This window comes from Nymphaea colorata, chromosome 2 (assembly GCF_008831285.2).
Source record: "Nymphaea colorata isolate Beijing-Zhang1983 chromosome 2, ASM883128v2, whole genome shotgun sequence".
NCBI lineage: Eukaryota > Viridiplantae > Streptophyta > Magnoliopsida > Nymphaeales > Nymphaeaceae > Nymphaea > Nymphaea colorata.
In genome coordinates this window covers 29554118-29695262 of record NC_045139.1, presented here as the reverse complement: position 1 = coordinate 29695262, position 141145 = coordinate 29554118, and the positions used below count along the sequence as shown (strand labels likewise).

At 38.0% G+C, this 141145-nt stretch overlaps 14 protein-coding genes across 21 annotated transcripts; 8 read left to right on the top strand and 6 right to left on the bottom strand.

The window, feature by feature from the left end:
- Positions 1 to 6201: 6201 nt before the first annotated feature.
- On the bottom strand, positions 6202 to 17309 carry LOC116248854 (6,7-dimethyl-8-ribityllumazine synthase, chloroplastic). 2 transcript variants are annotated; one of them, XM_031621864.2, is made up of 9 exons: positions 16918 to 17309; positions 15380 to 15540; positions 15078 to 15226; positions 14696 to 14791; positions 13799 to 13894; positions 9048 to 9126; positions 8582 to 8628; positions 8203 to 8262; positions 6202 to 6534 (listed from the first exon to the last, which is right to left on the bottom strand). In XM_031621864.2, the coding sequence occupies exons 2-9, from the start codon at positions 15525 to 15527 to the stop codon at positions 6493 to 6495; spliced, it is 717 nt and encodes a 238-aa protein (XP_031477724.1). In that variant the 5' UTR covers positions 15528 to 15540; positions 16918 to 17309; the 3' UTR covers positions 6202 to 6492. The 2 variants fall into 2 exon arrangements, with proteins under 2 accessions (XP_031477724.1, XP_031477723.1); XM_031621863.2 differs by having other exon boundaries at positions 16906 to 17305.
- Positions 17310 to 18304: 995 nt separating this feature from the next.
- LOC116246998 (40S ribosomal protein S9-2) lies at positions 18305 to 20576 on the top strand. The gene is made up of 3 exons (XM_031618939.2): positions 18305 to 18463; positions 18976 to 19357; positions 20137 to 20576. The coding sequence occupies exons 1-3, from the start codon at positions 18436 to 18438 to the stop codon at positions 20318 to 20320; spliced, it is 594 nt and encodes a 197-aa protein (XP_031474799.1). The 5' UTR covers positions 18305 to 18435; the 3' UTR covers positions 20321 to 20576.
- A 5746-nt stretch (positions 20577 to 26322) lies between these two features.
- On the bottom strand, positions 26323 to 37546 carry LOC116249165 (DEAD-box ATP-dependent RNA helicase 16-like). Its single transcript, XM_031622343.2, has 15 exons — positions 36780 to 37546; positions 36526 to 36684; positions 35746 to 35835; positions 35350 to 35478; positions 33973 to 34073; positions 33068 to 33182; positions 32630 to 32761; positions 32391 to 32456; positions 31130 to 31309; positions 30457 to 30552; positions 29155 to 29295; positions 27765 to 27847; positions 27392 to 27429; positions 27084 to 27301; positions 26323 to 26715 (listed from the first exon to the last, which is right to left on the bottom strand). The coding sequence occupies exons 1-15, from the start codon at positions 36972 to 36974 to the stop codon at positions 26617 to 26619; spliced, it is 1842 nt and encodes a 613-aa protein (XP_031478203.1). The 5' UTR covers positions 36975 to 37546; the 3' UTR covers positions 26323 to 26616.
- Positions 37547 to 38223: 677 nt separating this feature from the next.
- LOC116248072 (pentatricopeptide repeat-containing protein At2g41720) lies at positions 38224 to 47429 on the bottom strand. 6 transcript variants are annotated; one of them, XM_031620665.2, is made up of 14 exons: positions 46885 to 47429; positions 46271 to 46443; positions 45730 to 45835; positions 43857 to 44969; positions 43667 to 43772; positions 43376 to 43580; positions 42948 to 43080; positions 42234 to 42338; positions 41765 to 41882; positions 41540 to 41641; positions 41123 to 41389; positions 40665 to 40768; positions 39693 to 39997; positions 38224 to 39605 (listed from the first exon to the last, which is right to left on the bottom strand). In XM_031620665.2, the coding sequence occupies exons 1-10, from the start codon at positions 47323 to 47325 to the stop codon at positions 41604 to 41606; spliced, it is 2538 nt and encodes an 845-aa protein (XP_031476525.1). In that variant the 5' UTR covers positions 47326 to 47429; the 3' UTR covers positions 38224 to 39605; positions 39693 to 39997; positions 40665 to 40768; positions 41123 to 41389; positions 41540 to 41603. The 6 variants fall into 6 exon arrangements, with proteins under 6 accessions (XP_031476525.1, XP_049931965.1, XP_031476524.1 ...); XM_050076008.1 differs by having other exon boundaries at positions 39693 to 40768; positions 41123 to 41221; positions 41341 to 41389; XM_031620664.2 differs by having other exon boundaries at positions 39693 to 40768.
- A 2746-nt stretch (positions 47430 to 50175) lies between these two features.
- LOC116249048 (dihydrolipoyllysine-residue acetyltransferase component 5 of pyruvate dehydrogenase complex, chloroplastic) lies at positions 50176 to 54703 on the top strand. The gene is made up of 6 exons (XM_031622159.2): positions 50176 to 51229; positions 51487 to 51678; positions 51877 to 51964; positions 53788 to 53858; positions 53972 to 54055; positions 54350 to 54703. The coding sequence occupies exons 1-6, from the start codon at positions 50288 to 50290 to the stop codon at positions 54452 to 54454; spliced, it is 1482 nt and encodes a 493-aa protein (XP_031478019.1). The 5' UTR covers positions 50176 to 50287; the 3' UTR covers positions 54455 to 54703.
- Positions 54704 to 61524: 6821 nt separating this feature from the next.
- On the top strand, positions 61525 to 70389 carry LOC116248517 (probable F-actin-capping protein subunit beta). The gene is made up of 8 exons (XM_031621356.2): positions 61525 to 61801; positions 65683 to 65753; positions 66038 to 66151; positions 66367 to 66452; positions 66582 to 66655; positions 67116 to 67235; positions 69915 to 70010; positions 70119 to 70389. The coding sequence occupies exons 1-8, from the start codon at positions 61673 to 61675 to the stop codon at positions 70212 to 70214; spliced, it is 786 nt and encodes a 261-aa protein (XP_031477216.1). The 5' UTR covers positions 61525 to 61672; the 3' UTR covers positions 70215 to 70389.
- Positions 70390 to 71424: 1035 nt separating this feature from the next.
- LOC116247539 (uncharacterized) lies at positions 71425 to 74382 on the bottom strand. Its single transcript, XM_031619714.2, has 3 exons — positions 73745 to 74382; positions 72512 to 72565; positions 71425 to 71502 (listed from the first exon to the last, which is right to left on the bottom strand). The coding sequence occupies exons 1-3, from the start codon at positions 74375 to 74377 to the stop codon at positions 71425 to 71427; spliced, it is 765 nt and encodes a 254-aa protein (XP_031475574.1). The 5' UTR covers positions 74378 to 74382.
- A 7715-nt stretch (positions 74383 to 82097) lies between these two features.
- Positions 82098 to 89247, top strand: LOC116248016 (4-alpha-glucanotransferase, chloroplastic/amyloplastic). Its single transcript, XM_031620565.2, has 16 exons — positions 82098 to 82550; positions 83098 to 83160; positions 83680 to 83768; positions 83862 to 83922; positions 84314 to 84392; positions 85032 to 85168; positions 85281 to 85439; positions 85527 to 85603; positions 86544 to 86683; positions 86779 to 86810; positions 86877 to 86951; positions 87435 to 87507; positions 87631 to 87719; positions 87922 to 87966; positions 88239 to 88391; positions 88785 to 89247. The coding sequence occupies exons 1-16, from the start codon at positions 82200 to 82202 to the stop codon at positions 88887 to 88889; spliced, it is 1728 nt and encodes a 575-aa protein (XP_031476425.1). The 5' UTR covers positions 82098 to 82199; the 3' UTR covers positions 88890 to 89247.
- A 1227-nt stretch (positions 89248 to 90474) lies between these two features.
- LOC116248017 (stress enhanced protein 2, chloroplastic) lies at positions 90475 to 92072 on the bottom strand. Its single transcript, XM_031620566.2, has 2 exons — positions 91711 to 92072; positions 90475 to 90939 (listed from the first exon to the last, which is right to left on the bottom strand). The coding sequence occupies exons 1-2, from the start codon at positions 92011 to 92013 to the stop codon at positions 90670 to 90672; spliced, it is 573 nt and encodes a 190-aa protein (XP_031476426.1). The 5' UTR covers positions 92014 to 92072; the 3' UTR covers positions 90475 to 90669.
- Positions 92073 to 96057: 3985 nt separating this feature from the next.
- LOC116248706 (protein MIZU-KUSSEI 1) lies at positions 96058 to 97238 on the bottom strand. Its single transcript, XM_031621653.2, has one exon. It carries the CDS (start codon positions 97054 to 97056, stop codon positions 96223 to 96225), a length of 834 nt encoding a protein of 277 aa, XP_031477513.1. The 5' UTR covers positions 97057 to 97238; the 3' UTR covers positions 96058 to 96222.
- Positions 97239 to 99267: 2029 nt separating this feature from the next.
- On the top strand, positions 99268 to 100102 carry LOC116248712 (uncharacterized). The gene is made up of 2 exons (XM_031621662.2): positions 99268 to 99665; positions 99867 to 100102. The coding sequence occupies exons 1-2, from the start codon at positions 99336 to 99338 to the stop codon at positions 99960 to 99962; spliced, it is 426 nt and encodes a 141-aa protein (XP_031477522.1). The 5' UTR covers positions 99268 to 99335; the 3' UTR covers positions 99963 to 100102.
- Positions 100103 to 103190: 3088 nt separating this feature from the next.
- Positions 103191 to 107639, top strand: LOC116247008 (uncharacterized). Of its 2 annotated transcripts, none has more exons than XM_031618950.2 (5): positions 103191 to 103629; positions 105628 to 105678; positions 106768 to 106901; positions 107006 to 107097; positions 107173 to 107639. In XM_031618950.2, exons 1-5 carry the CDS (start codon positions 103339 to 103341, stop codon positions 107364 to 107366), a joined length of 762 nt encoding a protein of 253 aa, XP_031474810.1. In that variant the 5' UTR covers positions 103191 to 103338; the 3' UTR covers positions 107367 to 107639. The 2 variants fall into 2 exon arrangements, with proteins under 2 accessions (XP_031474810.1, XP_031474811.1); XM_031618951.2 differs by having other exon boundaries at positions 103206 to 103629; positions 107184 to 107366.
- A 12086-nt stretch (positions 107640 to 119725) lies between these two features.
- On the top strand, positions 119726 to 134227 carry LOC116246720 (E3 ubiquitin-protein ligase RKP). Its single transcript, XM_031618550.2, has 11 exons — positions 119726 to 119892; positions 120293 to 121999; positions 123326 to 124162; positions 124588 to 124751; positions 127785 to 127923; positions 128497 to 128580; positions 129138 to 129413; positions 129547 to 129678; positions 131232 to 131431; positions 131722 to 131926; positions 133584 to 134227. Exons 2-11 carry the CDS (start codon positions 120449 to 120451, stop codon positions 133878 to 133880), a joined length of 3885 nt encoding a protein of 1294 aa, XP_031474410.1. The 5' UTR covers positions 119726 to 119892; positions 120293 to 120448; the 3' UTR covers positions 133881 to 134227.
- A 5975-nt stretch (positions 134228 to 140202) lies between these two features.
- On the top strand, positions 140203 to 140683 carry LOC116247538 (ethylene-responsive transcription factor FZP-like). The gene has a single exon (XM_031619713.1). The coding sequence runs from the start codon at positions 140231 to 140233 to the stop codon at positions 140681 to 140683; it is 453 nt and encodes a 150-aa protein (XP_031475573.1). The 5' UTR covers positions 140203 to 140230.
- Positions 140684 to 141145: the final 462 nt, after the last annotated feature.

Sequence of the window (141145 nt, the reverse complement as noted above, 5' to 3'; positions counted from 1 at the left end):
CATATTAATAAATATATCTTATCTAATTTCTATTCATTTCGAAACATATTAAAATGTGGTTGGGATTTGGTTATATATGTAAGTGCCAGATTTCGATTGTGAAAATGAAAGTTGGATATTCGGACTTTCGATTACTTTTTCATTCGAATTCAAATCCAAACATATGAACATCCAATAAATTGAATATGCTAAAAACTAGGTTCGATTTAATCATTTAATCTGATCCTTAACATCCCTAGTCATTCAACTTCTAGTCATTCCAGTTTCTAGTTGTCTTTCATGCATTTCTGCATCGTCCACGCATGTACGCACACATGTTTTGCGATAAGTAGTAAGACGCACGCGCACACACATAGACGTTTTGTGGTGAGACAATAAGTAGTCGGACGGTGCAAATTGCATGACAAGATAACGTGAATCTGGGAAACGTGTTAGCGTAGAGGGTGTATCAATAAATTGAATTGCGTCCATAAATAATAAAAATACTGTAAAAACGGTGGCCCATATATTTGTTTTGTAGTTACCAACTTTTTGAATGATGATGTGCCATTATTGAATAAATTTTTTTAAAAAATATTGACGTCAGGATTATGCACTGATTTAATAGCTAGAAGTGAAAGAAAGTAGGTAGACGTTGTTTATGTTTCTTTTTTGTTTTTTTTTTTTCCTTTCAATGACCAGGCCAAGAAAAAGCACCCCTTGCCCAACTGCACTTGGCAGGCCTTAGTGTTGAAATCTTGGAAATCTCTGCCCATTAATGTATACGTCCTGCTTTAACCTAATGACATGACATTCATTGTTTGGGACTCGTTTTGCCCCCCTTGAACTAAGAGACACTTGTGAATTGCCTCACCAAATAAAGTTCATTCAAGCAATTTAGCTTGTAAGAAAGGACTTCTGTTGATCCAAAGTTAAATTCAAAGATTCAAAACTTATTAACCACTTAGTGATATTTAGTGATATCGTAAACAACAACAAGAGCAACTTTATATAAGCGCAGTGAGGACGGCACTTTGAAACACCAAAAACAGACCTTATACAATTAAGTCCATATAGTGCAGTGAGCACGGCACCTATAAACATGGAAAGTAGGCCCTATACGTTAGGAAGTTGAGAGGTTGGATAAGATCTTCGGCCTCACAACTACGTATCATAACGTAAAAATTAAGTGTCATAAGCGCCGCGATAGTGCTCTAGTACCATTGTGATGCAGAGTTTTGAGATTTTTTTAAATCCTGATTCTTCCAATCAGCTATAATTATGGAGAATAAAAGAGAAATGCATGAAAACGAAGAAATTTTTTAAGCTAGATTAGAACGGCAAATAAAGAAAATTCGTTAAAGTTTCACTTCATTATTTCAATACTTTTCACATACGAGCGCTAAGTCTACATCAATATGGATCTCACATAAATATAGATCATTACATTATGGTTATAAACTGACGTCCAAATAAAAGAAAACAACGAAAGACTATATAAAAACTTCGGTCTAAATTCTGAATCAAACAGACTCCTGGTGATACAATGCTCATCGGGTCTGAATCTCTCCTGCTTCCGCTATGCATCAGAGTGTTTTATAGTTATCTCTGCAAAAGCCCCTGAGTCTTTCAATTAGTGTGGTTTCCCGGAGTAAATCCACGTAACTGAACCTTGGTCTCTTCTCTACAGTATGGTTAATTTCTGCTAGAATTGACAGAACGGCAACCAACTCCATGAATGCCTACTGGAGCTGATCATCCTGTAGACCAAGTCAAAAGGCCAATTTACGAGCAAGCTGGGCTTCGTCCCTCTCGAGAACTCAACATCGCATGCCGTTTGCCCTTGAATATGTATTACTCCAGCCACCATGCCTGGTAAGCCTCGCCAGCTTGACTGGCTCCAAGCCTTACGTTAACCAAGTTGGTCAGCTTGCCACATTTTACTCTCAGTTAGCCCAACTGACTACGGCTTTGGCCAGTAGCGACTGGTCGTGAGTTCGAACTTCATTGTTGGCAGCGGTATGACGCTCGGTTAGGGCAAAGTCACGTTCGAAGGATCCAAGTTCGCACGTAAACGGCAGTTTATTTTTTACTTTACGGTACCTTTTTATATTCTCAAGCGTAGTTTTGTCATTCAGGAAAAAAAAAATTTGCAATTTTACCATTTTGACCTTGTAAAAGGGGTTTGTTTTATGGCTTTTTATTGACTTTTTAATATTTTCTCTAATTAAACCTGTTTTTGTTTTGATACTGAAGCACCAAAAGCAACCCTAAATCCTAAGAGATGGGAAATCTGCTCTTTAGCCAACTGAGTAAATCTGCTTTTTAGCCACTCAAGTTATCATGTACTCTGCCACTGCAAGTGGGAAGCAGGGGAAGAACATAAAGGGTGTCAAGTCAAAGACTTTGATATTTGAGTTAAAGACTTAGATCTGTTATTGTCATTCTGTATGTCATGTCAGTACAGCATACCCTCTCCCTCCTCTTGGCTGTAAAGGAGTATGTAGCTACGTAGCTTGTAGTATGTATGGATTTCTCTCCCTCTCTCTCTCTCTCTTTCTCTCTCTAGATTGTTGTATGTATGAATGACTCTCTCTCTCTCTATATATATATATATATAAAATAAACTGATCAGGGTTGTGGTGTGGGATATCAATGATGCTGTCAATCATGTTCACAGGAAGCAGATTGTTGGCTATAAATATAAGAGACAGTGTGGTTAAAGGGGTCAGTGCCACTGCTGGTTGGGGAAGAAGACAAAGTTACTTTTAAGTGTGGCACCACAAATAGGAAAACCATTAAGACTGGTGTTGAAGAAGGGGGGGAATCCAAAGGACCAACCCTTCTGCAACTGCAGATGCTGGTCCATGAGCAACCAATTGGACTGACAGAGACAAGAAACATATTGTTCCTTGCCAAAAGACAGGCCAAATTTTTTCTTGAAGAGAGAGTGTCTGTGTGTGTGTGTGTGTGTGTAAAAATCATTCTAGGTGCATGTGGGGTGGTGCTTTTGTGCTGGCGCAGATTTGGTCCCAAGTGACTTGGAGTATCATCACTATGAGTTGTACACCACTCTTGGGCCTAGACTCCACAAAGAGAAATGTAAGGTAAGAATGAAGCCGAAAACGTGTGCATCGTGGCTCTTCTTAAATCTGTTTGTCGATTCAGAGATTAACAATTTTGAAGAGAATGCTTTATGAACTCACATTAGATCTCGATTTCATATCATGGGTTAAAGAATTTGTGTGTCCAGAAACTGTTAGAGATCAGACATCTTTGTGGGAACAGATCACTTTTGTCTGCTGGTTGGCTGGTAGTAGAGAATAATATCTCTGTGGGAAAATGTTACTCTTTTTTTTTTTTTCTACTGGGCTGGCTAGTGGTAGATAATGGGAGTGAGATACCTAATCCTGCCATACGGGCTGCTGCTATGCATGGATTACCACCAGACGTTTTGAAACATCAGCTGAAGAATCTCCATCTTTGTACATTAGAAATTTTTCTTGGTCCAATTTTGCTGTTCTTCTCCTGCATCCATGGCTGCTCCTTTGCTCTCAATTTTTTTTTATGTGTGGATCAGACATAATATCCCACATATTATTTACCTCTCCTTTCAGACAGTTTCCTGCTTCATCTGAAACTGTGAGCTGGTCAATATTCTTCTTCTTTTTCCTATCTTTAACTTAAAACAAGATCTGATATAATTGAGTAGATTTTGTTATCTTTTCTCATTGAACAAATCCTGTTCGCAGTCTATGCAGCTGAATGTGATCCAGCCTTGTCTATACTCTTCTGATTCAGGATCAGAGACAGATTTTTGAGCGGCTAAGCAGACATACTTTATGAGCCACTGAATTCAGATTTGGTCTGGAACTCAATATGGGTTGTCCAATTGCTTTGAATTCTCATGCATGGAGTCTCTTGAGCTCATGTCCAGTCAGATCATGATCTGAACTGACTATTACATTGCTAAGCATAATTGACTACTCCCACAACGCTGCCAAGATGTAAATTTTGTCCTTATCTAATCTGCTTGAGCATGGGTTAGGCTAGTTAATAATGTGAGTAATCCTATTTTATATTTGGCCTTTCTCCCAAATACCACCAAAAAAGGGGAAAAAACATCAGCATCCACTTCATTCAGAAATATCTAAATCCCCTATCAATAGTAATCAGGTAGGGATCTACCAAACCCTAATCTCTAAATACCCACATATTAAAATCCAACATGGTGGATACCTAAAATTAGGTTATGCTTAATTTGTGTGGTTATTAATTCACAGCAACCAAATACTAGCTTATGATAAACCCAAGATTCAATCTCTCATCTATTACAATGCATGAGAGAAAGTCTTGTGGCTGCAGATTCATGCCTTTTTCTAAATAAATAAAGTGACTTGCAAAGAAGAACAGCACACCTTTTTTTAAAATGTTTCCATAGGGAAAGCCACCTTCATTGTAAAAGCCCAAAACCATACCCTTATGCCTCTAAGGTTCTGGCTTGATTGGGGTCTTAGTGGACCTATGTTATATTCTTCAACTCGGGTATTCTGCTTGCCACGAGTGGTCCACCGACCACCGTTTACTGCACCTAGGAGTAATACACTCGAGCATGACAGCAACCATGGGATTCGATCCTCAAACCCCTTGAGTGTGAGCCACGTTACCGTCCAGTTGTGCTCTGCCCCTTGAGGTGAATAATGGAGCACTTGTATCCTGTAATTCAGACTTTAAGCCACATAATTCAGACCATGGAGCTTACTGTCTTCTTTCTGAAATGCCTACTGCCATTGATTGTGTTGAAGTTCAATATCCTCCTCCATAACTTATATATTGCGCCCAATGGTCATTGAATTTCAAGATGAAATTAACACTCCAACCAAAACATCAAGAAGTTGGTTGCCATGTCTAAGAATAAAAGCCAACTGGCTTTTGGAGACAAGTTGAAGCTCTCATGATGAAGACTCTGTTTCCTTCTATATTATGGGTTTATAATATTCCTATGGGAATGTCAACGGGTTAGATTGTCTTATCACTCACCCGAATACTGATCTGATTATTTGGGTTTCGTAAGGAAACCAGAGTCCGAGCAACAACTAGGATTTGGATCTGATGTGCAATTCTGTACTAGAAACTTTTTCAGTCGATATTTATTCAAGATCAGGGTAATCTCTGAAAGGATCTCCTAACTAGTGCAAACGATATTATGAGAAAATAAAACAAACTTCCCAACTGAGTACCGACCCATCATCTGGACCAAATCCATTACCCGGACCAACCAAATACAATTTAGGATTCAATGAAATGTCTAAAAGAAGGCACCCCTTGGATCTAAATGGATCCACTCCGTATTTGGTTTTTGAAAGCTCCACCAGAATCCCAGTCCACTCACGAAACCTTTTACTAGGAAAAAAATAAGGGCTTTATTCGAGTTCGTTGCTGTTCTATAACAATTGGCACATTTACAAAGTCTTATTGGTATTGGCAAGTTCGTTATTGGCATTTCACTTTTAAAGAAATCATTTTTTAATGATTGCATTAATTTTTAGCTGACATATTGATCACGATGGCATCATATTTTCTTGTTTGGTTCCATTCTATAAACATTGATTTTTTGTATAAACTTTGGATTATTTCTCAGATTTTTTTGTGTAAAAAACTAATTTTTTGATCAACAATGAAAAGAAAATCGTACATCACATCATTTTTTCTTAATTGGTGAGCTAAACAAGTTACAAGACAGAGACCCTATGTTCACATCAAGTGGTGGGGATTTTTGATGCAAGTCTGTGTGATGGTCAGTTTTGTTAATCACAACTTATTCCTTGCTTTCCATTTCCTCGGATTGTTGCTTTTCTGATAATCTCAGACAGTCGATTTCCCGTTTATTTCAAATCAAATTTAGATATATCTTCACATATCTGTGAAAATTTATGGCTTTTTCCATTATTTTTTCTCAGATCAAGGGAGAAAAGACCTGTTGGTGGCCATGTTTGCCAACTAAGACGTCTGGGCATGGCAAGACGGGAAAGTTTGTCGCACCAAAGATGAGACCCTGAGATGCTTGGCCATTGGCCCATTCTAAGTCAGGCCAGAATAAAACTTCACGCATTACCTGACCCAACCAGCTGCTTTTGCAATCTCATGTTGTCAAAGAAGACAGTAATGGCCTAGCCAACACCACAAGGTTGATTTTTTAGCACAACGACAAAAGGGATCCTATTGAGAAATGAACGAGTTAAATAAATCAGCATTTATGCCACGGCCTTATTTATACAACTATAATAAATCTTCGAGAAAAATACGTTGTTGTTTCAAAGTTCACTGCGTGGGACTGGAAGGTGATAAACAAAACATCAGAATGCCCTCCCCAGTCTGAAAACCTTCTTCCAGCACGTTCATGCTTTTTCCTGATGATATGCTTCTGAGCATTTGCATGTCATTGGCAACAGGTCCATCGACTAAACGAAAGGTGCTTACAGAGAGGAGGGACCTTGAGCAAAATCCACAAATCTATTTCTTCAAATGATGTTCGAAGAGGGAAGCCATCTCTATCTGCAAAATGAAAGAGCAAAAGGACATAAAGACCTTCAGTTCTCTCTCGCTTTGTCTGTGTGCAAACAAAGATGAAGACCTCGAGCAAAGTGCACAATTTATTTTTATAAATGATTCTCAAACAGGGAAACTATTTCCATATGCAAAATGAAAGAGCAAAAGAAGATGAAGACCTTGAGCTCTTTCTCTCTCTTTATGTGTGTGTGTGTGTGTGTGTCTGTGTGTGTGTGTGCGTGCAACCAAAAGAGCAAACAAAGATGAAGATCTTGAGCAAAGTGCATAAATTTATTTTGAATTTATTTTTTCAAATGATGCTCAAACAGGGAAGCCGTTGCAATCAGCAAAACAAGGCCATCTTGTTTGCTAGTATGCAGATAATGCTGTCTTCATTTTTCTACATGGAAAGCACCATTTAACGAAAGTACCGATACAAGCTTTCAAGTACTGACATTAGCGTCAGGACTAGTGAAACTTAAAACGGTAAGCAACTTGTACTCTGGATAGATAAAACAACATTCACTTTACAAGGCAATATTTTCTTGCCAACATTCTCATCCGAAGGAAACAAAACTGCCAAATCATGTAGCAAGTGTCGTGAGACCTAAAAATTACTGATATAAAAAACCTCCTAGTAAGGTGCTAAACAAGCAAGTACAAACAATAACCTGGTTCTTGATCATATCTTGAGCATGATGCTCTCTCATGACTTTGCCATGGATACATCATAAACCAAGTCCAGCCTCATCTCACCACTGAACCAATTTTTTGGGGCGATCATTAGTCGACTTGTTCTCTAAAAGAATGATTTCTTAAACTGATCTTTAATATTTCCACAGTATATATCAGTATGCAGTGTGAAAAATATGCTGGGGGATTCTCCTTCCTCTAGAAGCTGGTTCTGAGAGACAAAACACTAATCAAATTATGCGTTGTGATCCTACCAAGGTGAGTTAAGGGAGGAGATTGAGACGGTTCTTCAAACAAGAGAATAAACTGTTATGGAAGGACAAACCCCCACACCATAAGACATAGGAGGGGAAGGCGACATAGGATGTTGGATCTAATCAATAAACTGGTAGGGGCTTACCCACATGCTCATCAAGGAAAAAGGAAAAAAGAAAAGTAGAATATATAAGTATCCTTTAAATGTATAAAATTGATTCACATGATATAGATATACGATATATATCAATTCGCACATATAGTATGAATTTACACATACATTTTCAGTATATGACATGAAATCATGAGCTAGTATGAGCTGCATAAAATGAACAACCAATTTTTCTGTTCAGCTCCTTTATTAGAAAACAAGCCCTCAGTCATGAGACTTTTCTTGATAAGATTAAACAAGTTGAACTGCAAGCTGCTCAGTTTTCTCTGACTCCTAGTTCCAGGGTACCAAGCATATATACACACACTTGAACAAAGCCGAACAAGTTTCGTCTTCAAAATTTACAAAATGGTTGCCATGTTTAGTTATATAACAAAAGAATGCTTGTTGAAAATTTTTAATTTGACTTCCTTTTATGTGTTTAGTACAAGCAGTTAAATATTAAGTATTCAAACATGAGCATGATTCACAATTCATTTAGAAGTTGAGTATACTCTCGTACAATACGGTTTCACCTTATAAATACTCAAGTTTGTGACATAAGTCTAACTTACAGCGGTCAGAGCAGCTTCGGAACCTTTATTTCCAGACTTCCCACCAGCTCGATTTATAGCCTACAAAGAGAGATTATATTAGTTATAAACATGCAGTAAAACACTTCACACTTTCAAACCAACAGTCGTGAGTCTGCTAGACAATGGATTTCTTCACCAACAGCTTAACCAAGAAGGATCCAAAATTCAGAAACGTTGTTGTCTGTAAGTGCGGTTTGTCGTGTGATCAGAGAAGTAAAGAAGCAAAGAACTACCAACAACATTGTCACTCCCAAACATCCCCCATTAAACAATATCTTGAACACAAGATAAAATATCTGTAACAAAACAGAATAAAGCTATTTTTTTGGGGTCATGTTTGGGGGATTGATAATCACACCTGGTCCATATCGTCACAAGTAAGGACGCCAAATATGCAAGGAACGCCTGCAACCAACAACATTTTAGGTTCATCCACTGGCTTGGCATATAATTCAACTACAAATACCAGGCTTCTAGAAAATAAATTGAAATAAAGGTAAGAAAAAAACATAATCACAGCTAGTTGATATGATGCATAAAGAAATTGAAAGCAAAATTTATGTAGGATCAACTAGCAAGTACGATCACACAATTTTACATCACTGCTACAGTGTCAAAAAAGGGAGATCCTTAACATCGCTAAATAGGGCATGACCATAATTTTCACACTTGTATGGCACACAAACCAAGCAACAACCACAAGACACAGCCTTATCAAACATTATTTAAATTCTGGTTCAGGTAATCTGTTTTGTTAGACAATGAACGTGAAACTATATCACAAGCAGTAAAGCACCAGGAACAAAAGCAGGCTTCAGTGAGACCTGAATGCAGATTAGCTGAGAGCACGCCTGATGCAGCTGAATTAGCAACAGCATCATAGTGGGTTGTGTCACCTCTTATCTATTTTTAGAGTTGGAAAAACACAAAAGAAGTAAAATATTAGTACTTTGGGCATTTCACCTTAAAAGCCAGTAAACAAGTCAATAAACCAAGATGCTGATTCTCCCACTATGTGCACATAAAATAATGCGAATGAAACCAAGGTTTAAGCCTTGTCCTAGATAATAATTGATATTATTTAGTAAGCACCATATATGAAAACAGAACGCATATGAAAGAGAACACAGAATCATCATTGTCATATGAAGAAGCTTAAAAGTTAAAACCACATACATCTCCTCATTGCAGAAAAGACAAAAGCATTAGCACAAAAAATGAAACAAATGGTAAATGGTAAGACCTTAAAGTGTCATAGGTGCTTGGACACAACATAGACACTAAAAACAACTTAGATATTGAATGCTGCATAGAAAGTTCAAAGTTCACACTTCTAAGATTGAACGAAAACCTGATTAGGAAAGAAATCTTTCCGAATGTTGATTCTTCCAAACTAAAGAGAACCTTTTCTTACTTCAGAACAGCAGAATCATGCTTGCTTTAAAAAGACAGTCTAATTTCTTAGTCACATTTGTCCATCCATATTGCCTATTCCAGACACTGGATGTTGCCATATGGCTAAAAAATTTAAAATATGTCGTTGAAAGCCATCATAAACTGCTGCTCAAAGCATCAGAAACTATTGTTAATGCCCTCGTCACGACTGTTTTCTAGTGACATATTTTCAACTTTTAGCCATCCCGCAGATTTGAGACCCCCCCCCCCACACACACACACATATATATATAATGAATGTTGACTCTAAAACTAATGGGCACCAAAGCTAAGCCATCTGATCCATCATGATGGACTTTTGAAAGAAAAACAAGGAGAAAAAGATGATTTAGTTCACACCATTTTCTCCTTTTTTCTCTCAATCATCCATCATGATAGATCAGGTGGTCCTCTTGAGTGAGTTGAGTAACTCTGGCTATCCAAAGTCACCATTCAATTTTCATATATATATATATATCTATATCTATATCTATATATATATATATATAAACACACACACACACACAAAGAGAGAGAGAGAGAGGGAGAATGAGGTCACATTGGATACTCCATTTTGGATACTATTCTCTATTCCCTCCTATAGAAACTTAATTGGAAACTTAACAAAAAAGATTGTGTACCCATATGTAGGCCACACAGATAAGCCTTCTATTGAAATTTAACTGGAATTTTACAAAAATGAACCACATGTATGTTATATATATATATAAAGAGAAACATTGGGGAGGCAACCGTGAGTGCAGCAGGTTAAACCTCGTTGACTCAGGCAAGTCAATTAGACTCTGCTTCCTACTAGGTCAACCCAGCAGGGAGACTTGTTGATGACTAAAACTCAGCTGGCTCACCCAAAACTCATCTGACTCGAATGAGTCGCCAATCTTGGACGAGTTTGGTTGTTTTTCTTTTACTAAAAGTTGTGAGTTTCAGTTGGCGAGAAGTCACACGTCATAAACTCGATAAGTTACATGTGTCAACTAATAAGTGGCAAGTGAGTAAAAAGATGCATGATTGATGTCTTTTGGCAAATAAAATAAAAAATATAAGATAAAACCCAAAATAGTAGAGTTCCTTTTCTATTCTTAGACCATTAGAGCTTTGAAGAGGGTAATTTTCTCAAAGTCCAACTTCATCATTCCCACAATCTTTGGCATAGTAGTGATTATGACAAATTCATTGGTGTTTCATATACAAGGTATGACTTTGTTTTCCTTTTGATTATGTTCTTTTTTTTTTCTTTTCATACTCCCTCTTGTTAGTTTATATGTAAGCACAATTATATATATGTATGTATATATGCTTCAATATACATCATTGCATTTAAGTGGTTGTATGAATACATACGTACATATGCATATATAATATACGTGGGACTTGTTTTTGTAATATTTCTGTTTTTTTACCTTTTTTGTTTTCTTTTTGTGTATCTAGTTGTTGGGAGTTCCAACAGCTAGTTTCATAATTGTTGGGAGTTCCAACAGCTAGTTTTCTAGCTGTTGGATCTCAGCCCAACAGCTAGTTTTCTAGTACCCAACAGCTAGCTTCTCTCACTCGTCTCTTTCTCTCTATAAATATTGTATCATTCTGATTTCTAAGTTAATGTTATGGCTTTTGAAGCCAGTCTGGTATGCCTGTCTTGTATGAATAATATTCAACTTTCATTTAGATTTGTTGTCCTCAATATACTTCAGTTTGAGAAGACTGTCTTTGAGACTGTGGTATAGTTTACATGGTGGTTCTCTGTTCGATCTGATTCTCTCTTGTTTCTCCAAGCTATGGACGTCTTGAGGAGGTTTCTTCCAAGCTGACTTGAAGTTCTTGGTCACCAACTATTTGGTGAATTTACTAGAAGTTCAGCTGCTTTTTTTTTTCTGTGCTAGAAGTCTGGTCGGTGGTGACTGCTGCTATGGTGCCCAGCAATATAAACAATTCTTATTGAAGAAATCAATCAACTTATGACTCTTCCCACCAAGTGTTCGACGATTAGATTAGAAGGAGTGATGGGATTTGTATTTGCAATTGGACTGCAGCTATCATGATTAATCTTTGCAGCTGAATTTCCTCCAAAAACTGTAAGTTCATCCTTTTTCTGTCCTCTGATTTCTTGTGGGCATTATGAACGAGAAAGTCTCCACAATTCCCTTTTTAAAACTTATTTCTACTAATTATACTCAATGGCTAGAGCCATGAAGCATTTTATTAGAAGTAATTGTCTTTGGGGATTAGTTGATGGGACCAAAATGGAACCTGAACTAATATTGACAAAGTGGTTGATGGTAAGGCCCAAGAATTAGAAGATAGTGAAAAAGAGAAAGTTGTGGCTGATTATGAAAAGAAATAAGATGAATGGAAGATTGGCCATCACAAAATCAGTACTTGGATCCTTACTTTTGTGGATAATGCAACCAAGGACAAATTTCTAAACTCAACCATGCTCATGAAGCATGGGATTTCGAAGAAAGACTCACACAAGGAAGGGCATGGCCTATGTGCAATCTCCAAGTTAAAATTACTAATATCCAACAAGAAGATAAAACCATTAAGGAATATGTAGTGAAGATAGATCAATTGTGGAATGAAATGGCTATGTACCAACTTGGGACTAGACTCGTCCTTTATTGGCTCATGACTCAGCCAGTCACTCGATGATCCGGGCCAAGTTTTGTCAACTATATTAAATATACATTTTTAACATATATTTTGTTCTTTGTGTTCAATTCCACTCCTACAATCTTTTGGAATGAAACCAGAACCTTCTTTACATTTTATATATCTCTCTTCTCTTGACCAAGGCTATCAATAGAGAGAGATGGTTGGAAAGAGAGGGACACCAAAGATGGAAGAAGATAATAAGGTGGTTGAAAAATGGGAATGAAAAAAGGTTAGACGAAGAGGCTAGAGAGAGGTGTTGGGAATATAGTTGGAAAAAATAGTTAAAAAAATCTTGGACGAAAAGGCCAGACGACAAAGAGAGAGAGAGAGAGAGAGAGAGTTAGTTGAAAAGCATGAAAAGAAAAAAAATGAACATAATTAGAAGAAAAACAAAGACATACATTGGATGTGAAACATCAGCAAAATTGTTTGAAATGCCAGAGATTGTGGGAAAGATGAAGTTTGGTTTTGAGAAAAGCACCCAATTCAAAGCCCTAATGGTCGAAGAATAGAAAAGAAACTCGGTTGTTTATGTTGTATCTTATATTTTTCATTTCACTTACCAAAAGACATCAATTATGCATCTTTTTATTCGCTTGCCACTTATTAGTTCAAACACGTAACTAACTAAGTTTACAATGTGTGGCTTCCCCCTCATTAAAATTAAAACTCACAACTTTTAGTAAAAGAAAAACAAACCAAACTCATTTGAGATTGGTGACTCGTCAGAGTCCAACGAGTTTTGGGAAAGTCAGTGGATTTTAGTCATCAACGAGTCTCCCTGCTGAGTTGACCCCGTAGAGAGCCGAATTTAGTCGACTCGCCCAAGTCAACAAGTTGACTCGACGAGTTTTCATACATTGAAAAATGCACACCCCAACTCTAGTCACCTCCAACTTTGAGGCTTAAGCCACCCATTAGAGGTATGTAAAGCCTTGTTTGGCTACTAGGCTACTTGGTCATATTCTTTCCTTGAAAATTCTTAAAATATTTCCTACAAAGTTGTTGTAACAATTTAACTGCAAATTAATTACCCTTGAAATTAAAAAATTTTCAGTATTTACATACATATGTGTCTCTATATAAATATCACATGCAAACACACTGGCATCCAAACACACACAAGATGTATCAAGTATTCAATAGATTTTTCTTTCAAAAAATCATGCATGTTTTTTTTTTTTAACAGATAGGTTGTGATATATCATGTCCATGCAAACTCATGAGAAAATGAAGAAGACATCTCCACAGAAGTACACAAATTTATAAAATATCCAAAGGTAAAATATATAAGAAATAACGAAAAGTACAAGTATCGGCCCCAACATGCTAACATAATTTGCCCACAAAAGCATTTTTAGAGTAAAGAGCTCCAAGATAGAAAAGGCTTATGAGCAGCATATATTACAAAAATTTGAGATATTAAATCAAGTAATGCATCACAAAAATTAATAAGTGGTTGAACTCATACTACTGCCCCAATACACAAAACTGAACTGTACGCCCCTGACTTGCCAAGCTGCGTTGCAACAAGAGGGATTTCAAAAGAACCTGGCACCCAATAAACCTGTTGAAAAGGACATTATAGCATATCATCAATTAATTCTACGGTACAGCAAAAAAGTGCACAAATAAGTTAGTACATTACAAGTTTTGGCAAGGATAATTTTTTGGTAACCATAATCATCCTCCAATACTCAAACACTTAAAGAGCCAAATACATGGCTTGACTAACTTAATAACAAGTCACACAAACTCACAAACACCATCCACACCTTAATTCCAGTCATTTAGACCACCCATTGTTTCAGAACTTGCATACAAATTAGGTGGAGACGAATCCAAACTATGATATGGATATGTTTTAACTCCATCAATTCACAATCTTGTTAAGGATACCACTTTTCTAACTAGATATTTCAGCAGAAATACCAAAAGATCCTACACCACAGCCACCTAAAAATGCCAACAGAAGCAGAGACACGATAATGAAAAACTATCAATTGATGGCTTCTGAAGGATCACTAAATTAATTCATTTGTTTTTGGATAAATTTATATTTGTCAATCACAATCCAAACAATCAAATTATATAAGCATGCAGTCAATGGCTATCTTTTCCTTATCCAAGACCCCTTGTTCCCAAAACATCAAAAACTTGCTCATATGAAAGAAAAAGACATTTCAATCAGGTTATTGACAATTATGTCCATAAGTCTGTTCCTTTATTTTTCATTGAGTCCAATTCGTCAACATATCAAATACTTGTTAAACACATTATGCATAGAAAAAGGGTAAATAAGTAATTTGCAAGAACATTGCGTCTTAATACAACCTTTTGTGAACATGAAAAGAAGAAAAAGACGCACCTCAACATCCTCATCTCTAACAGAATACCTTCTGAAAGTTTCAAGAGCTCCTTCCAAAAGCAATTTGGTCACCACCTCATTGAACCTTGCTACAACCTAAAATGCCACAGTGCCACAAAATCACCATAATAACATTCAAATTACGATAAGGGAAGAGAAAGTGGCTGCTATTGCAGATGGTGATAATACTTGAATGCCTATAAAACATTTTTTTTTTTAAGCACCAATCTGCATGTTAGGTGTAAACTGTGAAGAAAAGAAAAATAAGTACTTTCATTCATATCATGTCCATGAAACCCAAATAAAAGACTCTACTGTTCTTCACAAAAAGAAGTAAAGGAAATCTGCTTATTATTCTTTCTCAACATAAAACTGAACTTACCACAGCAAACCGAAGGCCCTGTGTGTTTGTCAAAGAACCTGTAAAGTGCCTTACTGCTGAAACAACTCGTGGCAGTGATCTCCTCTTTTCTTGATCGTCCCTGAAAAATCCTAATCCTTGAAACAGATTGCTCCGTTGATAGACTTTTCCTGCTCATTGGAGAGAGAGAGGAAAATTAACTCCAGTGTGTAAGGCTTTCACATGGGGATCTAGCAAAAGAGCCACTAATTCTATTTATAGAAAATCAAAACAACAACATGGAGGAGGAGCAAAGAACAAGGTAAAAGAAACACATTGCTTACCTTGCACAGACAATGAGGAGGCAAAGCTCGAAGAAAGTGCAGGGGGAAAGTGGAGATTTAGTCCTTGTGGAGAACTTGGGCTTCTCCGGGAGGTGGTGGAGAAAGAAGAGGAGGAGATGATGGAATGGTTGGGTAACAAGGATGCCATTGTTCCTCCCTCGCTGCTTTTTCAGAAAGTGAATAAGTATGAGAAGTGATAGAGATGGAAATTTGAATTAGGGAGATAGAGTGCACTACATAGTATAATAATCAATAAATAAATAAATAAATGAAAACCTAAACTAACCATTTACATTAACTTTTTTTTTTTAACTTTACGCATCTTTGTTCATTTATGTGTCTGCATTCTGTTTATTCATTTATGCATTCTTTCAAAATGGTGTTATTCATTTGCTAGCCACAGCAATATGCTTACACGAGTCCAGTTTACTTATAATAACTGAAGGAGAACGGTAAAGAAATGCCAATTACGTATCCACAAGCTATTTTAACAAGAAGCAAGCATCTCTTTAAGAAATTTCATAACAAACTCGCATTTAAAAAAGGTAAGCTACCCATAAAAAACACAAATAAGAAAGAATTCTACCGTTTTATACTGAATGGCGTTCTAACTCTGTTGATTTTAAATGTATCAAATGAGGTACAGATGACAGAACACTCCACCGATGCAAACATGGTGCTAGAAGACGGCCATGATGAATTACCTCATAATGATCTAGCAGTTCATATATTTATCATTAAATATACATACAGTGCACATCAATGAAAACCTTTCTGAACTTAGCAGTTAGCACCGCCTTTTGTATCCAGTGTGAAACATTAAGACAAAAAAATGAGACCCTAAAATTGACTTTTACCCAAACTCATCAGTCAATTAGAGTACTAAATTCTAACAGAAACACCAACCCACCTTGAGATAATATACTGATCTGATCAAGTTGCCAAGATAATATTGAATTCTGAGAGCAAGGACTATCAATACCTAAAGTAGTAAACCAAATGAGAGGAGACGGGCCAGATTTTAGCTTTTGGTCTTACACGACCTGTAAAGAGCAGGTTCTGGCCAACAGGCACTTCAAAACCCCAAAAAAACTCCTCTAAGCTAGCTTAGCGAGAACCAACATGTAAGCAAGTGAAAACCAGTTTTTAAAGCAAAAAGATAGAGCATTCGCATCAAGCTACCAAAATGGAACGATGTTTCTTTTTTGTTCACCATTATAGCATTGGCATCGCGATGAGAACCCTTAAATTCGGAACAAACCTAAAAAAACTTTCCAATGCCTTAAGAAAACAGCATTCACTGGCCAATTGTAAAACAGATAAGCCTTTAATTCAAAAGTAACAGAAACGAGGCCTTGCAATGAGAAAGCCTTAAAAATAACGATAAATAATGCCCTAAACTGTCATGATTCAACATAATGATTCCTGAAAATAAAGTGAAAGCTGCAAACTCCAAGGAACCACACTCGTTTTCCGATTGAGGAAAAATGCATAACAATCTTGCACATAGAAAAGAAGAGAGAGACCAGAGAACGGACAGCAGGCGAGCGACTGGCAGGCGAAGGAGGCTGGGCCACTGATTTTATGTGCAGGGGCTGCCGAGGAGGTCAGGTCTCGCGGGAGGGAAGGCCGAGAGACGGGGTGTCCGCGATACTCCGTCTAAGATTTTCGACGGGGCGACGGTCAACTTCAAAAAATTTTGTCGCGATCCTCGAGACGCGACTGAAACAAAATGGATAAAAGGTCGACGTATGACTGAGTGCCTAAACATGACCGAGTATCCGCGACACTCAATCACAAGTATTTGAAACCTCTGTCGGACGGCGGAGACGGAAAGTCTCCGAGGGCATCCGATGCATTCCGTCCAAAACTTTCCAGTCCCAAACACAACTTCCAGGATGAATTCGGAGGTGGCATGTCGCACGTGGGATTCCACGGCAGCGAAGTTCCTTCGTGATGTGGTTTAGGAGCAAAGAAACACATGTTGGAGAAATTAGATGCAGTGGTGCCATTAGGTACGCTTGCAGGGACGTCAACGAATTGAATCAAAGTCCGTTCTATCCTTAACCATGTCCATGTTTTTTGGCATATTCACTTGTTTGGATTCAAATATGAACGATGATTTGAATGGAATCTTATGAGCATAGGATATTATTTTAAACTAAATTCAATCTTTATCATATATTTATGTATGTTTGAATGTAATAAGTTGTCATTTCTTAAATCTGAATCTGATCTAGTTTGTTAAGAATGTTAAAGTTTTTCCAATACCTTTTTTTTTCACAATGATTTGGTTGAATATTATATTCAAATTAGATATAATGACATTCTTAAGTATTTGATTGCATTTCTTGATATCCAGTGCTCAGGAAAGTTTGAAATGCACAACTTTGCAAAGAAGTTGGAATTAAGAATAGGCAGAGTTTGGATCTTCCGAGTATTAAGTATCTATCGTTAAACTCGATCGATACATACCCACGGTTTGGAAATGTCCACAGTCACGTTCATAAGAATCAAACTGGTGATCAAACCCATCAATCCGACTGGATATATTAAAGACACTAAGCATCTTGATGACGATATGATAATCCAATACGATGACAATTTAGCCCTTGTCCTATGGAAATCCAAAAGGCACCCGAGTCTGCTTGTTGGATTTGGTCGTGAATTGAGGCCGTTAAATTTCTCCACGATGGTCTCTTAAGTATGGCTGCAGATGGCATACACATTTGTTCTCAATCTCATCCGGTCCATTGAATAATTATCGGGTTTTTACGAGCATCCGGATCCAATATCGTACGATTTTGTACTTTTTAATATATTCGAATCCAAATCTGGTCCTCAATCAAATACCAGGACTTTTCCGTCCCGCAAAAAAGAGAAAAGGAGAGAAAAGTCACGATCTCGGTCGCCCCTCCCAAACGGAGCCTCGTTAGGGCTTTTTCAGGGGTTATGCCGCTCGGTCTTGTCGTATAAAAGGTAAGAAGCGAGTCTCCTCTCTCTTCTTCATCGCACAGAGAGGGAGGGAGAGAGAGAGGGCCTATCGCCGATCGGCCATGGTGCACGTTAGCTTCTACAGGAACTGTAAGCTCTGCTTTTCTCTCGCTCTCTCCCCCACCAAGATTTATGCCATCTCATCCATGGTCGTTCTAAGATCTAGGGTTTCTAGTTGCGCCTTAATCGCCTTTTAGGTTTCACATTCTATTGTCTTCTGCTTTAATCGTTTTTTGGGTTTCACATTTCATTGTCTTCTGATTTTTTGCGTGAACGGTTGCGGGGCATGATACTGTTTTGCCTTGTCGTCGTTTTCATCTGCAGCCTTGTTGATTGATTCCGTCGGGAGGAACTTCCTTTTATCCGTGTTCTTTTGATTTATTGTTCAACTGCTTTCGTCTCTGTTTATGCTGTGTAGTTCCTTTTTCGTTTGTATTAGCTTTAGGAACCCATAGTTTTTTTGTTTCTCTTCTCGTTATCCTCGGTTGGAAATGATTTGATATGCGTCATGGTTTTCCTGTTAATGTTCAAAACTTCCTATTATTCTTTTGGCATTCTTTCATCTGATCAGCGCGAAAATCCCAATTTGTGTGTCTGAATAGATGGGAAGACGTTCAAGAAGCCCAGGCGTCCCTACGAGAAGGAGCGTCTGGATGCTGAACTGAAGCTTGTCGGTGAGTATGGACTCCGCTGCAAGAGGGAGCTGTGGAGGGTTCAGTACGCCCTTAGCCGCATCCGGAACGCTGCCAGGGAGCTCCTCACCCTTGATGAGAAGAATGAGCGCCGGATCTTTGAAGGAGATGCCCTCCTTAGGAGGATGAACCAGTACGGGCTTCTCGACGAGAGCCAAAACAAGCTTGATTATGTTCTGGCTCTAACAGTCGAGAACTTCCTTGAGCGTCGCCTCCAGACGCTTGTGTTCAAGTCGGGGATGGCTAAGTCGATCCACCACGCGCGAGTGCTCATCAGACAGAGGCACATTAGGTAAACAAAAATCTTATAGGCTTGTTTATCGTTGATTTGTTATATGGTATTTTGCCTCTAAGTGTAGCTGCATGTGACGAGGTGGCTTTGATTGGTATTACCAGTTGTTAATTGAAATGAGTCTTTTTACTTTGGATAGGCGGAGTTTGTTGCTCCAAATCATATTTCATATGTTATTAGAAAGAGTAGCTCTAAATCATAGTTCATATGTTATTAGAGAGAGTAATCTCCGTCATTGTTTCAAACCACAGAATATTGTGCATGAACATCACATAACCTTATCCTAACTAATTAGGGCGACGGAAGAAGTTTGCTAGGCATCTAACTGCAAAAGAAATTTAAAAACCGTTCCAAATTTTGTTTAGTAAGAATTGTTTGCATTCTGATTTAGTTTTTCTGTAACCTCGTAGACTATGGCAAGTTAGTTTTAGCTGCATATTTCCCTCTGATGTTGGAGATAGTGCTTAGGCATGCAATAATCAATATTTTAGAGCAAATCACATGCATTGAGCAGAACATGTTTGTATGGGTGTGGATGCAGAATGACCATGATCATCCTGTATTTCGATATGATGGACATAAAGATCTGGTTAGGGAAATTTCTAGCAATAGAAAAGAATTAGCTTGATGCTAGTGGAACAAATACTTCTGAAACAAGCACTTTATGTCACTGTTCACACGAAATGACTAAGATAAATCAAACGGGTGAAATGTTCAATCCTAATGTATAGTTATCCCAGAGGACCTATCAGCTTATGACGTCTTCTGGCATTTGGCAGGGTTGGTAGGCAGGTGGTTAACATTCCATCTTTCCTAGTCCGTGTGGATTCACAGAAACATATTGACTTCTCGCTGACAAGCCCACTAGGTGGTGGACGTCCTGGCCGCGTGAAGAGAAAGAATCTGAAGGCTGCATCCAAGAAGGCTGCTGGTGGGGATGGAGACGAAGAGGATGAGGATTGAGTTATGGCCAATGCCTATTCATGAGAGTTTTGCTTCTCCTTTTGTTTCTTTCTGTTTATGTTGGTAGTTATTTTTTCCTTGAACTAAAGTCTCATTTTTCAATGATATTGAACTGGGTAGCTAGGTAGCTTTCTGCCCTTTTTTGGTTGTACTACGAGTGCTTTTACTGCAGGTGTCCCCCTGAACTTTGCTCTCCGTTTATGGGATATACTAGATTTCATGTTAGTGAAACTGAGAATGAACCTTTGTTGCTTCATTGTGTCTTTTGTTTATTACATGTTACATATAGCCGTGCTTGAGGGTCTCCTATATCAATTCATGATCATCTTAGGCGGAAGTAATGGCTTATGAACAGGAAGATATGGCAAGAATGATTTGGGGGTTCCACATGAGAATGGATGACTCGCCTATAAACTTCAGAGGTGCTCGCCCTTTTAGCACGTGAGAGAATGCATGGCCATAATCGTGGGGTGCTTATGCTTTCACGGGAATTTATGTCGTATCCGTTTCTAAGTGGCTGTTACTGGTGTGGTCCTACATTTTGCTGATGTTTTTTTGCATTTAAAATTCGGTTCGATGGCTTGGCCATGTTCCTCATGGGCATTGAGCCGGCCAAAGAAAGCTTGGTTTTTTTGAATTAGTCTAGCAATTGGTTTTTTCTACATAAAATATCATCAGATATTAAATTTTGTTGTTCACGAGCGGAAATAAAGATCTTCCACGAGGATAAAATATGGAGATAATTTTTGGTGTTAGAAGGGAAAATGTTTCTGCTTACCAAGTTTGTACTGGTTGTTTGGTGAAATACATTGATGGTGTATCCACTCCATATGTTTCGTGTACTAACACGTTTCATATACTGAAAATTAAGAACATGAATTGTACTTTTAGATGTTATATGTAATTAATTTTTCATACAATTAGACGTCACGTGATCAATTCTTGAGACTCGAAATCCACTCTTATCAGGTTGGGATGTCCTAATTGCAACGCATCTCATTTAATTTTTTGGAGAATGAGAAAATTATTAAATGACTGATTTCCGTTCTGTAGTTCCCTTACAATTTTGCCTACAACTGTACAGATGTTTGGTTTCTCTCTTAGAACGGAGGACTTTTCCTGTTGAGACGAGCTCTGCCCATCTTGTAGCCTGTGTTAGTTAGGTTGGACATAGACCATCAGATTGAAAAGGTTAGCACAGGTGTTTCTCCCTTAGAACGGAGGACTTTCCTGTTGAGATGATCTCTGTCCATCTTTATAGCTGTGTTAGGTTGGACATAGGCCATCAGATTGAAAAGGTTAGTACAGGTGTTTCTCCCTTAGAACGGAGGACTTTTCCTGTTGAGATGATCTCCGTCCATTTTTAGGCTTTTAGCTGTCTTAGTTTGAACATAGACCATTTATGACTTGAGTGGGTCGCTAGCAGCGGCAATGTACGATGGGTAGTAGCATCCTTCCCTTTCCTTTGGGTGTTCCCGTGATGATGAGTAGTTCAATGTGTTCCCAGATGCTGCTCTTATAATCCACTTGTTTAAGAGAAAATGCTCGGAACATCGTTATTTTAGCTAGTAAAATTGTGGAACATCGTTGTTTATAAGAGACTTGAAGCATGAAAGGTGTATTAAATGGAAATTTAGTAACTATGAAACATTATTTTAGCAAGTAAAATTGTGCTCCATCGTTGTTTATAAGAGACTTGAAGCATGAAATGTGTATTAAATGGATTGGAGGAGACACTCTTCCGCTGTTTTCAATATTTAGGGCTGTTTTGAGATCTCTATGGAGACCATGATACTCTTCAACTAGTGTAGAGTATCATGTATCTACTGTTTGCAATTTACAAGAATAGCATTTCTGTTGTTTCCAATATTAGAGTTGCTTTGAGATCTAGATGAAGAACACAACACTCTCAACTAAAGTATGTTATATCTACTGTTTAGATTTTATAAGAATAGCACTAAAAAAATCTCATTGACGATTGAACTTTCAGACCGACCAGTTCGACCAACCACTAATTGAAAAGTAGTCTCAACTCATCATGCATGGTCGGGTAAGCTATGCGGAACACGTTTTCTAATACCGTAAACGGAAAATGCTCCGGTGTTTGCTGGGATGGTTGTTCGGTTTTGGAGGAAAGAGAAGTTTTAGTTTAAAACCCATGACACGTGATCGAACCCTTTCACAACGTTCTGACTTTTTACAACAAGACGTGCTTATCTGTAACAACAGACAGCCGCGTGTCTTCCTTCAAACAGTTCCATCACCACCGCGCGCAAAGAACTAAGAGGGAAGCTTCTAAAATACTAAAACTTAGTAGCGATCTCTCCCTCTCTTACACACACAAAGAAGCATGCGCGCACAGAAAGAGAACAATGTTCAAAATTTAGAAACACACACACACACACAAAGAAAAGCATGAGCGCACACAAAAGGGAACAATGTTCAAAATTTAGAAACACACACACACACAAAGAAAAGCATGCGCGCAGGGAGAGATCAATATTCAAAGTTTAGAGACACAGAAAAAAGAAACATCCATGGTAGAATCAAGAATCGGAACTACTGTTTATGCTAGTCAGGTAAGTAAACAAAATTAGAGCGATCTTAGTAAAAAATTTGAAAAAAAGAAAAAGAAAAAGAAAAAGTAGGCCCGTCCGTACAAATATTTGCAGCAAGAAGGAGAAGAAGGAGAAGAGATCGATCTCATGTACTGGAACAAACTGAAAGGAAGTCCAGGAGGTGGAGAAAGAGATAAATCCACGGAGATTGGAAGGCCCCGGATTAGGCAGATCAGGAGAACAAAGAAGCCGTCCAATCAGATAAACGGAGGAAGGAAGAATGCTCAATTCATCGGAGCCTTTGTGCCGGGAGAAGAAGGCAAGATCAGCCGCGCGTAGAAAAGGACGCCCATGCGCGAGCTGGCCTGCAGGAACGCGACCTTCTCCCCCGCGCCGAGGCCCTCGCGGACGTCGTCCTCGCCGAGCCGGTGATCCTCCTTTCTGATTCTCAACACCTGGCTGTGCACGATCTTGCACCTGCACCGCTCCTTCCTTCCGTCACAGCACCCTGTGCTTAACCCCTGCGGACCGTCCGATCTTAAGAAAGCCGAAAGGCCGCCCGGCTTGCAATCGAGGGCGGGATTTCCGGTCCCGGCAGTCGCCGGAGGAGCGCCTTCACAGCTGGTGCCCATGCCGACCGAAACTTCATTCACCGCCTCCGTAAAAGAAGCAAGCGTCATCTGGGAGAAGAGAAATCCCGATGCAAAAGAAAATTCTCACATTCCCTGCTCTGTCTCGCCGTTTACCCGCAGAGTCCGACAGTGAGCGAGAGAGAACCGGTTCCCTTTGAACGCACAACAACCACGTGGGCCCGCGAGATTTCGGAGCTGCAAGTCTACGTGGCAAGCAGCTTCCTTGTATGAAACTGGGGGAACATAAAGACCCTCATTCAATGACACGTAGAACTGAAAATTACTCTCGGACATTCTTTAGAGCCTCGTGTTAAGAATGTTAAAAAGAACCATTTAAACCGGAAAAATAATTGTTCTGAAAATAACAACGTGTTTAATAAATATAAAAAAATTTCGAAACAGAATAAGCATTTGTTTTTCACTTTTTTGTTTTTATTTTATTTTTATTTTTTACAGTTCAGCATCTCCACGCGGACTTAAGCTCCGGAAATATCAGTCTCCACGTGGTTGTTGTGCGTAAAATAGGAAACCGCTTCTCCCTCCTTCCCGTTCTCTCTCTGTCAGCTTCTGCTAATAAATGGCGAGAGAGGAAAGGAGATGGGAGAATTTTCTTTCGGATCAGGATTTCTCTTCTGCCAGATGACGGTTGATTCCGTTTCGGAGGCGGTGAAGGAGGTGTCTGTCGCCATGGGGATGGGCTGTGAGGGCGTTCCTCCTCAAACCGTCGGCAAAGCCTGGAAACCTTCCTCCGAGTGCAAGCCGGACGATCCCGGCCGGATTTCAGGTTTCTTGCAGTCGGATGGTGTGTCGGACGATCCACAGGGGTTATGCATGGGGTTTTGTGGAGGAGGGAAGGGGCGGAGCGAATGCAAGATCGTGCATAGCCAGGTTCTGAGAATCAGGAAGGAGGATCACCGTCTCGTTGAGGACGACGTCCGCGAGGGCCTCGACGCGAGGGAGAAGATCGCGATCGTGCGGGTCAGCACGCGCATGGACGTCCTTTTCTACGCGCGGCCGATCTTGCCTTCTCCTCTCGGCACAAAGGCTACGATGAATTGAGCATTCTTCCTTCCTCCGTTTATCTGATCGGACGGCTTCTTTCTTCTCCTGATCTGCCGAATCCCGGGCATTCCAATCCCCGTGGATTTATCTCTTTCTCCACCTCCTGGGCTTCCTTTCAGTTTGCTTCAGTACATGAGATCGATCCCTTCTCCTTCTTCCCTTCCTTGCTGTAAATATTTGTACGGACGGACCTACTTTTTCTTTTACTCTTTTGCTGCAGTCGCTACAATTTTGTTTACTTACATGACTTTAGCATAAATAGTAATTCCAGATTCTTGATTTTACTATTGATATTTCTCTTTTCTGTCTCTCTAAACATGCTTCTTTGAGAGAGAGGGAGAGAGAGAGATATGAAGTTTTAGAAGCTTCATCTTATTTCTGGGCGCGTGATGTTCATGGAGCTGCTAGTTTTCGCAAGACACCTGTGGTTGCAGATCAGCACAACGTCTTGATGCGAAAGTCAGAGGTTGATGAAAGGGCTCAGTTACGTGTCTGTTAGATCGGCTGACCAGGTCACAGGCCATCTCGGCCGTGCCGTTTATTCTCCTCTGACCTATCAAGGCGGGGACAATTGGGTCTCAGTCTTCCTCTTTACAAGGCCGCTTTCAAACGGATGCGACCATGGGCGAGGGAGCATCCGCTCCAAGGCGCCTCAGTCACCGTTCATCTGCAGCCAGCGACCCTCACCTTCTGCTGACTTTCTGTAGTCAACTTTTCAAACGGGCGCTCGAGACACCTCCACGGCTCTACCGTTGTTTTGCTTCTTACGCCTCTCTCCATCAAGAAGCTTAAAGGCTTTCTCAGTTTCTTAGGCAGAAAACTGGATAATTTGCAATAACTGCTCGTATGGGTAATTGAAGTTATTGACCTTAAAATTTAGAGGAGTCTAAAATGGTAACTTGAAAGAACGGGTAAATTTACCAAAATTGCAGTTTAACGTCTAACGCGCAATACTCCATGCTTAAAATTTGCGCCTAGCCTCCTATTCACATAAAGTTAAACAGAATCAGGCTAACCAAAACAGAAACGCGGTAAAAGACTCAACAAAAAGGTTCATGGAACCGGCTGTGAATCGTAAGGTGGTAGCATGTAAATAAAAAAAATTTGAAACTTGAACTTTTTCTTTTGGTTATTTCAGGCAATCACACACATTACATTTATGTGAACCTTTTTTTTTTTTTCTTTTGTGTAAACAACTACAGGGGAATGTCGTGTTTTAGACGGCGACCTTCTATGGGCACAGTAAGTTTTTCCTTGCGGTGCCACATTGCACTCGCCGAGGGCATTAAGAGACAACCTCGAATTAATTCGTGATTTTGGATAATTAAGATAGCGAAAACAATCTTAAGATAAACAATGGCAAGTTTATTTGCCAAAAGAACAGATTGAGTTGAGCCTTAATTGTTCCTCTCTGCAACTTGAATTTTCCAGTAACCATGTTCTTAAACTGTCTTAAGATGGTCGTTTGATAATTAAATGAACTTAATTATGATGAGTTATATTATTTATTTTTGTTTTTATTTATTTTTACATAATATGTTGCAGCCGGTTATGTTACAAACTAGTCTAAAAGCTTCGGCAAACTTAAACAAACAAATTCAAAAGTTCGAGCAGTGACACCGTTTTGACATCAAAGCTCAGTTACTTTACCTTTTTGAGTAACGATTCTCTAGGGGAATCTGCACATTATGAAAGTGGTACAATTTCTCCCTCTCGAAGTCAAGTGTTGAAACAGACCCTTCAAGTCCAATTAAAAACTGGAAAACATTTTTATTGGTGTGCATATTTGCCTCTGCCGTTTCAAGGGTTACCGTATATTGCACCTCCGTGTGTGTGTGTATGTGTCTCTCTCTCTCTCTCTCTCTATATATATATATATATATATATATATATATATATATATAATTTCGCTTAATCACTGTGAACAAAAATAGTAAGGAAATGACGATTTAGGGCACAAAATTGCAGGGCCGAGCCCAAAGAACTTGAACATAAAACTAAATAAGTAAAACCTACAAGATCTTCCATTACCGCAAACAAGGATCTAGCTACTGCTTTTTGCCTTCTTCCATCTCCTATTGTCGGATGCTTCAGTTCTATCTTCTCTCCTTTTCCCATCATGGCGGCAACCTTTTTTGCGATTCTGAAAGCAATCGAAAATGTGCTAGCACTTAGCTCTAAATAATTATGCATGGGAGAAAATTTGTATGGTATTTGAATGAAGCTAGTTTTAGGTGGGAGGAAAATGTGTGATCTCTGGACACGGATAATCAATATGAACAACACAAAGTGTCTAAGATGTCTCATCGGAGATCTGCGGTTAGGCCACTCCAGACTACGACATGAGATGCACCCCATGCATTGATGTCTAGTCTGTTAATTTGTTGTGGTTCACTGAAGCTTTTATTATAGTCTGAACTATTGTCTGGTGAACTGGAGAGGACAGAAGCATGAATGGAGGAGTATAAGAAAAACCAAAACAATAATGCTAATGCCATACTGTGAGAGTACCTCAGCTGAGAAAGTCTTCAATGGATCTTTACTTCTACGAAATTTTCCCTTGGAACCATGATGACGACGGGAAGAGCCAGCTTTGGGCATCGCTGCCCTGGAGAGCTTGACAATCTTCCTAGCTTCCTCCGTGACTGGATCCAGCAGGTAATCAGGAACTGCTTTCAGATGAGATGGAGGTGGTTTCTTGCTCAGCACCTTGTCATGCTTCAGTAAATCTGTAAATTTGAATCAATGTGTCACCTTAAGAATCCATATCTAGTGCATGCACTGCAATTACAAAGGAACATGTCGGTTTAGTTGTTTACCTAAATCTCTTGGATTATGCTCAAAATGAGCCTTCAACCTGAAACCAAAACAACGCACTGTCAAACCACTTTAATTGTCAATCACTAAAAGTCACCGTCAACCCAAAGAAGAGCCACAGACAAAATTGACCCAAGACTGAGAACACGACAGAGTCCAGGAACTTGGTAAGCTATTCATGTTGCAGACGAATGGACATGTAGCCCATATGACCAAGTGAACCATAGTCGAATGCAACATTATGCTCACTTCATCAGCTCACATATACCAAAACTTCTTTTTCACTCCTTGTGAGACATAAAAGTGTTTTCATTACCAGACAACGGATGCCATCAGAAACACAAGAATGAGAAGGGGCAAGTCCAGGATGCTCACTTCTCTGAGTTAAGAATCTCATTCCTCAGATCCTGAGCTCGCGATTCTCTGATGTTAGCTCTTGTGATCCCTTTAGCAACGTCCTGAACAAATTAACACTTATGTTAAGGATATATACAAATTTTACTGGACAGGACCTACAATAGGACAATAATCAGGCATACTTTCTACAACCCAAGAAAAGGGAAATTAGCACTTAGCAGCTAAAACTCGTCCCAGCCCTGGCTGGGAGAAGATTTGCATAGTTTTTTTATCAAATATTAAACTAAAGTTAGGCTCTCTTCAATTATCTTTTATTCTTTGGATATGTTTATGTTCAAGAAGTTGAGTGATAGCGAGTCTACATGACAGCTACTAGCGAGTCTATCAGCCTACATGATTTATGCCAGATCACATGCTTATTATAGGTATTTTTCAATTTTTAGATTTGATAGAGCTATCACATATTAAAAAATTTATTGTGAAGTGAATGAGTACCCTTCAATATTTTCAGTTTAAATACTTAAGCAAAAGATTCTTATTTAGTGTCTAGAATTATTGTTTCAATTTTAAATCCTGAACTTGCCACTTTATTTAAGGGTCATTAAGTTTTTAAGTAGATTTGCTTAAATATTCATCTCAAAGATAAATTCCTCGTAATATAAAACGGAAATAGAACTGGGCCAACTGGCTAATAAACTGGGCCACTATAGAAACTTTCTTTGGATCGACCAGCTTGGAATGCTAGTATTAGCTTTATTTTATATTTTCAAGCATTAAATACTGGCATTCATTTTAACAGGATTAGTGAAGAAAGTAAACATTAGCCTTTCGAAGAAAAGGCTAACTAAATGGACCTTCCGAAAATTATCAGTTTGAAAAACTGCAGCATTTTGATAGTCCTGAAACAGAAGAGTTTGACCATATTTCCCTTGTAACAGGGCAATACGCTCTTCTCATTATTGAAAAACAGAGACTCTGTGCCTAAGATAAGGTCATTGTTCATGGAAAACAGCAGACTCCTCTTCTCCTTTCACCTTAATTTTTCTTCTCGAACTGCCTCTGTCTTTTTTTTCCCTAAAAACTATAAAAAATTGGTGTTTGATTTTGGGAGGAGAACTCCAATTTAACAAAGAAAAAAAATCTGAAATTTTTGGTAGTATCTGTGTTAGCAGAACAATATAGAAAGAAACACGTTTCCACATCTTAATCTGAAATAAAATGGCTGAGAAGAGGAAAGGCTCCTTTTGGAGGGTACTCCTGGGAACAGAGCCAGTGGAGACAGGATGGGGCCTGTAGCATATATATATATATATATATATATATATATATATCCAGAGACAATATATTAACCAATAGTTGTGGATAGATAGTCATCCCAGTAGACCAGAATGTGGTACAAGTACTTTACCTGGGCTCTATAGCGCAAGTTGTCCACAGCACTCTTTGAGAGTAGAGGGAAGGGTGCAATCAACTTTGACGAATCGGGACCATCAGAATCACCGAGCATAGTTTTAATCTCATCAAAGACCTCTTCCTCCTCCGGAGAAACCTAAAAGAACAATAATCAGATTTTTTTTATTATCCTTTATTGCCTAAAATTTCTACAATAGACAAGATAACACAATACACAAACGCATTTTCCTTCATAACAGTGACAAAATAGGATCAGGAGATTTCTGTTCTTAATGGCTTTGTATTACATATTAGCATTTTTATCTTTTCGAACAGAGAAAACCAAGAAAAGAAAAAAAATGTTTATCACTCTGAAATATCTGCAGACCGGAAGCATGCATGAGTAAGAAATTAGAAAACAAACACAAAACATAAAATGAAAGATAGTTGATGCCCATAAAATTCATACACACCACAAGCAGGATAAAGTAACAAAGTTAGAACTTAGTAGTCACGTGTCCTCCAAGGACAAATCAGTGTTTACACGTTCTGGCCATTCTAATGTATTACTATCAACCAAAAGCACTTATTTCCAAACTTATTTTGATGTTTCAAGTTTTATTCCCCAAAAAGCAATTGCATGAGAAACTTCATTTTCGTCATTCATTTCTCAATCGGCAGCAGTTCCCATTTTAGAATATATTTTAGCATATGACTAAGTACTAAATTTGTCAATCTGAATAGAAAGATCCATATAGAACAGATGTTGTAAATATTCCAAAACAGGCTACACTAACTGAATAAAATCGACTAGTCACACATTTATACCAAACTTCATCATTTGAATTCTGATGGAAAAGTTTCAATGATGGGGCTAGCCATTTCAATAATATGTGAACTCCGTTCTTCATTCCTGAATGAATTGCTATGCATCCAATGGACAAAGTTAACACGGGCAATATAATCAGGAGAAATAACATGGTATTGTCCAATTCATGCATATATAGGAAAGTAACTCATCATGATGATGTAAATGAATTGGTAGAACCGTAGAAGAAACATGGATGGAAATTTTTCTGATATAACCTTGGGCACTCATCTGTTGTCTTGAATAAAAGTAAAAATTCCACCGTTCAAGCATAAAGTGATCTTCATTTTTTATTTCATAGAAATGCTAGTGCAAATATCAGAAAATTTTAAAACAAAGAAGTAAGCAAGTAATCCTAATATGCATTATAGAGCAGATCAGGGTTTTACAAACCAACAAAAATGCTTATGTTCTTTACAAAGCAAATCTGCAAGTAGCAGTTTGACTTACAAGGGATACAGATGCACCAGTATTATGTGCTCTTCCAGTACGTCCAATTCGATGTACATATCTTGAAGGACTCTGAGGCATCTCAAAATTTATAACCTGCCAAATTGTGCAAGAGATATGTTATCAATGTCTCTAAATCAAGTGACAAAAAGAAATAAGTCCATATGAACTACAGTCCAAATTCATTCTGTCATGTTGTTGATTAATGGCCAACTGACTGCAATGGTCATTTAATCCTTAGAATAAACATCTAGGAATCCAAGCAATTATGAGTGCACTACACAACAAAAGAACCAACAGAGGTTCTGATACACACGGCCCAAAGATCATGGAACTCCCCTTTCATATGCTAAAGGATGCATAGGATGATAGAATGAAGTACATTCGTCATGGTGCAATAACTTCCATCCAGATGACCCAATACTAAGAAATTGAAAAAAAAAACAGCAGTGTGGAATACGACTCTACAAGCCTAACTCTGAATTCTATATGTGCTCTTTCTTAAGTAGCAACCACTCGATGAGGAAATGAAATGCATTCAGCTTTTACATCTGTAAGGTGCCTGATAGGCATGCAATTTCCATGCAAGTTCATGAATACAATGGGTCTAAAACTAAGCATTTGCAAGTAGAGTAAAACATTCATTAAAGGAAAAAAGAAAGAAAAAGCTTACTGTGAAGACGTTTTTGAAGTCAATGCCCCGCACCACACCAAACTCAGAGTCCAACTTCTGCTTCCTCCATCTTTTTTTGGACTTTTTTTCAGACACATTGATCTTCTTATTGGACTCCTCTATCTCCACTTTGCAGTCATCGGTAGCTATTAGATAATCAAAAAGTGATGCATTGAATTCCTGATATATCACATAATAAATCAGCAGCGTGAGAATTTTTTTACAACTTTCCGTACAAGCATACATATGTGGGTGCTGTACACATGTGCAAAAGAAAGAGAAGGAGAGAGGGGAGGGCGAGAGAGAATGTGAGCAACACCAACAAACCATAAAAAGTTTAACCAAGTTGTGAAAAGAAAAAAATTGAGAGGTATTCCCTGAAGAAAAAGAAGGTTTCCATTCCGACAATATCCAATGGACTTAGGTCATATGACGCATTTGGAGAAGCAGAAGAATTATCAAGACTTGGTTCTGACCATATTGACTAATATCAAGTAGTGTCAAAGCATCCTGTTTTTATTGTGGACATCTAGACTCTAGAAGCCAAATTTAATACCAAGTAAACATGAGCCCTTTGAAAAAAATATCTATTTCAAATTATATAATTTCTTATCACAATATTAGCCTGACAATAGATTTCTTTTTTCCTTTCATGCTTTAGATTTACTTTTGTGTACATTATATAGCGTATATGCCAATTTCCATTTAAAAAACACTTCCAAATGGTGCAACATTTGGAGGTATGCATACTTCAAGAAAAATCAAGTGTGTCTAACGATTCCATAACCATTAACTATCCTCACAGAGTAGACCAAAGACAATTTTTATATATATATTTTTTTAGTTCAGTCTGGTTACTAATCAAACATAAGATTCACCCTTGAAACCAAAGAACCAAAGTGTCCGCATCATTATCAAGCCTCAAGCAAATGGAAGGAAGATTTCGACAGCCTATAAACCCCTCCACTTGCGATGAAAGAGAAGACATCCTATGGGTGATTTGGCTACTCTAGCATGATGACCCACTGAGGGAAAAAAAACTGAATCTTAAAAAGGAAACTCCAGCTAACTCATGATAAGCAGTTAAACTTTAAGAAATAAATTACAAGGAAGAAAACTAAACTGGATGGTACTGATACTACATAAACATATGGTAACACATTACCATTCTGATTTTCCAAATATTCTTAAGTTTGTTATTTGATTAGGACGAATTATGCGAATTAAAGCAAAATCAAGACAATGAGGGTCAAGACCATGCCTCCAGAATATGAAGCCGGGAGTTCTGTGGTAACTCAGCATTCAGCACTGCAGTTTTAATTCCAAACTGTTCATCAACAAAAAAGATGAGAACAAAGATCTGAAAATGGAACACAGAATTACAGAGTTTGTCCATAAACACTCTTACTAATATCCAGAATCCAAAAAGTCAAAAACATAAAACACCATGTCCTGCATGAAACAAAATAACATCACTATTTTTGCAGTCTATGTTCTTACCTGTTCGAGAAAGAGTCTTAATTTAAAGCCCATATTGATGCTGTTGACAAAGATCAGCACTTTCTTTTGGACCAGTTCCAACTTCAAAAGAGCAAGAACAGTCACCAGTTTATCTTGAGCACTGCATGATATCTTCAAAAAGAAAGTACAATTCAGTCTCACTGTCCATTGATTGAAATAACTGCAAAAGGAAAAAGAATATAGACAAACTAAAACAATAGCTATGAGTCTATGACCAGATTTTTTGGCCACACAAAGTAACACTGATGGTTTGCACCATCTCCCAGTAGAAAGAGAGCATATTTACATAATTGGCAGATCATACTCCTAAAACTTAATAACTAATATGTATATCAGAATTATTAACCAGTACCACCAAGAGACATAAAGACACTGTATCGGCCTTATAAAATAACATAGCAAAAAGTATGGCGTTACCCAAAATTGTTGTACACTCCTTGGAACAATTCCCTCCTTTGGATTGACATCTTCTGCTAGAGTCAAAATATAAGGGCTATGCAAGACGAGATTCTTCAACTTATCAACATCAGCACTGTTGCAGTTATGCAAAAAAAAAAAAAAAATTGTCAGCATTTTGCAAATATATAGACTCACAAGATCAAGAGAAGTATTATAAGATTGCTATTGAGAAAGAAGAAAGGTCATGGTTCAATTCAAACTCCCAGCCTAGATAATTACAACACCATTCAATGAATTGCAGAAGAAAGTGCTTGCATCATTTTATAAAGTAAAATGCACGAGAGAAAGCTCAGCAACTCTTTTCAAGAGAAGTTCAGTTTGCCTTCTAAAGAGACATGGACTAAAGAGGCCTAATCATATATCACCACGTGAAACTTTTGAACCAAGTAGTTTGGTAAGATGGCAACCAATCAAGCGTCAGTCAGCACTCAACAGATAAAATTTTGATTGGCAGTTGATAACAGATATACATTCAGAGAAACTTGGGCTGCTGTAGTTAAAGGTGAAACAGACACTATCCTCAAGCGGAATAAACATATAGATTCCATTTACGTATGTGGATAGAAAAACAAATAACAAAACACAATGCCTCAAAAATGAGTCTTGACCATTCTTGACCGACTGTTCTGTGGGAAAAATGCGCGCCAGACAAAACCTCAGCAAAAACAGCTAGTAATGTAGACCAACTTTCTCATTGACAATTTCAAAGTGAAAAACGAAAAGAACCCTTTAGAATACCAAACATATCAATTGGGAGATGGAGAGGAAGAGAAAAAACCATGCCTGATCTCTGTGCAAACAAACTAAAAGTACAGTGGAAACTATACAACAAACTAGAAAACAATGCACAGAAAGAAAAATACCTTAAAGTTGCAGACATGAGAAGACATTGGCAATGGCGAGGAACATGAGGAGCAAGGGTACTCAAGTCCTCTTCATATCCATAGGACAATAAAAGATCAGCCTGAAGATTAAACAAAAAAAACCATGAAATAAACGAATCAAACAGTGAACCTAATGATGATATGACCAGGAAGGCTTCATATGTCTTATGTGGTTTTTTTTATGCTTTTTGGTCTATGAAGGAATATTCCAATATAACGTTTTGAGCACTTGCACATAACTTCCAGCTTATTGTTTCACATGGCCTACTGTTTCTCACTTTGATTTCTTCCCTGCCCCCCACATTTTGGAACTATGGGTTGTTTAGACTTTAGAAAAAACATGCAAGCAGTATGAGATGCACGAGGAAAGCATGATGGAAAGTAAATGCACACATCATGATCCACTGATTCTTCAAGGGTGATAAATATTTCACTTCCAAAATGACTTTAAAGTTTAAAGGAAGTGTGCTGTTCTACTTCCCACAAAACAAAAAGATATCATATCCTTGAACACCAATGTTGTCACTGGCGTACTGTATCGCGTATCGGTCGGGCCGACCTATACGTTGTATCGTAAATGTACCGTAACCTATTATAAAAATCGTAAATGTACCATAACCTATCGTAAAATTGATTTTTTTTAATTAAAAAAGTAAAAAAAAGGAAAAAGCAGCCAAAAATCAGAAAAATCAAGAACAATGTATTTCATATAAAAAAACTCATCACACATAAATAACATTAATTATTCATCATTCATAAACTATAGGCACATATATCAGCAACAAATTCAAAAAATGAAAAGTAAGACTAAGAGATTCAAAATAACATATGAAAACATCCATGATTCATCACAAGTTTAAAGAGCATCTATCACATACGAGTTAAGACTTTAGACTTTAGAGTGTTATAGTGTTTAGTAAACTACATTACAAGTTCGTCAAATCGATGGTTTCTTCCTCGAATCAGCGATTTTTTGGATAAACCAGCAACTCCCTCTCACAGTCTTTAGAGAAGATTAGAGAGAAGAGAGAGGGTTTCGGTTTAAAAAAAATTATGCAAAAAGGGGCCTTAGAGGCCCCTTTTCAAATTTTAACCCTTGTATCGTAAGATACAGGGTGTACCATGTGTATCGTATGATACATCTCCCCATATCTTACGATACACCCGATACGGGCTTGTTACATGGGTGTATTGCGTATCGAGCCCGTATCGTTTGTGTTTTCTTCACCCAGACGAGTCGTATCGTACGATACGGGTCCACATCGTACGATACGGATAACACTGCTAAATACTACGGTTGAACTTTGAACAATTGCTACACTATGTATGCAAACAAGTAAATCTCAAAACTTATACCTCATCCAAAACCAACATGGAAAGTGATCCCTGAAAAGATGATGATTCAAGGACACCTTTTGATAGACATTTGGAAATGCAGGCTGGCGTTGATACCAGAATATCAGGAGAACCAATAAATGTTGCTCGCTGCAAGGCACGAATCATTACCCAATAGATTAGCTTGTCTGCATCTACTACAATATCTACAGAAATCATCCAAGAGACTAATATGGACATGTCAAAGAGCATTTCATAATCGAAAGTTTCAGAAAAAGAGTGATTAAGTATAAATATGCAGACTCACGGGCATAAACCAAAGTGCATAAGAAGCAGCTATGTCAGTTAAAATGATTTCTCAGACTTTGGTAGCAAAGCTCAATGTGCCATCCACTAATGCAAGGATGAAAAGCTTACCAAATCAGCATCGGACATGGCAGCTGTCAATTGTACAACTTTCAATTGAGTTCTACAAAGTTCAAGCAGAGATGAAATCTCCAAGTAGACCTGAATCAAGAAACATCATGAAAGTCACTGCACCTAGAAAATGAAAAGAAGATGACTGCATAATAAGCACAACCAATGACCAGTGTAACTAAAGACTGGTAACAACAATGTCAATTGCGTAGAAGATCTTTAGATCCCCCTCTCTAAAACAAATCAATACAAGTTCACTCCTCCACAGAATTGGAAGAACTGCGAGAACCATGATTAAGTAGCATCTAGATGCCCTGGTAGTAGACACAGAAACAACATTTTCAATGTATACACTCTGAGATAACCCCATTGACCATGTAGCAGGTTTCCATAGCAGTTACAAAGCATTTTCAATTCCAATCACATGCTGAAAACAAGATCATCATTTGATACATAAATTTCAATTCACATTTCTCTAAATAATAAGTTGACGAACAATATTTTCTTGTGTTACACAATATTTCCAAGTCCTACACAAATGTTACATAATTCTTGAGAATTTTTAGCAAAAATGCACTTCAGGAGGCTATTTCTCATCCCAATTGACGTGATTTAGACCATGCAAATTTGCGTTGAAGACGCAATAAACCAACATGGCCTAATTCCTGAAACATACACAGCACTCAAACAAACAATTATCATGCAAGTCATACACTCTATGAACATTCGACATGGAATTCATTTTCCAAAACGAGTAAATAGAAATGCTTCGAGAATCACTTGTTGGGTTAGCTCCCGGGTTGGAACAAGAACCACGGCCCTCGGAGCAGCTTTCGCGGCCTGGCTGGCTTCCGAGAACAATTTCTGGAGCATAGGAAGCAGATAGGCATAGGTTTTACCAGAACCGGTTTTCGCTCGGGCGACCACATCTTTGCCTTGCTATATGAAAAAGCAACCAGAAAGAAAAAATTACGATAATAAAAAATCAAAATATGCTAAAATCCATTAAAATGGATCCTTTTTTTTCTGCGTACAAGAATCCGAGGGATGGCAGCGGATTGGATGGGGGTGGGTTGAGTCATTCCCTTCTTTGAGAGCGCACGTATGAGGCGGGGGTCCAAACCCATCTCTTCGAAGCTTCGGATTTCATCGTCGTCTTCCTCATCTTCTTCATCTACTTTTTTCGAATCTGCGCTCTTTGCTATCTTTTCGCTTTCCTCGACCGCCATTTGATAAGTTCTCTTTCTCTCTCTCCCTCCGTGCTTCCGACGCGGGAAGATTTTGTGGGTTTTACGCAGAGGAACCTAGCGCCTAAAACCTCTGGGAGCGGCTCAAACCTCCGGGACACTGTCACAATGGTACGCCCAAATGGGCAGGGTACCTGGTTCCGGGTCGAAACCAGATCCAAATCATATCATAAATAGAAAGCAAAAAGTGAAAACGAAAATCGCACGGGCGGAAAGGGCGGTGAGGTGATTGTGGGCGACGCAGCTGAAGGCGGAGCCGCTGCAGGACCGCTGCCGTGGAAGTGGATGAGGATGGGGAGCTTCTTTCGGTTGGGTGGTGGTGGGTTGGGAAGGGGAGGGAGGAAGAGGCGGACGGCGACGCCTGTTTTCAGGGAGAGGATGGGGAGCTTCTTTCGGTTGGGTGGTGGTGGGTTGGGAAGGGGAGACGTCCTTTGGTGGAGACGCCGGTTTCTGGGTCGACGTCCATGGCCTCCTCCGTTCTTCTCTCACTTTTCTTCTACCGACAGGGAAAAGGGAGGAACCATTTGTTGATTTTCTGAAACAACCCAACATAGATGGCTCCCTTTCAGCAAAGACAAAATATCCGGTAGAGTTTGGATCTGATCCACCCGGTTCAGAACAAATGGAAAATCATCAGCTACTCATGCTGGGTCCATGAGATCCAATTCAACATTATTTAGAATGTCCATTACACAACAATATAATAATATATTCAACAATATGAGTGGGTTGAGTATGTTAGTTTTTTCATTTTTTTGAATTAAAAATATATAATAATATATAATATTCACCGTACCGCTGTATCAAGATTTATTAAAACGTGGTACCAGCACTGGTACCCTCGTACCTACCCGCACCCGTATTATTGGGGACTGGGAAAGTATATTAGATCTGGATTTGATTTAAACTTTTTGTATTTCGAGTACTTGTATCCAAACTCAAGTTTGGCTTAGGACTGCTTCCATCGTCCCACATTAAAGTTGAGAAGGAAAAGCCAACCTCTTCCTCTCGTCGAACGTTGCTTTAAAAGTTTAAGTGGTTCTACAGTACATTATTTAACTAGTCGTACCATTTACGCAGGAGAATAGTATTTATATAAATCAAAATGACGACTGGATTAGACCAGTTATCAGTCCAATCAACTATTGTATTCTCGGCCAAACCATTGGAATCCCTATAACTACCACCATAATTGACTGATCCCTTGTTGTCGTATAGAGTTGGATTTAAATTGAAAGAAACAAAAACCAACTCCAAAATCTTAACTTTTTCATGGAGTAGGTTCAGTGTTCATCAAAATCAAGAATTCCTTACAAAAAAATCCATCACCAAACTCACGTTGGATTACTTTTTTTTTTCATTCTAAGAAAAACCAATTCTTCCCTCTTCCCATGTCCTTTCCCTTAAGTTCACAACCGCTGCTTCCCTCTTCCCATGTCCTTTCCCTTAAGTTCACAACCGCTGCTTCCCTCTTCCCATGTCCTTTTCCTTAAGTTCACAAAAGTTTCGAGACCTGTTACAATAAAGAAGATGAGTACACTAAAATGCAACAATGACTACTATTGCCTCTGTAAACAATTTTTCCTATTGATTTGAATCCGGCGCACAACAAACATTAACATTCCTACAGTGAGTCCCGCAAGGGGCTCAGAGCAGTTAGTGGGGCCAACAACCTGTTAGGCAGCCAATCGCTCATTTAGTTTATGCAATCATCGATCTCTTGCACAGACCCCACTCAAAAATTTAAGTGAGAAAAGGAACAAACATGTAAATTAGTAGTTTAAAGAAGACACTCATGTGTAAATACATATGCTTATTATAAACTTTTTAACAAGTTAAGACAGGTACCTGCCCCCCGCATCAAATCCAATACCATCAACGTGTATTTGGACCAGAGTACAAGGACACATCATGGTGTGTTGCAGAGTTGTGGGTGAAAATGCACGTGGAAGCCATACCCTTGGACAAGGGTCTTGTCAACATGAGAGCTCGAGGCCGTTTAGCAATGAGAAAAGTAACAAACTGTTCATGACTAAGGTAAATTCATTGAACAGTATGTTTCATGAGTTCTAACTAATTTTCCAAAACAAATTTATGAAACAATAACAAATTATTCTTATTGTCAAACGGCCCCTAAACAAAAATTGCATACCGGTCTAGATGTCCACGTCCTTTGAACAAACGATATCATCTCCAATTAAAAGGCCCAGAGGATTTTGTGGTGAAGTTAACAACAGCTGCTAGAAGGGCAGTAGGCCTTAAGTAAGCCAGCAGACGCATCAATGGATGTCAAGAGGGTACGAAAGAAGAGGCTTTAATCTTTTAGCACCACCACTAAATTTTGGGACTTTGTTTTCACTTCTCAGGAAAAGAAAAGAAAAGAAAAAAAAAAAAAACCAAGAATTCCGTGTCAAGCACATGCTTTTTATGTCTCAATTACGTGGAACATTGCCTACTTTGCAAATCTGTAGGGTTGCTATACTCTTCCAACAATTGAAGGATTTGAGCTTTGTTTTCCCAAAAATGTTCAATTGAGCTCAAGGAAACCTGAACCTGAGAAGTCAGCAGCAGTAAAGCGCCTATCCGACTTCAAAAGCTGCACCATCTTCCAGCCTTCACAAAGAGGCAACACTCGTGAGAATCCAACCACAACTGTACGCTTAAAAATGGGATTGAACAGAAGACTAGCTTCCGAAATACCATGGCAGGTGGCGGACAAGCAGTAAGAGGGAATGAGATATCTTATGAAGATTCCAGTGGTTATGAGCACATCCAAGGTTTTTCTTTCATCGAGAAGGCTCATCAAGTGGTGTGGGATTTGAGTGGCTGATAGTTTGGTGCCACTAGAAAAATAACAAAGAACTTCCAACTAATATGAAGAATGCTAACAGGAGCTCTGCCGACTTTGTGAGGGGGTTGAATAAGGCGTTCAAGTTGAAAGAGTCAAGTTCGATAATCAGGGTGTGTCTCTTAGCATAAACTATTGAATATCTGCCGAAGCGTGCCTGTTACAAAAAAAAAAAAAAAAAAGAAAGAAAGAAAGAGAGAAAGAAAAAACTAGCTTTTAATCAAGGAAACTGGATACTGGCAGGTATGATTCTTTGGTACACTTGAAAACATATATATTTAAGAAAAAAAGAACTGGCAAATTAATGATGATCCTTCTTAGGAATTCAGTTTCATTGCACATAAAATAGTTTGAGACCTTGAAGTCAATTGATTGTTACAAAATAAAGAACTGTATATTTTGTAATAAGGCACTTCTGCTATATGTTGTGAGAAATTCATACCTTGCCCGTACCATCCAAAGCTGTTATCCTTGTTGAATTGCATGGTAAAAGGTGAGAATATTCAGGAATGAACGAGAACAGAAACCAAACTTGCTAAACAGATCTACACACTGCATGGTTAGATTTCTAAAATAACCAAAAATAACATGCTTCTGCAAACTTTGAAGGAATACATGATAACATAAAGCATTATGAGGTCAACTGCATCAACAGATGGAGATGCTGACATACTGGATACAGAAAGAAGGAAACAAACACAGAAAAATTTGTCTATCAGCAAATGCTAAATATGAACGAGAGATCAACTTTTCTAGCAGCAATTAGAATTAAACTAAACAGCAAAAGTAGCAAACAAAGACGAGTTAGAGCTGGAGACAAGCACCTAGTAGTGAGAGTCAAACAGATTGTCCAATCTGAATATTTATCAAAATCCAAAGCTTCAGAGCAGCACAGATTCTCCCAGGTTAATGCAACAAAAGAAGAAACCTATCATGTCAACCAAAAGCATCAGCGTTCAGTTAGACCTCTTTGAGACTTGGAGTAGGCCACATTTCATTTCATCTGCTGCACGACCAGTTCAGGAAAACCACTTACAGAATACAGATCCAAGATATCACCATTTTACATTACAAAAACCTTTCTGATTCAATGTTAAATGTCATGAACTACACGTGCTTTACATCAATAATCATGTGCAGAACCTATAGCCAACTGCAGCATGGGACTACCTTTCTTACAGTTATCAAAATTGATTGCTAAATAATCTCAAAATTGAAGGGGAAAAAAAAATCATGAATGACCCTCTGCCAACAGCCAGATTCTTTATTCATCTCGATATACCTGAAAAAATCCCTCAATCTCAACACTCGACAGTTCCTTGCTTCTCAGATGACTTGCACATGGGAGGTTTGGTGGAGCCAGAATGTACTCAGAGGTAGCCTATGCATCCAGGCACACACACAAAGGCATGATAAGTTCCGTGAATGAACTGCACTAGTAAAGCCCTGTTGTACCAGAATGGAACTTAATGAACTGCACTAGTAAAACCCTTCTTGTACCAAAATAGGAGTCCGATTTAAACAACCAGAAACAGCATCACATATGAACCTGAGGAATTAAAACATAGAAAGGATATGCCTCAAACATTGCTTAAACATGCATATGTTATTCTCCAGAATATAACATTTAACTCACATATTTGAAACATGGAAAGGGGGAACTAAATGAATAATTCAGATGATAGTTGAAAACATGTACCTTTCTTCTGCAGAGACAGGCACGTCCCTATGGCAGTGGATTAATTTTTTGGTTGATAACCATTTCATCTAATTTTCTCAGCTTTTTTTGTTTTCATATTTTCTGCAAGAAACGAGAACAGTTATGAACCATTCCTCCAAAGCAAGCTACTGCAACCAATTAATATGAGTCTCGAATTGCCAATCATTTAGTGCCACTAATAAGCCTAAAAGCTAATAAGAATACCAATCCTCTGCTGGAGCATATCACATTCCATGCTTTCATTTTTATAAGCATAAGGAAGAACTGCTTGATACATCTCAAGTGATGGATTTAATTTGGCATCTTCCATCCAATGCAGAACCTGTTACAGAAGTATGCTAAGATTCATTAGCAATAGACAAGCATCTAAAAGATGTAGCTCAAAACTTCTGACTTCCTAGAGTCAATTGACCATCACATGTGCAATGACATTATGTACTATTTGGTTCTTCTTATATATTATCCTAACTTGGTAATTCCTATATATTATCTAGGAAGCAAACCACCCAAGTGTTTCAACAGTGACCTTATTGTACTTTCCAATAACCAGCCAAACTACCGATTTGGTGCTGCTTGCATGTATTCTAATAGCTATCTGTAGAAAACGATGACTTCTTGACTTTACGACACAAAAGAATAGCTAATATAAGAAAAAAAGCACCAAACCATGTACCTCAATATACTTCTTCCATTTACCAACACCTAGAAGACCTTTTAGTACCATGGAATAAGTCTGAAATGAGACCTCCACATTTGATTCCATTACCTTGTAGAGTAACTGCAAAAGAGAAGCAATAGCCTATAAGAAATATTTCACAGTCCCAAAGGCATAGAACAAATGCTAAAGAATGTATACAAAGTTGTATTACTCGTGTTATCAAAAAACGCTTCAGATTTTAAGTACCATTAGCACATAATTAACTCAACAGTTCTATGTGTACTTTGGCTCTATGGGTATATGACATGGTCTAAGATAATGTACCTGATAGAGAGGATACCTTGATCCACTGCCAACCATAATAATTTTTTTTCACCAACATGTTATATCATGATCATAAGATATGCATGCTTCATTTAATTTCCATCTATGTTCAATCAGTATATAAGAGCACAGCTTGGCACAGCATGACACCAACAAAGTAAAGGGCTAAAGGCCAGAATGATTTTCAACAAATTTCAACAAGGAAAAGTTTTCACTAAGCACAAATGCAAGGTACACTTCTCACACATATTCCAATAAAAAACGTGATTAAACAAATCATATATGTCAATACTTTCTTAGTCAATCACCTCCCATACTCAAGCACAATTTCAAGCACTGGAGCATTGAGTAATAAACACAAAATTCGAGAAGTGTAACAATAGCTTTATGAGTGGAACTTAACACCTTCATCATTGCATCTATCCTCCCGCTCCTTCCCAAGAAGAGCAATAGGTGGTTCAGAAACCCCTGCGAAAAGCTTGGAATTGAAGATTCCATCATTTTCATCAAGTCCAAAACTGCTTTCCAGTCCCTCAATCTTTCAAAATAAAGAACAAAGATATCAGTGAAAAAAACAACGAGAAGAAGTGGCTTTTGTTACATTGTTCTTGCATAGAAACAGCAGAAGAAGAAACTACATTTGTGAAAAAAGCTATATTGTCAAAGCATAAGATAGCTGCATGACATTCAACCCTCCAGATTGTAAATTTCAACAATGCTAAGATATCGCCAAGTGGTTGAGCATCAATTTCACAGGGTATCAACCTCCCTCCAAGTCATGGTAAAAGGCCCTTTAAAGTTAAGAATAATACAGTATATGCATGAACACTTACATGCTACAGGCTGATGCAATTTCATAAAAAGCGGATTCGGTGAGAGGCAAATTTTTCTCCATCATCACTTCTGCTATTTGGAAAACCTTCTCTGGATGTCCTTCCTTGTTAAAAGCTGACATAAGGGTGCAGCAGACTACAGAATCTGGCAAGATAGAATTCATTTCCATCTCTTCATATAGACTGCATACTTTCTCCCAGTTTCCTGATTTAATATCAAGAACATGAATATATACAAAACAAAATTAAAACATTATGCATCTCTAATTTTTAGCCTATTTTTAGCCATACCTGCAGCACTATATGCATGAATAAGGGTGGTGTATGTGACTACATCTGGAAAACAATCAGACGCTTTCATTGTGGCAAATATGGACTCAGCCTCAGTGAGTTGATCCTGGAAGCATATGAAAGCAGAAGAATAGGTAAGAAATTAACAGCATCCCAGGTTGCATTGCAGAAACAAACACCGGTAACTCACTTGTTTGCAGTAAACATGTATAATTGAAGAATAGACTTCTTTAGACGGTAGAATTTCCAAATCTCTCATCTGGGCAAAAAATTTGAGAGCTTTCAAATACTTTCCCATCCTGCAACATCCACTAATTAATATATTGAAAGTGATAGAATTGGGCTTAGCCTTCTTTTCCTCCATGGATCTATATAACCTTAAAGCCCTATCATATTCCCCCAAATTCATAAAGCTTCCAATGGCTGAGTTATAAGCAGCGGTGTTCAATGCAATGCCTCTAGAACTTGCAGCCAAGAGAACAGTATCAATTTGAAACATTTGACCAGACCTTCCACATGCAGCCAAAAGTGTACATATTGTAACAACGTTTGGTTCCACGCCATCTCTCACCATTTCATTCATCACCTCGAGAGCCTCATCTATCAAACCTGCAGATCCATATGCATCAACTAGTGCATTGTAACTTACTGTGTTTGGTTTCAAAGAGTTCTTCTTTATGATATCAAAAACTTCTCTAGCTTTCTCAGGTTGTCCAGACTTTCCGTATGCATTAAGCAAAGAAGTATATGAAACAACATCCGGCCTCTGACTGCTATTGTTTTCAAGAAAGTTGAAATATCTTTGTGCTTCATGAGCCATCCCAAGTGAAGCATATGCACCAATAAGTGTATTAAATGAAACAGTGTTAGGTTCCATACCTTCAGCAATCATCATATCAAAAGTTTGCTTACAGCTTTCAATTTGACCACAAGAAGCATATGCATGAATTATACTGGTAAATGTCACAATATCAGGACTACAATCTTCTTTTCTCAGCCTCATTGAATTGAATACATCAATTGCTTCTGCATTCTGCCCCAGTTTGATGAGGCAATGGATGATTATATTATAGGTGACTGTATCTGGCCTTATGTTTGTGCCCTTCATTAATGCAAAATATGAAAGTGCTTTGGAATACTGGCCACCATTTTTCAGAGCAGTTAAGATGATGTTGTGAGTAACTAAATCAGGCCCAACCCCGTTATCTGTCATTCTTTTGCAAACCTTGAAAGCTTCTTGCCAGTTCCCAGAGGATCCACAGGCATTGATTAGATTATTGTAAGTAGATCGACTAGGAGGTATCTGTGTCAACAAGTGATGCAAGAGCATTAGCACAAGCATAGTGCACAAACAAAGAAATAGCATGCAACATTAAAAGCCGTCACAAACAGTGATGTTGATCTTAACTGCAGAAGAAGGGACCACTGGATAGTAACTATCCAAAAACAATACTTGATCATGGAAATAAGCTATCCTATGGGATATGTCATGGAGGCCGGAGCCATCTAATATTTTCCCTACATCCTCAATTGAACAAGCGATAAAATAATAGATAAAATAGAATCAATAAAGAGATAGAATAGAATGCAACATGCATCTGTCATGGTTCTAAAATCTTAGTAAATTTTTATGGATTTTCAAAACCATGCAACTTAAGAACGTAGCTAACCAAGAAACAGAGGTTCGACATCAGACGATGAAAAAGTTAAGGAGACAGCTCTATGAGTGAGAATGAAGCGCATAGAAGGACAATTTTAATAATGAGCAGATATCAAATAACAGGAAGCTGATTTTAAGACTCAGCCAGGTGCAATTCACATGATATGCAACATGCTATCTGTGATATTCCCGAAGCACTTCAAGTTTACAATGCAAGAGCCTAACAGATAGACACAAATCCTATATTTAAAAAAAATAATAGATACTGTCATATTATACAATATATAAACCTTAGTAGTTATAAAATGGAATAAACTACTCAGAAGGAACAAATAAGAGATATTAAAGGATCGAGGGAAAAACAACTGACATCAAAGAAAATATGAAGAATGAAGATACATACAGCCGCACGAAACATATCGTCCATTATGTTCATAGCCCAACGCCATTGACCTTTTCTACCATGGGCATTAATCAAAGCATTGTATGATTCAGCATCTGGCTTGCAACTGACAAACGGGAAGCATGTTATTTTAACGCCACAAAGTAATCATACCACGTGAAAAGAAGGACCTAATCTTCGAGATTGAAAAATAGCAAAAAGATAAAATATCAATTCTCTTAAACGATACTAGGAAATATTGTGCCAACTATCATGAGTTATTTACTAAAATAGTATTATGTATGACCTCAAAAAAAAAGGACGCAATCGTCTAAATTGGAGTCTGGAGAATATGCAACAAGATTTCTAGCTACTTGATGCCAAGCACAATAACTGACAGTTCAAGAAAAGGATTCATCATTGAATTAATTAATGATTATCTTCTTGTTTACAGGGCAATACGTATTTGCAACTTTAATGGGTTCAAGCTAAGTCTCGACTCACAGTTGCAACACCATATACCGTAAACAAAAGTAAACATGGAGAAAGAGAGAGAGCATGCCTCCACTTTTGCATCTCGAAAAAGAGTCCGCGGGCTTGATCGGTTTGGTTATGGCGAGCGTGCAGCCTGATCATCGTGTTGTAAATCTCCTTCCTGGCGCAATAGTTCCTCTGGTTCTTCATCCATCGGAAGACATGAACACAGTGTTCAAGTGAACCGGTCACAGACAATTCCTGCATACACAGAAACAATCACCAAGGCACAACGTGCGAATTTCACCGCACCTTTGAACTTCATGCACCCAATTGAGTCCATAACACGAACTATCAGCAGCCGTAAATGATATCCCTCGCTCTTGTCACCGCGACAAACATCATCGAACAATGGAAGACGATAATGGGGGCGGCAGAACCACCGTGACTATAGTATAAGTAACGCACTACCAACAAAACCCATTAAAGAGAAAGGAGGATGAGGGGAATGAGAAGAAGAAGGAACACCCACCACGATGCAGTTTGATAATCGCATCAAACGCATATAATTCTAGATACGCAATTGGGAATAAAACTGTAAGTATCAATATCACCCATCGTTTTCTCTTATCCATGTGACAAGGACCAGCGACTATCAAGGAAATAAGTCCAGAAGAAGGACACTCACGGACATTACCATACCCGAATCAAAAGTGGGTAGTTCTTGCGAGCGAACCTCCCAATCCAATGGTTCAGAATCCCTTCAATGTCCTCCCAGTGATTCCGCTTCAGAACCTTGCTGACCACCTCCGTGATGCTCCAGTCGTACTCCCCATCGTACCGCTCCCTGTATCGCTTGGGGACGTCCCGACGGCCGTAGCCGCTCAATTGGGTAGTAACTCTGTATTTGCCTCTGTCGTAGTCGACGACCCCCGTCTTCACCCTCGTCATAGCTCTCTCCCTGGCTTCTTTGGCGTTCTTCTTGCACCGTATGCAGGGCTTGGGAGTTGCAGTGGTGTGCTTCCATGGCAATTGGGTCAGTGGAAGGAGTGTGAGAGAAGAATGATGGAAATGGTGGCTGATGCTGAGGTGTAGACTGACTTTCTTGTCTTGAGAGACGTCGATCCTTAGCGCGGTCGCCATGGGCTCCAAATGGTCATCAGGAAAAAGATGCCGACGAGGTAGAGAAACTGAGAGAGGCAACTGGTTTTAGCGGGAGAGGACTCTGGATTTCCCCTCGTGAGAGGACCGAGCGGATTCCAAAACTCACGAATTTCCATTTGCCCGTTAAATATATTGGGAAAATCTCTCAACGCGGTCATTGTTTACAAAAGAGAGAACCACTCTGGTTTTGCTAGACTCCCGTTCGATAATTCTCATGAAACATTGACCCTTTGGAGAAAAACTCAAAATCTGAGGACCTTCAAGCAAATTTGACAAAGATATTTTTCATTTTACAGATATTTCACTCGCTTTCAGACATATATTAAATGGGAAAATATATTTGCCCATTTTTAAAAAGCTTTCAATGCAAAGGAACTAGGGCAGTTTTCTGTCAAAGGGCTTTTAACGGTTCATTATTGAATTGTGATATTTTTATCTGGTCCTCATAGTCATGAAAACGTTCTTTAGAAGGTGTTTGATGAGGCTGTAATTGGACATTTTAGAATATGAGAATTGAGTTATTAAACAAAAAAATTAAATTCTTGTTTTATATGTTCATTCTTGAGCCAAAATTTGATTCCATCATGAATTTATCATTTCAAAGTTTTATAATATTTTTGTCTTTTTTATGGCACGAGTCATGGAGGTCTTATCTACGAAGCCTTGAATTTTAATTCTTTAATAAACGCATTATTTTTAGTTTTGAAATAATTTTTTAAAGCTATCAAATAGAAAGGAAAAATAAATTTGGTTTATTCATTCACATTCCAGGTGCTTGATGTGCATAGAAAGTTATGGAAGTGGTGCCCATATCTTCCTTCATTACAAAATAGTTATTGAATATTTTCGGGACTCGTGATAAACCTATGCGTGTCTGTTGTAATTGACAGAACCATTTCTGAAGTTTATGGCTTCGTATGTTTATGACACTGTTCATGATCAATGGTGAGAGTTTCATTTACTTTAAAGTTCACCTTAAATTTATGGGACTAGCGTGTTGCAAATTGGAATATTATTTGTTTACTTGGATGACATTTTAAAAATTGGTTCTCTAAAGTCAAAATTAGTAAAAGAACAAATTTTAAAATTTGATTTGGATGTTCGAACGACATGGCAAGAACTTGAGAGAGGGGGGAAAATCAGTTTGACCTCCAAAAATTTTAGGCCCTTCTATTAACGTTAAATTTTTGTCAAAATCCTGTTTGGATGTCGCATTTGAAGTTGCAGTTTTGAAGACAAGTATATTTTTTACCTTCAAAACCTAATTTATCAAAAAAAAAGAAAAACTTTAACAGGTCATTTAGCAACAAAGACACTTTGTAGTTTGTAAGTGTTTTGTGAATCTAGTGTTAAAAAAGTTCAAAACTTATATATTTTCCATTATGACTTTTAGACTTCATTTCTTTGCATTTCACATGCCGAGTTTCTTGTGAAAGATTTTTACGTTACCTTTTTTAATGTCATATATATATGAAGCAAGTTCATCCCATATTATTTCATGAACCTATTTCAATATTTAGGTTATATTCATTTAAATGATGCTCCTGCTACCAAACTACATATAACATGCAAGTCCTATAGATTTATGCTTATCCAAATGTGCATGTTTTAATACTGTCGCGTTGTTTAGTGCACATAACGTGATTATGTCCAGTCTTTAACTATTAAATGTATAATTAACATTCATAGCTACCTTGTGTTTATTACAATGAGAACATGGACCATGTATTTTATGAACATTTGTTGAAACGTACAATGTCGTTGTGTCAGATACCTCCTAATTGCAGTAGACGGGGCAAACATAATTTCAAAGTTTGGTTTTCTCTTCTCTCGATATTCAACATGTAAATGGATCAGGGGATCCACTCGATCAAACCCCTTTCATTACGGTTAAAAATCTGAATTCAGATTCATTAAACTTGAATATATATTTTTTTAGTTCTTGCCTGCGCATCATTCTGTTCATGCTAACAAAGAACAAAGTTTTCGTTGCGAATAGAAAGGGAGATAACGCGATTGCAACTTTGTTCAACGGGTTCGGATCGAGTCGTAAGATCCAATGTCCATTTATATATTGCGTCCTCCTCCCGAGGCTTTAGCCATCCCCATCGTGGCCCTGGAGTCGTTAAAATGTCCCACCTACTTATTCGATGAACACGAGGCACGATAGTTTGGGTATTTACAAACGAGTCTTCCCAGCAGTAGGATTAATTCCATTTCTCTACTTTTAATGCCTTCAATTGACCATCGTGTCCTATTACTTAGGATGGCCCAATCAATTTTGTTGATCTGCACTGAAAAACATTTTTTTGTTGTTGGAAATAACTAGCTTTTTTATATTATCTTATATATATATAAGAGAATAATTTTAACATGCTTTATGTTGATTTTTTATTTTTCATTTATTTCACTGACACCATGCTTCGCCATATAACTCTATAACTCTAAAGTATAACAACTACGAGAACTAAATTGATTATACCAACTGTTTACAATATTATAAACAATATTAATCATAGAGAACGTGTGAATTCATAAGAATACAAAACTCATATTAAAGCCATTTAAAATAACATGGATTTTTTTTTAAAAAAATGTCTTGACATAAATGACAATCAAGAGGAAGACCAAAATTGAACATATTAGAAAAACACAAAAGTACATGGAGACATAGAAAATCATATTACGAACCATGTTCGATAATTCCTATATGAAAAATATTTTATGTACTTACCAAGTGATATCCAAGTCATATGAAGCAAAGGCAGGGACAGAAACGACAATACGGGGAAACCAACGTAGCTTCACTCCATCTGTGAGCTCCCCTTGTTGGAGACTGGATCTCCTCCTTCCTATTTCTCGCATTCGTCGTCAGAGAGGAAACGCAGAGAGACTTGAGGGAGAGGGACTCTCCATTCCTCTTACTGGAAATTCTTTCCCAATGGCTGGCAGCGGCAGCATAATCATCAGCGCAAGGAATCCGAACGCGCTCTCGCCGTCCACATTCCTAGGAAACCAAACGCCATGCTCTTCCCTCTGCAGGAGAAGCCACTCCCTGCGTCTTCCCAACCGAACCCCACATCACAGGTGCGTCGTGGTGGCGAAGGTCCGCGAGATCTTCATGCCGGCGCTGAGCTCCACCATGACGGAGGGAAAAATAGTCTCCTGGGTGAAGGCTGAAGGCGACAAGCTGAGCAAGGGCGAGAGCGTCGTCGTCGTCGAGTCCGACAAGGCCGACATGGACGTCGAGACTTTTTACGACGGGTACCTTGCCGCAATCATGGTGGAAGAAGGGGGCGTCGCTGCCGTCGGTTCCGCGATTGCTCTTCTGGCCGAGACGGAGGACGAGATTGACGAGGCCAGGTCGAGGGCTGCGAAGTCCTCAGCTTCGTCATCGGCATCTCCGCCCCCTGCTTCAACGGAGAACGTTCCGGCGTCGCCTCCTCCGTCTTCGGCCATTACGAGCTCGGATCGGAGCGCCGGCCTCTCGGCTCCCCTCACTGGCGGCCCCGCCGCCTCGCTCCATCCGGCGTCGGAAGGGGGAAAGAGGATCGTGGCGACGCCTTACGCAAAGAAGCTCGCGAAGGAATTGAAGGTTGATTTGGGCAGGCTCGTTGGCAGCGGCCCGATGGGACGGATTGTGGCGAAGGATGTGGAGAGTGCCGCTTCAGCTGCGCCTCAAGTGAATGCTTCTGCAGTTACTGCTGCTTCCTCCCCTGTTCCGGCTGCTGCCCCTGCCGGTAATGTTCAATTGGGGACGACGGTCCCGTTTACGACAATGCAAGGCGCGGTGAGCCGCAATATGGTGGATAGTCTCGCCGTGCCGACCTTTAGAGTCGGGTACACCATCACCACGGATGCGCTGGATAGCCTGTATAAAAAGGTCTAGTTTTCCTTTCTCTTCATCTTCGTATCAACCGCAAGGAGACGTCGACTTGTTTCCTCGTTGTGGTCTGTGATTGTCTAATTGTTGTTGGTAACTTGGTGTAGTCCTAATTGCACACAGTCATAGTTAAATTTTAGTTGGTCTTTGGCTGGGTGAGTGAAGTTCGTAATCCTGGAATTGGTAGAGGTAGATTTGTGGAGAACCGAGGATGCTGGTACTGTTTAATTGGTGACGGAAGTGTACTTTTTGAACAGATCAAGTCGAAAGGCGTGACGATGACAGCAATGCTTGCGAAGGCCACTGCGCTTGCACTGGTTAAGCACCCTGTCGTCAATTCTTGCTGCAGGGACGGGAAGAGCTTCACGTATAATAGTTGCATCAACATCGCCGTGGCCGTTGCTATAGATGGAGGCTTGATTACACCAGTTCTTCAGGACGCTGACAAGGTTTTACTTTTTTTTTAAAAAAAATTATATAGGCGGGGTAACAGAATCCATTCACATAGGAAATGAATCTATTGCGTTGCTAAATGGCTCTCCTGCCACAGATGTCATCTTAAAGAGTGAACCTTTCTGTGTTGGAAGAGTATTATGATCTCCTGTCGCTAATGCATGTCGGTTACTTGCATATTTCTTCGATGCTAGGTTGATATCTACACATTGTCAAGGAAATGGAAAGAGTTGGTGGATAAGGCTCGCGCGAAGCAGCTGCAACCACACGAATACAACACAGGTATGCCTTTAGCTAATGTTCTGTCCCAATTTTCTTGCCCAAGCCTGTTGGTCTTGTTTAGATGTCTTTGGTTAATTAAGCCGTAGCAGTCTTTCTGAGACCTGGTTGAAAATATCGATGATCCGTGACCAGATTCTTTGCATATTAACTTCCTGTTTTTTGAGACATGGAGACTACCTGATTCTATGAGTGAAGTCACTCGTAGGAGAAACGTTTAGCTGCAGAAGCTATCTATTGGATCGATACATCCAAAGTTGATCCTATGAGGCGCTCTAGTTCCTACGTTCAGAAGAGAGTTAGATAGTTTATGTTGTTTGAGGGTGCCCTTTTTTGTGAATACGTATATACACACGTTTTTTTCTTATTTAGCTGATGTTTGCATGTTATAGATATAGACGTTGCGCACCTGGTTGGACAAGCTTTTACTGACTGCTGCTTGCTGAACTGATACTTACATGACTGCTTCGAAATTTGCAGAACACTAATTTGAATTTTCAGAAGGATCACCCCTGGTTGTCTAATATATACATAAGATTTGGGGAGACATTCTTAGGTTACGGGATATGCATGGAAGGTGCAATATCCAGAACTAGATACTTCACAAAGTTGGGAGAAATATGCAGGCAACAGGTAATGCTTGTGAACCATTGGAAGAAAAAACCTAAAAATAACTGTTAAAAAAAAGAACCTAAAAATATCCAACATAGTTGCTATACTGCCAACTAGGATTGTAAAAAAGTTACGAAGGATCTACATGAAATAGAATGTAAGACATTTCAACCGTAACATTGCTAAGCAATTTGATGGAGGCTGATCTAGTTATCTCAAGAGGAATAACACTGAAAAGTTTCCTGATATTAAGTGGGAAACAAAAACAACTTTGCCAAACATGAACCTGATCTGGTTGCGTGAATATGTGGTTTAGTTTCAATTTTCAACTGTTGTTGATAATTGTGTTTTGACTTTTTGGTCAAATGTAGTTTCTTTAGTGAGTTTCACCCGTTGGTGATGATGTCCATCGAGGATATGAATCAAAACCTAAATCTTGTGTTGCTCCAAGGTAGCATGTTTGTTTCTGATAAAATTACCAATACGTACCAATAACTAAACTAATTAAAAAAGTTCTATGTCGCATTCCTTGTTTTCTTGATATGCTACTTGAAGGCTCAGACTTGCATGCAAACTTGTTCTGCAATTACTCTGATTCAGTTGGCTTTATTTTTTGCCTTTTGTTGGTGAAGATTCTTTTCCAGATTAGGGATCTTTTGGGGAACTGAAGTACTGGGGTTTCTTGGATGTGTATACTAATGCTGTAAAATCTGTAGTATGCTGATTGTGGATTGGATTAACTTTTCTTCTTCCTATGCTTGCATTTCAGTATGTTCATTTCCTTGTAGTGAATGTAGATGAGTTATGAAGAAAAGTACTTCATTATCTCTATGCTTTTAAATAAATAAAGGAATCAATTAATGAAGCTCTGTAGTTGTGATGATGAAGTTCTTGTGGGACAGAGCTAACATGAGATGTTATTGGCTAAAGCCTAAACGTCTATATTTGAACTTATTTGCCATATGGAATCATAGTAATTCAAGCAAAAGAAGAAAATCCTGAATTCTGATGTTGAGTTCTTTAGGGTAGCTTGGACAATGGGCAACATGAAGAACCTTGATGATCTGCAGAGCCCGTGAATTTGTTCTATCACTGTTAGTTTACTGTTCATCATTATTATTATTACTACTGTTAGTATAGTTGTTGCTTCTTCAAATAGTTTTGATTACCTGTCTTCACGCCAGGCTGATGACCATGTTATGCTCCTCATGTAGGGACATTCACTCTGTCAAACCTTGGTATGTTTGGTGTTGATCGATTTGATGCTATTCTACCTCCTGGAACTGTAAGAAGCTCATAACCCTGGACACTTTATCTGCACTTCAACTAAGCCATTTATATGATCAATTTTTGAGATCAAGAATTTTAGACAGCTCACTGGAATTTGATTGATTTCAGGGAGCAATCATGGCAGTTGGAGCATCTGAGCCTACCATGGTTGCAACTAAGGATGGCCACATTGGTGTTAAAATCCAGATGCAGGTGCGATCCCATTGCATGGTCTAGCTTCTTCGCTAGAACATGTCCACAATACTTTTTGAATTCCAATTACTGAATGCTGACAAGTGTCCAACGGCGTGTCCTTTCTCATCAAGTCTGTTACCTGCTCTAGCTTGTAGCATGTCGTAGTCGATAGATCACTTCCATGCTGCACTAAAGTCCCGTTCTAGCTTCTAGTTCAAAGTGGGGAATTTGCTTGGCTTAGCAGCTGGACAAGATAGAAGAAAACTTTACTGATCGCTCCATAATGACGATTATTTCTGGTTTTTCTTTCAGGTGAATGTTACTGCTGACCATCGGGTAATATATGGTGCTGATTTGGCTGCATTCCTGCAAACTTTGGCAAAGATCATTGAGGATCCCAAAGAGCTTACCCTCTAAATTCTTTTGTATTTGACCGATTGCGAAAATTGGTTTATGGTTCAGCCTCTGAGCTTGCTGCAGCAAGCTGTGGGGATTTTTCCTTTGGTAATTTTCACGCTGACTAATTTTTTGAGTTCTGAGTTAGCTGGCCTATGTTCTTATGTTCTTATGTTGAGGGTTCAAGTGCAAGCCGCAGGAACATCGGGTTATATGTCTGACATTTAAGGCAGAGATGTGAGCAAATGAAATTTCGTTTTTTTATCTCCACATGGTGCAAAATGCTTCTCTTCCTTGCAAATCCAATTACGAGTTGATTCCTGTACAACTTGGTGGCACAATTATTTATATGCTCCTTAAGTCACACGGATACTGATACCGGTACGGAGGATGGATGCGGATCAGCAAGTTTGAAATTTATGGATATGGAGATACGGCAAGTATGTAGACATGTATTAGTGTGTGCAAAATTCTACAAATAATGTGTAAAATTAATATATAACAGGTGGGAAAAATGTAAAACAGGTGAAAAATATATTTTAGAGGACTTGCCATTAATAAATTAAAACTTTGTAGAGGACTATGTTATCGGCAAGCATCATGATCACTAATATGTTGAAAAAATATATTGTGTTTAGATGATATTTTTAAGTTTGATCTTATCACTACGTGCTAATGTCGGTTAAATGCATCTGCACGAGCAAACGACGGCCTGATTTTTTATCGCTGAAGTCTGGAGAGCTTGCAGGGACACTTACAGCTGTATATGCAAGTCGGAGGAAGTAGAGTTGCTGAAAATATGGGCGAGGACAGGGATTTTATGCCAAGGTAGAATATCGAACGACCCCGAGGCAGGCCGGATTATCCAAACCCTTAATTTCAGGACTAGGAAGAGAAGAATCATCTATGTCGTCTTGGTGGAATGACAAAGAAAACTCCTTCGCAACTAATCTTTTTTAACAGGGATGGAGGGAAAAGAGGAAGCAGAAAGGAAGTTGTTGGAAGACATATTATGTTTTGGGGAGGAAGAGGAATCATTACCACTAACAATCGTAGGTGCAGAAGGCGCATGATCAGAGGGCAGCATGGGCATTTTCTTCTCTAATCTCTTGCCAATTGCCATCTGCGGAAGTCTGTAGGCAAAAATGCAAAACAAGATGGATGGAAGGATGGTGGCCGAAGCTTGTTTCTGGCAGTCACTCTTTTGGTCGGTCCTCTGGGGATCTCTTTTTGGTATCGGGCATCGGTAGCAAGGGCAATAGATTTTTTGTTAGCCAGGCTTTTGTTTTGACTGGTTTTGATGCAATGCATGTTGTATATGTTTCTTTTGCCTTGTCCATAACATTTCCTTTCTAACAATAGAAGGGGAGCCTATCTCCCTGCATCCTTTCTTCGGCACTAAGGGGCCGTTTGATGGTCAGAAAAAAGTTTTTGGAAAAAAAATTCTAGAAAAAAATTTCTGGAATTGAAGAAACGGAAAAATTTTTCCGTTTTTCCAAAACCAGTTCGTGTTTGTTATGGAGGAATTATTTTTCTAGAAAAAAATTTCTTTGTTTGATGGGAATGGTGAGGAAGAAGGATGAAGAAGAGAAGGAGGGAAGAGGGAGAAAAAATTTCCTCCTCCAACGGTCACAAAAAAATTTCTAGAAAAATTTCTCCACCCCTCTGGTTGGAGAAATTTTTCCGGAAATATTTTTCCAGAATCATCTCCAACGGTCCAAATTTTTTTTCCATGTTTGATGAAATGGAAAAGTTTTAAAAATTTGAATTTTTTTTCGTGCTTTTCCTGCCAACCAAACGCCCCCTAAAGGAAAAAGAAAAACGGTTTAAACTAGCCGATCTCAGCACTTTTATTGATAGTTTTGCTTTTTTCTTATTGATGATATAGTTGTTGGACCTTCTACATCTATACATTACAAGTGGATTTACAAAATCATGTGTTCTATGTTGCCTTTGTATCTCCGATTCTCCGAACTGTCAAAAGCACGTATTGTTTCCTGTGTATATGTTCTTTTTCCCCCACAAATCCAACCATATGAATAGATACATAGTGTCTAAATTTATAATCAAATATATAAGTCACGACGACCTTTGCTTTCTTGTCTCGTAAAGTTGAATATATACATCAAATACTTGAGAAATTTGTTTTCGTATTTCAATGCATTTTGCGCCCGTTATAGACGGATTTATAGAATGAAACTTAAAACACTAAAGAGTCATATTTAAACAAACATAGTATAAACATCAATTCTATAAATACCTAGCAAATTTTTTTTTTTGGGTTTAGGACGACATTAACTAACTATAGCACGAGGTCGAACTACACCAATCAGATCTTCATCAATCAACCGATGCAAATAACTAGGTGGATTGGTAAAAACGGTCACTCCAAAGGATCTTTAGTCTATGAGACAAGAAAATCAGCACACATATTAACTTTTCTGTACGTATGACATAAGACACACTTATAATCTCATCTTAGCAAATATTGACACTGCTTTACTATCTGGAATAAAGAGTCACGAATTTGCACTTCTTTTTTAACCTTATTCACAGCTAACAAGGAATCTGATTCAATAATAACTTTACGAAAGTCACGTTCCCAAGCTAATTTCAAACCATGAAAAATAGCAATAAGTTCAATTTTAGTTATATGACCATAACCTGCACGACAAGTGAAGCCAAATAACCATTCACCATTATCATTATGAAATAAATTACCAACCGCTAAGTCTCCTGAATTTCTTCTAGCAGCCGCATCAATATTCAACTTAACAATACTCAAAGGAGGTGACATCTATGTAATAAAGTACAAACTTTTCGTTAGAGTAATTCAAGTTGGGCCATATGGTTTTTGAACTCTCCAATGAAAGCAGCCAGCAATTCTTTTGAACATCTGAACTTCTTTTGGACATCTGGACTTTGGACTTTTATTCAAACCTAAAACTTGGAAAAAGTGTCTCTGTACATGGAATGCAATAACTTTTAGGCGAGCAACCCATGAAGCTTTTGTCCTTCCCCTATTGTCTGGACCCAATCAACAAAAGGCCTTACATTAGACAGCTCTGTTTTCCTATTGAAACCTACAAAGGATGGTATTTGTGAAGGCGAAGTTTCATTGATTGGTTATTATTAGGGCTCGTCGCCAGGTCGGGCTGGGCTGTCCCGTCAATTGAACTGTAAAGGCTCGGCACCCTTTAATGGACTGAACAAAATCTGCCTTTTGAGTTTTGACCCGATAATAGAGAAGATAATATGGGACATAGGTCGGACGATCTGTCAAGTATCCACTTGATTTAATTTAACCGGATTGGGTTATATCTAACTTACAAATAAAACTTTGTTTTTAAATATAAGAAAAAAAGTTCCAAGGGACATAGCATTTCTGGTCGAACTGGCGGCTGGTGAGAGCTTAGCCGTTGGTTCGATTCCTATAGATAGTACCTTTTTGAACTGCAAAATGGTAGTAGACACTACTTTCAGCCGCACTTACGACAACCGTTCTCATCTAGCCCATTAAGTGGATCGGCCCGGCCAAGCGTAGGTCTTAATGGTCTGACGCTAGAACATCAACCAAGCTCAACTCATTAGGGAGCGGGCCCCAATTATATGCTCAAATAGCAAAGAAATTAGACTCAATTATTGCCATACAAATCTAATGATAACAAGTACATAAGAAAAAATAATATCATTTTGAGTGGCCAAATTTGGATCATAGAGTTTAGTACCTTAGTTTTCAACCTTATTAAACAATGAATTATTATCATAATGTTCATAAAACAAGATTGGGTACAATTAAATAACCAATCGATGCTTGAGCTGTTTCCAAACACTGAACACCGAACCTACTTGCTTTCCAACGGCCCCTGACGATGATGATTCCAGGCTCGCCCAGTTGTCTGCGTCCCAACGTGGGGGTTCTTACAATAAATGCAGCAGTGTTGTGGGTCCAAAACAGATCAGATTTACAGAAATGAAATTCATTAGAAACCAATGTCGGATCAAATTCGGGACAGCTAAGAGAAATGAATATCCAATCTAATGATCTAACCATTTGCAATTTTGCACCATTGATTTGCATGGATATGTATGAGGATGCCAATATATCCAATTTAAATCTGATATCTGACCGAACCACTTGCAAAAATCTGACATGAAACAAAAATATGTTGATATCCCAAATTGTAGAATAAATTATCTGATTTCGATTTTAAAAATGACAACCAATCTTATTCAGAGTTTGAATTGAATATAGTTTTGAATAAATATCTTATATCCAATATCCATAATGAGGTTTGGATTCTGCTTAAAATTTTCCTTGTTGTGCGAAGTTGCCAACTCATTCGCTAGTGATTTTAAATGAAAAGATTGCAAAAGAAGCCAGACTTTTCTAAAGGTAGCACAAAAATGTTTGGGATTAAATTTATTTCGTTTGTTATTATATTGTAAAATATCGAGTCCCTTTTCATAAATGTTTGGTCTAAATGTGGTTTTCATGAAATGAGTATTAATCCTCTCCCCTTTTTTTTGGCATTAGTTTCTATTAATACAACAGTAGCTGGCACGAGCTCGTTACAAATAGATTACTAATGCACGCATTAAATGTTGCAGTATATAACAACGCTATAATTTAACATAAATTTAATAGCTTTCAAGTATTTGCGTTTATAGGTTTCTTCATTGCATAATACCCCACATTTGGGTATTTGGTAAAACAAGCTACCAGACCAAAAAGAGTATCAATGCCACTATTATGTTATATTCATCAGTTTCAATTGTTTACAAGCATGCGAGGCTGGTGCAAAATAGTGCTATGAGTTTATGGTAAGGCTAGCAACCTCTTTACCAAATCGATGAAAAAGCATGGAAAATCAGTGCTGGATAGAGGTGAACAACTAGTCTAGTTAGGTTCGTGAACGAGTTTCAAACCGAGTCATTTGTTAACGAGTCAAGCTCAAGTTTATGTGTAGACTCGTTTAAATAATCGAGTTGAGTTTGAGCTCAACATGTAATTGTCGAGTCGAGCTCGAGCCTTAATCAAGTCGATATATTTAAACGAGTTTACGAGTTTGTCGAGCGTTAATCAAGTCGAGCTCGAACTCAACACTTAACGATGAATATCAATTATATTCAAGCGAGTTTATCAAGTCTTAATCGAGTGGAGCTCGAGCTCAACATATAACTGCCGAGTTGAGCTGCTTCTATCGAGCTATTCTTGGAGTCGAGGTCGAGGTTTCGTTAGACGAGCCGAGCTCGAGCTGACTGAACTCGGGCTCGACTCGGCTCGTGTTCACCCCTAATTCTGGACCTCGGGGGCCGAGGGAATGAGGGTTGGCCTCGCCTGTCGCTATCCACAAGGTGGATGAAACTTTTATTGGCCACAAATTATGGTTTTATTATAAAAAATATATATAAATTTTTGATGGATGATTCATAAATTCGCTGTTTTTTCTTATCAGGTATCATTGAGTGGGGAGTGAACCGAGACATTCAGTATTTACTGCTTATTTTAACATTATAAAATTTCAAATATTGTAGCTATAATAACATTAGTAAATGATTCAATTGTTAGATTGAAAAAAAAGCTGGTGTTCCATCCCATGATATGCTTTTGTTAGACAATTATTTCTGATCTGTTGACGTGATAGGCCCACTTGCAAGACTTTAATGCCTCAAGAAAATAAACAATTAGATGCGACTTCCTCTTTTGAAAGAACAAGACCAGTTGGTTTTCCTTGTCAATAATCTAGTGCATGAAGAACGACTGATCGTTGATGTCCCACCAGTTTGAACACAAAAAGAAATTGAAGTCAACAATTAAATAGTTAGATTCTTACTATATAGAGCAGGAGGATGAGGACGTTATTGGACTTCGAATTCTGATTCATCGCCAGAGATGATTTATAACTAATGTTGAGAGTTCACCATTACTCGAGCGAGTGATTAAGTCTCTGGATCCGGGTGTGGTTTTTCTAAGTAAAAAAACCAAAAGTTAGGTCGAATCTAAATTCAAAACCGATTTTGATTAGATGATAGATCCAACTAAAATGAGTTTCTTAAAATCTGGATCCAAAAAGAGTTACATCACTGTAAAGGAGTCTAGGACTCACATCTAATTTTACACCAGCTACTACCTTTCCATGTTTGAACTTGCAGAGGAGAACTCTCTTTAACCCTTGAAAGGCTGCCTAGAACTACCACCCACCAGTTTGACCATTCCTTTTGTCATTTTGACTGCAAAGAAAAGTAATTCCTTTCCCTTTCTACTTGCAATTCCGTTTTCTTAGACAGGGTAAACTATATTTTACAAGTTATGTTTTGACATCTTTAAATTAATGTAAAATATGTCCAAATTGATATGACATTATTTAGAGAGATTTTTTTTTCCAAAATTATCCTGTGGAAACCAAACACGCGACATTAATGGTGCATTTCATTTGGAGAATAAAACAGTTCCATGGAATTGGCTTTCTGACAAGATCGTAGTCCTACAACGTGCACTAAGGAAATGATAGTTGTGGCATTCTTAGTGACGGAGTTGAAAGGAATTATTAATACATAAATACAACTTTTGAAAGGCAGTCTATACACAAATAATGACATGGCCATACAAATATTCAAATTTAAGTGGGCTCGTATGGGCAATTGCCCACACCAGTCCATATATTCTATACATGGAAACGTACTCCACTAACAGCGAACTCCTTGGAAATATTTTCCAAGAGATGTTTCACGTTGAGACAGCAATGGTCCGTGACAATGAACTAGGTCAATGAATAAGGAGGTCGACGATTTATAGTCTTCACCATGCATTTCCCAATACGTTGTCAAAACTGCCCTCGTCTTTGGTTTAATTCCCGGATATACGCAACACACGTGGCGACAAACGATGCGTCGTATTAAGTTCGTCTGGTTATAACTTATTTTTATTATATGAGGGCGACAGCGTGCTCCGTTATTAAAGTCGGAAGAGGAGAGGCGCTTACGAAGGTCAATTGGTAAAAGAGTAAGGATAGATATGGAAATAAGCGATAAAAAACGGTTAGTGGGAGGGAAACTCCGAGAAAAATGGTTCATTTGCTTCCCTCCCTTCTCTTCCCCCAAACTTCGCCTATGTATAAAAGGAGAAGCCGAGAAACAGAAATCAAGGAGAAGACGAAGAGGAGGAGCAAGGAGACGGAGAAGGAGGCCCTGTAGTCGTTTTCATTCAGAAGAGAGAGAAAGAAAGAGGGAGACACGATGGAAGCAGCGATGGATTTGATGAGGAGGATGCCTCCGAATCAGTCTGAAGCCGCGCTTTCTTCCCTCCTGGCTCTCCTCCCTCAGCATTCTCACGACCTTCTCTCCCGAGTTGATCAGCCGCTTCAGGTGTGAATTTCGTTCTCGATTTTTTATTCGTTTTGTTTTGCTTTTTTTATTTTTTCCCCGCGTTTTCAGTGTTGTGTTTTCCTTGTTAAATGCAATGCCTTGAGGATTTTGTCTTTCATTATAGGGCTCTTTTATGCTGATATAACGTTTCTTCTTCTCCTTCTCCTTCTCCTCCTCCTCCTCCTCCTCCTCTCTATCTCTCTCAGATTTAAATATTTTCTTTTTTCGAGTATTTCGCTTGGTTTCTTTGATTTGCCTGTAGTTGTCTGAAGAAAAAACCTGTTTCATTGCGATTGCTTGTTAGCATATTGACCGTGTGAGGCCTCTACTGTCGGTTGGTCTCTTCAAGGGCTCCGTTTTTGCTTCTTGAATGCGTAATTGGGACGTTAATCAGGCATGTCCCGAAGTCTGCTTTTGAAGATACTGATGCTTTTTACGAAGCCAGCTTTTGATGCATCAAGTGAATCACAAAGAACCTTTTATAGTATCGGTGAAATTTAATTTTGTCTTTCCGTCTTTTGCCAGATATGTATTGCAGGATGTCGAAAATTTTCCTCTTCCCCCGCATTCTATTCAACTTTTTCTACTATATGTTTTCTAAAGATACTGAACCTAATCATTCACGTTATATTGGTCATAAATCTTGTTCTGTAAATCACCTTCTGCTATATCATGTTAAGTGAACCGATTTCCCCTTCGTCTTGTCTATCTCACGTTACTGGTCAGAAATGTCATATTGTGTGATAGTGGCCGGGCATCCTGTATTTCCACGGGTTTGAGAATATACAATGGATTATGGATGGTAAAATGAGAGAATCATTTGGACATGTTAGAATTGAGGGATAATGATGCTAAAAGATTGTAAAATCTTGCTGTTCTGCTGAGAAGACTATATTGGATCATAACTCATAACTCCTGCGTGTGCATCTCATTCTTCTGTTTCTCGAAGTTCCTGTGGAATTTATGGATCGTATAAAGCATCTTAACTCCTATATTTTTCTGCTTTCTCATTCTGTGATTCGAGCAGTGTCGTCGGCTTTTAGGTGCTTTTCTATCGTCATGAATAGTTGTGCTTCATTTTACTGGATTCTGATGATATAATGTAGCGAGAAAAATAGTTAGTAACAAAAATGTTAATAATGCTCTGTCCTGGAGTCTGAGGATCTCATATCTGAGAATCATCAGGCTAGACTTGATTGATGTTATGAAAACACCCTAAAGAAATGGTGACTGATTGAGACAATATTGTCACTGGTTTATTCTCCTTTTCTTTGGTCGGTGTGACTGGATACGGTTTTTATTTGAGTAGGTCACCCAAATTTAGCATGAATGAATTATTATTGAGCTTTGTCTCATGTTGACACTTGACAATGTATTATTCTTATCATCTGAAGCATGAACCTTGTTTTGTACAGAAAAAAATTTTAAATTCTGATGTCGTTTCTTCTGACATATGAAACGTTGTTTTCTTAGTGATGATACAATGGTTACCTATTATAATATATGCAATTTCCATAATCCGGTGACTAGTATCAGTCATAAATTGGGAAGATTTTTCTTTTTTAGCTTCTAAATTAAGATTATCGGGGTTTCTGAGGCACCTTGATCACATCAATATTTAATATACTTGTGTTTTCAGAAAGGGTACAGAAGAAGGGAATCTTAATTTCTATTCAAGCAGTGTTTGTGGTCAATAATTTCAGTTGTGTAGTTGTTGGTTTCAATTGTTCACATAAATGAAGCCATTAATTTGTTGAAGTATTAACAATATATTTATTTAAGGATGTCAAATACTCATACTTAACTAGAATATCGTGTCTTCGAGTGAGAAGCCAATAAAAAGGCCACAAACAGGTTCAGGTCAAGGGATTAATCTTGATATGTTTGCAAGCAAAGATGCTTGTAATGCAGCTGCTAAATCGATGTATTGTCTACTAAATAATTTTTAATTTTTTCAAACATAAAATCCACCGAATTTCATAGTGCTTAGAAGATGGTCATAAGGAGGTTTATTTTCTCAAAAGCACATGCACTGAGAGCAAGTCAAAGTAAAAAAAAAAAAAAAAAAGAAGAAGGAAACAAGAAGAAGGTCAAATGTCAGGGAAATTTTCACGCTGAAAGCTACCTACCAGAGCCAATGCTAGTGCTTACAGGAAAGTACATCTGATGCGTAACATTGAGAAAAAGACAAAGTGAAAGAAGGTTAGATCTCGGGGTAAGTTGCACACAGAAAGATAGATAGTGCCAATGGTAATGTTTATATTAAGGTACTTCTGATGCTGTCATGTATTCTATCCAACAAGGTATAAGATAATTTTCTGTTTTCTTCTTGTGATCACTCCTAGCATGTAAATGTGTGACAGAAAATAATAGACCTCTTTATACAGTGTGGAAGTTTGGATGCTTTTGTCTGCATCTTGGTTTCAAGTGCTACCAATTTAGCTTCAAGCACAATCAGTTAGCCATGGTCAAGGCAAAATTTAATTTCTGATTTCCAGAATATGAGCTATGCAATAGGGATATTATAAAAGGGTCGACATATGCATGATGTCCAGCAAGAATCACTTGGTTAATCTGTCTCTAATGCACTAATTGCAGCATTGTCAAAATTGAATCTTGAACGGAATCAGTAAGGCTGCGGTTTTGCTGAATCGGTTGATTCACTGATTTGGCTGAATTGGTTGTGAATCGGTAAAGAATATTAAAAAAATCACTTCTTGAAAGAAACAAACAAAAACATTAAAAATTAAAAATTTTAGATTGACACTTGGAATTCTTGAATTGGTCACGAACAACATCAGTTTGCTACCGATTCAATTACAATTTGCCGGTTCAGATCGATAAGGGCCACACACTGATTGGTTGCTCCTCTTTTCAAACCAATTCACGAAAATGGTTTTGGTCAACCTGGGCCAACTAACAGGAAAAAGAAAAAGGAAGCCAAACTTTTAGAGTGCTTTTGAACTTTGAACATGCTTTTTCTAGGTTCTTTTAATTTCATTATCTCTGTTAATTATGTTGAATTATTTTGTCAGTCATTGTCAATGATTCTTACCTATTATAAAGTTGTGTGCTTCCATCCACCGCTCCAAAAATACATTGCTTTTTTCTTCTGTGAAATGACAGCCGACTATTAGTTGTCAGCAAGTCCTAAGAAAATGGAGGGCATGATTACTTCAGCTCTTGACTTGTGGGAAGTGCAGAACAATATTATACATGGCTTTGTCCATAAGCTCAACATGCTGATGACCTGTAAGATGGAATTAAACAGAAAAAGTTGGCCTGCAGACCGTGAGTGATACCTGTTATTTCCTAGGGACACAAATTATAAGGGAGATTTTTTTTCTCTACATCAAGTTATATACTCGAGGATAAAAGTGGATGATGGTTATAGTTGTAACTTGCTACGATTTATCTGCTGAGGGAGCAGGAACTAGTTAATTCTCATGAAAACTTTTTAAGGTTGAAACAAGTACATAATTAATTTAAAAATGAATACGATGGATACGAGGGACTATCCTTGCAGGCCCAAGTTATGAAGTCAATCTAGTGTTAGGGGTCGGATCTGGTTTTATTTTTTTGTCATATTCTATTGTAGCAGATCCGGATTCTGGTCTATTCTATTTAGCTATTCTAGGTCCAACTCATTGCATCATTAAACATTAGCCTCTTCGACATTGCTTGCTACACTGGAGTGTAACTTTATGTGCTTGTTGTTACTTCATTTCTGTCGTGTTGAGAACTTTTTTTTTTTTTGTCTTCTTTCGTGATAATCTGGTTCAGTTATTTGACTATGACCATTATAACTATTGTTGTCCAGTTATAGTTGCTTGCTTTTCAATAGAGTTGACAGCTAGTTTTTGCTTGTTTTGCAATAACAGATTTTAAGTGATTCGGAGTCAGGACAGGAGTTCTTATTATGTGATTACAATCGCGATGGTGATTCCTATAGGTGAGTGAATATCATGGAACGTTAGTTTGTGGGGGACTTCTTTAACTGGGAACTCTAAAGAAAATAATCGTTAGATATTTCTATTTTTTGTTCTGTTGGGTAAGATTTCGGCAATTTTTTTCATTTTGGAAAATGTTTTGTTTCCCTACTTTTATTGTGCTGATTTCTTCTCTAAGGCAATTGCAAGTATGCACATATCGCACCACTGCAATTCTGTTAATCATGTCATCTGTGCAAACTAATCTTTAAACTTGATTGAATTCTTTTTGATTTAATATCTGCAGGTCACCCTGGTCTAGCAAATACCATCCACCTCTGGACGATGGATCTCAACCATCGGCTGAACTGAGGAAACTTGAAATGGAAGCTAATGATGTCTTTGCAATTTACCGTGAACAGTGAGGTCATCCACTCACCTCCTCTGTTGTAGTGAATTTTTGCTAGGTTTTTCACATGTACGAAACAATTAAATGTTTGCTTCTCTTGCCTTGTGCTATGCAGTGTGCTCTCTCTACCGAACTGTTTATGTAATGCCAGTTTCAAGTAGTCACCACAGTTTTCCCCAATTTCTGACGATGTGATCGCAACTTTGCTTTCGTCACTCCAATGGTAGGTACTATGAAGGAGGTGTATCTTCAGTGTACATGTGGGAGCCTGATGAAGGGGAAGGTTTTGCGGCTTGCTTTTTGATTAAGAAAGGTAAGTTGGATTTCTTTAGCAATGCCATACGAATTAGCATGTTAGCGAATGCCACGTTTTTTCCCTATTTCCCTTGAACACTTGAAAAAATGTTTTACTTTCACTAATTTTGATTTGCTTGGTATAAAGATGGCTCGAAGTCTGGTCAGGGTCGCAGAGGCTACTTGCAGGAAGGCATATGGGATGCAATTCATGTCATCGAGGCAAGCAATTTTTCATTATGTTCAGAATTTAAGACACGCATAACTTCTTTAACTATGACTCTTCTTAATTTGACTGTCATTAAAATCAATGGGAATCAGCCTGACTTGGCCGACTCAAATTGAATTAGTTCACAACGTTCCAGATTCATGCCACTAGTGTTTTAATATCATTAGATATTTATGCATTGATTACTGTTTAATAATAATTAGATTTATAAACGTTCATTTACTTTATTTTATTTTTTTGATAAATCTTTTTTGACAATTTTAAGTAATTTTACATTTAAAAAAATCAGTTTTAACATGTAAAAACAATGTTTTCTTTTGGTTTGGCCTAATTCACTGAGTCCTTTTTGGCAAATAGTTGATTTAAGAACTGATTCTAACATTTTAGCTGTCCTATGCATGGAAATCCTTTTCAATGTAGAGCTGATGGAAGAATTCATTTTTCACTTATTAGGTGGGGCCTGACAACGATGGAACTGCTCACTACTCCTTAACCAGCACCATTATGCTGTCATTGACTACCAGTGATAAATCTGCTGGCTCGTTCAAGTTGTCTGGTTCAATTACTCGTCAGGTGCGTTTCCTTTGTCCCCTTGTTACTTCGTCCAAAGTCCTTGGTTTAACAATACTTAGAACCGAAACTATTAATACATTAAGCAGGATTGGGGTCTAGAGAAAGGTACTCTTGGAAATTTATCAATTAGCGTTTGATAACGAGATTCTGAGAAGCAGTCTGAAATAAGAAGCGGATCCTAATTTAGGACACAAGTTGCTATATGTAACATGAAGTGGCCAGTATCGGTTTAAAAGTTGTATGAAAATGGTTTAATTGAAAAATAAAATGAGGTAATTTGAGGGAGGCGTTTGGATGACACTTCAAAATAAAATAAAAATTTGAAAAATTTGGAGGTAAAAATGGTTTGCCTTCCAAAACACCATTGAAAACCTGAAGCCCTCAAGTTATTAAAAAGTAGTTTATGTAATAGGACCTTTCTCTAATACGCGTCCTACACATAATTTTTTACTAGTTTTTTTTTTCCCTTTTTAAATGTCATTCAAACGCCACTTATGAGGTCGACCGCGCGAAATTAGCACAACAGCCACGATGCGAGGGTTGACATATTTTGAACGGCCGTAAAAGCCTCCAGATCCAACCAGATGACAATGGAAAGGACGACGCAACTCGTTTCTGCGTGATTTGAAATGTAATAACTCGAAAGGCGTGGAAGAGAACAGTGGTATGTCGTAGGACACTGGAAAAGCAGTAGAATAAAAGTTCGCTGAAAGTTGGCTATTGTAAGTTGACAACTGCTGTCCCGTCTTCGTTTCTTGGTCCAGGGTTATGAAAAAAAAAAGGTGCTCTGCAACCATCGTGAAAATAATGCTCCAGTTTTGATGTTTGGCTTCCGCAGAATAAGGAAAAAAAATAATTTTAATGAAAAAAACTTATTGGAAATTTTCATATTCGAACAAATGTAATTATGGCCTACAGGCATCGTTGTGAAGTGGAACACCTAAAGCACAACGCGAAGCACGAGAAGATGGACTTCGCAGGTCCACCACCACATATCCTTAGGCAAAAGTTTCCAAAAAAAAACCATGCATTGCTTTTCTAAATTCTCTTTCCAGCTTCTGCTATATTTTTTGCTTCACATTTCTCTTGTTTTGTTCTATAGTTCTCTAATATCATATCTCTGTTCACTTCAGGTATAATTTCGTATCCTACTTTAGCGTATGCCTCTCGTAAGGTTATATAAGTGTAGTCCTGGCTCACGGTATGCTAGAAGAAGAAATTGCCTGCAAATTTTGGTCGTCACAGCAAATTTTAGTCATTACGTTTCCACGTTTTTTTCGTAAATGATTTCACGGACTGAAGACGGCGCTTTTATATGCATTTTGACGCCTCACGGTCCTTATATATATCTTCGCTTTGTTTTTAAAAATTTAATGGTATTTAAATTGAATTTATACTGTTGTAACTTGAAAACTGGAAATGCTCTTGTGTTTGGCAAGATCTAGAAAAGGGGACATTTTTTCTAGTACTCGCAATGTAGTGAGGTTTGAAAGCATGAAAAAATTTCCAGGAAACCTGTTTTGTTTCCGGGCAGGGGAATGAACTCTGGAAAAATAGTTGGACCTCCTCGAGCCAAGTTCTTTTTCTGAAAATTTTCCTTTTCGTACGCATAAAGCGGGTGATTTATTTTTTCCCGTAAAAAATTTCATCTGCTTGTCTTGATGATGCATGGGCAGTTGAAAATTTATCCGCCAGCGAGTATAACCCCGGGCGTTTTATTTGCACGAAAAAACTTCAATTGACATTTTGACGGCGGGAAGAAATTTCGAAAAAAATCCTTCCATTATTGGTCCTTTTTTTTATATATATTTCTCTTTAGACTTTTTATGAAGACTGTTGAATAAAAATTTGGACTGAGCGTATTTTCTTTTGAAAATAGAAAACATTAACTGTGGTGTTTTTTAGGTTAGCTGAAAATAAGGCCAGTTTCTTGCTTGACAGTTCCCATGAAAATGTAGCTTTCTTTAGAAAATATGAAAAAAATGCTATGTCACCCTTTAGACGCACCTTAATCATTGTTAGGGTTATTAAACCCGGAGCAGTTTATGTGTGCATGTAGCGCATGGGGTCGTATCGCACCTATTTCCTCGTCCGCAAAACCTCCCCCGCTAACACATGCCACAAACTTCCACACATGGTTTCTAACGTGAGGTCCATTCTTTGTATCCGTATGATCTAGTCCATCTAACCCAACCGAGTGACCCTTTTCTCATCACACCTATCCTCAGTCTGCAAAATCTCCCCTCACACATGCCACAAACTTCCAGACAGGGTCTCTAAGTTCAGGTCCATTCTGGATACCCACCCAACCAATTGACCCTTTTCTCTCCTCCCATCTCTATCTCCGCCGCCCATTCCCACCTCTACAGGCCGAAAGTCTCACGTTAGGGAACTATGCCAAAATGCAATGTGATAGATTGGGCATTACGATGACATCCACGCGTGGCCAGGCACACAGAGCAGTGGATACTTGGTTAAATATGGTAGTCACGTGTTTTCTATGTATATGTGTAGCCTGTAGGTATATGGAAGAAAATAACTTTATATAAATAATTGCCTGAGATGGTTTAGTTTTATTTTCAAGTAGGAAGCGGAAATAGGATTATAGTTTCGAAGTTCTCATTGTCAAGTATTCTTTTTTCCCTCTCTCAACGAACAGATCTGTCTATGTTGATGCAGATGGCTTTGGATATTTCAGTTTCAGATGGCCACCTCTGTAATATGGGAAGGATGATTGAAGAAATGGAGAGCAAGCTGAGAAACTCGCTGGATCAAGTAAACGTTTTCCTCTGACGATTATTTATAGTGGCCTTGCTTTACTTTCTAATGGCTTTTTTCTTTAAAAAGAATGTTCTAACTTCTAATGGTTTGGGCCTGTCACAGGTTTACTTCGGGAAGACAAAAGAAATGGTATTCACGTTGCGCCGCCCACCTGATGGCATGCTTCTGCAGCGGTCAGAGAGGTTGCGAGTTGACTAACGGATGTCTGAAGGTCCATTCTCGGTTCTGATTTGTTCTCTAATGCTGTTTGTGTCCATAAGGTCATCAGTCATTCTGTCATTTACCAAGTATTTGTTAGGTTTAAGTTCTGGCTTGTAAAAAGATTACCTTCAGATCTGAATTACCAAAATTCTCCCTTTTTTTGCCCTTAGTTTGTTCGCTTCATTTGCTTTGCCTACTGGGGAAAATTAGGTATTCATGTCCATCTCTTATGATTCGACCTGGTCCCTGTGAGAACACAATTACAACCCCAAGACACTGAGATTCTGTGTCTAGCCAGGTACGGGCGACCTGAAATGGCTTAAATGATCGGCCATTTGAAGGGTAAAACGTGTTTCACGATCATGAAGATGCATGAGAGGATCCCCTCTAGTTTAAACTCGTGTACTGTTCGAAGTGAGTTGGAGTATATTGTTGGATTCACCATGATCATTATGAATCTTTCTTTTGATCATAGTTTCTTAATTTGCGTAGTATCGCTTAGGTTGTTGATCTTAGCTCAGCTGGCGTAGGATCTAAAAAGCGTGGGTGCCTTCTGCCTAAGCCTACGTGTGTTGTAGTAAATTGAAATTCGAAGAGAAGGATTCCGCTCTAACTCAGCTCTGTTTGGTATAATTTATGATCATATCTAAATACTCGAGGAGAGCACAAATAGTTCTATTTTTTCTACACTGGGCCTAAGTGGCTATGACTGCAGCTATCGGTAACGCACTTTCTAGTTAAAGGAGCTACTTGTTCATCACGGACTAAACGGAACACTTCTGTCTGAGGTTTGTGTTGAATCCTGTGTCGACCTCGGCTAAACGGAACCTGACAGGAACTCCAACGACCTCTCAGGTTCCAAGCAACTCGTACGAGATCCTCATTTTTTTTAGAATCTTAGGTATATGAAAAAGGACATTCTAATCCAGTGCTGCAAAGCTGGTCCCCCTGTGGTTTCCGTCCAGAGTTGAACCGTTTGGTCAAGCTAATGCTCCCGACAAGGTTCAGACTCTTTTCCCACTATTATATGTTGGATATGCAAAAAGAATGGTAAGGCGATGAAGAATGTTGAGAGAGCGAAAGAGAGAGAGAGTTCAGGGATCTGTTATAGCCACAAAAACAGGCAGCCTTCGCTTGTTGCGGGTCACATCAGCATTCGGATTCATAACTGCGTTCACCATCGCCTCAAATTCTTCTGTCTGAGGCATTATTTTCTTTCTTCTTCACTCGGCAACACTTCCCGAGGTGTGTTGATTGCTTGAGCGCTCACCCTAGGCATGTTCACCTGCCCAAATGCAGAAGACAAATCAATTCATTCAAAACGTCACTGATTTCATACTTTGTCGCGAGGTGTGAATGGTCATCATGGTCCATCACAGGCAGAAATGTATGACTAGTCTTGTACTGCATGTTTAAAATTCACCGCAGACGTTATGCATTTGAAGTTTTATTCTAGCATGAAGTTGTCGTCCGCATGGACCCTTGATAGAGACTATTTTAGGCTTGTGATTCGCCAACTTTCTTAGGTGGTTGTGTCCATCAAATGAGAATTCATTTAAGACAAAAACAATGTCAACGCGTCAACAGTAAAAGGTTAAAACGGTAAAAGAAAAAAATAACAAAAAAAAAAGCAATAGCAAATAGCTTGTGATTCGCCATTACAAGCACAAGTCGTACGCCATAAGAAAGAAGATGTTAGATACCATATTTCTAACTTTCTTAGGTATTTTCTAAAAAAAAAAGCGCTCTTAAACTTGGGCTTCTAAAAGGCGGGGATAGGCCAAACAGTCAAGCCAGGGATTCTTGAACCCACAGATTCTTTACTAGCGATCAAAACAAACATATGAACTTGACTTTTTTTTTTTTCAAGAAGAGGGTTTGGTTTCATGAGCACGCGTGCTGACATGGAGAAGAAACGAAATTCCTAATCAAATTTGATTGAACAAGTGCCTGGTATGACATCTGGAGGTAGTACAAGCTCTAAAATTAAGGGACCGCTTGCTACTTGAAATTTCTGTTGAAAAAAACTATACCTATTGGCCTATCCCTACTGAACTGATATTCCAAGAAGGTTAGCTCATGCCCAAAGAATGGTTTGAACGTATCTGAGAAAGAACATGTACACTTGCAAAGTAATATCTATATTCCATATATGAATTTGTTGGTCTATTATGATCTTTAGAAAATTTAGTAACGGAAATCAATTTTAAAAGGAAGGTTGAGATCGCTGGTTTTTCTGCTAGATTGGTTTGATTAAGTAGGCCTAGTAACAATAGTGTTTTCTTAAGCCATACCTCAGGCTTGTTCCTCGAAGGCACCGGTCGTAGCTCCTGCTTTCCGTGTGCAAACTGAAACCACATAGGTATGAGAATGAACTGTTAAAACCACATATCACATATGCTAGTGCATATATAACTAATAAAATGCATGCACACTCTACCAGCCTCTTATGGAAGAAGAGGGCATTTCCGAGGCTATATGAGGAAGAAACCCATTAGTTCCACATCAAAGCTTAATAAAGAGCAGAGAAACGGGTCCAACCAAGCTGGCCCGGTAGTTGAAGCTAGCAAAGGCTGGCTCGAAATGATTCCGTTGTTACCAAGGACACATTGACAGTCCAATAAATGAATTAGCGGAACACAAAGCAGATCCTTCTAAATATACGGCTCATTTTTATTGTCCTATGAATCTACTTAAAAAATGAACCAGATCCATGGAACAATTGTTATAAGAATCTGCCTCATTTTTTAAGTCAGATTCCTAGGGCAGTAATAATGTGTTACGGCATAGAGTCATACATAACTAGTAAAACAAATGATCAGCAAAGAAGTTGCACAGCTTACATGCTAATTGATCTCATCACTCTGCTTGTGCTTATAAGTTGTAACTTCAAATTCTGCATCACTTATTTTGCTGTTATGACACGTCGTCCACTAATTTACAATTGTTGAGTCAGACTATGTTCACTTTTTGCGTTTAAGGGAGACTACATTTTCTTTATGTGTAAACTAATTAAAAACACAAGTTGATGAACTAAAAATCAATTGTGGAAGCTAAAGTTGAGCTCATTTATACTAACGGGTTGTAAAAAGAGGTAAGAGATTGCCAGATCTCGCCTCATCATCTGATCTGAATGAAACTGCTAGCAAGTTGTATAGGTTATGTTCATAACCTACAGTTTGACCCCGGGATTGACTAATATCAGTTGTGCCCAACTAAGGTACCTGCAGGTTCTAGTGAATATGGCTTTCAGACATCGGATGGTTAAATGGTGCACGGCATGCCCCCCGGTTATTTCTTTTCAGAGTATAGCCATGGTTTGTTGAGTTCCGTTTGGACGAGCTTACCGTTTCTGTGAAGCTTGCCAGTTCAACTATGGTTGCGTCGTATTGGTGGACTCTCCTCCTAACATCCCCAGAGCAGTGGGTGAACCAAATCCCAGTGAGGAATTCTGTTGTCTTGCCAGCCAAGCACGACGCTGTCTATCTAGTGTACCACACATACAGAAAGAGGGAGAGATAGAGCACCTGACACCTGGCACCGTAACGGCATGCGCCCGTCTCCTCCCAAGACCGGCACATTTCCGTCTTATATAGCACCGATGTCGACGACAATGATGTTGGCGACAATGAAGATCCGGCGGCTGCAGGGGATGACCTCGGCCAGGTTCCAGTGGAGGCCGAACTAGTGACGAGGACGCCCTCCATGACAACCACGTCCTCTTCCTGCATCTTACCATTGATCGTCATCTTCACAGGCGTCGGAAGGGCCAGGCAGCTAAGGTTGCTGCCGGTTGAGATAGGGGATGTTGACAGGAAGCGGCGATGGAGCGGGATGTGCGTGGATTGTTCGTGAGTTGCTGGAATGATAATAGGCGAGGGGCGATGGCCGATGAGGGTCCGGGTTGGTCGTGTTGGGTCTGGCGCGGCGACGGCCTTGTGATCAGGTAATTGGACGGGGAGACGAGAATAACGGAGGAGGGCGGGGTCTACGTCCGCGTGGGCGTCGAGGCAGGCGTTGAAGGCAGGCCCCAGGAAGGCGTTGGCCGAGGCGGATTGATAAAATCCTTGCTTGCAATGGTTCTGATTGACAGGCTCAGCTGGCTGTATAATTCTTGACGGGTGCGCGCCCGCATTTTGTCCGTCCTCCCAATTTCTCATCGACCACTCAGCGGTACCTGTCGAGAGAGAAAGAGAGAGTAAATATAAGATAACTGGATAAGCTGTCTATTGTTTTTCCCCCCTTTATTCGAATATTTCTAACAGCAAACAAGAGACAAAACTGAAGCAGGAACTGTTGATCTGGCAAGGCTTTCCCATGAAAATGGACGAATATGTGCTTTGATTGGATGTCCCTTTCAGTTGTTCGGGTCCATAAGCATAGTATTCTACACGTGGCAGAACTAAGTCACCGATCATATGATCGAATCGGTCCACTATCAAGTTAAAATGGCAGAACCAAGTCACCGAATGATCGAATCAGTCCACTATCAAGTTAAAATGGCAGAACCAAGTCACCGAATGATCGAATCAGTCCACTATCAAGTTAAAGCGCCTCTTTTAAGCTATCCTTTTGTTCAGGTGGCAAAACGGTAGTGTGAACATTTTCTTACTAAATGATGCTGACTCTCGTGCTCCGATCACGGTGTGAACATTTTCTTATTAAATGATAATGACTCTCATGCTCCAATCACGGTCCACTTTTTAATTGATCATGCTCATAGTTTCTAAGAGCCAAACATAAAAAATATAAGAACCAAATGAAATTTTAGTTTTATTTGTTTTACAATCTCCGCATAAGACTTGTCTAAGATTTTTAACCAGGATGCCCTCGCTAGATCCCGGGCCCAAACCTCACCGAGTCACTTGCTTCTGTTATTACTTGTGCCTTGCAACCCAATTGTGCTAGCGGGATTTTCACGATTGTCTACCCTATAAAATAGGAAATAAAAATTCACCAACATTTGTGCGTCTTTGTTCTATCAAACATCACCTTACAAATTTCGGTGAGAGAAGGAAAAAAGCCCAGACCAAGACCAAAGTGGGCCCCGTAAGGGCGGTTTGGAGAGTGGAGAGGGAAGCGAGTGATTGGACCCACGAATGACCTATGACTTCCTCATAACACAGAGTATCACTCGACTCTCGAGTGTCACTCGCAAGACTCACTCCAAAGTTAGACGATCGCACCCCTGCACTTTCCCACAATGACAAGAGAACCCCACGAATTTGGCGGGAGAATGTAATGCCGACACAGACAACCCAAGGCAAAGGATGGCTGGCGGTAACTGGTTGATCTCGGCCTCCAAAACTCGTTTTGGAGCCATAAAGATGGATACAAGTGAGCAAGTTTTGGAAGCAAAATTCGTCCCCGACGCAGAGATTGACGTGCTCTATTTAGGAAGGATAGTAGCCATTATCGAACGGGACAAATTTGACATTTACAAAAAATTTTCTGCACAGGAACTTTTCTTGCGCGAAACTTAGACTCTACAGGACTAGCATGAACTCAAATTTGAAGGACAAGCTCGTCCATTTCCATTTTCAAAGCTGCTTCGTCACAGTTGCTGCATTACCTGTAGAAGATCAAAACAACTCTGTAGGAATATCTTCTCCAAACAATGGCAATCATGAAAAGAAAAACGAAGAGATCTGTAAATATTTTTCTTCGTTTATGCTAGTCGAACATCCTCTCGGACGTTTTTCGTGCCCTAAACTGCACGAAGTAGGACTAAATGAATGTGTGATCTGCAAGTTCGTCAGTTGCGATTCCCTCTTTAATTAGGATCGAATTTCTTGTAAGAGAAGTTTGAAAACCGCTCTCTGGTGTAACATCTTCCCTACTCAATCGCAGCGAGAAATGGAATACGAAGAGAACATCAAATCTCATCGTCTTGATCGTCCACGACAGATCGTCAGACATCCTATCGGACGCTCTCCATCTTCCTACTGTGCTACACGACGGCGACGGGATTATTGTGAATGTGCAAAGGAACAAGCTCGTTGATTTCCCGATTGCGTTTCATGCCAAGACAAGTATCACTAAAACCGCTTCATCAAGGAGCATCTTCTCCAGGCAATGGCAACGACGAAAGAAAATAATAGAAGAGACGATCATCCATCAAAGATCGTCGAACATCCTTCCTGACGAACAAATTCGGGAAACAGAAGCGAGTAAAACTGGCGAACGTCGACTTGCACGATGATCGAAATTCGACGTGAAGGCATCAGAAACAAGAAATCATCGACTATCAAGAGTCAAAATCTTAACAAACTGCTCATAAAACTAACGCGATCTCAACTTCACGTAACTAGACAAGGATAAAACCGAAAAACGCGCCGACTCGACGGCTTACTTCGAAAACTTCCGATCACGAAAACGGTAAAAAAGAAACAGGAGAGCTTGATCGGGCATAACAGCATAAATCCGCGCACCTTTGCCGTTTCTTCGATCGGAAAACTTTCCGGCCAAGGGCAGATCGCTCTCCTGTTTCCTCCCCTTTTCCTTTTCTTTCGATTTTTCCTCTTTCCCCCAAGACCTGCCATGCGCCATGACGAACGAGGAATTTATAGATATCCCACGTTGAGGTGGGCCCCATTATCCGACGTGTTAAGCTGACGTGGCTACCACTCGACGAAGCGGTACAAATGGAACTTTATCCTCCATCTTCCTACACGGAACCGGATTTGAAGGTCAAATCATGGATGATCCAATCATTGGTACTGGATCATCCCATCATCGATCGGATCCACGTCCGAGTCCAGTGCATATTTTGGGTCGAGACATTCGAAGGAGGATCCATTCTCTTTCCATGAAAACTGTATGGATGTGTTCGTGATCTCAAAACTTTGAGGGTCTTAAATCCATAGATTTGAGTTGAGTCCTCCTCCCATCCCACCTTAAAACATTAGTTTTTAGGGGGAAACCTGGATTTAAGATGCACATTTTTCACTCACATGGAATCCACTGTTTCTTTGAACAGTGAATCGTATAGAAAAAAAATTTGAGATGCGAGGGGATCTCAGATCCACGGGCAAATAAATGCCTCCTATGGGATGCCAATTCGAGTCGGATATGGGTAGTCTCCAAATCCTTTGTCACATACGATACTGGAATAAAAACTAATTAGTGATTTGGATCCAAATCTGTCATTGATTCTGAGTTCAAATTCAAAGCGAACCTGAATCCAAAAACTTATGGAACTCCTCTAAATGCACATCTAACTTTTAGTGGTGCACTAAAAGCACAAGTTTAAATTTCTTTATTTAACACCATTTTATGTAATACAAGCAGTTACTTTATTTAAACTTGTCAATATAAATATTTCAAATCTTGATATAATTATTTAATTGCGATATATCTGATTAAGCACAGGTAATTTCTACTGCAATTGATGTCGATTTTAATTTATGTTGCTGCGTAGAAAAAAAAATTATGGAATTTAGCCAAGGCTGGGTCATTCCTAGAGACGAGAAAAGAATGACTTTCGTTTAGAAAATCCGATTGAACTGGGGATGGATGGGAGTCAGGATAGAAGAGGGATGGGGGCTGAAAAGGACGGATTACGATTAATTACATTTATATATTATTTTATTTTATATTAAAAAATATTTTTTAATATTTAATTGGGCCAAGCCCAAACCGAGCTCAGGTTTTAATTGTCGGGCCAGGCTGGCGCCTAGGTTTCAAGTGTCGGACCGGCCCAGGCTAACTTTTAGTTAGTCCCCCACCATACCATGAATCATTACATGGATGACATTGTAGGTGGAAATTGTCTTAAATGAGTTTCATTGGATAACTTGTCTTAAATGAATTGTCCAGTGGAAGGCATGGTTTGGATAACTTGTCTTAAACTAATTGTCCACTTGCATGGTTTTCAAACAATGTATGACAAAAGCGACAATGTTTTTAAGGGGAAAGCGTGTCCAAGTTCTACTGAAGAGATAAATCATCGTCAGAACTTGTCCAGTGGGAGGCATGGTTTGGATAATTTGTCTTAAACGAATTGTCCAGTGAAAAACTCTTGCATGGTTTTCAAACAATATATGACGAAAGCGACAATGTTTCTAAGGGGAAAGCGTGTACAGGTTCTACTGAAGAGATAAATCATAAAATTTGTTATGAGATGTTTTGTCCAACCCTACAATTGGAACTTGTAGGGTTGAAATTGGAACTCCGTCTTTCGTTAGAACAAGAAAACATAATAAAATGAAGAGAAATTTCAAGAAGACTGGAGAATAATTAGTGACATGAAAAACCATTTTCACATTGTAATAAAACACTATATAAGTTTTCCACCACAACTTTAGAAAAATATATTTGCCAATAGCTCTAAGTTGTTACTAACTTAAGTTTGTTTTAACTTGACAAAAATAACTAATACACCCTCAATAAGGACAAATTATGCATACATTAGTTTGTATTAACTTTCTTAACCATATCCAATAATTTAATACATGATTAATTATGTACAAACAACTGAGTTTCTTATTTTTTTGAAATAGTTATGTGGCGCTTGTATTGGTAAAGAGGGTTGCTGAAGGAAAACTTGCTTGTATTGTGAAGTTAAGGATAATTTTTCATCTGGTTGCTATAATGTATTCTTTTACTAACTTAACAATTAAATATTCAAAAGTACTCCATGGGCACTAAATTGGTGCATCTACTTTTTTTTTTCCATTAATTGCTTTCCCTTTTTCCTTATTAGTTCTCACCTTGTAGCTTAGCTTATGTTTATACTTGGTTTAGTACTTTAGTCGATTAAGATTTTTATATTAGCCAAAACAAAAATATTCTTTATGTTAATAATAAAATTTGAAGGATTGTAACTAATTTAAAATTCTTTTTAAACACAAAAATGCTTTTGTATCATCTTAGACTTGAGAAGGGCCTTGAGGACAATCTTGTTACCTTGTAGTTACGAGTTCGATACATATTGTTGATTCGACTTAAGGACTCAAACCACCTTAGAGGAGAGCTAATGGTGTAGTGCCACCAAATTTCCTTTATTTCTATAAAGGTTGTACAACTATTGGTTAATTTTTATATATTGGGGCCCTGAGCCTAGAAATTCTAGCTCCACAAGTACCATGTTATTGTAGCGAAATTATATGGGGACTGGTGTGGGCAATTGCCTACACTAACCTTCCTTTGTTTGTATAATGGTTCCGTCAACCATTAATTAATTTTTTTATATTAGTACCCCTTAAAGCATGAAAACTTTTAAAATTGTTCCCTCTAACCTAAAATTTCTAAAATTTGTAGCTGCGCGAGTGCTACAGTTTGTTTCTAGTTCAAAAATAATTAAAATAATGAAAAGCTATTTTTTGATCAGACCAAGTATATTCCGGCCTATTGGATCTGGATCAGGTCTAAAAAAGCAGGTACTTTCACAGCTCCATCTTCTGATTGTGAAAGGAAGGATGGAAAGCCGACAAATGTCAGCTTCTTCAGTGTCATCTTCTCATATCGCTCTCAAACAAAAAATCGCCCAAAAAAATATCTGCAGAAATGATGGTTGAACTTTTCGTTGGTGCATTTTAGCCGTCCCTTTATTATTAAATTACTTTACGTTTGAAGATTTTAATCATTATATTGGAGAAATTTCAAGGGTTCATTACTTCTAATTATTTATCGAAACAGGAGAGCAACTTGTTTTGATTTAGTACAAACATATTATTATCTTACACATAAACAAGTTGCTCTTTATCAAAACATGTATTTTGTTTTGAAAAAGTTTAGCTTCATATTAAAGATTGTGATAAATTTTTAAGGACGTATGATTATAGTTATCGGATACACTCCCGTGCTTGGGCCCTTGGTTCAGAGAATCTCAACCTGCTCTCTAACGGCTTCGGTTTTAGTCTAAAAAAAAATTACCAACAAAAAAGATCAAGCATTTTAACAACCACTTTTATAACTCTTTTAAAATCTCTCAAAATCTTTAACATATGACTAAACTTTTAATGTGTTATAATCCACTTTCCTTACATTACATGTGTCTGTGTAGGACCATGTTCGAGTATTGAACCATACTTTAATACTATTGTAACTACCCAACCCGCTTTTAGGAAGTGGGTTGGGGTGAGTCTTGATATAAAAGTAGACCGAGTAGTAAAATTTTTCGTAGTTACTTCAAATTATTTATACAAGCAAGAGACCTTCACTTGATCCGCTTTTGTATCTATTGAGTTCACATCATTGCAAATTCATGGACACAAATGTTGCTGGATTTGGTAAAGAAAGGACATAAAAATCAGCTACTTTGAAGGCAAAAAGAGTTTGAAATGGATCTGACATAAATGTTTTGGATCTTAATTAAAATTGACAGAAAGCTGCTAAGACCGTCCTATTTTTATACACTTGATTGAAATGACTGAGATCGAAGTTTGTTTGATACCGGTACCGGACCCACTTCATTTTGCCGGTCAGTTTTACAACATAAACCACATTGGCAGATACATATGATGTATTATTTCTTGTCTTCTGTATAACATAATTAAAATATGATTTAAACAAAATAAAAAGATTAAAAAATTAAGTTCTATGAATTGGTTTTGATATTTTCAACCATCAATGATACCAAACGCATTGATCAATGTGAAACAATATTTTAATAACATTACAGATTGAAAATACAGATATTTTAATAACGATATTTCCGAACCTGATGCCATAGTGAAAAGTACAGATTGTTGGATTCCATGCGACTTAAAACTTGAATTACATCGATTAATTGGCTATGGGTTAGTCTCAAAGTCACGGATGGTTTCCAACTATTAGCTGCAAGGTCCCACAAAATTTATTTATTTACATATTAATGCTTAAAAAATCAAACTGTTTACTTATTTATTTATATATTGGTCATCTTCAATCAGTTTAACTTTAGATGTTTTGAATTAGTGTCCCCGGGCCCAAAAGTTTCTAGTTCCATCTGGTTCTAATCTGTCAAAGCCAGACACTTAGCCGTTCATAAAAAAATAATTAAAAATAAAACAATAGTGCCTCTTTTCAAAGACAACCCACTTTCAAACAAAAATGTCTCCAGAAAAAAACCGTGTTCAGAAAAAGATGGCTGAGCTTTTTGTCAGTGCATTTTAGCCGTCCGTTTATTATTCATATTGCATTTTGTTACAAGAGGTTAACAATTATTTTGGATAATTTTAAAGGGCGTTTTATTTTAAATCATTTACGGCAAGAGAGGACTTCTTGCTTTTAAAAATAAAAAAGGAAAGCCAAGTTTTAGAGCAGATATAAATATACGTTTTGGTAATTTGTTTTCATCTATTCGAAAAATTAATATCTTGCATAAAAGCTAAAATATCTATCACAAAAAAAAAATCTAAGTAATTTAAATACATGAAAAAGCACTCAATTTATTCTGAAAAGACCAATTGAGCATTCAATCTGAGAACTCCTCGTGCTCTTGATATTTCTCTTCTGACCATGTTAATTAAGTTTTACTCAATTCTTAATTTAGCAATAAATATTTAAATGCCAATTTTAAATAATTCTTTGTGGGCTTAGTTACCTTTAATAATTATATCTTTTTCTTAGTAATTTTTTGTTCACTGCCAAAAGGAGAATCATCTGCCTTTATCTTATCGGAGTGAAAGGAGAAGATTTTTGTCACAAGAAACAAAAGATCAGCCTGGGAAAAGAGCCCAAATCCAGTTCACCGACGGTTAGGGAAAGTAGCAAGCAAATTTTATTTTACTTCGCGATTTTTCCAAACATGCACCCGATGGGCAAAGCGCCATCAACTAATGGTAGAAAAATATTTTGAATTATTTAGCAGAGAAAGTACAAAATAAATAATGGGTTCCTCGCTTGCGATCCGATATTCTACGCCAATACGGTAGAAAACTTTCAAAAGCGTGAATATAAGCCGTCCAGAAACCCAAGGCATGTGAATTGCTCTCTCTATCTCTCTCTTTCTCCCCCACACATATCTTCCCCGTCGCCATTTTCTGTTGGTTGCAGAGAATGGCTTTCTCCGTTCATCATCACTCTCTCTGCCCACTCCCATCTTCCCCACCAGCCACCAAGCAACCCCAATTCAGGAAAGGCCTCTCTCTTCTCCTAAAAACAGGGCGAGGATTCAAACTGGCCGCTACGAGCAGCTCTTTGCGTGACGTCTCACAGTTCGCCGTGGGCGAGGACTTGCCGGCGGATTACGGAGAGTGGTACCCCCGGAAGGATCCTAAGGACCGCAGAAGGGCCGGCATCTTGCTTCATCCTAGCTCCCTGACGGGCCCCCATGGCATTGGCGATCTCGGCTCCGAGGCGTTCCGCTTCTTGGATTGGCTGCATTCCACTGGTTGCTCGGTCTGGCAGGTGAAAATTTGATTGTGGAGCCTATTCTGTTGGCTGCGTTTTGGTCTGGGTTGAACTACATTTCAGCATTGGAAGCACCCTTTTCATTTTAATTCTCTTTGAGATTGAGCATTTTCCTGTTCTTGGTGTCGCTTTAGCATTTGGAACTAAGGTTGTTTGTCTGGTCCGTCTCCAGTTGTTAAATCTAGTGCATAAGATTCTGCTATCAAATAAATTCGGTTGAATGAGATTCAATGTAGTGTGCCTCTGAGGCTTCTTGGTCAATCCGCATTTGACAAAATTGCGGTTCTGTGGGATTGCTGCAGTGATGGTATTTTATTTACATATGGAAGCCTCTTTTTATTTCCATTTATCATCTTCACAATTTATTGTGCTGACTTGTGATAAATCATTCTCAAGTTTACTTTCTTTACTGCTATTATATATATATATATATATATATATATATATATAGAGAGAGAGAGAGAGAGAGGCTCGATCCTTTCTTTTTGTCATAATTTTTTGTTATTCTGAACTCGGACTATTTTGTCTTCTTTAATTTGAGCAGGTACTCCCTCTTGTTCCACCGGGCAGGAAAGGTGGTGAAGATGGGTCTCCGTATGCAGGCCAGGTACTGTCTACGGTAGTGTTGCATAAGCTTGAGTGCCACTAGGAAACTCATTAAGTTGTTATTCATATGAACAAGCAAGGAATTTCAGCAAGGAATGTTCGTTGACAGCAGAGACGCTTTATACTCATGACTAGAGGGTTCTAAAAGGCATAGATTCAGTTTTGCATTATTTTGTTGCCCGCAAGCTTTAAAAGTGTGTCGGCCTTCTTCAAATTACCACCAACTAATTGGAGGTCTCACATTTCTGACTGTATGAGAATCCACGTTATTTTGTTGATCCAATCTATGCTGTTTTATTTTACCTACATAGGTGCTTGTTATATTTTCCTGCATACTTTGCTTATCATGTGGCATTCTATATTTTGCTTCAGCAAATGACAATTGACAGCATCATTTAATTCCACAGTGAAGGTTACCTTGCATATGAAACACTTGAGCTTGTGTAAACTATACTCCTGCATGTTTTACTATGTAATTGCATTTCTGCACTTGGCTGACTGGTCTACGTCTTACCTACAGGATGCAAACTGTGGTAATACGCTTCTTATTTCTCTGGAAGAACTTGTCAAGGATGGGTTACTGAAGGAGGAAGAACTCCCAGAACCAATGTGAGTGCCTTTAAGAGCTTCGACCTGTTGTTTTAAGTGTACATTCTGAAAAATGTTAACACTCAAATGTATGTGTTGCTTCCTAAATGCAAGGGATGAAGAATATGTGCGATTTGCAGATGTTGCTGATGTAAAAGATCCATTGATTGCAAAGGTAACGGTATACAGACCTTTCCAGTACATGAAACTTACCTTCTTCTATTGTATTTATAGCAAAATGGTTGTAATTTCTCTACCTACTTCTTTGCATAAACTCAAAAGTATTATGAGCGGTTGGCATGCAAATGCTACTTCGAAATTTCTCTCTAGATTCTCTCGACTGTAATATATTATCCTTTCAAACTTGGTTAGTGTATTCTTGGACATTTTATTTTATATTTTTGAGGATGTTTCTGTATATTTTCCTTGCTGTTACCTTGATGGATTTCCCCAGTATTTAATCTAGTACCCAGTCTTGAATGACAAGAAATGTAAATTTCCTGGTCCCAGAACGATTGTGGAAAGAATTAAGTAAAATGATTTATTTCTTTCTAGCTCATCTGCAGGCTGCAGAAAGGCTTGTTTTAGGTGATGGAGAACTGAAAAAGCAATTTGAAGCCTTCCGAAAAGCACCAGAAATTTCAGGTAATTTATTAGACCCTGACACTGGACCTATTCGTCAGCTGATTGACCTTCTCATTAGGCTGGTGTTTGTCACTTATTGTGGATCTGCTTTGCAGTTTGCATAAATCACCTCTCCTATGCTGATTGTGCACAAGTCCCAGATTGTCCAATGCCATAAAAGTGTTTTACATTGATGCCTGTTTGTTTGCTTGTCTCCTTGTGGCTGGCTATTTTGCCTCTAATGATTTACTAAACAATGCCAAGCAAGGTGATGAAGGGGATGAAAAATGCTTCTAATCATTCTTATTATGCAACAGCCAGAGGCATATACTTATACAAATACCTGCCTCAAAGAAACGCATGGTCCACATGGACCATGGTTGCATGAAGCACATGGATAATTGCATGTGTGACCTGCAGAAATTGGACTAATTTTGCTAAAAGCCATGGAAGTTTCAAAACAGGAAAAATTTGTCTTGCAGTATATTTTTAAATATTTTATTGGTTTTAGTGTTTCATTTAAAATAAGCTTGTAAACACATAATAATTTGAAAATATCTTTTAAAGGATGTAGTTGAACAAATATTTTTCTGCTAACCTGGATTTCTACAAGCTCCTTGGCCGTTTAGGCATCAAGGCTAATGTGGAGGCCTTTTCCAGGTTGGATTGAGGATGCAGCTCTTTTCGCAGCCATTGACAATACTCTCAATACATTGACTTGGTATGAATGGCCTGAACCTTTGAAGGATCGTCATCTTGTAGCCTTAGAAGAAATTTACCAAACACACAAAAAATTTGTAAGTCTTAGTTAAAGCTACCTTTGGGGTCTTTGAATTTCTTTAAAGTTTTCTTAGTTATTAATACATAGCGGATCATGAATGCCTCACATCTTTTTTGTATGCTTTGCAGATAGATATATTTATCGCTCAGCAGTTTTTGTTTCAAAGGCAATGGCAAGCAGTTCATCAATATGCCAAATCCAAAGGGATTTCCATCATGGGCGACATGCCAATTTATGTAGGTTACCATAGTGCAGATGTTTGGGCAAACAAAAGAAAATTTTTGCTGGTAAGTAATACCCTGTCTGGAAATTGAATCCCCTCAACTAATAAGTAACATAGAGACTGTTTTACAATTTTCACTTTCCACATACAGAACAGGAAAGGATTTCCTCTTCTTGTTAGTGGTGTGCCTCCTGATGCATTCAGTGAAACTGGCCAACTTTGGGGCAGGTAGTCACTGTACATTGTCTTGTGTTATGTATACTTCAAGAGAATCATTTCTACGATTGATCATATTAGAGTTAATTGTACAAATACCATTGTCAGATATTTTTCAGTCTTGATAACTTATTTGACAAGTTTTCTCAGAAAATCTTAGAACAATATAACAATTTTGCGATACTCCCTCTACTAAAATCATTTAGTGCATCTTGTGCCTATAAACCGTGGATTTTAGTTTCAAATTAAATATTTTCATGCATATTGAAGATAATATCCTGGAAAGGTCAAAGTCAAACTACAGGAGTTTTATTTAAAAAAATAATAAAAATCGTAAGGCAAACTATTCTGTCACATGCCATTAAAGGAAGTTATTTCATAATTCATACAATTCGTCAACAACCGTGAGTCCGTGACAAAGTGTTGCAAATGCAAGCTTATCAATGAAGTTTTATGCATAGTATTTAAAAATCAATTACTAAATTTATTCAGAAAATTTTGCAAAAATTCAAATGATCAATGATGTTTTTCTGGTGGATTACTCTGGTTGGACAAAAGTGAAGTTCAAATTTTGCATTGCTGATGGTCATGGTGTTGTATTTTCTATTAAGGATACGGATGGAATGATAGAAATAAACTTAGGCCTGATGAGGTTTTACCCTCTTTACAATTCTATATCTCATTAATAGAACTGGTATATGAAAATGGATTACCTCATACATTTATGAATACAATAAATCAAATATCAAGTAGCTCAAACATTGCAGAAAACATCTGCAAAATATATATATAAAAAATACCTCTGTTCTCAGTTTATTTGTCAATATATCAATGACATCGACTGCATGCAATACTTTTTAGGGCAGAAGGAACCAAGTTTCTCAATGTTCTTATGTTGTGCTTGATTTTACTCATGTATACATCTAAATTTTTTCCTCTATCTGTTTGATAGTCCTTTATATGACTGGCAAGCAATGGAAAAGGATGGTTTCACTTGGTGGATACAGCGAATAGAGCGCGCATATGATCTTTTTGATGAATTTCGGATCGATCATTTTCGGGGATTTGCTGGATACTGGGCCGTTCCTTCTGGTAACATCTAACTGTCATGTAGATTTTAGGGAGATAGTATTTGACTGGTGCAACTGATGAGATGTGGCAGATACTGACATAGTGAATATCTACAGAAGCCAAGATTGCATTGGCTGGAACCTGGAAGGTTAGTTGCTTCTTGTTAACTCTTCTTTCCACACTGGTTTGTGCTAATATCTGGATTTGGAAACAGGCTGGACCAAGAGAAGCCTTATTTGAAGCAATAGCCAATGCAATTGGAGATATCAGTATAATTGCTGAAGACTTGGTAGGTTATTAGCAGCTACATATGGTGAAATTTGCATAAAGCCCATCGGTCTTACTATTTAAGATAATTTTCCTAAAAGGCATTACTTGATTTAATTTTTTCAATACGGTGAAAAATTCAATACTTTCACCTTAAGGGTCTGTAAAATTTGACTCAGTTGATTGAAATGTAACTCCACCAAGTAAGCTACTCTTTGTTGGAGATGTCTAAGTGCTGGAAAACAACTTGGTTTCAAAGATTTATTCGTCTAGAATGAAGAGATGCTACTTGCACATTTTATAAAAATTACATAACCTTGGGAAAATTGTAGGTACACTTCAGAATCAAGATCTGACTAGATAAGCTGGAATTTGTGGCATCTAGAGGATTTTTTTCAGACAAAAATTTTCTAGATGACATAGATGTTGTGGCACCACCCCATATATCTATTCATACCATAATTAAGTGATATCATGGTTTACATGTATTAGATCTTTACTACAGGGGGTAATCACCGAGGATGTTGTTAAGTTGAGGAAAGCGATTGGGGCTCCCGGAATGGCTGTTCTTCAATTTGGTAATTTTTGCAGCTAGCTTATGCTATAAAATAAGTATTTTTGTTTCTGATATATATGTTTGTGTGTGTGTGTGTGTGTGTGTATCATGTCATTATAATATCTAACTATATTTTTCGTGGTAGCTTTTGGAAGTAGATCAGATAATCCACACCTGCCTCATAATCATGAAGTCAATCAAGTTGTATACACTGGAACTCATGATAATGACACGGTATGATCTCTTATTGTAGTCGAGCAGCACTTTTCTGGGTGTTCTTTTTGGCTCCAAAACTTGCTGCATAAACCATTTTTTATGTTAGCTCATTTGACTCAAACTTAAACATACGACATCATCATTATACACATCTGTCCATTTCTAAGAATCATCTCCTTTGAGCAATGCAATTACTGCCTTCAGATGTATGCTTTTACAGGCTGTTGGCTGGTGGGAGAACTTGGGAGAAAATGAGAAGTCAAACGTAAGTTTCTTCTTCTGGTGAATATGTTAAGGACTTCAAGGTTCATTATAGGCCTACTGTGACTTGATCTAAGATAAATTTATTCTCAACTTGTTCGAGGAACTTGGTTTGGTTCCCATATCACTGGTGGCATGCACTCCAGGAATGCGCTTATATGGGAGTTTATAAGAAGTCCAAATTTGAGTTTTTTGCCTTTGCGATAGGCATTTTTGCTTTTCTCGAGGTGGTAATATGTGTTATACCCATTCAAGTTATATTTACTCCTGTTTTAGGTACGGAAATACCTTCACCTAACTGAAGAGAGTCACAGCTCATGGGCATTAATGGAAGCTGCTGTATCATCAGTTGCACGAACTGTCATAATACCCATGCAAGATGTCCTTGAACTTGATAATTCAGCAAGGATGAATACACCAGCCACACAGGTAGGAAGAAACGATTTTATGGTCTATGTTAAAAGTTTTGTCATTCTGCTATTAAATATGGTGGCAGCATTTGTATTCTCTTTTGCCTGCCCTTTCCAAGTTGGACAAATATGAAGGTTTTTCTTGTGAAAATTGTTACTGCAATAATCGGAACACTTATATCCCTACCATTTTCTCATTCCAACATGTTCATATTTTTTTTTTATTTATTATCAATCTCAGTATGGTTGGTTATCGTGCCAAAAATTATTCACTTAAGAACATGCATCGAGAACATTTAATTCTGATCCATTTTTGTTGCTGCTCAGTTGCAAAATGAGGAATTTATCTAAGTTCATACTTGAGTCACTCATTAGCAATTTCCATTTGTTTTTCTCCTGTTCTATGAAACAGTTTGGGAACTGGCGCTGGAGGATGAGCAGCTCAAGGAATTTTGACAAATTAGAATCTGAAGCAAGGAAACTAAGTGATATGCTCTCAATGTACAACAGGCTGTGAAATGAACCTGTACTATAGCCAGTTAAAGCTAATAATTCAGAACGTCCAACATGCATCTGTAGCAGCTGCTGTCACTTCTTTAAGCAACTTTGGATTCCGGGTGAGCAGGGACCACTTCTTTGAGCTATTTCCTTCCAGGGATATGCATGCAGTTCAAGAAGTGAACTCATTTTTGTAGAATAAGAGTTTCCCTTCTCTGCCACGTTCTGCATGTAAAAATAATTCAAGTGAATGACTAAGAAGTCATGATAAGGTTATTCCCTTGAACATGAATAAATATATCTTGATGATGACCAGTTGAATTAAGATGGCCACACTTTGATATTGATGCAAAGAATGAGTCTTTTCTTCTTACTTTTTTCTGCTTCCCCTCTTCTCTCTCAGTAAAGAAGCTGCAATTTGACTTAGCCAGCACTTTCAATTGACTCTATGCAGCAAAGAATCAAAAAAGAAATATTTTCTTTTTTGGCTGTTTTATTAATTATACAAGAGGATTTGTTTCCGTATCTTTTTGCTCAACCTCAAAATGCAAGGCATAGAGGTTGATCACAAAGTACTGCCAGGTTGACAGTGGCCATTTTCTAGTGCCCTCAATGTAAAACTGCTTCACTTCTCAGACTCTTCCGATGAATATTCCGTCCATCGCTATGAATTTGTTATTCTAACCCATGTGTGTGAGAGGCTTTTTAAGCGATGTAGATTGCTTTACCTGTAAACTAATAGATTATATTAAAGCGGCCCACTGCTCATATGTTCATCCAAGTGAAATCCCCGGTTCGACTGTCACCACCCTGAGGTTTCCCCATGCTATTATTATCCCCTTTAGGCTTGATCGTCAGGGCTAGCAGGCCACTAATTTGAAGGCCTCCTCGTCATACAAAATGAAAAAGGGATATGGGCATGTCCAATTGCCTGTACTTCATCTAACAAAATTTCATAAACTTCATAAATTGTCTCATAAATTTCTTCATAAATTGTCAGAGTGTTTCATGAATCTACCCGATTTTTGAAGCTAATTCATCATTCATAAAACAATTACAAAATATACCCTTAGTAAACGGGCCCTCATGTAACTGATTCCTTACTCTCCTGGTCCCATTTTGGAGTTCCCTTTATCACCTATATTATTTGCAGGTTGTTATTGAATGAACATATTCATTATCCTCCATTTGCACCGAGTTGAGATAAGGCCGCACTGTCTTAACGTAACTTGCACACATGCACTTCAAATGTTCGTCAGTATACTAACAAGAAAGTGAATAGTCCTAGTGATGTTTTCCATGTCTTGGTTACAACACTTATTTGAACCATTTTGTTTCTGCTAAAGATCAAATTTTTATGTCAAATTTTATTGATCGAAGCAAACTTGGAGTTTACCTCCTGAGAAGTGGACCAAACTGATTCTTGTTTTGATTCTTGCATCCTGATTCTTGTTTTGTTGGCATCTGTTTCTTGGCGCTTGTGTGCCAGATAGGAAAGTCTCTCTCTCTCTCTCTCTAGGAGACACATAGTTGTGCTACCTTGGATGAACATAAGAAGAAAAGAGTCACACGTTATCCTTCTCACCTGAATCGTATGGTCACTATAACAGCAATATTCATACATATTATATATACCATTTGCCTTATATGATAACCCTACATAATGTGTGTTCTCCTAGAAACTCAGACACCTGTGAAACTTTACATGGCTGTTCTTTTTCCAAATCTTCATAACTAACTACATTCATAAACAGCAAAGGAAAAAGAGAGAACATATAGAAAGAGAGAAGGGTATTGATTTATATGTCATCCAGCCAGTCCTGAAAGTCATCTTCATAGAAGAGCCCGTCCACTAGATTGTCGATGAGGGAGTCGACCAAGCTGTTGCAGCTCAAGGTGAAGATGTTGCCCACCCTGGTCCGGGCCGTCGACAAGAAGGCAAAAGTAGCGGCACACGCGACGGCTCCCAGGCACAGCCCACCTCCCTCTACTATCCCCTGCATCCCCACCTTCCCGAACAAGGAGTTGCCCGTCACCATTTCCACCCCTACTGCTGCTGCGAATGCTATCTGCCCTCAACCAAAAAACAGTGAAAGATCATAAAGTTTCAGTCATGTCTTTGCTTTTACTGAATCACTTTCTTCTAGTGAGGAATCTAACCTGCCAATAATACAAAACAGCAGTAAAATGCCAGATTCTTAATTTTTTGTTTCCCCCGCCCAGTAAAAGGTCTTTCCCTATATTCTAAACTCGATTTCCTTTGCCAAATAAACGCTCATATGCTGTACCTGAAATTTCGAAGACATGAAAGGAATCTTCTGCGGGAGTTTTTTTTTTACAGTGAACGTAAAAAGGACAAGATGAAGATGACAGATCCTGGTGTCATAGAAACTACAGAAGAAATTAAAAATTGGAAAAACAAGACGAACCCTCAATCTCTTCGTTCTTCAATAGAACTTTGGTAGCTGACTTCTTCTCTCAGAGAATTGAATTTGAGGTCTACCAAAGAACATATTTTCTTTTACCTAACTAATTAGGAGGATGGTTTCAGTAAATATCAAGAAACTTCGAGGTGTTTATAGTTTCTACCAACACAAAATGAGATGGGGAATTCTGTGTTCTGTAACAGCATGAATTCTGTGAATAGCTTCTAAATTTCTGGTTGATTTTCTTTTCCGTTCTACCTGGGCACCTCCTAAGAGCAAGAAGAATGAAAAGCAACCCTACACTCAGACTTCGATAAACTAAAATTGATAGAACCCTGCGTTTTGTGGGCCAAGAAATCTACAGAGAAGTACCAGAGATGCGATAAAATAAAAAAGGAGTGAGAGAAGAAATACCATGGCCAGACGACCGGACAGGATCTCGACGAACTCGGTTTTCCTTGAATTATCGATATAAGCAGACAGAGAATCGAAGAAGGGAGAGACACGCGAGTCTTCTCTTGCTTTCAACAAGCCACTGCTCGGAGCGCCATAAGTTCTCAAATTGCATAGTCTCGGCTGCAGCATGATCTTACTGTTCTCCGGCGACGACGCGTCCGGGATTCGGACTCGTGTAACGGCCAAGTCCTTCTTAGGGGACGCCGGTTTCTGCTGCAACTCGCAGAAGAATGACTGAGATGCCACTGAAGCAGCAGCCATGGCTGATCGTTGAAGAGAAGGAGAGAGAACTTTGAAAGTTTGGTTTCTCCTCCCTTTTAAGTAGTCCAAGGACAAGGCCGGTTAGGGCGCCACGTCTAAGACATCAAGTCTTCACACGTTGTAGGAGGTTGTGTGTCGTTCTTTCCAACCGCGAGTGTGCTTTTCATCTCTTTTGGTACGGTTACTCATAGACCCACAAAAAATATCAGGACCAACAATTTTCTTTTGAATCAATCATTTGTTCAAGTAAACTTTTTTTTTTTTTTTTCTGGCAAACAGACAATCTTTTCACCAAAAACTAAGTTCGTTACATTTTCTATTTACCAAAAAACTCGAACATGTTTTTCGAAAAGAAAAAAAAAACATGGTTTGAACGCTTCAACTACTCAAATGCCTCTATTTTCCTCCAATGAACTGTTTGATTGATGGCAAAAGTTTTGCATTGCAGAAAATATTCGATTCTATTAAAGCATTCGCAAGTGCAAGTAGAAAGCAAGTGTTTCATAACAAAATTTCATTGTGAAAAAAAAAAATTGCCTTGGTTTTTAATGAAAACAGTGAAGCCTACAGTTTTTTTGACCGACAAGTTTTCCACTGCCGACACTAATTCTCAAAGCTTCCGATTCCAAAGAATATGGAAATGAACTAAATTCAAGGCATTGCTTGGCTCATGAGGAGAGTCGAATCATAGTTTTAAATTAGTTTTAAATTTTTGACATGATTGAAGTATAATTTTTCAAAATTTTATATATAATAAATAAAATTTACAAGTTTTTTTTTTTTTTTTTTGAGGAGGGGCCAAGACCTCTACCTGCCCCTTGGCTCGGCCCTGGGTTCAGTTTGATCATATTAAGTTGTCAACACGAACGCTGTGTTTGTGTTTGATAGATTTAAAAATTTACATAAATAAATACATAGACCTTGGCATTCGAGGCTGATCTGAAATTCATGCTAGCAAATGTGGATATTAAATTCCTGCTACAAGTAAATAGTATGGACAAGAATCAGCTAAACCAGAAGGAGGGATCCACCAAGGCGTGAATACAGGTCAATTTGGGGCCACATAAAGAACATGAGATCCAAGCACACCTTTTGAAGCAGATTGATTATGCATCTGACCAAGAACGTGGACGTGTCGTTCGTAAAAGCAATGAAAAAGGTCGTTCGATGTACGTGGACGGCGTCCAAGTCTTGGGTACGAACTATGAACAGAAGGCTGCCAGTGCCAGCATTAATGAGATGGTTTTGGGTCGGACTAGATCCATGTGGACTCGCTGTGGGAGAATATCTCTATCGGGTCTTGTAATTAGCAAGACTGAAGATCCTGATCCATGTGGAAACGAATCTAGATCGATCTTGTTGAGCTCTGGACCCACTGGATCTTGAACTCGTCCATGGCCGTTTCCAGTGAGAACCAAACGATCGTTGACATGGATCAGACTGTGATAGAACGCTACAAACAAGAAGTGCTGATGTGGATCACGTGATCAAACCATATCGAGTCATTTATCGGAAACTTGGCCACGCCAAACAAGGACTGTTCTGGATCACTGGACGGTCGTGCGTCCACGTAAGGGAACTGATCAGAAACGACTGGATTGCGATTCTTCAAAACCAAGTCTAAATTCGGACCTGGATCTACTGGGATCCAATTGAAAGCCATAAATCTGAAAAGAAGCCAGTGTTTGCGTCCGTGTTTGACAATGGAGGAGGTTCATGCAACATTATGACGTAGTGTCATATGAAACACCATGTTAGTGTTCCTGTTACCAAATGTCCTCTTATCAAAATATAATCATTTTAATGATAGAAATTCTCTCTATGATCATTCCGTGGAAATTTAATCGAAAAAAAATTGTGGATTATCAAAAGGTCTTCCAAGTTTTTTCAGAAAAAGAGCAAGAAAACAAATGCAAATATTATTCGTTTATTTGTTTCCAATTCGTTGGCATGAAAAGATGCGCAGTGAATCAAACGGACTTAGGCACTTAGCCCTCCAGATATTTTAAAGTGATCGTCTGATAATTCATACCCAATAATGTAAAAGTTCAGAAAAAAAAATCTCACACACCGTTACTTTCGGGAAGTACAAATTTGCAACAGTCAGTTAGGTGGAACGTGATGTCGCTCGACATTCGTAGCTGAGATATTCTGTTAATGTATTATACATATACACATACATATTTATATATTAAATCAGCTGGTGTATTTAAAAATGTTCACCCCATGTGTTGCATCAGGGTGAACGTGATTGGACGGAGATTCAAATGGTCGGAAGATTTCACCTTTCATATTATATATACATATATATATCAGCCAGCCAACATTTATAATGGAATGTGATTTTTTTTCTTTTATATACTTTGTGATGGTAGAAACTGTCGCAAATAGAGCATTCCACAATGGCAGTTCATTGTCCACTTTTGTTACCCACAAAACCTATTTCCGATACTTGTTAGCATCATACTTTTTTTTAAAAAAAAAAAAAAAAAAATCATCCACCCAAAGAGGTCACCAGCTGATTTTAGTTTTTACGTGTTTGTATATATATATATGAAATTTACCGGGATATAAGATGATAAGAGTTTATAAAGTGTCACTGAAAAACAACTGTGACTAGTGACTCGCAACCATTTATAGCATCGGACAGTTTATTTTAGTGTTACCAATGGTTTTTGTCCTTCTTAACCACAGTCCCTAAATTTGTGGCCAGCAGCCGACAGATTTCTTTATTTAAATGTGGAAGACAATTTGTCCCCTATTTTTTTTGTGCCCTATTTTTTTTTGTCCCCTTTAGGCAATGGTGGAAATGATACTTTGAGCCCGATCTTTTGGCTGCCATGACACCGCGCAAATGCAATTATTTTATTATTGATTTTTTTGGTAGCAAGACGAGAAACATGCATGTTTCTCTGAGCTGCTTTAGAATGTCCTTCAATTTCTCATATCAATAATTTAAATGCTTTTGGGACGTATAACATGCGTCCTATAAAACATAGGCTCCACATCCAAGGAGTAAAGGAAATGACAAAAGAATATAGTTGTGCACTTTCCAACTTTCCAATTAATGCTGCATGTGCACTTATATTGCGTGTGTCCGCACGTACCCTTGTGCATGTGTCAATGTACACGTACTTACGAGCGAAGGTTACAGCTCTCTCTTTTTATATATATATATAGTGAGAGCCAAGATTTTTTTCAAAAGTGAGCCAAATGATTCGACGAACTTATCCAGGTAATGTCAAACAAAACTAAACCCGAATATAAAAAATACATCACTCAACTAAAAAATTTCAATTTCTGTAATATATATATATATATATATATATATATATATATATATATTTTCAGTTAGTTTGAGTGAAGCCACGGCTTAGGTGGGACCCCCTTCTTTATATATATATATATACACACTAGCCATGAATCATTTTAGCATTGTTTTTTCACACATGTGCACGCAAGGGGCGGAGGGAGGGGGGCTCGCGAGGGCCATGGCCCGGGAGAGCGCAGGAATTTTTTTTTATATTGAAAAAATCAATTTTTTTTTAGTTTGGTTCGACCGATCACTCTTCTTGACCCAACCTGTCGCTTCTCTTGACCCATCCGTGTGTGCAAGTATCTTATGATTATGATTGGAAGAAATGAAAAGTGAGAAAGAAGATATGGCATTTTAATAATCTAGCATTAATTCCTAACTTTTTTTTCTTTTTCTTTATCTCAATTATCAATATAAAAAAATAAAAAACAAATATAATTTTTGATTAGCATTGCCCTTATGGTTTCAGCACTTACGTACCTATTCTCCCTCTCATCACCTTTTTGTTGTTGGTTTTCTCTTAGCCGTTCCTTGTGATGTCATGACTAGCTGACTTTGAAAAGTTAGAGCTACTATTTAGGTTTTCTATTATATATATATATATATATATATAGATATATATATATATTGTTTACATTTTAGATACCTATCTAGCCTTCTTGTACCATCGCAGTGAAAAAGAACCAAACTATGTAAAATTCAAGGCGACCTATCCATACATATACCACATACATCAAAAAATTGGCATCAACACAAAAACACTTCAAAAAAAAAAAAAAAGGAAAATAAGTAAAACTCATGAAAGCCATGCCTCTGGTGAATCTGTACATGAAACGCCCAGAACTCTAATATTCACTTTGATCCCACCGATCTTACCAAGTTCAATATCAAGTTCATATCCTAACCATGAAGATGCTAAGCTCAGGCCCGTTGCTGCCGTCCGGGTTAAGCATATAGAAGGCTTCCGAGTCTCTGGAGCCCACAACACGCTCGAAGTAGGCTCGCATGTAGGCTAGCTCGCCGTCCTGGGCGTCCGCCTCGGAGAGCCCGGCGCTGTTATTGTTCGCGTTAACGCTAGGCAGCACGCCGGCGCCCATGGACACGGCCTGCAGCAGCTGCATCACGTTGAGGTCCTCCTCGTTGGGCTCGCGCCTCACCCCGTACCCGCCCCTCTTCCCGTTGCAGTACATGGTCCACAGCGGCTCGTCCAGCAGCTTGGTCCGATCCGGCCGCTTGTCGCACTCGAGGGCGATACGTACCAGCCCGGAGGACATGTCCTTGAGCAGCGAGTTCGTTTGAAGGGCCAGCTCGATGACAACGTGAGGCAGGCACTTGGGCGCCTCCTGTATCGCCAGGCTGACCCGGCCTTTCCGGTACCCGAAGAGCGTACCGGTGACCCGCGTACCGCCCACGAGGTGGGCGTCGGAATGGTGGGAAGGACCGCCGGGAAGGACGGTGGGGAGGCGGCAACCGGGGCTTATGATGGGAAAGGTTCGGAAAACGGATCGGAAGAGGCGGTACATCTTGACCGATTTGGTTCGCTTCTTTTGGGAGGGTTGGAGGAGGGAGACCTGGGGCCGGGGTGGTGGGGGCGGAGCCTCGGGTGGCGATGCCTGTGGGCCCTCGTCGGCGGAGGATGCCGGTGGGCCGTCGGAGGAGGTGGAGGTGGAGGCGCAGTCGCTCGGCCCATCGGTTGGGGCCACCGTGCTCGTTGATTTGTGTCCCATCTTCAACCTCAACAATGGAGTACCATTCTCAGTTTCCAGACAAGGAGAGATGGAACGGAAGTTAGAGAGAGAAAGGTGTTAGAGACCTGTGTTATGTTATGTATGAGAAATAACGGTCTGTAAAGAACATATCAAACTTTGCTTTGAAGAGAGAGAGAGAGGTGAACAAAAGGGACGATGGATTGGAGAGGGAGAGATATATTTGGAACAGTAGAGAGAGAGAGAGAGGCCTGGTGTAAAGGTGATGCTGTGAGGGTGGTAAAAGAAGGGAGGAGAGAGAATGAAGGAAGTTGTTTAGTTTGTTGCGGTTTGAAGGACTGACCTTGCTTTCAGGGGAGTCAGGATCTCACACATAGTCAGCAATTGTTGATTTCCCATTTAGACTTCTCATATGAGTTGGGTTGGATCTTATCTTGCACAATCGTACTTGAATTACTGTAGCACCACATTTTATATATTATATATATATATATATTGAATGGTTACTTTAGTTTTTTAGGGTCATTGTTTGATTCAACATGATGTACAGTTAAAGAAAAATATAATAAGAAAAAAATTATGATCATTTTCGTCATCAAGTATTGGTTTATCTATTTTCTTATGGTTTTTCTTTCAACCATCTATTTATTTTAGATCGACAACCTTTTATATATATATATATATATATATATATAAAAGATTTGTAGATTCTCTATTACATTTGAACGAAAAAATCATCCAACATTTTAAAGCATATCTCCTCATGCAATGCAACCAACAATCATGATTGGATGGAACTCAAAATGGTAGGAAGATTTCAGCTCATCTATAAAGTGAGAAAGAGAGTGCTCATTGCAATTTAGTTTGCCATATATAAGTTTTGTGGTCGTTTATTTATTTGGACTGCAAACGATAGCTAGCACAACATTTGAGTTAAGTGATACAACTTAGGTCCCCTTAAGTAAGGTACAAGTTTAGAGACATAAGGATATGATCTTCCAAGTGGTTTATCCTAAATAAACATTTAGAAGAAAAAAAAAAGCTTGAGTATTTTTGTTAAAGTTGGTGTCATTTGAATGCAAATTGCTAACCTTGATAGGAGGAACTTGTGTCATGCAGAATGTGAGGCGGATCCCGATGCGTCAAAATGGGGCCCCAAGCGAACAGTAAGGAAGCAAAACGCAGAGAGCACAAGCAACAAAACAAAATTATACAGATCTAAAGCAGCGTATGAGACATAAAGAGCATCATCCCCACGCCTTGTCTATGCATATACTGCCTATTATTTTGAACAGGGTTATTTAAACCTTGTTTTCATTCACTCGTAGTGATTTATCCTTCACCGAATGAAATAACCGATTTAATCTGACAAGTACATAGAGAAAATGGTAGTGTCACTTCCTATACAAACGACCTTCCAAAATATTCTCGGTGCTTTATACCTTAATGTGGGGGATTAGATTACTTTTATATTTGAAACTATACTGAATTGCTATCTAATTTATCTAAATCATATAGACAATGCAATGTTGTAATTAAGGGTGAACACTAGCCTAGTCGTGCCCAAGTTTCAGTCAGCTCGAACTTGGTTCGACTAATAAAACCTCAAACTCGACTTGGGCTCGAGAATAGCTCGATCGAAGCAGCTCCAGCTCGACTCGATTAAGGCTCGACAAACTCCTTTGAATAGAATTGATATTCATTGTTACGTGTAGAGCTCGAGTTCGACTCGATTAAAACTCAACAAACTCGTAAACTCATTTGAATATATCAATTGAATTAAGGCTCGACAAACTCTATTAAGGCTCGAGCTCGACTCGACAAATGAGCATATACGAGTGTGTGTACAGGGTGAGCGCGCGCCCACACTAAAAAAAAAAAGCGATGAAAATTGAAAAACCGATGAAAACGGGCTGGCGATGGAACCGGCAAACAGTAACACGTGCGCCGAGGCGTAACAAGCTCCTGCACACCCTCAGCGCACTAAAAATTAAGCTGTTATTCTTGCGTCCTATTCATGTTATGCGCTTCTCTAGGTATCAAATCTCAGTCAAAAAGCATTTAAGAACAAAAGGAAAGGCAGGGGAAAGAGTTAAATGAATAATATAAAATTTGTCAGACGACGCACTACGTGTTTAGAAGGCCGAGCAGAAGATGCACAGAGAGTTGGTGTGGTCCAGCGGCCTGCATTCATTGGTAATAAATTACGAGTCACTTGACTCGCTTCTCTGAAAAACAGAGTCTCCCCGACCATCAAGGCCCCTGTATTAGTGAGAGATCAGAAGCCCCGAGAGTGTGAGATGGCCGGCGGCACCGGCGAAGCAGAATCACGGCCGTCCATGGCCTCTCCCATGGCCTTCCTCAGGTCCACCTGCTCCTGTTTTGAGCTGGTAGTGAGAGGCGTCTGGGGCTGTTTGGTTTATCATCTTGGCTTTGGTGAAGATTGTACTGATGGTCGCTCAAAGAAAGGCGAACATGAACAAGAAGAAGATGGAACCACAACTAGAAAGAGAGAAGTACATGAAGATCAAGAAGGAGATGAAACCAAAACCAGGAAGAAAGAAGAAGTTGGCCAAACCGAAACCAGAAACAGTGAAGAACCTGAAGAAGAAGATGAAACCAAAACCAGAGTGAGTACTCTCTCTTTCTACCTCCATCTCTCTCTTTCTCTTTCTTTTACGAGCATATTTTCGTACAACTCTCTTTAAAAATTTGGTGTTCACTTGAAAAACAGTGTCTGTATAAAGCGAAAAGATTTATAGCATAAGAAAGAAAGAACTGTCTGCGATCGGCTCTTCTGTAGTGATGAGTTTTATGTTTTGTTGGTGAAGGCAAATGGTGGGTCGACGGAGAATTTTGGTGTGATGCTCACAAGAGGACCCAAACGGCCAGGGATAGATGTGGGAGGCGGTGGGCAAGTGAACTAGCTGCTGGCAGTATTCATTGTACAACTTTGCTTCTTTCTTTCGTTTCTTAATCTGCTTTTTAGTTAGAAAGACTGTGTGAAGAAGAGATGGTGTTTTGTGTACATGAATAAGAATGCAAAGTTTGGGGTTTTTGATCTTTCCTGTACGTGCAAAAGTCTTCTTCAGTACCTCCATGATTCCCAAGTTGCAGATTCGGGACTTGGGAGTAATACCTGTGATTTCAGACCGGAAGATTTTTAGATCTCATGATACAATATAATGTAGAGAGAGAGAGAGAGAGAGAGAGAGAGCATTCTGATTCAGTGATATGTATGTGTTTGTGTGCTTGTGAAATTACATCTAACTAAGGCAGTGAATTGCTCTTTTCATCGGATTTCAGCATTTTCACGGATCTGAAATCTGCGGTTTTTAAATCTACAGTTTGATAAACGTCACATTTACTCAGTGAATCTGAGCTCAGGTGAGCTATCAAACGCAAGCAGAAGGCTTTCTCTTTCACATTAAATTAAGAGATGAAGATCACCAGGACCAATCACTTGTTTCTTTTTAATACCTCAATTATAATCCGGTTTTGACGAAGGTTCCCCAGATTTGAGATCCACAAATTTAAACTCGGACTAGTAGTGTTTTGTCCCCTCACCATCTCATAGAGATTGAAAAATTGTAAATATTAGATTATCTTTGTATCTGCAAACAAAAAATCTTGGGCATTTGAACGACCCCAAAAATGAGTTTTTGCTAAAACTCATTCTTAGCCAAATCTTATTTTCAAATGGGAGTGAATAACCTGGCACCCACCAAGTTATTCATTAAAAAATGTGTTTTGATCTTATTATCCAAACACACAGAGTACTTTTCTGAAGCTGATTTAACAACCAATTTTTTTTTATAAATTTAGTTTCTACGAAACTATTTTTCTGAGCATGTCATGTTTGAAACATTCATGAGTTACTAAAAATATTTTTTACTAAAAATATTTTTTTACTAAAAATATTTTTTTTTTATTTTAACCAAGCTGAACTCAAACTCAAGCTCGGGTTTCAGACATCAAGCTGGCCCGAACCCACTCTTATCGGACTAGGCCGGCCCGAGCCTAGTTGAGAAGCAAAAGACAACACAACAGAATGGTGTTTGAGGTCTTCCCAAATATGATTACACACCAGAGCTGGATGTCTGGGCATGTAGAGGTTGCCCACAATAAAAGGGGCCTACCGCTGTCCGAATGTCAGACATCCATCCCCTCTTAAGAGCATTACAATTTCATTTGGCAACGATGCAGAATTCTTCTGTCGAATTTGTCCCAAATAACTTTGTAATTCATTAACGGGCATTTGATTCGCTTGAATTCGAGTAATTTTAGAACTAAAATTTTCATTTTTAAAAATTAGAATTACATTATCAAAGAAAGAATTTTAATCCTTGAATTATAAGGTTATCCTGGAATCAAAATTTTAAAATTATGATCACATTCGGAAATTCTGGAATTTGTTCATCTTTTTTTTTAGTACAAGATATGGACGCTTCAGTTCACCGATTCTAAAATTTTAATTATTTTTTTATCGAACAAGTCATTTTTAATTCTAAAATGTCCAAAACTCACGCTATTAAATACAAAAAGAAACTGGAACTGGAATTTTCATTTCAATTCCAATCTATGGTGGAGTTACGATTATTAGATTTTGATTCTAAAATCAAAATTTCGGACCATGAAATGCCCTTTTAATGAACTTACAATGTGAGAAAAGCTCCATGCATCCACAAATAACAATTGATTGCATGAGAGAAATCAACTCTCGCCATTGCCTACAAAGTGACGAGACGATCTTCCCAAGCTAGCAGCTGTAGACGTAGTTGGCAAACTCACCAAGGCCGTCAAGGGAATTGCCCGAGTCAGCTCGGATCACCAGCAGATCCGGTGATGAGTCAAGGTTGGCCAAGCTCACCCTTAACTCGGCCCAACTTCGCATAACTCTCTCCTGGCTCGGCATGACTTGTCCAACTCAGCTGAAGTGATTTACATTATGGTTATTTGAACACTCGACCGAATCAACGAGTTAACTCACTGACCCAATGACCCAGTCATATACCAATTCGAGTCTGAGTCGCGGGTTTGTCAAGTCAGTGAGCCAGGCCAACCGGCGAGTTTACCAAACGACCTCTTAGTCCATCCAAATGAACTCAACTATGTAGGTACTATTCATTTTCTTATACTTCTTAAGGGGTGTTTGGTAATAAAACACTTTGTTCTTTGAAGGAGTAGAGCTAAGAATTTTTCATTTCAAGGGTCAAACTAACTATAGTTTCAAAATGTTAACAATGCCAAAATATAATTTTTCAAGCTTTTTATATAAATTAAACCATTTTTTTTAAATTTACATGTAAAATTTTGATTTTTCTTTTTCAAATCTAAGGGGGGCCGTGATCCCTGCTGGCCCCCCTTTCCTCCGCCATTTTCTTTGAAACTCATTGTTTTTTGGAATGCATTATCCATGGAATATATCACATGTTTGACAAGATATATTCTGCCTGACTTTTGCTGTCCAACGAGCCTAAAAAGAGGGACCTTCCTTAAGAAGTCGGCAATTATCCTCTTTCATTTTTCCCCACAAACGTAGGAAGGTCTAAATAGATCAAGGGCAACGTCTTAATCGTCTCTTCTTCTCCCCTCACTAGATGTCCATAGATTTCGAAAGCAGTGAAGATTTTAAATCTATAGTTCTCAACTATACAATTTACTGCGCGCCCTTTAATCTTTATATTTGAAGTTTGGTATGATCTGAAATCTCCTTTGCTTTCTAAATCTCAGTCAATTTAACTTTAAGAGCCAAAATACCACCCCTTGACAAACAAAGAGTCTTCTAAAACGGCGTTAATGATCCAAGGGAATCTCAAAGCCATGCTGCATGAAATCCAAATGATTTAAGGTGATTACAATTTTTTTTTAATATTTATTTTATTAATATATATATATAATATTTTATAATAATTAATTATATTTATATATAATTTATATTAAAATTTTTTTTTTAATTTAATCGGGTAGGCCTTGGCTTAGATTTACCTGCCTGTTATGAGTTATCGAAGGAGAAAATTCGCCTCTTACAATAGAAAAGGTTTCCCTCAATCTTTGTGGGATAACAAAAATGCGCTCAAGGACGAATGTTTTTCATTTAACGGGATGAAATTTTCAATCCCAGAATTTCGCCGATATTTTCTCTCGCACGAGATTTTGAGAAAGGCAGGTTTCCAACTTTCCACGGTGAATTCGACGTTGTCCTTCGTTTTCCTTGTTCCGATCTAATTCTACAGCCACACGCAGAGGGAGAGGGAGAGGGAGGTTGAGGGAGAGGGAGAGGGAGGTTGAGGGAGAGGGAGAATGCTATCATCAAAAGCCCTAAGGCCAACAACACCGCTGTGTAGATGGAAGAGCTCTCCTCGCTCAGCTCTCCCTCGCAACCACCAGCTTCGTCTCCTCCCTTCTTCTAATCTCTCCTTCCCTCATCACTCTGCTGCTCCTCCTTCTACTTCTTCTTCTGATGCTACTACTGCCAGTACTTCTTTTTGTGTGACCGATTTGTCATCTTCGATTGGCACGCCTCCGTCTACCTTCACGCAATGGAGCCTGGATCAGCGTCACATGCTCGCCCTCAATGCCGTTGCTTGTGTGGTTTGTTTTCTTCTCTCTGTCCTCCTCCTCGTCCTTGATGATTCTTCTGTTCCATTCGCACTCAATTTCATTGCTTCTGAAAACTCTCGTCTTAAATTCCCCATATTCCTTAGTTTTGTTCGCTTTGTGAAATTTAAGTTGTTTAGATTCTTTTGCTTTTCTTTCTTTTAATGGATATTAGCTAGAATTGGGGAATCTGCATTATCTGAGCGCATTTGCATGTCTGCATTGTGTGTTTCTCCTCATTCTTCACTCGTTAGAATCAAGTTTTTTTTTTTTCCTCCGTGTCCAGATGATTAAGTATTGTATGAACTCATTCCAAAAACTTGCTATAGATACTTGATATTCTTGGCTGTAGTGTCGAGGCAGAGATAAGCGGAAAGCTGAAACATTGCATCGTAATCAGTCCTCTTTTCGTACCCTGCTCCTCTATATAAGTGGTAGATCTAAACGCCATCTTAGAATGTAGATTTTCCATGGGAAACTTTTCACCTCTTCCTATCGTCCTTGTGTACATCCAACCTTCCGGGAAAAGCAGGATAAGTAGGGATGTCTTATTTTACTTCATAGTGTAGCGAGTTTCTAGCTTAGTCCAATCTTCCAAAACTAGGATAACTTACCTTGGTTGATCATTAACAAGATAAGTTATCCATGATGTGAAAATTGTCATTTTGAATGGAAGACTGACGTAACCGTTACTGAAGGATACAGTTTATTAGGATTTCACCAAGGTGAAAACTGCCTCACCTCTAGGCCTATGTGAAAGTTTCACCTCATGTGATTGGTGAAAGTGGAGACGCTGCAAAATAAGTAAACATTTTATCCCATAAATATTTTATCCTACCTTTAATTAGGCGATGAAATTTTGTGGGAATGCCTTGTGTTGGTTTACACGTTTCAAATTTTCAAGAGAAGGTTCTTCTGAAGACTCAAATAATGAGCAAAACCAAAAAAGAAATGCCTTGCTAAATACCCTTTACTTGCTTGTGGCCTTTTAAGCCTGCCTGAATATTTTCATTCTAAGTTGCTTTTAATTGTTGAATATGGTTGAATAGTACATGCAGGACCTTCTAGCTCATCTCTGATTCATAGGATTATTTCTGATCCTCTGTTACTGGGCTTACATAGAAACTTCTTTTCCTTTGGGTGGTAGGACTAGGAACATAAGGTTGCATAGAGTTGGTCTAGTTCATTGATAAGCTAAATGAGGAATCACATACCATTGCAGTTTCAACTAAAAGTCTTCCAGTACAGAGGACTACTGATTCAAGCCATACACTGATTTCCTGGATACTCCCATCCAAGACTTCATCCAGAAATTAGGACTAGAAAATGCTCCATTCTGGATTACATTTTATTAGTATTTCAAACTTTCCTGAGCATTTATGCACTTTTTTCTTGCACTCTTCTTGTGCCCGAGTTTCATAAACACTAATTGAAGTGAAGCTATTATTCATAGGCATAGGAGCTCTCCCAGCAGCAAATTTGCCAAAATTGTTTTCATGAATGTATGTGTATGTCTTCAATATTTCATTTGAGAATTAAAGAAAACACTACAATATTTAAAGTAATTATCAAGATGTAGATGCCTTATTGTCCAGTAAGTCCTACCCATGAATATCTTATTTGGACTACTAGACATCAATGTGCTAGCACACGTCACAAAATAACTATGAAACATGCATCGCAAGCAAATTTCTTGGTTTTAGATATATTCTCTTAATATCTGAATACATGAGACACGACTTTTATGTTTGTTCCTGTCCCATGTAAAGGAGTGGAAATAAATGCTGGATTACATAACAATTGAAGGTTTTGCAACCAGATTAGGAGCTAAACAAATGGGGCATTAGTCAGCATAGGAAACTGATAATACAGAATCAAATATTGGATGTCTGGATGTGTATTTGCATGCTATTGTTTATTTATTGGCATGTATATTTTCTCTTTCTCCTTTCTTTCTGTTGTCCTCCATTGCTGAACAATTTTATTCAACAGGCAGCATTGTCAGCATCTTGGTTACTTTTCAGTGCCATTCCAACGTTGCTGGTAGGTATCTTATCTTGATGTTTTTGAGAATTGTCTTGTTGAGTTTCCAAGTCAATGGTCCTAGAAGTAAATAGAAGAATAAAAATAACTACTGATGTGTCACATTGCTTTACTTTTTTGGATATGAAAAAGCTATTTTTTGTGCCATACTATTGTTGTTATAGTTGCCTGTTCTCTATGTTATCAAAGCCTGCTGGTGGTTGTTCATTTAGATCCATTGAAATCTTACTAGATTTTCTTAGATTACCTTGTTGAAGGTTTTTTTATTCCATCTAAAATCCTTGAGCAATTCAATGGTAAACTCGTTTCTGTAAATGAGCTATTTACTGCTGGTTGGAATGGTATATTATAACCTTGCTTTCAAGTTGTTTAGAATGATAACTTTTTTGTGTTGACAAGAAAGAAAGAGTACCTTTTGTTGATATAATCTTGTCAGGGACTGGCGCAATGGAACTCTTAGACAGTTGAGCAATTATCTTCCTTGTTTGTGTTCTTGCTTGATTGTTTGACATATTCATTTCCTTGGAATGTTGCTACAAAAAATGCTAATCTGATATTCTGATGCTTCAGCACAGCTTTCACTGTCTTTTTACTTGTTACATTTGTAAAGATCGGGCATAAATTCATATTTGACGAAGTTAGTTGGAAGCCTGGAACTCTTGCATCATGGAACTGATCACATGCTGTGGTGCAAGTATTCCTCGATCTGCTTACTAAGAAATTGTTCATTTTAAAGTTAAGATTTACTATTTGGTATTGTTTTTGTCCTGTGGTCCTCTTATATTGTTTAATTTGTGCTGATGATGTTTTCTTTGACAATCATGGAGGTGATTTATATCATGCAGGATTTTAGATGTTGCTTCTGGTTCTGGTTGTGTTGTGAACATAAACAAATACATACTGGAAATGGGAAGTGAATCTGCAATACCAATTATGTAAATTAATGAAGTTTGAAATAAAGGATAAAATTAAGAATGAAGATCATGATGGTAGCCGGTCTTTCTTTTTTGTTAGCTATGTTGTCTCTGTAGGTGGTTATGCAATCCTTGGTAGCATTCTTATGACTAATTTGGCTACTTATGCTCGAAGGCTTTCAAAAGGGCTGCGGAATCAATGGAGAAGCTGCTAGATGCAACAAGGGAGGAACTCCCAAACACGATGGCTGCGGTCAGATTGACTGGCATGGAAATTAGCGACTTGACGATGGAGCTTAGTGACTTGGGGTTAGCTTTCAATATCTGCATAAGTAAAACAAATAAGGTTTTTTTTCAATTTTTTGTGCATCTTCAGGAACCCTTTTGAAACAAGTCCAAATGTCCTTTTGCAGTCAGGAGATAACTGAGGGTGTGCGTAACTCCACCAGAGCTGTTCGCATTGCTGAAGAGAGACTGCGGCATTTGACAAGTATGACAACAACAGGTTGGTCAACCATATGAGTGCATGAAAATATGATTTAGATTGTACAGTTGGTTTTATGTTCTCTTCACTTGATAGGTTTTGTGCAGAAAAGAAACTTGGTGATGCACCACAGAGCAACACCAGCAGTAGCTAAAACAGCAAGGAGTCTCCGGCATGGGATCATCAATGGCCGTGCTGTTTTCCGAAGCGTGGTTGGTCTGATCCAGTTCTCTAGGTGGTTAATGAATTTTTGGGCAACTCAGAAGCAAAGAAGACAACTGTCTAAATGAGAGTCCATTTTTTCTGCTTATTTATGTATATGAATGTTCAGCATTACCTGCGGGCCTGTGAAGTAGTTATCTAACATGTGGGTTCCTAAAAGTAGTGCTAGATAGTTGGAGGCTGCTGCATGAAAAGTATGAAAGTATGTATGGCAGGATTTGAGTTTTTTTTTTTTTTTTTTGGTTGGTCATGAAGCATCGTCGATTAACAAAGATATAGTTATTTGAAGCATCATAAACTAGGAGAAGTAATGATAATTATTTACCTTAGTGATTGACAAATTTAGTCGTTGATGAAGGATCGGCATAAATTAAAACGGTGAAAATGTATATTGTGGAATTGATTCTTGGGTGATGATTATTACAGATTTGCTCTTACACTGACTTAGACCACTAAGCAACTCTGGCCTTCTGTCCCTGGTTCAGCCATTATAAGATTTGGATTTTGTCCATGCCCATGGAACGTCATTGTCATTGTCTGGGATTTGAACCTTTAGGACGTCTGTTTAATAGCAATGCCAGTCATGGTACTTATCAGTTTCTTTTCCCTCTTCAGCTGTTTCACTGGAAAGCATGCTATCAGTGGTGCATTTTCAGCAAAAAGCTGACCAATACGGGTTGTGGTGCAATATAAGCCACTACTTGAAGCTCAAACTGCTTACACCACTAAAGTTACTCTTGCCCTCTGTCTTCTGGTTCATCCATGACTAACTTTGAATTTTGTCCATGCCCATGGAACATTATTTTCATCGTTTGGAAATTCCGTTACCTTTTAGCAGCTTTCTATTTCCCACTCAGCTGTTCACTCGAAAGCATACTTTGACTGGCATAATTCCCCAAAAAGCTGACCACTATGGAGTTTTTGGTTCCACTAGTAAATTTTCTTCCTGTAATGATGGGGAAACCTTCAAGGAACTGGGCCAATAAGTCCAACCATTTTTTTATTTTCAAATGAAGATGATTCCGATTCATGTGCAATACCAGAGTCCCAATATACAACTGTGTTACTGTTCACTGCTACCCTTTTACCACTGTCGCTCCACCTTTCATTTATCCCTATTGTATTGGACATTTCTTACCAAATAAAAATAATGTCATATTTCTAGTCTAATCCATCTGACCTTTTATAAAGAGCACTTGTTCTATTAAATGGTAGAAACAAGAAAGGAGTGAAGACGAAGAAGAGAGGGAGAAAGTGAAGACGAATGAATTCTTCATTCCAAAAACTTTTTTGAAGCCTTACCAATCGTAAGGTATTTGTACAACATTCAGTGCTCATCTTCCCTATTTACTCGAATATACAACAAGATGATAAGGTAGGAAATCACCAATGGGATAAGGCAAGATCACGTCTCAATCTGGCTCAATCCTTTCCTGAAATCACTGGCTCAATCCTTTCCTGAAATCACGACGTTGCTGATTTCTGATCTTCTTCCTGAAATCACGATGCTGATTTGTGTAACGTCTAACATGTTCTGTGGGACTTCTCATGAAAGATACGATATTTTTTGCAGGTTTTATTCACAAAATATGTTATAAAGCATCAACAAGCTAATATATTCTATGTTAGCCTGTTATGTCTATGCTCACACTCTACACAAATACACACGCACAAACATATACACAAGCATGCATACACATGCGCGTGCACACCCCACACACAAGTAACTAAATAAATAGCAAGTGGCTGGAACCTGGACGGTTCCTGCCTAGATTCTTCTTTGGTTCTGCTCCCCCGTTGGAGTTATAATCTTGTGAAAGCCAGAACAGTGCACCTATTCACATATTTCTTTTAAAAAAAAGGCTATTCGCGTGACGGTGGAGGATGAATGAGGAGCCAAGTGGAGCTGAATCTGCAAAGTATATGATCTTTATTTCAAAGTATTATGCTTTGAACCTTAGGTCTATTATATTCCGTTTTAGTTTTTCAATTCTGAAAAATACCAGTTTTTTATTTGCTTGGAAGGCACTTCAATCTTTTTTTTTTCGTATTATTACACTATATAAAATATACACATAAGTGTAACATATCTACTATTTTATGAGGGAGCTAAGTTTAGCCAAAAAACTTTTCGCGCTCCACAGCCTATTTTATGAGTTTGAATGAGCACTTTACAAGCCAAGCTTGTCTCTTCTGGCTGAATTGCTCTTTTTTCTGCGTCGCAAGTGGTAAAAGTCATCGTTTCGAGGTTGGCTTTGAAAAGGGGAAAGGGAATTAAAAAAAGATGGTAGGTTGAATCTGATGGCATGTGGACAGAAGTATGGCATCACAGCCAAGGAGCATTGCCCTCAACTTCACGCCCGCCAATTATTAAACAAAACAAAGGAGATTTTGTCACAAGTATGACCGTAACCAGGCACCTACTAGGCGAGTTCAAGTGGATCAAGTTGTGTTCACCATTGCTGAAATAACATTTAACTATGGATTTTCTATACGTTTGTGTGTATGTACATGTTTGGACTTCTGAAGAACAATAGTAAGCCTTAGGAGGCAATATCAAGGAAAAAGCCTGTTATGAAAACGCTTAACATCCTTTAAATGTAAATCTATTCTTTGGGATGAACATCCAAATCATTGTCGGTGGTTTAACATACGTTTCTTGAGATGCAGCAAACTGGTTGAACTGAGGGGTGGAGCCAAAAATTTTTCATGAATGGAGTCGAATTAAAGTTCCTAAATTTTAGAAGGGGCCGAAAAATCATTTTTCAAAATTTTTACATAAGATTTTTAAAAATTTACATGTAAATTTAAAAAAAAAATTGAGGTAGGGCCAGGGACCATGCGGGCCCTCTCTTGGCTCTACCTCTGGTTGAATTGGTGATATGGGAAAGATGAAGATTTGATTTTCATGGGCACTATGCTTTTGCGACATAAGGGAAAAGCAGTGTGCTGCTAAGGTGTTGTACACATTCTTTTTAGACTATGAGAGGAGACTTTAGCTATTTTCTGAGCGATGGGTCTTGATCCTCTTGCTCACCCGAAAATGATATGTTAAGTAAAATTTTTAATTTGAACTATGTGCTTTGAATAATCACGGATGGAAGAGATGGCTTGAGGGATGCATAAATGGAATCCAATTCTTGCGTGGCATGGCTTCACGGTACATGTAAAGGCTTGCTTCAAAGAATGGTTCTGTAGCGATCACCTTTTGGAAGAGGTTACAACATTGTGGTTGAAGAATGTGGGCAACGCTTAATAGGGATTTCTTGTTAGATGGATTATTCGTGTTTGTATTGCTTCCATTGTCGACTCTATATTCCTCTATTTTTTTAATTCTTGTTATCTTTCGTAGGCTTTGAATAACAAGTGTGTGTTGGTCGAGGAAAAAGAAAAAGAAAGCACTGCTATAAAAATGATGGGTATTTAGTATTGGGAGCCATTTTTATACAATTTTTGTTCCGGAATCACAGAAGGTATGATCCTCTCTCTATCTCTCTCTCTCACACATTGTATCTTTATTTTATTTATCAACTAAGTCAACTTGTTAAATTCCTCATTCAGTTTGGCAATATTATAATGTATTTCCTAGCACCACATGACTTCCGCGTGCTGTAACCTGTAAGTCATTTCTTTCCGGAGTCTCATCCACAAGCCACCTATATATATATATATATATATATATATATATATATATATATATATATATATATATATATATATATATATATATATATATATATATATATATATATATATATATATATATATATATATATATATAGAGAGAGAGAGAGAGAGAGAGAGAGAGAGAGAGAAAGAGATTTCTTTGGATGTTATGCCCAATTGAAATTTCTCATATTCTACGATCTTGATGACTAACGGTGGCCGTGATTACGAATATAATTGACGATCTTGTTGCTGCAGGTGGTGCGTGATGGTGATTTCCACCCGCAAATGTTGATCCAACTCGTACCTAAACCTTTCCTCCTCCATCATTTTGAACTGTTGCAGTTGAATCCTGGATTGGCACCACCGCATTTTATTGTGCACGTCCCCTTTTTCCGGTCACAGCTTTTGATTGTTATTTAAAGAAAGATCTGTCTTGGTCCATACGGGAAAAGAAAATTCAGAGACCAGGAATTAGACGGCGATCGATGGCATGACTTTTTTTTTTAAACATAAATATTTTCTGTCGGATGAAGGTTTTTTTTTTCCCATAGGCTGCGTTTGATTGATCACTTCGAATTTGAAAATATATGAATTTGACATCAAATTGACGTGACATGTTTTTGCTGATGTGGTAAAAGATCTACGAAACTTATGATCTTATATCAGACTTAAGATCTATACTCAAAGATCCTTATTTAGGTAGGAAAGATCTTATATCGAACCTAAGATCCACACTTAAAGATCTTTATTTAGGTAGTGTTTTATAGCCTTAGATCTTATATCTGATGCTGCATTAAAATGTGTACAGAAATACTTAGTTTAAATAAACTGAAGATTATTTTGGTAGCTGTAAATCCATATTACATATGAAAAACTGTGGATTTAACATCAGAAAGAGGGTGCCCAACCTTAAATCCATGGATCTGAGATTTTAATAATCAGATCTCAAATCAACGGTGAATGAATACACTGTTACTTTTTTGCATCGAGAAAAAAAAAATCGGATTTAAGATCAGAGAAAGGGGGGTTTGATCTTAAATCCATTCTTCTCAAATCCAAAAATCTCAAACCTAATGCTGTCAAATGCACACTTTAAGAAAAACGTCATATTTAAGAAAGCTAAACAGTTTGACATTTTTATAGAGCAGAATAATATTTTCTTGAAATATTTCTCCTTGTTTAACAAGAGGATTTTCAACTGCCCATCAAACACAGATTAAAAATGTAGCTTGTCTTGGACCTTAGCCATGGAATTAGCGTCAGTTGCTTCTTGACGTCTTCGATTAAAGAGTTATGTCCTGATACGTCATTAGCTAAAACATTGGGTTATGTCTTAACCACCGGATACTGATAGAATCCTTTAAACGAACTTTTTCTGGCAACCCTAAAGCAATGCTTGTTGATTATCTATTAATATTTTCAAATCCTTTTCTTTACAGTTTTATTTGCAATTTTAGCAATGAAAGGTAACGGCAAATAGGCCGCTTCAAAGTCCCTTTCATTCAGTTATATGTAGTCTTCAACTCCCACTTACCATCTAAAAGCATCTCCTACTTAAAATAATAAATCTTTTTGGAGTTTTGGCCTTTTGTTTGGCAATGATCTTTTATATACACACATGGCGGCTTTAGCTTTTGAAAGTCACACAGTCATTTAATAAGAACCACGGCTCAACATGATGGACGATTAATTGTAATGCCCCAAATGTTTAGTCTCGTATCGAAGATTGTGAGGAATCTTTAAGGGTTTATAAATGGGTCATTGAGGAGAAGATTGTCCTGGTTACTACATTTTTAGGATTGAAACCAGAACTACTAGGAGGCGAGTTAGGATCCGTAACTAGGGGCCCGACCTTGAGAGTGTGTCGGGTTGTTATATTAACAAAAAACAAAAAAAACTGAAAGTTATGATTCTTTTGTAATATAATTTTAGTTTACACTTTTTTCTTCTTGATATTTTCTAAACCATCTATATGTTTCAAATGATTGACCCTCAATAGATGGCTTTGTGACTTTATACTATATATATATATATATATATATATATATATATATATATATATATAAAATTGGTAAACATCTGACCATTTGAATGGGAGACAAGAACCATGACACTTAAATTTGTGTTGAAAATTTATTTTAAACAAAACATAAATATCCAATTTGTTCATGAACACCAATTTAATATAAATCATGTTTTAACTCAAATTAGATTTGATAAAAAAAAATTGTTTTTCTACTATCACAATTTTAATGTTATAAGAGTTGTTCGTTCTTTAAAAATTATTATCAAAATAAAAAAAATGACTAACTTAATATATGTTCCTCGTCAAACCACCTTTAAGATTGTATTTATAAGTTTAAATTTAAAAAAAAACTTCAGTGACTATTTTTTAGTAGGGTTTGTCTTTTGCCCCTTATCAAAATGGCCTGACATTTATAAATTTATCTTGAAACACAAAATTAAGGTGTAAAAAGAAATGTCAGATGTATGTAAACTAACACTCATACTACTTCAAAATGGTAAAAGAATGCCTTTAAAAAAAAAACAAAAAAAAAGATCCAAAGCATGCATGATTTGTAAACAAAATAAAGAGGTGGAAAAAAATTGTTAAATATTTTTAGACCATTAAGTCAAGTGATGATACTTATTCTAGTATGAGGCATACCAAGACACTATATATATAGGTTCTACTTCAATTTTTTTTATTTACATATAAATTTTAAAAAATATCACTTGTCTTATATAAAAATTTTAAAAAATGATAATTCGACCCTTGTCAATATTAGAAACTTTAATTTGGCTCCTCTCATAAAAAATTTCTAGCTCCGCTCCATTAATAATATGTCTTCTATCTATTAATGGTGATTGAACATAATGCATTGAACGATATGCTATGAGAGGTCGAAATCAATGTATATATATATATATATATATATATATATATATATATAAAAAGATGATGTAAGATTCTGATGCCAAAGGCATATCCATGCTCTTTTGTCAGCACTCACCACCTGCCACACGGCCCATCACCATATCCATAAGCAAAAGGCGACGGACCTACCTCTTGCATCGCTTCTCCATCAACCACCTCCAGTCCACAGGGATGATGATATTGATAAGTTCACTCCACAAGGATCCGAAGGAAATGCCAATAAAGAAAAATCATTTCAAATTTGCATTTGAATGGGGATAAAGAACAATGTATGTGATATCTGAATCCGAATTCTAAATCCACAATTTGAATTTGATTGGGAAAAGTGCATAGCTATTAGGAAAATTTAATTGGCCATACTGATGTTTATCATCAGATCGAATAGTTGCATGAAAGAGAATCCGAACTGATGGATGTCAATTTTCAAATCCAAATATGATCCAATTTTTTAATTTAATATTACTTTTATCTCATCTCCATTGGCATCTCTGTCACGTGCGTAAGTTTTTTTTTTAAAAAAACTGGCATTTAATTTTATTAAAAATATTACTAATTTAAATTTGAGCCCTCCGCCAAAGTAATGTACGGCATCAATGTTGGAGGTGACAGCTGCAAAGTAGCTTTGTCTTGAATGAAAAGCACAAAGAAGTCGTGGGTGCGTTTGAGTATGTGACAAAAAATCCAAAAAAAAAAAAAGAGAAGGGAAAAATATAATGGATGTAGGAAATTGTGTCGGCGTCGTCTTGTCGTATTAGTTTATAGTGGATACGTACCGTATGTATCAGCGCATGTTGCCTTAATTTTTATTTTATGAATTTCAAAAAGAATTTAATAAATAAAAAAATATAGGCCTTGTATTGTATTATAGTAGACTGGGCATCGGGCTGGCTTGATGACCGAAATCGGGTTGGGCTTGGTTCAATAAAAAATTATTTTTTAAAATTATAATAATTTTTAATATAAAATATATTTTAATAATAAAATATAATAATAATAAAAATATCATGTTATCGAGCAAGACCCATCAAACCAACCTGAGCCGGCCTATCAAGTTCGAGCCCGAGCCCAGACCCCGAGCCTATATTACCCACCGGCAACCCAGTCCAATACCGAGGTCCAATTATATCAATGGATACACCATGATATGGCAATGGAGTGTGGATTGAATTATGGACTTTTTGTTCATGTTTGATAGGTGTCGTTTGGGGTTTTCTAGTTGAATTCTAACCTAAGCAGGTGTCATATCAAAGGGAGTTGCCTGAAGCAGACAGTGGCCGTCCTCTCATATTTCAACTTTTCGGGGCATTTTCCTTTGTCCTTGATGAAGTTGGTAGATGATGTAAGATAAGATACGTGTCAAAACAGGTTTAGAACTTACTAGTTGGCGTCAAAAAGTTAATATGAAAATAAATTGGGACAAAATGAACATGAAAATTACTTAGACAACAATATACTATTTAAAAAAAATAAAGAAAATGTCATTATATATATTATTTATACGGCCAGTTAATTTGGATATTGTCTTTTGTCATATTTTATGTTTTAATTATGAAGACGTAGTCTGCATATTTGAGAATATTCTTTCGACATTTTTAGACATGTAAGACTATCAGTTTTAGTTCATTTTAACTTAACATTTAGAAAATCTCACTTGTGTAGAGTCATGAAATTTTGAAAGATTGGTTGAATACATTTCTGACACATATAATAGTAATGCACGTTATGGAACCACAAAACTTGTATTTGACCTGTCGCACTACAATAGTTGAGATATTCAAATTTCAAATGAAGTGAAACCCAAAAGCAAAAGAGAAAAGCCCAATAATCTATCAAGGTCTTCAACGTTCTTTTTGTTCCTTTCTTTCTTTTGACGTGGTGCTTAACATCTCATTAAGAAATCAGATTGGATTATAATTTAAAAAATGACATCCAATCAGATTTGGATACAGATTCAAATCGAAATAGTTTTAAACAAATATCTTGTATCTAATGCTATTTCATTTTGAAATTTGGCATAATCCTGTTCAAATTTGGATTTGAATATGTTTTTTTTTTGTATCTAAATCTGAAATTTGAATTCAGTTGGATGAATATTCCAAAAAAGAAATACGGTTAAGGGTATATCCAATCCAAATGTGATCCATTGACATCCCTGTTGTAGCTACAATACTTTGATTCTAACGGATATGTGAATAATGATGTTAAATTGCACCATCCAACCACGGTTTTATATATATATATATATATATATATATATATATATATATATATATATATATGAAAATACTCATCACAAATTTCTCATAGTTCATGTCACCATGACAACTAAATAAACCATAAATCATCAATGAAGCCACCAAAACTATTACGACATCATAAACCGCAGCTGATGCTAACTTGGTAACTGTTATTTAACAATAAATTTTAAAATTTTATTCATTCGCCAACACGTCCCGTACACGGCAGAATTGATAATTTGATATATATAAAAGGCCGCTAACATTAACATCCTGAAAGATCTACAAGACTTTTTTTAAGGACTTGTTGTACTCAATTTGGCAATTGGATCCCTGATGAAAACGATACGAGCTTAGCGGATGACCTAAAACAATTTTGGCGCATTATCTTTTATTGCATTCCATTAAACAACGGCCTAAACGTGCATCTGCTTCACATTTAAATCCGATGAAGCGTTCTTTTCAGATTTGGGGTAATGTTTTCGTCAGCTTTACACTCAAACCTTCAATCATGTATGTGTCAACCAAATTGGGTTTGGCATTCAATTCAAAGCTACACAACAAAATTATCATAGTTCGAATTTAATGCCTACTTTTCTTAAAGCCAAACAAATTGTTTTTTTGCATTTCCTTTTTACCAAATTCAGTCAGTATATATATATATATATATATATATATATATATATATATATATATATATATATATATATATATATATATATATATATATATATATATATATATATATATATATATATATATATATATATATATATATATATATATATATATATAAACAAGAGAGAGAGAGAGAAAAAGAGCCGATAAAATGGGAAATATATAACAAAATTTGGGGACAAGACGTCCCCTAGATACAAAAGCAATCCGCAAAAACAAAAGCAAAAAGACGAAATATACAATACAATGCACAGTGACAAGAAATGTGAGAATAGAGAGGAAGGAAGAAGCGGCACCGTCACCCAGCCGCAGACGGACCACGGCGTCTTAATCGAATGGCAAACTGGACATCCCCCTACACAAGACGAGCCACACCATTTGACGAAGATAATGTGTCATTGAAAACTCTGTTGTTGCGCTCCTCCCAAATGCGCCACCAAGCTGAAATGAGTCACGACCTCCAAATACGACCCCACGAAGCAGACAGGTGGGGGGAAGGACAAAAGAGAAACAGAAGACGAATGGATGACGGGTTTGGAAGACTACTAACAAGGAAACCAAGTAAAAGTTAGAACACTAAATAAGAAATGGCAAGAGGTAAAAAGGTGGACCCAAGACTCAGCCACAACAAGACAGAAAAGACACTGGTTAGCCAAACGAGAGAGAGATGGAGAGAAATGAATGGTGATTTTGAATATCAAGTCACCCAACTCATTGCAGAGGGTTGTTTTATCTATTATGATTAACGATTGAAAAAAAAATAATGAGAAAATAATATGAACAAATACTAGACAATCTATTACTTTTTTTCTCATTATTTTTCTTACAACTTTTCGTCAGTATAGATCCAGTGACATTCATTCGCCATTATATATATATATATATAAAATTTAAATATGCCAAGCAGTTTTATCTATTTCTCTATGTTAATTGTTTATAATTGAGCATTTAACAATATTGGAAAGAGAAGGTTATCAGCTTGGAAAGTAGAACTGTCATAAGCACGCATAATGCATTGACGATGTGTGACACTTCTTTTTATATATCCATAGGTCTTATGACCCTTAACAAAAGACAACAATACGAAATTGAAAAATTACACTTTGAATCACACGATGCTTGGAGCAGTTTACGCGTTAAACCCTAATTTTTTTTTTTACTTCGCTCCTGTTGTCCTTCTTAGGGTTATGTTGAACAAGTTGTACTTCACTTAAGAAGTAAGTGAAGAAAGAGTTTTTCAGTTTATTTTTTCTTGTTTAAAATTTGAAGACTTAAATAATCGTGTTCCAATATGTCTAGGAAAACAAATCCTGCCTTAAGAAATGAATTTGTGAAAGATATCTACCTTTTGTATCCAGATCCATATTTGAATCCAGATTGAGGCGCTTAGAATCCAGGTGCACTATATCCAAATGCTGTGGATGGGGAAAATCCAGATCCGGATTCGAACGTTGTTCGACCCGTTTGGAGAATTGACTTGATCATGGTCGGGGCTCCTTTTTTTGCGGCAATTAGGCGACCAACGAGAACGCTCTCCCACAGGCAGGGGGGGGGGCGACGAGCCGTGGGACCCACCTCCCTTTACGTCCTCCACCAACCAATGGCGTCCATTCGTGAGCGAACAAAGACACGCGTGCCCAGCAGCGGGGCGGCTGACGTGGCACGAACTCCCGAATTTTGGTCTCCTTCTCGCCCTCCCAACATTAACTTCGAGTAATTCATGGAAAGCGGTCAAACTGTCAGGTATTTAAGGAAGGGCGCGCACTGTCTTTCTTTATTGTCTTCAGCCACTTGCTTGCTTTCTTCTTCTTCTTAAAGTAAAAATATTTAGACAGTCAAAGAAATTAATGGAGTTATAAATGGGTTAATTTTTTCCTTTTTGGTACTTCTTGAAACATGCCAGGCTTCAAAGATTTATTTAATGGAGCGTCAAAAACAAAAAAACAAACAAAAAGTTTTTTGGGCGGTGAGAACATAAATGCTACCAAAAACTCATGAGACATTGATCTTGCATTGTGCCAAACTTTTTTTCATCGTTTCCTATTAATATTGCCAATGTGACATGGCGATCAATATGGCGCTTGGAAAATATAATTTGTAAATTAACAAAAGTTTAATCAAACATTAAATTTAAATTTTCAGGCTATTGTTGTTGAAGATTCATATTGATAATACTTGAATACAAATATTCCAGGCGAGTCCCCACTTTCCACAAACCATATAGTGTTGTTATCCCATAAATCTACCAAACAAAATAAAGCAGATTCGTGGAACACTGATAATAGTGTTTTATGCATCTTCTTTAAAAAAATATTTTTTAAAAATAAGTTCACAAAAAATAACATAATAACAAAAATACATGACATGCATTTGGTATCTTAAGATATCACAGTACTGCACTTCATCTTGACAATAGTGACATTTTTTTGCAGTAAATAAGATGCTTTTAACACTCGGGATAAAGATTGACCACCTATTAGTCATCGTTCCAAACCATTGTGCCAACCCTATTAAAAAACCTTTGATTACAAACATTAATTTCAAGGTTTATAATATACTAATGAATACGATATTTACAACATTATTTTGCATCGTTTAGACAATCAAAAGGATTTAATTGTTAATAACATATATTTAACATAAATTCGACCAGAAATACGTTTTATTTTCTAGTGTTTAATTATGTTATTCTATATAATATAAGTCGTTTTATTGATCGAACAAAAGTAGATTAAGTGGCTTTTGGATACGCCTTCTTCAGACGTAAAGAAAAGCTTGGGCCACTTTTTGTAATAACACAAAGCCGAGTCCTTTACGCTAAAAAAATCGATTAGTTAAAGGTGGCTGCGGATAAATGGCTTCAAGTGTCTTGAATTTTTTTGTTCCTCCGCAATAATATAACGAATAAAAGGCAGAAGAAAATATCGTTTCTTCTTCGTTCGTTGTCTCCCTGTCTCTCCCCTCATGGCGTTTGGAAACCCTAATTATCGACCTTGGTGCCGTTGCTGAGGGACTACGCAGGAAACCCATTTACCCTACCGAGTCCGACTTGTTGCTTCCGCTGTCCCCCTCGTGAGTCTTGTTGTGGAGCTATTTGATTTTCCTTTTTCTCGTTTATTGAAGTTGAGGTTTTAAATCAAGAAATCTGCTGATGATGTTTGAATTTGATTGTGGAAGAACTAATTTCGAATTCAAGGACTGGTTTTGTGGGGAGTTTGATTTTTTTCCCCTCTATTTCTGATCGGGGCTGGAATAGATTTTGTTTTTCATTTTTTGTTGTTCTTGAGTCAGGTTATTGATTAACTAATAATAGCTATTGGATACTGGTAATTTTCGCACCATTCATTTGATTTTCGTTTGGTGGAACTTACTGGTGCTAGTTTTGTTCTTGTTTGGTTAACTGTTATATTGATGATTTATTAGGGGCTGTGATTCAAATGGAAATGATTAACTTGAGGTTGTTGGTATTTAGTTTCTTTTAGGTACTAGACAGAGTCGAATTGAAGGTCCAATCTGAAATTGGGTAAGTGAGGAGAATGCACGTTTTGGCTGCAGCCTGCGGGCCAGTAGCTTTTCTTCTTTTAGTTGAGGCAAAGGAGGGGACGTTGTTATTTCGAAGGTGAATTTGATGGCAGAAGAAGGTTCAAAGTTTGGCTTCAATCATCTACATGGAAAATCTGGATTTTCTTCGGGTTTGGCAGTTTTATTGGCCAGTGAAGGCCGGAAGGACAAATCTCAGAAAGCTCATCTTGTTTCGAGTTGTGATGATGCCAGTTCGCGATCAGTTGAGCATATGCTTGAGTATATATTTGACCTGCCCTTTAGGTCTATCCGTTTACCAACAAGTACTGTAGATGTCAGCTTTGTGCAGTCAACCTTGAGAAGAGAAATTGAAAGGTTGCTTGCAAAGCGAGAAGTAAAATTGGGTGACAGAGACGGGGTCTTCATTTTTGACAATGGATGTGGTGCCAGTGAGGTTGTTATTGATGAGGCTAGTATTTGCGGGGACATTAGGATCTCTAAGCAACCGCTGCTGGTAGAGAGCATGGCTCCTTTTAGCAGTGCCCGTGCTAATGCTTGCATGTGGAAAGGGAAATGGATGTATGAAGTGATATTGGAAACAGCCGGCATTCAGCAGCTTGGTTGGGCCACTGTTTCATGTCCTTTTACTGATCTTAAGGGTGTGGGGGATGCTGATGACTCCTATTCCTATGATGGCAGGAGAATTAGTAAGTGGAATAAGGACCCAGAGATGTATGGGCAACCATGGGTTGTTGGGGATGTAATAGGATGCTGCATAGATTTGGACTTGGATGAGATCTCATTCTACAGGAATGGTGTTTCTCTTGGTGTGGCATTTGACGAAGTGCGAAAGATGGAGCCCAGGGTTGGATATTACCCAGCTTTTTCTTTATCACAAGGCGAGAGATGCGACCTTAATTTTGGCTCCAGGCCTTTTAGGTATGCTATTGATGGATTCCTTCCAATCCAAGCAGCTCCTGCCTTTAATTATGATGGGAAGTTGGACTCAGCTGCCACTGTTGCTACCTACCTTCTCCGTTGCTTATTCAGGCTAGTAAAGTTACACTGTGCAGATACTTCTGCTTCCACATCAGTCGACAATTTTCAAAGATGGAGGAGGTTTGCTTCAGTTGAGCAAGTTTTCAATCCAATCTGTCAAGCTACTTGCCAAGAGTTTTTCTCTGCATTTGGCAAAATGACAGGGGCTTTAGAGTATATTGGCCGAGGCCCATTGATGTCATTCTTTCTAGAAGTGTTTGGGATGCAACCGCCCCATGACTACTCAAGTCTGGGCAGAATTTTGGATCACTTTATGGTATTTCCACAGTTTGAATTGATCTTTCGACATGTGTTACATGCACTTGCTTGTGGTTGCAAAACTGCACCTCTAGTGCTGATGGATTGTCCTTATTCTGGGCCATACCCTTACCTTGCATTAGCTTCTTATCTTCTGAGGCGAGAAGAACTGATGTTGCAGCTATGGAAGTCTCCAGATTTTGAGTTTCTTTTGGAAGGATTACTTTCAAGAAAAGGCCCAAACAAGCATGATTTACAGTGCTTTATGCCAGCTGTTTGGTGGCCTGGATCTTGTGAGGATGCATCTTCGGAGTCTAGTATGACATTGACAACAACAGCATTGTCAAATGCAATCAGTAAGGTACTTTCTTTGCTAAGATGCATGGATTTTATCTATATGAAGCATTGCACGTTATTGAACTTTGAGCTGTTAATTTGTGTTGATTTGAATTTCTTTCCCTAAGTTGATATTTGGAAAAGTTATCTTTTATAAAACAATATGATGTGATTTCTTTGCTTATTATAATTGATTGCAATTGTATATCTTGTTGTCCTTGTTGGTGACACATCACGTGAAATCTGCATCCTATACTTTGCTGGTTATTCATGATTATACTCATAAGAATGCATTACCATAAGTACCACTACAACTTAGTCTTTTTCTGGTGGATACTGAAAATGTGGAGCTTTTGCACCAATTACAAAATAGAAATATGGACACCTGAAATTGTATCACAAATTATTTCTTGTACTATTGTGTACAACCTATTCTGTGTGTTGGTGGAACATAACAATGCCAAAAGTTGGGGATCCTGTGTACCTGTTACAACTTACCAGTTGCAACAAATATGCATACCTAAATGGCCCATGTTTGGTCATTTTCCTGAAGTGCCATAGCGTGTATATCCATACAAAGTTACAAACACATACACACAGAGAGTACAGGGTTTATAGCTGTGATAATGTCCCCTTGCTCATGCTTTTTGAGTATCTAGCCATACAAAAGTTTTTGCTTATTTGATTTAGAATATAATTCAAAACAATGAACTTATCTGTATTTTGAATGTCATGTTATGTCAAACTGGGACAACAGATACGGAGACCTTTTGCACCTGTCATTCTGAAGGTAACAAGAATCATACTGATTGAAACCATTCTAAACTCATCTTATTCAATAGCTTCCTGTCTCTCTCTTAAAGCAATATCAATTAATTTAATTGGAACTGCTCTTGAATGCTAGAGGTCATAACAGATGTTACCTGCCATCTTTTCCTTCCTTCACTTCTACTGGCTATGCATTTGATGGAAGCTTTCTGGCCTTACTGCTAGATACTTTTCCTTACTTTCTTGCATATTTTAGGTGTTCTCTTATTCTCTGTTGAGTTTTCTTTTCTCTTCCTATAGTGTTGTCTTTTTGCATGATGTGTTATTTTTGTTACTTGTTGTCTTCTTTTGGTGCAACTGGTTATTCATACTATATCAAGGGATTGCAGATGGCTGTGATTTTCTGAAACAGATATATAAAGGTATTCAAGATGTGTTTATCTTTAAAATTTAAATGAACCCATATAATTTTGTGCATAATGGGGGTTTATGAAAGCTTCTGTATGTGCAAAATTTTAGCTCTATCCTGTTTATTAGTGCTATTTATGCTTCATGTTATAATATTTTCTTGTTCCATTTGTAGGTTGAGGAGATGCAACGGGAAGTTTGCAGGTTGGTCATACAATTTATACCTCCATCATCACCATCCCAGTCATCTGGATCAGTTTTTAGAGATTTCCTGCAGAACCTTATATTGAAGGCTAGAGCTGCAGATCGTAAGGTGCCCGCTGCTGGATTTTCAAGCAATTCTGTTCTTGTCTCTGTGTACACAGTTATTCTTCATTTCCTTTCAGAAGGATTTGGTCTTGGCGATATTTCTGAACGTATGAGGAGTCCAATAACTGCAGGTTCAAAAGCTAGTGCTAGTGAAGGATTCCTTCACAGAGGTGGTCAGCAAAGTTTCCCTGTAGGATTGTTTCTTAGACCTGATCCCCTTCACATCGATTTTGCTAGACTTGGAGGGACATTTAGCCATTTGATAAAATCTTATCCAATCAACGATAGTGAACAAGAACTAGTTCAATGGGAGGAAGGTTCCATGGACAGCAAAGGGACACGAGTAACACACAGCACTAGAAAGAAGCCATGTTGTTGTGCTAGTGCTGATGCTGATTTAGGCCGAGTTGGAAAGAATCCCATTAAGGTTGTCTCTAGAAGTCCTAAGGCTCACTGTACTGCTATTCCTGAGAGATCAGCACATGTTGCTTCAGAGTGCAGTGCTAGTAGTCTGAATGATGAGATTGTTGATAAACCTAGTTCGAGTGGTCAGTCCAATCCTGCCTTTGGTTATCGACCTGTGCAGTGTAACAGAAGTGTGCCAAAGGCTAGTCATGCATCTTCAGAAACTCTACGAGAGGAGGAACTTTTGGATGCTATGCTCTTGCTGTATCATCTTGGTCTTGCTCCAAATTTCAAGCAGGTGACTTGCTACTTCTCTGTTGCTAAAATATTGCAAATAACTTTTAACACTAGAAATGATTGTGATGCTAGTCAATGTGCGTTAAAGATGTTATTGGGTTTTTTTCTTTCTCTGTCTCTCATGGTTGTTTCTTACCCTGTCATACATGGCAATTGGTGGGTTGTAAAAGATGCAAAATAATTATGTCTACAAGGGGTTCCCTCAAAATATAGGCAAACTTTCTTTGCTACTGTTGCTGATGCATGCTTTTGCAAATTTGGCTTTTATCTTATGTGGCTATTGATGTTTTGCTGGCTTTTGGTTACATTTTCTACTTTGTTTGGGTAGCCAAAGTGTCTGTATAAGATAAAAGCCATGACTTTGTTGGAGTGTATTTTAACACATTTATCATTATGAGTCTTCACAAGGTATTTTATTGGATGTAGGCATCTCATTATATGTCGCATCAGTCACAATGGATCTCCCTGTTGGAAGAAACTGATAAACAAATAAGATCAGAAAGGAATTGCGCTGAACAGCTAAAGCATTTGAAGGAAGTCCGAAATGCTTATCGGGAGGAACTAGTTGACTGTGTGAGACACTGTGCATGGTAAATGATTATGGCCAACAGTAGGAGTCTATTATCTAGTAACATTTGAACGTTTTGTTTTGTGTATAAGCTTTGAAGTTTCCTTTATATTCCATTGTCATTCACATTGACAAGTGATTGTTTTGGTAATAAGTCTTTGGGTAATTCATAATTTGATGAATGATGATCTCTATACTAAATTATACTTTCTTCCCTATTTCATCATTTTATGCAGCTTTTCAAATTTCAGTAGCATGTGGTTCATTAGTCAGTATCGCTTTGGATCTTGGGTCAACCTTTTTTCAACCATTACTATTCCTTCTGCTTGGAACACAAGATTTAAGCCAATAAATAGCATTGTATGTAACATAGCATATCGAAGATACTTTCATTAAATAATGTAACTATGAAAGAAAACAATATGATACCCCCTTGAAGCTAGTTTCAAAGGTGTAACTATTCTGTATCAGATGTAAGTAGCTTGTGATACACTCTCCATATTGTATAGTACTGTAGTATACACTGTACAGGGTGTAACTTATATTGCGCCTTGAAAACATGGAAAAGTATCAAGAAGTTTTCCTTATCTAAAATTACATAAATTTCTTAAGATTGAATATTAAGTTCAATGTGAAAGATATTCTTACACATTTAAAGTAAAAAAGTAAAATGTAGGGTTGATTTTCATGTAATAAAACTAGAGCTTTCATGGTTTCTTCTTATGAGAGTCTATGTTTGTTCTCAAAAATTTAAAATAAAAATTCAAATTGTGACTGTAAATTGCTTAAAGACTCCAAAGAGCAACTCTTTCTAATGAAAGAGTGCATGTTGATATATTTGTTATTTTCTTATGTTCATGTAATTTGTATTTTTCGTAGAGAGTACTTTTTCGTAAGTTTTTGTTATTATTTTGTATTTTTTTGACTTCTTAATTTTTTGTGGATTTTTAATATCTAAAAAACTTTTTCTGATTTTTCACTTTGTATGATATTATGCAATGTTGTAAAAAGCGTATCGTAAGCCGTATCGGTCTGGCTTTAAGATACGCTGTATCGTAAAATATCGTAACGTATCGTAATCGTATCGTTTTTTTTTTAAATAATCAGAAAAAATATAAAAAATTCTCAAAAAATAATAAAAAATAAATAAAAATTACCATATCGTACCTGTATCTTTCCATATCGTAACATATCGTAACCATATCGTAATCGTATCGTAGTCATATCGTGTCCGTATCGTACGATACGGTGCATGTATCGTAAATGTACGATACAGGGGGTGTATCGTATCGTATTTTACGTTCGATACGATACATATCGTATGGTGCGGCTCCGTATCGTACGATACGTACAACACTGATATTATGTGTCCAACTTCCCAACAACATGAGTGTCTGACACAATCTACAATATTGCTAATAAAGCTTGTGGAGGAGAAAAATACTAGAAGAAGAGGAACAAGTGCAGGCATATGAAAAGGGAAACACAAAATCATTATGGACATCAATCAGTAGCTAAGAATTTTTTTTATTTCTTTTACATGCCAAATCTAAGTTGGTGAATATTATTGAAGACAATAGTTGGGGACAGGAAACATTTAATGTGGAAACTGGGTGAAATTCAAGAAAAAGGCAAGAGAGAAAATGGACTAGGTGTCATGCCATTCTAGGTCAGTTATTGATTATGATGCAATTTTGATATTGTCATTCTTTTCAGCCAGAAAATGTAGTCAAATTTTGGTTTGCATTATTAGGCCTCTATTTGGTGATGAGTTCCTTAGTTCTTTTCATCCCATTTAGTGTTCATTTTTCATTTGCTTCTGAGAGTTTGACAGGCTTGTCCTGAAAAGATATCTGCAGTGTTATGAAAAACATATTATGGTATGAGGCCCACGAAGAATCATGCGTACTCAAATCTAGGAAATTAAGCAACATGATATGATGTAGATCGATGAATTTGTGTGTTCACTTTCCAACTTGCTATTCTCTGGGTTAAACATGGTTGAGTGTAGTGTGGACGTGATTCACCTGTCAAAATGTTTCTTCTTTTGTTTATATGTCATTTTCTTTCCATCAACTTTCTACTTCGCGACAAGTTCGCGTGGATATTTTCCTGTCATTTGATTTAGCATATTTGTATCTTGTGAAATGGTCCCCCATTTCTTTTCTTATCCTGGGAAATATGCCATGTATACTTTTTTCCCTAGGCTTGCTGCTTGATATACGGGATCTTTTTCAATCTATCAACGAGCCTTTCTAAACATACTTTATACAATATCTTTTCCTATGTCGTTGATCATCAAGGCTTACTGTATGCATCTACAAATCAGATGCATCCAATTGTGAACCTTCACCTACATGTGCTGAGTCACTACACTATTTCCTTCTTTCTTGGCACTTGGCCGTCTATAATATAGATCCCTATGTCTTGTTTTGGGTTATAAGTTATAACATGTTTAATCAAATACGTGCTTGTCTATTTCAGACCTCGACTCGTAGTTCTATCATCAAATTTTCGCCAATCCAACGGGCGATCCCTTATTTAAAGGATACCATCTTGTTACCAAATAGAACCTAGATACAGTAATCTATTTACATTGAAGGTCTTCTTTTATGCTGTCTTGTTATTTCTTTCTCTATAAGTTTGATCTATTATATTTTATTTTCTACTTGCTTTGAACACCTAGCATTCTTCTAAGTGAACTGTTTTCTGATAATTTTATTTCTTTGATGCTTCATACATTATTTACCTGTAACCTCGCTTACTGTCGTCACTTCTTTATTGAACTGTATAGCAGGTGTATGCTGCCAAACTTTATGCCTTTGTTTCCATCCTTGTTGTTTCTACCTTGACCATTATGAGTTTTCATTTATTAAACAATATCTCTTTTGCTGTTTTGGCTTCTGGGGAAACCTTTAGTATCTAGCTGAAATAGTTGCTCTCTGTTTTCCTGATATCTTGTTGGCATTATCCTGTCCTACAGTGGCTTTAGAAGTGTTCAGTCACAAGCGTGAATTGGCTTATTTTCTGACATGTTTAGTATGATTGTCTCCAGGTATCGTGTCTCTCTATTTTCCAGGTGGAAGCAGAGAGGAATGTATGCTGCATGCATGTGGATTGCTCAATTGCTATTGGTCCTTAGCAGAACAGATTCACTTTTTGTTTATGTACCAGAATTTTATTTAGAAGCATTGGTATGTGTGTTCTTGATCTGCATCATGATATTTTAGTTGCTAGTGTATATGTGGATTGTTAAAATGGAATACATACCCATACCAGTGCTGGTACATCCAGGTACTGGTGCAGGGTGCTTTTGGTGCGTTCAAAAAACATATTTACAAGTTATTCATACTCTAAATATGTTTATATGTTTCTACACTAAACAATGTTCAGTGCTCTTCTTCTTCTTTTTCTTCTCTCTTTCTTCCTCCTCATCTTTTGACAGAAACAGGTAAACATGTGTTACTGGTAGATGAGAAGCAGTTAGTATGATTGTGATATATGTAATTATTGGAGTTGACCTAATCAATATGTTGCTTATAAATTTGTCAAAAATATCTTTATACCTTATGGGAGAGAATTGAGAGGTACAAAGTCAGGATGCATTGTGTGTAGCAAAACTGCATAAGAAATAAGAATGTTTTACAGCATCAATCATGAGATGCAGATTGTGCCATAAATTTTGATTTTTCATATTAAATGCCCATAATACCTTTGGAATGTTTTTTTTTCTCCCCTAATGTTTTTTTTTTTTTACTTTGTTTCAGGTTGATTGCTTCCATGCTCTACGAAGAAGTGATCCACCATTTGTCTCGTCGGCATCTTTCCTGCAGCAAGGATTATCTTCATTTGTACGATAACTATAGCTTAGTTAATTATGTTGTTACAAGTTGATTATGATATCTTCACATTCTTTATTTTCATATTATATGGCTTGAAGATGATTCTATTATTTATATTTTTTTGAGCTTAGTCATATTGTGCATCTGGTTTAATAATTTCTGTTTCTATCAGACGGAAGAAATAAAAAATATTCCAAATGTAGTTTCATTTTTTTTGCATTAGCAAATTGGGCTAGTATTCACTAGTAGTCTAGTACATTAATGTTCATTTAGGTCATTATGTGCACTTGAAATGGTTGAATACTTGAATCTACTATTTGGAACTCAGTTAGTGTCTTTATTTTTTATGTAGTCTAATGGGGCTTTAGGAACTTAATTGCTCGGTTGATTGAACAAAACATTTCTGTGTCCTTGTTTTCAGTAGCGTTGTGTATTTGCATGAAATAATGATTCGAAAGACAGTGAAATGCATTCAACTTTCATTTAGTATCTGCCTTGTTAGTCTAGCCATCTGTCTTTTGAAATGCTTAAAATCAATATTAAGGTTTCCTATTCATTTTTAATAGGTTACTTTTGTGGTCACACATTTCAACGATCCTCGAATATCAAGTGCTGATCTAAGAGATGTCCTGCTCCATTCAATATCTGTCCTAGTACAGTATAAAGATTATTTCGCTGCTTTTGAGAACAATGAAGCAGCTCTTCAGAGAATGCCCCTTGCTTTGCTTTCTGCATTTGACGATAGATCATGGATTCCTGTTACGAACATACTTCTACGACTATGCAAGGGTTCTGGATTTGGATTTTCAAAACAAGGGGAATCTTCATCAGTTCGTTTTCAGGTACCTAGTTTGAGCAATAGGAAGAGAACAGTAAATTTGGCTGAGGTTGCATGTTGCAAAATATGCTCTTTCCTTCTCTTTTTCCCTTTCTTGCTCACCAAGTGCTGATGCTATATCTGGATTTTTCTTATAGGGTTTATTAAAGGAAGTCTGCCTCCTTGATAAGGAATTGTTCTCTACTTTTCTTAATCGGCTATTCAACACTCTGAGCTGGACAATAACGGAATTTTCAGTTTCTATCCGAGAGATGAGAGAAAATTATTTGGTTAGTTTGCCATACCTGAAGCACGCAGTGCACTCTTCATGACTCATGTTCAAAAGCCTGCTTGTCATGTTAGGTCTGGGAAGTCTTGTGTTTACAGCCTAAGTAATTTTCTGATATTTGTTGGCCTAAATTTTGAATCCAGGCAGCAAATCGGAAGCTATGATTGAAATTGTAGTGAGTCAGGATGATCTGGGTTGACTCAGTTATTTGAGCTGGTCAACAGGGTGATTCTGCCTTGTCATGACAACTTAGTGTATGCATTACCTTTTACAACTACGTAAAATACTTGTATTCTATATAAGAACTTTACTTTCTTGCATGTTAGCCTGGAGTGAAGAATTTTAGTTGTATTGTGGAATTCTTTTACTGTTTCAGTGCTTTTTTTTTTTTCCATGCCAAGTTATTACTATTATTTTAATGTGGCTATTGACAATCTGCTGGTGGACTAGTAAAAGATTTAGTAGTTCATTTGACACAGCACCTTTAACTGCTGTTTATCTCCATTTCATTTGTATCAGCGGTACAAATTGATGGTGTAAGAGTGTAACCTAACCCCTGGTTGGGTGCAAAGTTAGCATGAAAAAGTTGCATATTTAGTTTCCATATTTAAAATAATATATAGTTTTTTTTTTTAAATAAGTGAAACCCACAAAAAGTATAAAAATTTAGGAAAAAAATGCTCTCCATAGAAAAAGATGAGTTGCATAAACATAACAAAATAACAACCATATACTGCCTACAAGTTACAGAACATGCATGTTTTCATTGGAAATAATTAAAGTGACCACTTTTATTACTCTTAATACTTTAATGGGTATCAAATAGATTACTTTTTTGCATATGACTTATTTGTTGGAGTCTTGAAACAACTTAATGCTCATAAAACTTAAAATTTTTATTTGGAGGGTAAATATAGCATGAAGACCCTAATTTTGTTGCGTAAGATCATATATACATAAATTTTATTTATTTTACTTTCATTAAGAATCCCTTGCATGGAAAAACTTAATATTCAGCCTTAGTAAAGTGTTGTACCTTTTAAGTTGGAAAAAAACTTTCTTTCGTCTTGACTAAGATGCACCCCATTGAGTTGTACCGCTATGCAAGATATATTTATCATGGGTTATATCTGATACTGTATAGTTACACTTGTGAAGCTAGTTTCAGGCTGTAACATGTCAGTTTCCTTCATAGTTATGGAAGATATCATAATGTACTGTTCAGTTCACTACAATACTCACAGGCCACTGCACTGTTCAAATACCTCTGTCATCGGACCAAATGACAATGTTTCATACTGGCTTGTCAATAAAAGAAAAAAAAATGTAAATGCTGACTTTGCAGCACCGTCTCTTATTACTTGTTACCTTGTGATTTGTCACTAGAAACTTGAAAGGTGCCCATGAAGACCCTCATTTTGTTCCGTAAGATGCACCCCATTGATGCTGCAGATATCGTTGTGCAACTGATCAGAAAAAATGCCCAGGATCTCTAACTGCATTTTGACATCAAGGATGTGCAGGAATACTTAAATTTTTTTACATCTTTTGTAGATTACAGAGTTGCAGCAAAGGAAATCCACTCTCATATTTGACCTCTCTTGCAATCTTGCAAGGGTGTTGGAGTTCTTCACACATGAGATTCCTCAAGCGTTTGTTTCGGGACCTGACATGAATCTGCGGAGGTTGATTGAGTTGATCATCTTTATTCTCAACCAGATGACTTCAACAATTGATGTTGAAGTATTTGATATGTAAGTTTATTCCTATGGTTATGTTCTTTCCATGATTTTACATGATAACTCCAATGTATTATCTTGAGATGACTATGTTGATACCCATTTGCACTTTTTAATCTGGAGCCTATTGGTCTGGCAGCACATGAAATAAAGCTTGTATGCTAATCAACAACTTTATCTAAATTCTCAGCTAGTCAACTGATAATTATTATGAACTGATTGAGAACTTGCAATGTAAACGTGTGGATCTTTTCATTTCACTAACCAATGACGTTTTGATTGCTATATGATTTTGTTTCCTGCAGGTCGATTAGACGACATGGCCAATCTGTAGAGAAGCTTAATAGAGCCATGATCTTGGCTCCTTTAGTGGGAATGATTTTGAACCTAGTGGATGCAAGTGAGGATCCCTTGCTAGTAAAACCGAATGACATCGTAGGAGTCTTTATAAGCATGGATTGTGCTGCCACTGTCCATTTTGGATTCCAATATTTGTTGGATTTCAATTGGGTAAGTATTTCAAGAAATGAGGCTTTTGGAGTTCATTACTGTTAAAGTATCACTTTGTGACAGTAGTTGCTTTTGATTTACTATGAGCAGTTGATTCTTGATACTCAATAACTCAGAACCTTGTAGTGTCATATGCACTAATATTCACGTGTCTAATATTTAAGTGATCTGAAGATCAACAGCCTTGTCAAGTTTGACAGGATGTTGTTAAATCCCTACATCACATACTAGCAGAATAATGACTGATTCAACTGCAGCTATTGACCATTTAGGGGTACAAGATGAACGAACCTTAGCTGTCTAATATCTTAGTAGTCTGAAGATCAACAGCCTCGTCAAGTTTGATGTGATATCCCCTGCTTCATATACTTGCCAAATAATTGCTGATTTTAATGCTGCTATCAGTAATATAGGGATGTAAGATGAACTGGAGCTTTCTGGCCTTGTTTCAAGTATAACTTGAAGATACTAGGAAAAAAAAAAATCTTATTATCATTGTTTTGTTTATCAATAGGAAACTTTTCTATTAATTGCTAAACATTGAGAGGTTCAAAAACAAGGAAACCTGATGAATGCATCATAATCTAATCGTTCTAGAGGAACTGTACATGATCATTTTGTGGCAGCTCATAAGTTTGCCTTTTCAAGCTCGTCGCGGTTCAGTTTAGTTCTGATCTCTCTAGTCAGGGCCATTATTTCCTCAGCCATCTTACTGTGGGGATTTTCTACTTATAGACCTTTGCTTCTATCTGTGATTTCAAGAATAGCCATTTCTAATGAATTTCCTCATACAGACTTATTTCTGACCTAAGTGGCCTACGGTCACCTCCAACAAGTTGACCAAAGTCAAATGTTCTGAAGCGACAAAAGTACTGATCAATGACCTATGTTTTTTCTCTTCAACTATCCTATCAGGCACGTAGAAAGGTAGTCCTGCCTTTGGAAGATGCACATTATGCCAATCTCTGACATCCATGCTTTTTGGAAATTGTCGGGCCTCGAATGTAGGATATAGATAGTCATACTGTTACCTGATATGGAATAAGTGGGTCTGAGTTAGGAGACTTCCCATGTTATATATGTAAGGTAGAAGAAGTGACAGGATCTGAACACACTTGATTTCCAGAATTAGGGGAAAGAACCACTTTGTATTTTCATGAAGAAAAAGAATAAGAGAGAGCCAGATGGTGTCCATGCATGTCTTTGTATTTCTTGTGCAAGAGTTTTTTTGGGCCTAAACAAACTCAATCTGGTTTTTTAATGAATATAACCTGATATACTTAAGAATCCACATTGTTCAAGACCCACTTCCCATCTAGACTTCAAGGTTACATGAATATGGATAGGTTTCAGCCTTTCAGGCTTTCAACTGCTCATTTGAGGTTCTTTCTGACCTTCAGATATATGTAATTTTTAGTTAGGCTCCCAAGATATAGCAGGTCCTCCTGGTCTATTTTAACTGCGTTCACCTCTTTATGCATTAAACCTATTCATGTTCCTCTTTTCGAGGCATCGTTAAGTTGGTTCCTTTGGTTCATTTGAGGCATCCAGTATTTCTATTGGTCTGTTACGTCTACTGTTTTGAATTCAATTTCATGCTTGTCCATGGAAAATCTTTATCAGCTGTTGCTCAGTATTATCGGCCTATTTTCTCCAGGGTGGCATGCTCAGGGGCAATATTCCATTTGTTAGACTCAAAAAGCTCGAGAGATTTGCAAGCTGCCTGAGAAGCAGAAGAGAAGTGGACACCATAGGCTCATTAGGATGCATAGCAGAGGATGACGAGGTGATTTGCTGCATTTGTTATGCATGCAAATCAGACAGCCAGCTCATGCCTTGCAATCACAAATCATGTTTTGGCTGCATAAGTAGACACCTGCTGAATAGCCAACGGTGCTTCTTTTGCAACGCAACAGTTACCGATGTGAAAGAAATGACAGATACAAGATTATAAGGTTTTTGAATTTCGCTTGTCCACATGCAGAGGCATCAGCGATTCGGTTGTTTTCAACTTCGCATGTGCCAAGCTCCTACCGTGAGCAGCACTAGGCCAAAGGCCGAAGCTTGCTAGACAGCTACTAGCCTTCGACTTGTATCAGATGCTGCTGCATTTTCAAATTGCGGTATTTTACTTACTTGCATTTCTATGCAAAATAATGTACAACCTGGGTTCAGGAAAAAGCTTGTGCTATAGCATTTAGTAGGAATTTTGTAGAGGGAGAAATTGGAAGAAAGGCACTAACTACTGTGTAAATATGAGTTGTAAATGAAAGAAAATCTCTCTCTCGCCTCAGTTTATGACCTCTCCTCTCTCTCTCTGTTGTACTTTTCACTTGTTATTTGTTGTTTTTCACATCCATTGCTCTTGGACGTGGCTCTGTTTAATAAAATTTTTTTGAGCTGTCTCAAGAGGTGTAGAATAGCTGGTTGGGCGGATGAGTATGTATATGGGATGTTGCCTGTTTGATTATAGTGGGTGTTACCTCTTTAGATTGCAAATAATGGGATATTGACACTCAAGCTAAAGAGTGTACTGCCCAGGTCTCGAATCTTGATGCAACTCAGGACCCTAGAGGAGGGAAAGGGAGGATGCCTTCGGGCCTCACTAGGGGCAGTATAGTAACCTCCTACTCACTCGGAAATGAAATTCTTATCTGCTCTCTCGCTCCCCTTCTCTCTTTCCTTGTTTTGAACTTGCCCTACATTGGGTTAGTTTTATTGTTTCAGAATTAGCCGTGGCTGCAAATTCACAGGGAAATACTCGATCGGCCCTAATATTGCCTTAGTTCTATGGAGGTGGATCCTTCACGAGCTTGGATCCAGGCGGCAGGCTTTGGCATGTTCGTGTTTCGTGAACTTGGTGTATCAGAATGTCGTGCAAAACGTTGGTGGATTTTTCTGAGAAATATTTGAATAAAAATTGGGGATTCTTACTTCCGTGGCTCCACAAGTTTGCAATTTCAAGTGAATTTAGGCTCAAATTTTAGGCAACTTTACGTCCTCTTTTGTTGTTAGCACGAGCCTCTTCCAAATTAATCTGTTGTCGGTTCGTAGATGCCTTAGTTTCTGCCCTTTGGAAAGGTTGGACGCGCTAATTTGATTGTTTTTTTTTTTTTTTTCAGATTTTCTTCCACTGTTTAGGTTGTCGGTGTGCTGAGAGTTTATGAAACCCACCGCCTGAAAGGGAGGCCATACTTATAGATAATTGACAAATTTCCACATTGCTACTGACATAACGTCATGTATTTCCGATATATGTTGCAAGTATTATGCAATATATACATATATATTTTTTGTTTACTTTTGAATTCACCAATCCAATATTAGGAACGATTTTACTATGTTCAATATGAAAAGTATATGGTGTTTTTGAAATATGTGTTTTAGGAGCAGGTGTTCTGAGAACACAATGTATTTACTTATCAGATGCCCAAAAAACATCAATCAACGGAAATTGTTTTCTTGGAATGTAATGACAGAAGGATGAATTGAAGAAAGACGTTTTGTTATTGTCATTATTTTCGAAGTTGTTTTTTGTGACATTAGAAATATAAAATAGAGCACTCAACCTTGATTCAGTATGACTAACCCACGCCGATCCTCTCTATCATTTTACAAAATGGATTTCCATATTAAAAACAGTCATAGCAGTTACTGCACCAACATTTTCCTTCGGTATCTGTTTACCACTGATTTTTTATCCAAAGGTGTTGGAGTCTCTCTCTTTTTCTTTTTCTTTGCTCTTTATTTTTCTTTGCTTTAAGGGACATGGTGTAGCTGGTCGGGCAGAAGATGAAGTGTGTCTATAAGAGACTGATCTGTCAGGTGCTTGATCAATGGAGTCGTTTGAAACTGATTTGGGTCTGCCTTCATTCTTGCTGATCAAGTCTGGTTGGGATCCGCCAGCCGGGTTGTTACATAAAGTTGATCATGCAAGCTAGATCTAGGGTGGACACTGCATATATAGCTCGGACCCAGTTTTTGTTGGACCGAGCTTAGTGGGTCAAGGTAGGTGCTAGGGGATTGCGGCCGTAACGTAGCTCCGGCCTCCCTCCGGAGTACGTATAAACTACAGTTCCAACCCAATGTACAGCTCCAACAAGGTCTCAGCATGGACCTCAGTTCATGGTGTTTCTTGGGCAGCCATGGAAGGGTCAGATACCTAACTCAGTACTGGTAATCCATTTCTTCAAATGGCCCTTTTCTCATTCTTTGGAGGAGCATTCCTCTGTGTAGTGTAGAGTGGGAGGCAGTACGTGCCTTCACCATACCCCGTTTGATGTATAAGCTTCAATAAAACACATGAACACAAATATTATTTTATTAGATAAAGGTCATTCAGTTGTTAAATATTCACAGGATGACACCATATGCTCCCCACTTGGAAAAGTAATTTTATATTTTAGTTTCTTCTCTTCAGGGTGAAAAACTTGGTGCCAGGGTCCCTTGTGGTGGCTGGCCTAACTACCTTCTCTGTGTGTATGTGTGTGTGGGCATGCGCGTGTCCTGCATGACACAAAAATGCTCCGCTATGACACGCTGATACGATGCAAAAATGTGCTTATTATTTTAATATTGTTGCTAATGGTGCTTAATGATTTTTTATAATGCGCTAATAGAAAATGATGCTTTTCTATAACAAAACACAAAAGATGTTTTTCTTAAAAATTGAAACAGCCATCTGCTCGTGCTTCATCTGCCAATTATGAGCTCACGTTAGGAGCTTGGTGTTCTTTTTAGTGGATCGGAGGGATTTGTGATTTCCAAAGCTTCAACCTCAATATTAATTGAGTTATCACAGATCCCCAACAGGAAGGTGTTCGGATTTGAAACGTTGGAGTTCAACAGAGCACATTAATTATATAGGAGTGTGCTTAAACTCTGCGTGCTTTAGTAAAAAATTGACACTTTTTTAGCTGCAACTAAGAGGGTGAATTTACCCCACACACACACACACACGCACACACACATAGAGCATGTCCATGTAGGATCAAGCAGTCATCCATGGCCATGTATGCAAGTGCTCAATCATGATGTTGCCATCTTATGATCGATGGATGGATCCACATGGGCTCCAAAGTGGTGTCCATCCGACTCGGACCAAAGCTGGTTATATGCATAATGCATTGATGAGTGGACAAAGATTGTGTGTTGAGGGTGTAATGACAAGAACGTCTATATTCATTCTTATTCTAGAAACCGTTACAAGGACAAACAGAGTTAGTGAAAAAGTTAAAAGTTAAAAAAAGACAATTCTTTTAAAAAATCTCCAAAATTCCCCAACTCTCTCCTTCCTTTTTTTCGGGCATATATTTGTTGCATTAACATAGCTTTCAAAGCTTCAACAGCGCGAACCCTAGTTATACGCACAAGCCTGTGTACCTTTACATCATGCACAGGTTCAAGTTCCTGTTCCTACTCATAAAAATGGGCCAAGGATACCAACCACGAGTCCATGACTAGTGTGCCTGCCTCTAAGCTTTGAATCTCCTTTTACTACTAATTCACCTTGTTGGTCGTTGCCAATTTGAAGGATTGAGATTTGATTCTCTAGGACTTTGCATGTAACAGCTTATTGTACTCGCCATAGTTTATGGTTATTAATTCCCCTGGTTTAGTGTGCATACGTCTACCATGTACAGTCCTGCAGATGGAATCTAGTACAGATTCAGAGTCAATCCCATCGAAATTCTTTTGCGTTCCTCGTCAATAATGTGCATGGTATCATGCAAAAGCGTCGTGATGTGCATGATTCCAATGTACATGATGCCATGATCCAGCAATGTGACGGACATGAGCATCTCGAAATCGTTGCAGAATGCAGATGAATGAGCGGACGGCATACTCTTAGTCCCTAAAAATGGCGCCACATGGACATGGTCATGCATGGTCGACATGGCCATGCATGCGTGCATGTCATGTCCAAGTGCATCATGCGCTGGGCCGTGGAACAAGGGCTCATCAGTGTTTTCCTGGCTCCAGGAGGCGTCAGGTGTGATCGGCATAATCTGGGCAGCAGCTTCCGCCCGTTCTTAGTTGGACAAACTAAGTTCTTCCGCCTTCTCTTCATTAGTTTGTTGCAACGACGACAGATGATAGTCTGAAAGATAGCTGGATGGAATGGCCTCCATTGATTGACTAGTAGCTTCTGAATTCGGTTCACAAGTGTTGAGTTCGGGAGCTCCTTTTGGTCTCAGTTCCCCAAGCACAAGCTTGAGCCAGCTTGATCCACCTGGCTACGTAGAAGCTCTTGTAAGATATCCACCAGAGGTTAGCATATACATAATACGGACATACATGTATGCATGTATACAAGTAAACATTTTCTGTTCATCTGTGTGGGCAATTGCCCACACATGCCTCTGCCTCTGCCCCTGCCCCTGCCGGCAAGGAGAGAAGCGAGGAGCCTTGTCTTCTTGTCTTTATTCGATCATACACGCCTCATTCAATTCGAACACAGTGGAAGGTGTCTCGCTTATCATGTCTTTTGTAAAATGCATCTATTCGCCCAAAATTCTGCCCCGTCCTCACGTTCTGTGGCAAAAAGCAGATACAGAAAGGTCTCAAGATGGACTATCTCATACTTTACCACCACAATTCAGGCACAACTCAAAACTTAAAAGCTCATGCAACATCTTCCTTCAACAATATTATCAAAAGTTTTAAGAGGGGACCCTCAATAAGGCTACCAAGAGCTTACCTCCTTGTGGGTTTACTCACATTGGAGGCCATGGGAACTGGCGCTTATTGGAAGCTGATTTTACGTAATGTTCTTTTTGATGCATATATCAGACCCATAAGAAATTTGAAAACAAATGGGCACGCTTATTGGACGTATAGATTTGATCTCAGCATTGAAAACATAGTGTTAAGAGTCAATTCTTTTACTACTAGGCATCAAACTTATCAATCCTTATGTACAGTAAATCAGATTTTAAGACTTCAGAAAGAAATGAATGAGGAAGACTGGTTTATTTACAACAAAAGCTTAAGTTGTCAAATCCATGACATAAGTATACGTTTTTTTTTTTTTTTTTCAAGAAGACAACTTAACATGGAATTAAAGTATGCTCCATATATACATGTATGCATCAAGAACCGATCATGTCGGCAGGTTTTTTTTTTTTTCAGTTCTTTCTCCACGATTGGTGGCCCCAAGAAAGGGAGGATGTGTTGGGGGGCAGCCACAGGGGTGGCCAACAACACAAGCACAGAGCAGGCCTGTGCACAGGCAACAAAGGCAGAGGGGACCCACCATGACCCTCAAACGAGCAGAAGGGCTCATTGCATCATGGGTTGCACCGGGTTTCAGTCACGTCATGTCGAGGAAAACATGGAGATAGAGAGAGAGTGTTCTAGAGAGGGAGAGAGAGAGAGACAAGCACACACAACCAACGAGGAAGTGAAGGGGAGTTTTTAACAAATTTTTAGTTCCCCACATAGTGCTCATGCCTTTCACCTGCCCTCCACAAACTCTCTATCTTAATCTTCTTGTTGTTTTTCAATTGGCACAACCAAAATCACTTCGATCTCTATCCCCACATTTTCTTCCCATTTGATGTTTCATTGGAATGCCGTAAAGTGAAAGAAGAAACGCACAAACTTCTCTAATTTGCACGAGGAATTATGGCGTAGGACATGAACATCAACAGATTTTTAGTGAGTCTTTAACTTTTTCGAAGATGGTATCAGTACAGTGGGGCGAATGAGTAGATCACTCCTAGAAAATGTATTTGCTTATTGGGTAGTTGATCATTGGTACGAAATGTTAAACCAGCTGCCGACTATCCCACCTCAAGGCAGGTTTCTTCAGTCTAAAAAGAATGACGATGTTGTTCACTTGTTTGGTAGAAAAGCATTTGCTTCAAACAACGTACTTTCCGTCATTTTCTATGGCATGCAAATTGATTCACTAGTCATTCTCATTAAAGGGTTTCTATAATCATAATTTATTTATATTTCCAACATTTTCAAGTAGTAGAAGAAGATGGGTCTTCTGAACTTAGATATTATTATATATCTAAACAGAAATGAACTTAATTTTCTTCAGAAACTGATCTCTAAAGTTGGTGCACAAGGAAAAGAAAAATTTTGAACTTAATTGAGAATGGCTGCCTTGCTTTTTAGCTTATGACGACAGAATTTCTTATTCAGATGATAGAAAGCATCTCATCATTTTGTCCTCTGGAGAATGAAGGTGGCTGCACTGCTTATGAGTTTGGTGGTTATAAAAAGCCAACTCCACCCACAACGTCTGCCACAAGCATTGTGTCTCTCTGAGAGGCATAGTATCACTTGGGGAAGATGAGCGACGTCTCCAAGTTGCACCAGAAGCCTCGCCGGCGCCGGCCACGAGAACCTGGCGGCTATATAGGCGTCCGCCGGCGGCCATGGGGGAGATATGCGGCGGAGATTCGAAATCCGAACACCAAAGAGAGGCACTGGCTTGGTACGTTTGATACGGCCGAAGAAGCTGCAATTGCCTATGATCTCACTTCCATCTCGTTCAGCGGCCTCGGTAAAGCTCGCACCAACTTTGCCTACCCGATGTTTGCTCCCCCACCTGCACCGCCGCAGGCGGTGGTCGAAGACACCGGGGGCCGGCCTTCCCGGGATGAAGACTGGCTTGTTGTTGGTGATGACGATGACGACGATTCATGGACTATAGCTACCATTCTGCAAAGTTTTCATCCTAGGCATGCTAAGTGTCCTCCTACTCTACTTGATCCTCTTAGCTCTTGTTCCTCTAATAATTGAGTGAAGTTATGAAGAAGGTCGCTGTCTGCTTGTTTATCTGATATCCTACTCTCTCTCTCTCAAAAGATTACATCCCGAGCACTGTCGTATGATTTTATATGCATGCTTAGAGGAAGGAAGCTAAAGTGACTATGAGCTTCAGCACGTTTTCTTCTGCAACAGTTGACTCTTCTCCTTTCTTTTGAAAAAAAAAAATATCAGTTTGCTAATATCGGAATCAGAATTCTAGTCTTCAATCAGCACCTTGATCCTTGTTTTGATATGGGGAATGCTAAGGACATGCATTTTGAGGCACTTTTACATGGAACAATACAGCTCTTGATTGACTGTTTCACACGAGAACATTGAACAACTGAATGAATTCATCGGCTCACAGCAGGAGAAAGTAAAAACCAGGAATTTCTCGACTGTACTCTGTTATGCATTTTAGTTTTGTGTTCATTACTTGTGGATCTTCCATCT

Coding starts and splice junctions, on each gene's coding strand:
- LOC116248706 (XM_031621653.2), bottom strand. CDS start 97,056: ATGGGACACAAATCAACGAGCACGGTGGCCCCAACCGATGGGCCGAGC.
- LOC116247539 (XM_031619714.2), bottom strand. CDS start 74,377: ATGAGAAATTGGGAGGACGGACAAAATGCGGGCGCGCACCCGTCAAGA. Junction 72,566..73,744: donor GTTACGGTGCCAGGTGTCAG/GTGCTCTATCTC, acceptor ATGTGGTTTCAG/TTTGCACACGGAAAGCAGGA. Junction 71,503..72,511: donor CTTCGAGGAACAAGCCTGAG/GTATGGCTTAAG, acceptor GCATTTGGGCAG/GTGAACATGCCTAGGGTGAG.
- LOC116247008 (XM_031618950.2), top strand. CDS start 103,339: ATGCTATCATCAAAAGCCCTAAGGCCAACAACACCGCTGTGTAGATGG. Junction 103,630..105,627: donor TCAATGCCGTTGCTTGTGTG/GTTTGTTTTCTT, acceptor TTTATTCAACAG/GCAGCATTGTCAGCATCTTG. Junction 105,679..106,767: donor GTGCCATTCCAACGTTGCTG/GTAGGTATCTTA, acceptor TTATGCTCGAAG/GCTTTCAAAAGGGCTGCGGA.
- LOC116248517 (XM_031621356.2), top strand. CDS start 61,673: ATGGAAGCAGCGATGGATTTGATGAGGAGGATGCCTCCGAATCAGTCT. Junction 61,802..65,682: donor GAGTTGATCAGCCGCTTCAG/GTGTGAATTTCG, acceptor TTGCAATAACAG/ATTTTAAGTGATTCGGAGTC. Junction 65,754..66,037: donor CGCGATGGTGATTCCTATAG/GTGAGTGAATAT, acceptor TAATATCTGCAG/GTCACCCTGGTCTAGCAAAT.
- LOC116246720 (XM_031618550.2), top strand. CDS start 120,449: ATGGCAGAAGAAGGTTCAAAGTTTGGCTTCAATCATCTACATGGAAAA. Junction 128,581..129,137: donor AGCAAGGATTATCTTCATTT/GTACGATAACTA, acceptor CATTTTTAATAG/GTTACTTTTGTGGTCACACA. Junction 131,927..133,583: donor ATTTGTTGGATTTCAATTGG/GTAAGTATTTCA, acceptor TATTTTCTCCAG/GGTGGCATGCTCAGGGGCAA.
- LOC116248854 (XM_031621864.2), bottom strand. CDS start 15,527: ATGGCATCCTTGTTACCCAACCATTCCATCATCTCCTCCTCTTCTTTC. Junction 15,227..15,379: donor CTCCTCATTGTCTGTGCAAG/GTAAGCAATGTG, acceptor TCCAATGAGCAG/GAAAAGTCTATCAACGGAGC. Junction 8,263..8,581: donor CTTGTGACGATATGGACCAG/GTGTGATTATCA, acceptor CTCTCTTTGTAG/GCTATAAATCGAGCTGGTGG.
- LOC116249165 (XM_031622343.2), bottom strand. CDS start 36,974: ATGGCGGTCGAGGAAAGCGAAAAGATAGCAAAGAGCGCAGATTCGAAA. Junction 32,457..32,629: donor TAAGACTCTTTCTCGAACAG/GTAAGAACATAG, acceptor GTTGATGAACAG/TTTGGAATTAAAACTGCAGT. Junction 27,302..27,391: donor GCATAATCCAAGAGATTTAG/GTAAACAACTAA, acceptor TCAAATTTACAG/ATTTACTGAAGCATGACAAG.
- LOC116247538 (XM_031619713.1), top strand. CDS start 140,231: ATGAGCGACGTCTCCAAGTTGCACCAGAAGCCTCGCCGGCGCCGGCCA.
- LOC116248017 (XM_031620566.2), bottom strand. CDS start 92,013: ATGGCTGCTGCTTCAGTGGCATCTCAGTCATTCTTCTGCGAGTTGCAG. Junction 90,940..91,710: donor TGTCCGGTCGTCTGGCCATG/GTATTTCTTCTC, acceptor GGTTGAGGGCAG/ATAGCATTCGCAGCAGCAGT.
- LOC116248072 (XM_031620664.2), bottom strand. CDS start 47,325: ATGGCGACCGCGCTAAGGATCGACGTCTCTCAAGACAAGAAAGTCAGT. Junction 44,970..45,729: donor ACGATATGTTTCGTGCGGCT/GTATGTATCTTC, acceptor TTGTTGACACAG/ATACCTCCTAGTCGATCTAC. Junction 43,773..43,856: donor TACATGTTTACTGCAAACAA/GTGAGTTACCGG, acceptor ATATGCTTCCAG/GATCAACTCACTGAGGCTGA.
- LOC116246998 (XM_031618939.2), top strand. CDS start 18,436: ATGGTGCACGTTAGCTTCTACAGGAACT. Junction 18,464..18,975: donor CGTTAGCTTCTACAGGAACT/GTAAGCTCTGCT, acceptor GTGTCTGAATAG/ATGGGAAGACGTTCAAGAAG. Junction 19,358..20,136: donor ATCAGACAGAGGCACATTAG/GTAAACAAAAAT, acceptor GGCATTTGGCAG/GGTTGGTAGGCAGGTGGTTA.
- LOC116248016 (XM_031620565.2), top strand. CDS start 82,200: ATGGCTTTCTCCGTTCATCATCACTCTCTCTGCCCACTCCCATCTTCC. Junction 84,393..85,031: donor AAAAGCACCAGAAATTTCAG/GTAATTTATTAG, acceptor GGCCTTTTCCAG/GTTGGATTGAGGATGCAGCT. Junction 88,392..88,784: donor TGAATACACCAGCCACACAG/GTAGGAAGAAAC, acceptor TCTATGAAACAG/TTTGGGAACTGGCGCTGGAG.
- LOC116248712 (XM_031621662.2), top strand. CDS start 99,336: ATGGCCGGCGGCACCGGCGAAGCAGAATCACGGCCGTCCATGGCCTCT. Junction 99,666..99,866: donor AAGATGAAACCAAAACCAGA/GTGAGTACTCTC, acceptor TTGTTGGTGAAG/GCAAATGGTGGGTCGACGGA.
- LOC116249048 (XM_031622159.2), top strand. CDS start 50,288: ATGGCTGGCAGCGGCAGCATAATCATCAGCGCAAGGAATCCGAACGCG. Junction 51,230..51,486: donor TGGATAGCCTGTATAAAAAG/GTCTAGTTTTCC, acceptor CTTTTTGAACAG/ATCAAGTCGAAAGGCGTGAC. Junction 51,679..51,876: donor TTCTTCAGGACGCTGACAAG/GTTTTACTTTTT, acceptor CTTCGATGCTAG/GTTGATATCTACACATTGTC.